The 144,179-nt window shown below is 40.7% G+C and overlaps 7 protein-coding genes across 11 annotated transcripts; 4 read left to right on the forward strand and 3 right to left on the reverse strand.

Annotated features, from left to right (window-relative positions):
• The first annotated feature begins 7,511 nt into the window (after positions 1 to 7,511).
• On the forward strand, positions 7,512 to 9,549 carry gas1b (growth arrest-specific 1b). The gene has a single exon (XM_034122645.1). The coding sequence runs from the start codon at positions 7,905 to 7,907 to the stop codon at positions 8,679 to 8,681; it is 777 nt and encodes a 258-aa protein (XP_033978536.1). The 5' UTR covers positions 7,512 to 7,904; the 3' UTR covers positions 8,682 to 9,549.
• A 5,940-nt stretch (positions 9,550 to 15,489) lies between these two features.
• c9 (complement component 9) lies at positions 15,490 to 20,692 on the reverse strand. Its single transcript, XM_034122646.1, is given in 12 exon segments — positions 15,490 to 15,747; positions 15,840 to 16,065; positions 16,697 to 16,872; positions 18,067 to 18,186; positions 18,275 to 18,515; positions 18,598 to 18,822; positions 18,935 to 19,073; positions 19,550 to 19,691; positions 19,771 to 19,816; positions 19,818 to 19,922; positions 20,391 to 20,481; positions 20,588 to 20,692. Coding segments are annotated over 12 exon segments (1,731 nt in total). The 5' UTR covers positions 20,656 to 20,692; the 3' UTR covers positions 15,490 to 15,595.
• A 6,302-nt stretch (positions 20,693 to 26,994) lies between these two features.
• dab2 (DAB adaptor protein 2) lies at positions 26,995 to 35,564 on the forward strand. Of its 5 annotated transcripts, none has more exons than XM_034122684.1 (15): positions 26,995 to 27,206; positions 29,841 to 30,103; positions 30,197 to 30,336; positions 30,512 to 30,610; positions 30,687 to 30,818; positions 30,937 to 31,020; positions 31,303 to 31,329; positions 31,413 to 31,463; positions 31,575 to 31,637; positions 32,538 to 33,155; positions 33,699 to 33,828; positions 33,940 to 34,578; positions 34,656 to 34,843; positions 35,063 to 35,148; positions 35,245 to 35,564. In XM_034122684.1, the coding sequence occupies exons 2-14, from the start codon at positions 29,971 to 29,973 to the stop codon at positions 35,129 to 35,131; spliced, it is 2,373 nt and encodes a 790-aa protein (XP_033978575.1). In that variant the 5' UTR covers positions 26,995 to 27,206; positions 29,841 to 29,970; the 3' UTR covers positions 35,132 to 35,148; positions 35,245 to 35,564. The 5 variants fall into 5 exon arrangements, with proteins under 5 accessions (XP_033978575.1, XP_033978577.1, XP_033978578.1 ...); XM_034122686.1 differs by having other exon boundaries at positions 35,066 to 35,148; XM_034122687.1 differs by having other exon boundaries at positions 34,683 to 34,843.
• A 1,983-nt stretch (positions 35,565 to 37,547) lies between these two features.
• zgc:162472 (uncharacterized protein LOC553495 homolog) lies at positions 37,548 to 50,725 on the forward strand. Its single transcript, XM_034122690.1, has 30 exons — positions 37,548 to 37,643; positions 38,636 to 38,838; positions 38,915 to 39,560; positions 39,671 to 39,774; positions 39,917 to 39,982; positions 40,367 to 40,558; positions 40,745 to 40,878; positions 40,987 to 41,081; positions 41,188 to 41,242; positions 41,339 to 41,473; positions 41,599 to 41,826; positions 41,946 to 42,009; positions 42,095 to 42,287; positions 42,378 to 42,487; positions 42,620 to 42,998; positions 43,154 to 43,288; positions 43,782 to 43,818; positions 43,923 to 44,036; positions 44,130 to 46,962; positions 47,092 to 47,240; positions 47,366 to 47,389; positions 47,501 to 47,625; positions 48,210 to 48,273; positions 48,359 to 48,512; positions 48,614 to 48,701; positions 48,790 to 48,823; positions 48,916 to 49,005; positions 49,092 to 49,371; positions 49,496 to 49,709; positions 49,790 to 50,725. The coding sequence occupies exons 2-30, from the start codon at positions 38,642 to 38,644 to the stop codon at positions 49,889 to 49,891; spliced, it is 7,041 nt and encodes a 2,346-aa protein (XP_033978581.1). The 5' UTR covers positions 37,548 to 37,643; positions 38,636 to 38,641; the 3' UTR covers positions 49,892 to 50,725.
• A 430-nt stretch (positions 50,726 to 51,155) lies between these two features.
• On the forward strand, positions 51,156 to 84,861 carry LOC117476541 (rhotekin-like). The gene is made up of 13 exons (XM_034123159.1): positions 51,156 to 51,173; positions 53,411 to 53,610; positions 54,725 to 54,771; positions 54,863 to 54,916; positions 57,885 to 58,002; positions 58,090 to 58,320; positions 58,395 to 58,489; positions 58,580 to 58,686; positions 58,770 to 58,898; positions 60,196 to 60,358; positions 65,322 to 65,420; positions 66,796 to 66,883; positions 84,779 to 84,861. The coding sequence occupies exons 1-13, from the start codon at positions 51,156 to 51,158 to the stop codon at positions 84,825 to 84,827; spliced, it is 1,398 nt and encodes a 465-aa protein (XP_033979050.1). The 3' UTR covers positions 84,828 to 84,861.
• arid6 (AT-rich interaction domain 6) lies at positions 70,003 to 74,513 on the reverse strand. Its single transcript, XM_034123158.1, has 6 exons — positions 74,368 to 74,513; positions 73,470 to 73,626; positions 72,921 to 72,973; positions 72,459 to 72,556; positions 72,223 to 72,373; positions 70,003 to 71,570 (listed from the first exon to the last, which is right to left on the reverse strand). The coding sequence occupies exons 1-6, from the start codon at positions 74,377 to 74,379 to the stop codon at positions 70,275 to 70,277; spliced, it is 1,767 nt and encodes a 588-aa protein (XP_033979049.1). The 5' UTR covers positions 74,380 to 74,513; the 3' UTR covers positions 70,003 to 70,274.
• On the reverse strand, positions 83,668 to 95,170 carry LOC117476542 (aquaporin-3-like). The gene is made up of 6 exons (XM_034123161.1): positions 95,063 to 95,170; positions 92,634 to 92,760; positions 88,494 to 88,631; positions 87,010 to 87,128; positions 84,750 to 84,967; positions 83,668 to 83,839 (listed from the first exon to the last, which is right to left on the reverse strand). Exons 1-6 carry the CDS (start codon positions 95,168 to 95,170, stop codon positions 83,668 to 83,670), a joined length of 882 nt encoding a protein of 293 aa, XP_033979052.1.
• Between the last annotated feature and the right edge of the window lie 49,009 nt (positions 95,171 to 144,179).

The following is a 144,179-nucleotide window of genomic DNA, read 5'->3' on the forward strand; positions in this document are numbered from 1 at the left end:
GTCACTGAAGACAGCCTCATCTGCACTCTGACCACCAGACTCTTCATAAACCAGAGTTTTCCGCTTGTAGGATGTGTGTTACATTTTAGGAAAAATAACTGTTGTGTAAATGGAGGACATCTTACCACCAAACTATAGGCCTTTCAATCTACATGAACAAAACACAATATATACCAAAGGATGCTCTTGAATATGTTTGCATGTGTATGGATAACATGAGAGATGTAGAACTCCTCCTATGTAATACACTTCTTTAGGTATTACAGATCTTTTACTGCCTTTACACTGAGGCGGAATGATATACACTTTTTCCATCTGCAATTGTTCATCAGAAAATCAGCCCACATGTCTGGTCTGAAGTCCTAAGAATACTCATGAGGTAGGCAGGAAGATGATCTAGTACCAGTGGCACATTCTTTTCAGCAAGCTTCTTACATTTTGCTTAAACATTGTGATTAGTCAAATGTCAGTGAAGCCTCAAGTTACATCTCGTTTTTGTCCTCCTAAAACAGTAGCTACGCCTTACAGATTGAGCACAAATGTGCCCAACATTGGCAGGATGCCAGAGGGACTGTTACAGAATGTTCCACGAAAATGAAAGACTGACAATATGTATACTCAGAGTAGTAATCCCACAATGATCCCTTCTCGCTGTGACTAAAGTATCTCATATCTTTTAGGAAAACATGACCTTTTTGTTTGTTGTCTTACTTGAGGGTGAGAGTTGAGTGGCAGCAGCCACATGTAGCAAAAAGACAGGAAACAGAGGAACACAGCTAGCTTTAGCTTTTGCCTAATATGAATCGATGAGTGGAATCGATCTTTACATCAATCCTCAACATTGTCTATTTTTAATGTCCTCCTTCATAGATATTATTTTGGCCACAGCAAAGACTGTGGTGCCTGATGAACCTGTCTGTTTCTGAACATAACATAGCACTGATATCGCTTAGTCAATTAAACAAGCCTCCTGACTTTAGACACAGTATTTGAGTTTAAAGAGGAGAGGTCATGTTTCAAACAAACTAGTCTCTTTTCCATTCGTAAAAGCTACCCCACTGATGTTTTACCCACATATCCTCTCATTACCTGTGATGAAGTTTGTATGGGTTTATTATCTTCCCCTCTTTGAAGAGAAATGGCTCTGTTATCTTATCATTGCCTGACCACTGTGTGGTCTATAGTGTCTCTATACTGCAGGCCTAAGAGTCCCTGGAGAGTTTCCATTGTGCCTTATAACACACATTTTACTACATCTACAGCACCCACTATCAATTACCAGCCTTTGTGATAACAAAACCAGTGTCTTCCTCTCTATCTCTATCTGAAGTTTTACTATCTATTCTACAGTCCCCTCTGCTTTTCTGCAGAACCCTAAAGTGAAACAGCCAGAACATTCATCTTTTTGTAACATTATCCAGCTTTACTCCCTGTCTTGATGCTATTCTTTTCTGTGATACAAGCCAGAGGAATCTGAAATCCTTGCTGATTGGAAACCAATACAACAAAACAAAAAACTTTCGGAGTACTCTTGCCTTCTTTACAGCCACAATGACCGATGTTTGAGCTTGTGGCTCTGTTCTCTTCTGTGAGTTCAAAGTCAAAGAAAAATTCTTGCTATGGTGTGTGGCTTCCCCCAGAGAGATGCTCTCTCAGATGTGGTACCATCCTGAAAGATCCTGGCTGAGATAACAGTATGGGTTGTCTTATGCCCCTTTCACACCGGCGCTTTTCCAGCTCCTGCTCGGAGCTGGAAAAGCGCCGGTTTTTCCTGTTCACACCGCAGCGGCGCAGCGTCATAGCTCCGGAATGCGGTTCACTTCCAGCTCCAAAAAATTGTCGGTCCAGAGGCAAGAGCTTCGGAGCTATGACGCGGCGTCGCTTACGTCTCTCTTACGTCGAGGCATGCAGGAAACCAAACCCACCTCCCCTGAACATGGGTTGACTGAAGAGTCTCGTCATGCCTGCCTACAAGCAGTAGCGCTGAGCAAAGTGACTAGAAGGCAACCACACACTTATAAAAAAAAAACACACTTTATAAAGTCAGGCAACACTAACCAGGCTTCGTGTGATTCTGTTTATTTGTACCTTACTTTGACCATCCGTTCGCTGTTATTGATCATTGTGGAGAGCAGGCAGACGTTTTGTTTGTTATTATAGCAGCTATCGGATGGAATCAATACATGGGCTGCACAGGTTGTCATGTCCGACTATCGCAAGTAGAATCATAATGAAAAATACGCCGGTAAAATGTGCCTATAGAAAACGGCTTAGCAAGTAGTCAGTTTAGCTTCGGTTGCTATGCTAACATCACCCATTTTATACCAGAGAAACTTTCATAACAGCGTTGTGATGCCAAACAGCGTCAATTCAGACTGACACACAAAGCGCTGGTGTGAAAGCCGCATTAGAGTCTGGAAAGACAACATACGGACCACACATGCGGCTTTCACACCAGCGCTTTTCCCTTTCTAGCTCCTAGCTAGAGCTTTTCTGGTTCAGCTCCGGTTTCCCTTTTCAACTCCCGCTCTGTTCACACTGCCCAGCTGCCGCTGCTGCGTCATGACATCACCGTTTACATCGCTGATTTTCTCCCCAACGGAGCTCACAACAACAACAACGGGGGGGGGGGACTGTGTCGGGTCGATGATCGTGTTGCTTTTAATCATACGAAGCCAGATTAAATTAAATAACGACTTCTCCAACCAAATACTTTTCTCCAGAGTGCCGTGGTTCATTGTTTATTAATGTGTTTCAGCGGCATTTACCGACCGCTGCAGTGCTGGCTGCACTTCCACGGGAGTTTATTCTCCCGTTAGCTCCGGGTTAGCTCACACGGCTCTAAAGTATTCACTGTCTGACTGTCACACAAGCAGCTGATACATATTCCCAGTTCCCCTTAAGTGAATGTGTGTCAGTCTGAATTGACGCTGTTTGGCATCACAACGCTGTTATGAAAGTTTCTCTGGTATAACATGGGTGATGTTAGCATAGCAACCGAAGCTAAACTGACGACTTGCTAAGCCGTTTTCTACAGGCACTTTTTACCGGTGTATTTTTCATTATAATTCTACTTGTGATAGTCGGACATGACAACCTGTGCAACCCATGTATTGATTCCATCCGATAGCTGCTATAATAACAAACAAAACGTCTGCCTGCTCTCCACAATGATCAATAACAGCGAACGGATGGTCAAAGTAAGGTACAAATAAACAGAATCACACGAAGCCTGGTTAGTGTTGCCTGACTTTATAAAGTGTGTTTTTTTTTATAAGTGTGTGGTTGCCTTCTAGTCACTTTGCTCAGCGCTACTGCTTGTAGGCAGGCATGACGAGACTCTTCAGTCGACCCATGTTCAGGGGAGGTGGGTTTAGTTTCCTGCACGCCTCGACGTAAGAGAGACGTAAGCGACGCCGCGTCATAGCTCCGAAGCTCTTGCCTCTAGACCGACAATTTTTTGGAGCTGGAAGTGAACCGCATTCCGGAGCTATGACGCGGCGCCGCTGCGGTGTGAACAGGAAAAAACGGCGCTTTTCCAGCTCCAGCTCCGAGCCGGAGCTGGAGCTGGAAAAGCGCCGGTGTGAAAGGGGCAATCGAGAGGATGTTATGTTGGCCTGCCAAGAGTATAGAATTGATAGCAGAAAGACAATGACCAAAGTCATTTGGATGTATCTTCTGGGAACAAAGAATGTCTGTATGCCATTTAAAATAATTAATGTTGTAGATATTATGCTATTTGGTGGTACTAGATGAAAAGTTGGGGATTTCTAAAGTCATCTTCATCCTACCATCTATACCAAATGTCATGATGATTCATTTAATAGTAGTTGACACATTTCCCACGAAAAAAAAATGAATGTGAATATCAATGTGGCACTACAGCAAACTTCAAAGCATCACTGTAGTCATTAGGATCCATCCTCAGGAGATTATGAATTTCTGTACACAATGTTGCAATCAATCCACTTGTAGTTTGATTGATAGGCTGACATAATGATGCTATGTGGCTAAATTATCTTTGATCCATGTGATCCAATCCCTCTCGTCTGATCTTTAAGGAGAAAACCAAACTACTGCATTGTCTTGTTTTTGACTTGATTCAAGATGACACTTAGGCGTAGGCTCCACGAGGACGAAATCCGCATATTTCTCATGCGTATAGCCCTTTAAGCTCGACGACGCCGTAACAGAAACGTAGAAACAGACCCCGCAAACGACAACGGGTCCAAAGGTGGATAGATCTGGGAACGGAGCGCTCTGGGGGGTCCAACGGGGCCGTGGGGTCGCCTATACGGTCATGCGTTTCATAGCCCCGCCTCTCCCCGCCTCTCCCCACCTCTGCTGCTCACCCCCGCAAAAGTACACTGCACACTGAATTCAGATTATTTATCTTTATCTCGATATGAACATAAATGCGAGTGAAGTCTAATCTGACAGGACGGAGACACGCAGCTCCTCCGGCTGTGAAGCATCGGGAGCAAAACACACACTTCAAGTCAGATCACCACCCTTAGCTATTTTAATGACCTCTCAAACTACCTAAACTAGTTATAAATATGTTTAATTTTACTGTCGGGTTTACTTACTGGATCAGCTGCTGCATGAGGAAGCATGAAGATTTAAACTTTAACACACATTGACCGGCGAAAAACTCTGCACGGTTCCCTCCGCCCCCACCGCGGAGAATAAACAGAAGTGCAGCCATGACAACCATTCTTCTTCGCCGCTTTTGTGGAGGAAGTTGCTGCTTTTGTGGAGGAAGTTACAGCGCCACGTACAGGTTCGGCATATGTACTGCAGCTTTTCCAGCGGTTGGATGTAAACGGAGCCGTCTCGTGGAGCTTGACACAATCCGGTGTATATTGCGTGTGGTCGGAAGGTTTTTTGCGGTTGCGTTTGCGTTACTCCGATGCGTTTTGCCGTATGTGTTCTCGTGGAGCCGGGGCCTTATACTGCTCTTCATGACTATGCATGCAAGTTATGTTCTTGTTTTCACCAAAAGCATATGAAATGTTCCCTTTCATGTGAAAAGAATGGAGACAAAATATGAGTATGTCTAAGGCAGACATCTGAGCAGTTTTCAAGAACCACAGAAAAATGAATAAATGCAGGCAGAAAAACAGTCAGCAGGTTCTTAGTATCAATTCCTTTTCCTCCCTCCCCTCTCTCTGCCTCTCTCTGAGCTTGGAAGCACTTGAATACAAAGTTCAGTGAATTGTTCTGGCATAGCAGCTTGTGTGTAATGACTTCTGACAGCAGTGGAGACAAACTGAAGAGCATGTCTGTCTCTGCATGAGTATTTACAAATCCACTCTCGGGAACCGCATTCCAATTCTGGAAACACTATTATATGCAAGTCGCCATGAACAACCGCATGTACAGGATGCATATCCGGAGGTACTCGTTTGAAATAAATAGAGGACAAGACTGCAAAGGACACTGGCCTCATATTTCCCTGAGAACAATCTTTGGTGTACAAGTACAGAATTTAAGTGATGTATTAAAGTAATTTAAGAGGTACAGACTGGGAGAGAGCAGCTGCCTCCTCCATCATACAGAGCCACTGGCTCCACTGAATCTGGCCGTTGTTCTCGTCTGAATGCCCTCCAACACTGATGGGATTTTGGTCCTGCTATGCATTATGAGCTCCTTCTTGAAAGTATAATGTGATTGAGGCAAGGGTGTGTTCTTTGGTTTGTTGTTGAAAGAAAGCTTTGTACAAGTGTGTGGCTCAACAGAGGGCAAAGTTAGAGATACCAAAATGTAAGTTTCCCCTTTGTGGGAGGAATAAAGTAATTCTGATTCTGATTCTAAACGTTGCACAAAAGTGGAAAACATGTTTAATCGTCACGTCTACGGCAGTGACAGAGCAGCCATATCTGTCTGTTAGGATCCAGTTTTGGCCTTCACAGTCTGTTCGGATGACAGGCTCTTTGTAGTTAATGCAGACCCTTGAGCAGTTCACCATTTGGGCATTCTCCAACCTCCACTTTGATGTTGCCGTAAATTGAGTCTGCAGTCATCCTGTTGCTGTGGTATGCCAGCTGGAGGAGGTGGAGGGGGGTGTTCTGGGTTGTTTGGTTAAGAAACTCTTCTGCACTTGTCTTGACTCTTCTCTAATCTCTCTAATTGGAATCGGGGGGTCTGAGGGTCCCCTGAGAGCTGCCAGATCTCTGTGGTCATAGTGCGGTGATGTGACGGGGTCAGAAGAACAGTTATCCCAACGACTGAGGGCTTTTCTTTTCTACTCTTTGTTCTGCTGGCCTCAAGGCCGCAGATCCATTCTGTTTTCACTCCCTGTGGCTTCATGTTTGTTTACAGTGTGTGGTTGTAGTTGTTATTCCTCTTCACACCCTTAAGTGTTATTGCTAGGAAATAGGAAATACCCTTTAGCAAAAGGTAAAGTACTAGGTCATTAGGATTTCACACCGCTGCTTGCATTTGCACTGAGGAGCAGTAAAAAACGGCCAAATGTGTGTTTATTCTTTTTACATAGCTCATGTGAAGGCTTCTGGTACTTTCCCAGCTCCATATCAGGAAACCATTGGTCTTAAAACTCCAAGCTGTCACGTCTTTATTGGTGTATGCAAATGTATATGTGCAGTGCTGTATAATAGCTACACAATAAGGGCTTGCTATGTTCCATGGTGGAAAGAGTAAGACAGGAGCGCTGCATGTGTTATAACAGCTGTCGTCTCTCCCTGCGGGGAGGCAACACCATGCTAGTGTTTTCCAGAGAATCTGTGCTTTATTATATACGGCTCTCAGTGCAGGATGAGCAATTATTCAAGAATGAGACTACAGCAGTCGAACTATGTATAATGAGAATTAGAAACTTTGTAGAAGCATCATTAAAAAGCAAGAGATTAATGGATCATCTATCTACTTTTAACCCAGTACATTTAGCGGTTTTTGTGGACTTTATACTTCTATAGTTACCCTTTGCTTTGAATAATAATATTAACATTACAGATTATAGATTAAGATAATATGTAATACTTTATTAACCCAAGATGCAACATTGACAGGCTACCAAGTTGTATATAAAGTAGTTAAAGTTAGCTCCACCTTTACCAGCTGCAACATTTAAATGATGCACACATTGCAGCAATTATTATAATTCAATACAGACTAAATCCATTTTGCATAATAAGTACTTTTGCTTTTTCTTCATTGAAAGCATGACTTTTACTTGGGAAGCATTTCTTCACTTTGGTATTTCAACTTTTACTTAAATCAAAAATCTGAGTAGACTTCCTCCTCTATCACTGTGAAAAATAGCTATAACCCTATAAATATATATTAATCATTTAAATTGTGGGCCTTCAAAAAGTCATTTTCTATGATGATGAGATGATACAAACTAATGTTGCTGAAAGTTTCCTTTTACTCCAGTTTAGCTTCTGCACCGCCCGTGTGACGACAGAATCACAACAGTAGTTTGGACCAATCAGAGGCGAGGGTTGCAGTACCCTTATCAGCCCATCAGCACAGCCTCATCACAAAGATCTGCTGCTCAGAGGCTGGATGCGGGTTGGAAAAGAAAGCGGTGACTTTGGGATAAATTGCGGTACTTTGGAGGAGTTTGGGAAAAAGGTCTGAAAGTGAATCCTAACTTTTCCTCGTCTTTCTCGGTCCTGAACGACATAGTTGTTCCTATGAGTGTGAAGCCTACGGGACTGGCGAGCACCGGAAACCTTTTCTGAACTGTGAAACTTTTCGATCTTATCATGTTGTGGCCGTCCTTGTTGTTGCTGACTTTGTGGCGTCTCGCTGACTTCAAGTCCCCAACTGTGACATGATATGAAACCATCTGGGAGTATCCTTGTTTTGACGCAGCGTGATGGAACTACAGAAGCCCACATGAAGTCTAACCTTTTTAAGAATCAATCTTCCTGGAAATGGCAAGTCGTGCCATATTGATGGAGCGGACAGCAGTGTTGATATGCAGCGTATTATTCCTAATAATCGGCCTCTGTGTAGGATCTCCTAACCACAGTCGTCGGCTGATTTGCTGGAAAGCCATCCTGAAGTGCCACGGAGAGACGGAGTGCCATTACGCTTACGACCAGTACCTTTATGCTTGTTCCTCTGTCCTCAGTGGGGACCGCAAGAAGTGTCCAAGCCACTGCATATCCTCTCTGATCCAGCTCAATATGACTCAAGGTGGCCCGGCTCTGGAGGACTGCGACTGCGCCACGGACCCGGTGTGCAGGAGCACCAAACAGGCCATCGAGCCGTGCCTGCCGCGGACCAGCACCGTGGGCTGCACTGAGGCCCGGCGGCAGTGCGAGGGGGACCACTACTGTAGCTCCGCCATGAGGGACTATTTATTCCACTGCAGGAAACTTTTCGGAGGGGAAAGGTGCTCGGAAGACTGCCGCAGAGTGATCTCCAACATGCGCACAATGCCGAAGGCGCAGCAGCTCGACACTTGTGTGTGTGATGGCACGGACAGGAACATTTGCGAGTACATAAAAGTCAGCATGAAAACGTTCTGCTCCGATTCCAATGATAGGTTCGCGGGAAGCGGATTTTCAGACACTGAGGAAGACTCTGAGGACGATTATATCGACCAGGAGGAATATCAATATGAGGAAAACTCCAGTGCCTCCCCACCTTGTCGGACTGTTCTAAATATCCTGACCACCATTTTGGTTTTGACCAAATTTATCTGAAAACCAGAAAGTCAGTGGTCTTGCTCAAAATCAGCTCCCTAGAAACTGTCTTTCTCCCCTAAACTAACATTTGGGTCTTTTACATTCAACGGTTGAATGCAGATTAGCATACGTTTATAAAATCCAGGACAGTGTTTATCACTTAGTAGCATTTGGTATGTTTAAGTGACGAAAATGACCATGCTGAAGGAGCCTATTCTGTGTTTATCAGCTATGTAAAGATAAATTGTACAGTATATTGTATAAAACATATTTTTGTCAAGATATTTCTATATGAGTGACAAGAGATTTGCACTGTATGAATAAGTGAGTCCCACTCTTTAACTGCATTATGACCACAGAGGAAGGAAAATAACTTAAGTGCCTGAAAGTTTTACTACTGGGTTTATTCATCCTGACCAATTCAGAGGTGTGCTGGGAAAGCAGAGCAATTTTCTTTTACCCGCCTTACAGAGACTTTCTCCACAACCCCTTCATTCAAACCCAAAGTTTCTGTAAGCCCCTGCTATGTGTTTAAATCCCAGGAAGGATAATGCTGAAACAAGAAGCTTTTGAGAGTGATACACTTGACCTTGTAAACATGGATGTTTGCTTAAGGTATCAAGTGTTAATTCTTAAAAACTGTTCAAACAGACGAGAGAAAAGGTAGACCCCTCCTCCTGGGGATTGCAGCCCAAATGGAGCCAAGAAGCTGTTGGCTCAGTTTGTTTATCCTCACCCCGTGTGTTTGTTTGAAGTCTTCACAAAGACACACTGAGGGAAATAAAATGTCTGTGTTTGGGTGAGTGGAGATGTTAAGTGCCCATTATGAACACACTCCGCTGAATGTACATGCACATTAAATAAAAGAGAGTTTTTAAAAAAATAATTAATTTGGATTCTTTGTGGCTCTGTATTTAACTTTTAATCGTAAGTTTATTTCTCAGTTCATTTGAAAGTGTCAGGTTTAACACATTGATTTTAGGACTGTAAAGGGTTATTTACAAAGTTAAGTAACTAAGGTGTATTTAAAGATCACAGTAATAGTTTTACAAAGTTAAAATCAGATTTGTTTTACTTTTATTTTCATTTGACAATTTGTTAGGGTTGGAAAATATAACTGGGACCAGCCTTTAACACATTTATTCACCAGGTCAGAAACTTGACTTGCTTTTAGCGGCCTTAGCCAAAAACATTCCTCACAAGTCAAAGTCCTTTAGATGTTCTTGATATTTACCCAAGCTTTACTGTCATGCACTATTTAGGTATCAAGTGTTTACCTGCTTTAAAATCTTAAAAATAACCCTAAAGTAGCATGATAAATCAACAACAGTTCCAAAGCTAACCATGATCATTTAAAAAAACATTTCTAGACGGTGGTTCCAAAGAAAGATTACTTTTACAAAACAGTGCTTACAGTATAATGGATATTTTTTAAATGATTTCAAGCTACATAGTTTGATGTTCTTTTAAATAAGTGATAGCAGTGATGGCGTATCCGTCTGTTTACATGCTTGTGTCTCCTGTTATGAGTCTATCAGCTCTCTATACTCACAGAAAAGCCAGCGTCCCCTCCTTCACTTGTGATAATGGGTCTTGAAACTATTGATGGCAGCCATGTTGCTTTTCAAGGAAAAGAGATGGGCCCTCCAGCCCATTTATTGGAAGAGAAGTCGAGTGGCACCTCTATTATGGAGATGGAAAATACACAATGGTGCAGCAGCACAATGCTGGGGCACTTCATTCACTCTATCCCTCTGTCACCCTTTTCAGGGAGTGGGGGAGCACGGGGAGACAGCTATCCCAGAGGAGTTATGTGAGAAAGTTCAGCTTTATTGCTCAGTCTAACTCCTGCTGATACATTTGTTTACCAGTTAGTTATCTTACAATTAGATGAAGTCTTCTCCCACTTCTAACATATTCTGTACTCTTTGTTATACTATATGACTCAACTGAAAAACACAAGCTATCATCAGGCTTTAAACAGTCTTCATAAAAAACAGACCCAAATGATAAATCATAATATGGCAGCAATTGTAAGAAAAATACCAACAAAGTGAAGTAGTGCAGGCATTTCGGGGGCCTTTTGTTATGAGAAGCAAAAGCTTGACACTGTCACTTTAAGAGAGAAGGCCTCTGCTCCAACCATTAATAATTGTAATGCCTTTTTATCATTGTTGAGGATAATGAACGGATGAGAATCATATGGGGGCCCCAGACCATACTTTGCCCTGAAATGTTTTCAATTAACTTTTGGCACCAAAGGAAATAGGAATGTTTTTTTTTTTTCCAATAGCGAAACAGAAAAGAGTCAACTGGGGCCTTTGGTGCAGGGACCAGAACATCATTAAAATTGCCTCATCATAACTCACAGTGGTGCTTGGCCCACCTCCCCTCTACCCCGCCCCAAACCGTCCTCCTCTAGGTTACACCAAGGAAAAACAGGCAGCCCTACTTTGGATAGTTTTTGCAGACAATATATTCTCTCTGTTGGCCACTGGTGCAATGGGAGTGTTACTCACTATTTCCCCCTACTACGTCATTTTATTATCACAGTGAATGTACATTAAAATGACTACAAAAGCTTTTGGGAAGAGAAATTATTTGGGACTACTTGCAAAACAGTTTGATGCCAGATAATTGCTTGAGTTAGGTTAATACAATGGCAATGCAATAACTCCCTCTTTCTTAGTCCCTGCGGAACTTTATACAACTTTTTAAAAACTACTCTGCCGCCAGACTGACTTTTTCCTGTTGAGCCTCTTTGGAAACTGCCTTTCATGGAATCAAGAGAACTGGCTCTAATTTCTACTTTTAACCCATCCTAGTACCAGGAGCAGTGGGCAGCTATTGCACAACCTTCTGTATGAGGTTTAAAGTTTATTCATGACCTTGGAAACTTATGCTGGAACTTTTTGGGACTTCGTTTTGTCATTTTCTCTCAACTTGTTATATCACAGACCTTCGTGCAAATAGTGGAGTAGTACTGTCATGACCATTGCAGTTGTGATCTATGATGTTAGTGTTGGATTTCTTCATTGTTAGATTTTACTATCATTTTTTGGAAAGGAAAATAATTTAAAACATGTTTGCTTATCCCAGCAAATCAAATGTTTAAATCTTTCTGTTTGTATCTTTTTCAAATCATCATAGAAGTAATATTTAGTTTTCTGTTGGTCGGACAAAACAAAAAATCGTCTCCTTAGTCTTATCAAACTTGTATAAAGCATTTGTTTTCTATGTTCTTATATAATAAATAATAAATTCAATTTATTTAGCGCTTCTCATCTGCCAAGACAAATCCCGAAGCGCGTATTATTATTCTATATCTTATAGAATAAATGATAAGTCTATTAAAAAAAAACTAACCATTTATTGAAGCTCTATAAGATCTTAGCTTAGAAGAAAATACACCCATTTGGCAACTGTCATTCCCTTAAAAAATAACTGTCTTGAAACAAGACTAAATTACTTTTGCTGAACAGTGACTACTTTCCCCAAAAGATACTGATAGATAAATATCCTGTGGTTTTCTAAATGAACCATTGAAATGTCTATGTGTAAGATGTGATAAACATAGTGTATCAGTATAGAGGGTTGAGGGAACTGTTATTTAGTGACTCATCAGTATCTAAAGTTAGCTCTAAATTAGCCACCATTAGGTCATACTCATACCGTACAAAATCAGACTGTAGAAGTCAAAACTTCTGAGTATATTGGATTTAGCACTTTTAAACATGGTGTCATAGGCTACTTGGAGTTCTGTATTGACCGAAAATAAACAAACTTAGCCAAAGTGAAGTGAAAAACCCCAGTGACCCACAATAATTGAAGTCTGGGGGGTGGACTTGAGGCAGGCCGTACCCTGAGCTTTTTGAGAGGTGGGAAAGGTGGAGGAGGGGTTGATTTATGATTGAGGTTTAATGGGGGAAGGGAATGGTATGGGAGAGGGGCTGCGCTGGGTTGAATGTCAGGGATTTCGAGCCTCTGAATAATGATGCAAAGAGGGAATATTTAATCAGCCAATCAGATTCTCTATCTGCCATGGCTGCATAGGAGTTGTCCGTTATTTTCCTCCCCTGATTCCCTCCTGCATCCAAAGGTGGCCTCCTGGTGTAAGGTTTTAGGGAGTGAGCGAAGAAGAGGAGGAGGGGGAACACAAAACATAGCTGACAAGGGGGCATAACTTCATTTCCACGGTGCTGGGGCAGCTGTGTGGAGTAATCTGCCGTAGCAACCCTCTAAAACTTCAATGCCTTTAGTGACCCAGGGAAGTGGGGAGGGGGCACCTCCAACTGTGTCCAGGCGTTTAGGAGTGCGAAGGGGCTCCTTTCACACCCTTCTAAGGGCTTTTGTTGAAAAAATATCCCTTACCACTTCTTCATAGAAAGCAGGGACTATATGTTTATGAGATGAGACAACAATGGTTCTCCTTTTGAGAGCTAACCGTGAATTCATTTTCTGACCAGTTGCAAAGCAAGGAATTTTAGGATTTCTAAAGTTTTTAAAGTTAAAACAACTTCATGTTTTCTGTTTGCCTACATATGTTACCCATTTTAAGATGTTTATATTTTTCGGGACATTATTTAGAAAATAAGTTGTTCAGATGTTCAAATTCAGATGCGTTTCACCCACTTAATAGAGCAGGTCTATATTTGAACAATAAACTCATGTATCACAAGTTTCTGACTTTTGAGATCATGTTATCTTTACATTTTCACTTGTTACTCAGTTTCTAGTATGAGGTAATATTAGTAAAAAGAGAATTGGGCAGTCTATCGATGAAGAGGGGTTCATTATTTTGTGCTAACTGTTCTGTTGAAGGCTGAAGAAAGAACAAAACATTTTAGGCTAAGATAATGGCCCGAGGCTGAGGTGCTGTCCGGAGTGAATGGGGTCTCCCTGGAGCTCAATAAGGTCCCAAAGTTTTACTCCATTATGCTGACATCCTAAAGGCCAGGGGGTGCCACCCCCAATGGTTACCTCTCAAGTATGCATTCATCACCCCCCACCACACACACACACACACACACACACACACACACACACACACACACACACACACACACACACACACACACACACACACACACACACTCACACTCACACTCACACTCACACTCACACTCACACTCACACTCACACTCACACATACACATACACATACACATACACATCACAATTCAGATTTTGCGAGCATATTTCCCTTTTACAGGTCTGTGCACATTCCTATATTGTGTGAGACTGTCAGCAGTTTGCCTCAAAGCGTCCTCTGGCAGGAGGATCTCCAGCCATGCCTGCAGTGTTGGAGCTAAAGGACTAAATCCATGAGCAAACATGGATATCAAAGGCTGTTTAGCTAAGCAAATATGACATTCATCCTTTTTGTCCATTATGAGAGCAACTTTACAAGCATGAAAGCCATATCACAATGGTAATGATTTTAATAAACCCTTTTATCAATAGACACTTTATTATCTACACCTGTCTTTTTCTAATATTAAAGATATAGACTCTATCTCCCATTGCTCCCCGGGCGCTGTACAATAGCTGCTCACTGCTCCTGGTACTAGACTCCTGGTTCTAGACTCCTGGTTCTAGGGTGGGTTCAAAGTAGAGAACACATGTCACTGTGTGCTGTGTGCTCTGCATGTGTGATCATTAAAGAGGGTTTCATCCCTCCAATTCTTCTTCTTCTATCTTTATTTCAAGTTCTTGCTGTTTGTTTTAGACCTTTAACGATTTGTCCCAGCATAAGTTGACCATATAAATTCCGTTAATTCGAAGCAGATTCATAGGCATATGTGAAAGTGCTTTTAGGAACAGTAAATACATAAAAATGCACATGTTTTGTCATGTTTATGTCCAACACCTTAATCTCTCGTTGTCCTCTGTACGTTTTCTGTCCTCCCTGTTTCTACTCATCTGGTTCTCATTTGCAGAGCCTGGAATGTGTTCATGCTTTTAAAGATGAGTTATTAGCCTATTAGTATGTACCTCAGACAAAACTATTATAACTCAACTTATGTGGCGAGACACTCTGTTTGTAGTCAAATATCCACAACTTTGTTTGGATCTAAATGGACTATAAGACTGACTGATTAATGATTAAATAGGACATGCGTTTGTTGATATGTAGTGTTGGTGAAAATATGTTCCTGGGCCCACAACTTTGACCCAGTTCATCAGTTTGTCCTGCCCTCACTGAGCACAGGCTTGCAACCATCCGCTGCTGTGCTCTGTGTTCTGTCTCCCTGTTCCTGCCTGTTGGCGTCAGCTGATAGAGGTGTTATAGAGCTTCATCTTGTTATGCACAATGTTGATTATTCTCTCAGAACTAGCTAAATGCATGGGTCTAGGGTAAAGATCTTCAGAATTGGTTTGGCAACCGCTATGTCAACTCCACATGTCTTGTGAGTTCTCCGGCCGAACCTCCAAATAAACCATCAGTGTTTGCCATCAAAGTTCCTGCTCTCCCTGTGTCTCTCTGAGTTTCGTCTCCATTGCTTCAGAAGTTTCCATCACATGTAGCGCTGTAAAAGATCAGAGACTTTTGAATGAAATTATTTGGGGAAAGACTTTAAAATAGTTTACTGTTCGACAATAGAGCAGGTGTGATTCAAATGTACAGTATAGAGCAGAGGACTGTAGCAGCATCTTTAATACATTGTTACACTTGATATTTGTGTTGTAGCTGTTAACTTTCCTTAAAATTAGTAACAAAAAACATATAAATCCCAAAACTAAACAGAAAAATCTGTCCACATATAAAAAAACTCTGATTTTATGAACCATATTATCAATTACTACCGTCAAGATGGCTCTTATCTCCTAACTAAGCATGTTAAGACCAAAATGTTCCTTTGTTTTTATCTCTAAGACATAAAGGGTCTGTGTCAATGTGTGTGTCAGAGACATTGTTGACATGTATGTTCTCAGCAGTGTTCTTCACTCTTGATGTCTCCTCTGCACACGGCCACAGGAAGCCCGTCGGTGTTACAGCTGCGTGTCCTGGCCCGCTTCGCCCCGCTACAACTGGACCAGCCGGACCAGCAGGACCAGTTACCCTCCTGATTCACAGCAGGAGCTGCAAAACATTTCCCAAAGGTTTAATGTAATGACCTAAAGGGACATTAAGGCCTTGTTGGTAAGTGTGGTACTGGTTCTGTTTACCCTTACCTGGGGGTTTAGACTTGAAATTCTGGCAGGCCATGCCTTCAAACAGGGGGGGGCACAGACAGATACACTTCCCATCCAGCAGAGCAAGAGTGCCTCCGTTATGACAAGGCTTACACTTGCACACGTTGTACTCTGCCACGTATTCTGTGGTGGCCTGCTTCAGGTTGGATATCCTGGAGTTAGCATCTGGCATGTCCAATGGAACTAACATATAGATGTGTTCAGGCTGTCAGAAACAACACAAAATGAGCATCACTGAACTTGCCGTGATATACAGAACAGAACATTTTCAAAAGGCATGAAGTCAAGTCAGCGTTATTAAAAATTATCCTATGGGGGACACGGATGTCTGCACAGAAAATCCATCCAGTAGCTGTTGAGGATTTTTACTAAAAGCATCAGATGTTGGGCCAATTCATCGAGTAGATGTTGAGATATTTCATAGGTCATAGTGATACATTTGACGCCATGTTGGTGGTGCACGATTCAAATTCAGGGGAAAGCTAAACTCATCCTCTGGAAAACCAAGAAGTCTGTTAAATAGTCATCCAATAGCTGCAATAGTGTAGTCTGTATCAGAGTGATGGCCTTACCATCCCTACATTGTTATCATAGCATGACATCTTTAATGTTACTGTTACAGCTCCACTATGCCAATCAATCTTTCTTAGCGTTTTATGAAACATTCCATTATTTTAGCTGATGCTTTTCTCCCAAGCGTCTTATGATCACATTCAACCAGCGTTTTATGAAACATTCCATTATTTTAGCTGATGCTTTTCTCCCAAGCGTCTTAGGATCACATTCAACCATGTGCGTACTACCAGAAGAAGTGCAAGAAAGCACACCATGCTCACCTCACTGGTCAGCAGTGCAGGGGCCTCAGCGATGGTCCGGGCCCACTCCTGATACGTAGCGAGATCCATCACTCCCTCCTTATTCAATTTAGCCCTCATACTCACAGCACTTTGTAGAGTGCCACCTTTGACCGATGTCAGCACTTTGTCCACCACTGCTTTTCCGTGAGTTTCAACTGTGTGGCAACAGGGGAACACTTTTAGTGACTTTCACACTCATATATTACCATAAACCCTACTCATACACATCACAATGACTGTGCTCAGTCTACTCACAAGGCTTGGTTTTAGAGGTTAGGTTCAGGCCACGTTTACACAGAGACGAAAACGAACCTTAGTCGATATCCAAAAAGTATTCCGTCCACACGGAATCGGCTCAAGAAACGTGTCCGTCCACACGAGACTGCTCGCCCGGCTGGAGACACTGTAGTACATATGCCCGGCCTGTAGGTGGCGCTGTACTTCCACCACAAAATACACCAAAAGCAGCGAAGAAGACCCCCCGAGCATGGTTGCCATGGTTGCCTGGTTGCCCTTCTGTTTATTCTCCGCGGTGGATTTAGCAACATGTAGTTCATGTAGTTCTCCATGTCCACTTGTTGCTGATGGTTGTGGTAGAGGAGCTGTAGATTTTGCACTAACATCTGTAGCATGGTCAGTAGCGTCTGGAGCACGAAAGCAACCCTGTGATCCGGCATTGTTGTTGGCGAAACACATCAGCAATGACGCGGGTGATGCGGGGGTGAGCAGCAGAGGTGGGGAGAGGCGGGGCTATGGCGTCATCGTTATCAGAAAATGATCGTATAGGATGTACACACGGAGCCGTTTGGCCCCCCAGAGCGTTTCGTCCACAGATCTACCCACCTTGAGAGCCGTTATCGTTTGAGGGCTCCGTTTCCACAGTTCCGTTACGGCCTCGTGTGGATGAACCGTCCATACGATAGAGAACTGTAGCGGATACAACCCGTTTCGTCTCCGTGTAAACGTGGCCTCAGATTCTTGCAGGTGTGTTTAAATACAATTAAGTTATGGCCTTTTTTACACAAAATTCTCCCAGCTTTTCCTTGCTGAGATTTGTCAGAGGAACACTTCTCAAAGCAGCTAACAAAACAACTATACCCACTCAATTTGCCTAAGTTATACACTATTGAAGCTGCATTTAAGCATGGCTGTGTATTTTGTCCTCAGTGCAGTGTAGTCCCACTACCAAGGAATTATTTTATGGTCAGTATTGACAGGAGGAATGATTGAAGATACAAATCTCAACGTACATGGCATGTGAGTATCGTCTTGTATTAAGATATATTTCACAAATCCTTTAAATAATAGATTTCTTATCAGTATGATCAGGTAAAACGGGGAAAGCTGACCTTGGTCTTTGTTCGTTACGTCATCACACTCATTGCCTTTCACGTGTCCATCAACCTCTCCCCCAAAGTCTGCGGTGATGCCCAATTTGATGCATTCCTGAATCTTTCTCTCTGTCAGATCTGCAAGAATGATGAAGTATTTAGGATGAGTGCTTATTACTTTTTAACATTGTGCAAGAATACATTTGGTTTGAGTAGAGACACATACTTCTGGCCCGTATGGTGTCCTGGTTGAGAACATAGATCAACTCATATTCACCGCCTGTCTTCCCATTTTTGGTATAGTGAGTACCATAGTCCTCCAGGAAGGCAAAATAAATACCCTTCTCATACTGCAAAGGCAAATATTTGATATGCTCCAGGAATTCATTGGCCGTTTTCAGTTCACGGGAGCGCATCCTGTAGGTGCTCAGCTGCACCGTGCCCTTCACCCGCATGAAGCTCTGGTTCTGTGTGTGCAGGAGAAACGCATTAGGAAATACACATGGTATCTATTTGAGATGGGTTACACAATAGTGTCTTTTTTTTTACCTTGATGATGGAGATCTCTGAGACATCCTTTATCATTTTCTTCTTCTCATACTCAAACTCTAAACCCACTTTTGATGATGTGCTCTCTGACATGGAGGCCTCAGATGGGCTGAATTTGAAAGAAAGTCCGGCATCAACTTTAGAACTCATCTCTTTCAGCATTTCCTTCAGGAGGCTGTGTGTGTTTTCATAAATCTCTCTCGAAGATGTTTCTTCCACTAAAGTCTGGAAAACAGGGAGACAACATTTTATGAGTGCAGAATTATCAAATGGTCTCTGTCAGCACGTACATGTTGGACAAAATCAGGGTAAAGTATGTGAACCAGTTTGGGCTAACCTGATAGTTGAGCACACCGACATTCCAGGGAACTCTATCCTGCTTCCCAGAGCTGGGATTCCTCACTCGATCACACCTCCCGTTGAAGTAATCGTTGTTGAACGGGTTCATGCGAGGATCTGCACCCAGGATGTTGATTCTGGTGCATGGACACAGTTCATGCTTACAAAAGTTTGAGGTGTAGAGTTAAGTGTACTAGGACACATGATCTATTACTTGCATTCAACTGAATAGTTTTAAGTTTTGGGACATTTTTACACTTGGACAGATTGAGGCTTTCTCCTGCTTTCAATCTTTTTATGCCAAAATAATCTGATATTTATTCTTATCTAACTGCAAGAAAGTGACTACATATAGTTCCCAAAATGTCACACTATTGTTTTATCTATTATTTACTTGCAAAGCTCTTTTTTGTTGAAAACAACTAGAAAACATAAGAAAGCATCTCCACTGAATAATACTTTGATTAATAGGAGTCCCGTATTGTCACAATAAATGGGCCAATATAATGTAATATCAGTGTTCTTCCCTGCAGTAACAATGCCTTAATTTAACTTTCATATTACTGTAAATTCACTCTGATTGCAACTGAAATGTCTTTTTAATAACTCTTACCCATATCCTGCTGTCCTGCCTTGCTCATTACTTTCCAGGACGGATGATCCACACGGTCTGTGCACAGGATCACAGTCCTCATCTGATCCATCCTCACAGTCATAGTCCCCGTTGCACATTAATCTCTTCTTGATGCAAGTTCCTGTGTTGATAGGCATGTTATAGGCATTGAAAATAAATAGAGGTATTGTATAGAGGTGAGTAAAAAGCAGCTGCAGTACCTGACTCGCAGCGGAACTCAGAGTCGGAGCAGGTGGAGGGGGGGGGGCAGCTCACAGGCAGCGTCTGTTACACAGGCCTCTCTTTCCCCCAGGGACCCCTGGCAGGAATCTCCCCCAAACTGACCGAACACTTCCACACCTCGAGCCCGCCTCTGAGGGGCACACATGGTATTGCACTTTGTTAAGCATCTATGTTGTTTTGTGTATTTGTTACAAGGGTAAACAGTGGAGAAACAGTGAAGTTGTGAAAAACGTTTTAATTAATTTTTTCAGGCACTTTGCCAAAACAGGGCACAGAAAACACACACAATTCAGGATGTCTTACCAACGCAACTATTTAGTTATTAGGAAAAAGTCAGTAAATTATTTAATTCTGTTAGTTAAAGTTGTACATAGTACAGCCACTGCTTTTTATGAAATATGTTTTTTGGGTAAAACTGGTGTCAGGAAATTTCATTTCCTGACATTTCCTGAGTGATTTTAACTCAACTTTGACCATGTAGTTACTGGGATTTGGCTTTTATGCAATACAGGCACTCACATGCCAGCTAGAACAATATTGTCATTAGACTCAGTTGAATGTGGAGTTTTGTAGTCTCTGACACTTTTAACAGACTCACTCTGGTTTTCATGCAGGTATCACAAGGACTCCACTCTGACCAGCGGCTCCAAACACAATTCACTGCTGGTGGATCAGGAAGATCCGCTCCCCTGAAATACACATATTCAGTGGTGCAACATTTAGGCTTGTACCCAATCTTCAGGTGATAAAAATGAAATCCTTCAAATGAAAATCATGAAATAAGAATATACATACATTCCTTCTCCCAGAAGTGTTAGAGTCAGACAGAGGCTACAGAAGCCCAGCTGCAGAGCAGTCCTCATGATGAACCTTTGAGACAAATGGTGTCGTGAGTCTGTCCCTGATGAGTCTATAAAGCTACCTCTCTGTCAATGATTATTCAACTGCAAAAGGACCAAGTTCAAGTCAATAGTTTGGATTTCATGTTGACTCATTGCTCGGAAACTCCAAAAAGCAGAGTTTAAATGTTTGTTTTAGTTGAATCATCATCCAGTCTTTATGTTTTGTTCTTCACACTGTATGCAAAGCCCCAAAAAACATGATAATCAGAAAAAACTGATTCATTTCTTCTCATCATTTCTGCAAAACTGTTATTTAACTGTTGACTGTTCCTTTAGTTATGTGCTGATCAATTAAACCATGCCATCATTCACCAACAAAACGTCAGAATACACACTACAAAACTGACTATAACTCATAAGTATTGCGAAATTATATGTTGAAGTTTATGTTTCTTGTTTACTGTGATTTCAAAATACCATTCCCCTATTACCAGGAGTAACTGCGAAACAATATGAGTGAAAATCTTAAGGTTTCTCATAGCATTACATATTTCTTGAGATAATTATTGAAACATTCACAAGGTATAAATGAAAAAAAAAAATTCTCAAATGCTTTTACTATTTCAATGAGTGATTCGGCGGCAAATAACTATGCTTCATATTCCTTTCTTAGTCTTAAATGTGCACTGCAAATAGTGAAGCATAGTCATTGCAATACATGGCAGTACACATTTTTGTAAAGATGTGTTTATAGAATGTATATAAATATAATGATGTCCCTTTTCGTGCAGGCACACGGTTTATACAAAAGGCCAAAGGTCATTTCATTTTAAGAATGCTTGCAGTCATTGGAGACAATCTGTTATTTTCTGTGTTTTCAGGATTATGCAATCATTCGGGCAGATTCAAAGCAGAGCAAATATTTGAAGGAGCCGTTTTGACTGAACTTTCAGTGCACATATAGGTCAACATGTGAAATTGGGAAACTATCAAAAACAACCGCGTACACACTCCCTGTAACTGCACTGATCCAAGTTGTTATGAAAACTGGCACAGATTCTGAAGTGCAGCCCTTTGTCCACAAGGTGGCAACATCGAACAGAGAACAGCAGTTTGTAGTACTGTGTGTTCATGACAAGTGACAACCACACACTGTTTGTGTACAGGGCTATGGAACACACTAATATAAGGACTTTAAGAATTTACATAAATAAATAGTCGCGCTGATATCTTTCTCTGGCAAGTCAACACTGTTTTCTTAAATAAATATAAGACCGAACCTTGCACAATGCACAGGAAGTTTTAAACTGTTGCACATAATGATCTGTCATGTGATCTGCTGGCTTCTGCTGAGTCTGCAGTACTTTGTTCTTCAAAAGGAGGGAGTGCAGTGTGTTTAAATTACAAAAAAGGGAAAACCAAACACTTCTCAGTGTACACAAATGAAAACAATAGTGAATATAAAGATTGACTCATTAGGAATAGGATCAAATTAGCTAATGTATCATAATCATGTGAATCATTACTCATGAACACAGAAGAACAGTGAAAAATCCTTCGTTTTTATCCATTTGAGAGAATAAAACAGATTTTTAAGTCCTTAGTATTCAGCATGGTGATTTTGTATTTTCTGCTGACTTAAATAAACACTGGGACTCTTCCCTGATCTCTCCAAAGTCAACCTGGGGGCTGCCCTGTGCCGGTTCTTTCCGTGTATCTGCAGGCAGAGCTGGGGTAGTCGAGGGGCTATGTGGTCACGGCCCGCTGGAGAGGCACAAATATGTGCTGAGGTCACCACTTTTACGATGTTCGGCAGTTTCCTCCCAGCTCTCTCAGGAAACCAGAGGGTAGGTAAGGTGCTTGGCCAATATTTCTCCTGACTAGAAAGACTTCCTGTTATTTAGGGGGGAGGAAGGTTGGAACTGTGTGGATTGGAAACACTGTGGAACAGCCTCGCTTTACTGTAATTCACACATTTTGTTGACTTTGTCATCTTGTGAGACAGAATATGATGACGCATTGCCACTTGTCCTACTGCTTTATGTTGTTATTTTTAGACTGAAATGGTCAAGAGTAGTGAAGGCAGTTGGGAGTTCAAAGAACAGAGTTGGACAGAGAGGATACAATCTAAGACTACCTCAATTATGGACTGGAGATAAGTGGCTATCTTAGGTTCTGGTTGTGGTGGCAGCCAGTTCCAGCATTCACGCCCTAAATGCTGGATGTTTGGATTGTGGCCTTCCTGTAATAAACTGAGGAAAAGGACACTTCCCATTTGATAGTCTCTGTCAGCATTCTATCATAAAAATAAATGTGCATGTGCTGACTTGTGCCATCCGTAGTATGTTTATAGAAAAAGGGTCTCATTCGGTTTCCTTACCTATCAAGTTTTACATCCAACATGTCGTCCTGTATGCAGATGTGTGGCTGCGTTGGGCGTGCCACTGATCAACAGACATGAATCATTTTCAGCAGAACAAGGAATTCATCATTTTGAACCCAACGTCATCAGACAGTGATGCTGGATCAAAGAGGCACGTCATTGATGAGAAAAAGGATGACCACCTCATAATCTTGAGAAGTCACGTGAATATGAAGCTTTCCCTGGTTTATTATGTTTTATTATAAATATAGTTGCATGGACACAATATATATATATATATATATATATATATATATATATATATATATATATATATATATATAATTATTTATTTATTTATTTAAAGGCATAAAGCACAATATAACATTTTAAATGTCAGCTATTATGTCTGGGGTTCGGCAATTCTAAACAAAACTCAGATGATATTAAATGTTTAATAAGAGGTTATGAAAAAAGATCATTCCAGTGGTCTGACTGAGGGGAAAACAGACTCAGCTGCTCAGCTATCTGCCTTCTGAGGAGCTCATCTCCTGAAAACCGCCTGTCAGCAGAACACAGGATACAAAGGCAGGAAGGACGTCCTTCCTCTGTCCCTTTCTCTGTCATTTCTCAGCATGCATCGTACAACATACATTTTACTGTAAATATTTTTAACATAAGACAATATAATTTGAATTTTTTGCTTAATAAATTGCATTTTCTGCAGTTTTTGTGGTGCCAGAACTTCATATAAAACCTACTTTAGTGTGATAGATTTAAGTACATTCAGATTTAATGAATACATCTGTCTGTTCTCATGTTGTGACTGATATCATGTTTCAGTCTTTAACGCATAATCAAGTTTATAAAAAAATTGCTAATCTGGGATTGAATATGTGAGTTATTTATTTGCTTTCCTTGAAAAATGAAATCTCCAATAGTGAGCCCCCTAACACCCAGAAGGGGATGCAGTGAAGTCAGGTTGGTCATATTAAATTGAAGACGTTAAACAGTAAGCAGCAAGATAACTTCCAGATGTTTCTACCACTTTCACTAATCAGACTAATTAGGACACTTTTTATTTGGTTCCTCAAACACTCACCTTGGGAAATTACGGGAAAAATACCAAACCAACCAAATCTTTGTATTATAAAGGATTCTGCTGCTATTTATGATTTATATTATAAATGTAACACTATAAAAGGTCAATTTTATTTTATTTTGTATTAAATGTACTCATCCTTTTAGTGTCTGACCCTCCTGCTGATGTGTTATAGTGTGTGAAGAAATGTCTTAAATAATGTAAGAATTAATACTGGTTCTCTGACGCTGCTCCAATGGATTAGAATAGGAAAAAGTTTTTAATCAATATTCTCCAGCATGCTGCCAACAATAACATTATCACAAACCAATAATGCCGATAGCTCAGCTTTTATTGAGCTGCAGTGAAACCGCCACCAGCTGTGGGATGTTTCAATTACCATAAGTCATGTTAAAGTTGCCTGATAATTGAATTATAAGTTATTGTTAGGTGACGGTTCACCATAAACATGTATTTACAGAAGTGAAACCTACTACCAGTACACAGGAAAAAGCCACATTGACATCACTCCACATATTAATGCTGATTGCAGTGCTTATATATGTTGGTGAATCCTTTTCCAATAATTTGTTTCCATCTTTTAGGATTTTCTTTTGAAGAAGCGAGAGCGCTTTGTCTTTTTAATTGAGGCTATCCCTGTTTATACTAACAACCCAGTACTTCTCTTAATTATGCCAAACAAACACATATTAATGCCTCTGCAAACAGTGAACAAAGCACTTCCTGTGTGACTTTCCTGGGAATGTCATAACTGGCACTCAGTGCTTAGAACAGCAAACATACAAACTGTCATTACACAGCCTAATCACTGCATGGTATCGAAAAGCAAAATAGGCATTTATATTGAGGAAGTTGATGACCCATTTTCAGCCATATAACTACATAACACTGCATGGCAGAGGAAATATAGTGCCTGCTCGTTTAGAAAATGTGCTGTGTTAGCAAAAGAAGAGTATCCCCTCTGGTTTGTACTTCCCCTCACTCCTTAAACGTTTAATGATATGATGTTTAGTGCACAAATGGCTTAAAATATATTAGTGAGAATTTTAAATTTGAAACTCATACAATGCTTAAGTCAACTTCCAAAACAAATGTTGGGTATCAAGAACACCATTAGCATAAATATGGATTAATGTTTCTCACCAATTTAAATGTTCAAAGTTAAAAGTGTTGTATGTCCTCCTTTAACGTTACACTCATGTAGCTGTTTTTGGTCTCCACCAGCTCCTCAGGAGAATATCTGGCTTTTTAGCGTCTGAATGCTCCACTATGTTCACCAGCAGGTCATTAAATCTGTTCTGACTGATGTTTGGTGCCAAGCATGATACCATACAGAGTGTTTTTAGGGCTTACTGCTTAAATGAGAACAGTGACTGTGGACCAAAACAGGAACATTAGAGTCGCAGGCCCTAAAACCAAAACAATAAGCTAAAGGAAGCTTACAGCTAATGTTCTGTATCAAGCAATTCCTTTAACATTACACAAGTTCACAATGATCAAAAAATGTCATGGGCTCAGTATTGTCATACAAATGTGTTTCAAAATGTCCACCAGTATTGCAGTGCCCAAAAAAAACAGACAAGCCTGCCTGTTCCCTCCCACCATCACTCACCTCTGATGTGTTGGAGTGAACAGCTCTAATTGTGCTTTGAACAGCTGGTCAACACTACATCTCTTCTTATAGCCAGCACACTGGACCCAATCCACAGAAGACACCACAGCACACCACCATGCTGTTTATTGACTACAGCAAGTTCAACACCAGATCTCCCAAAGCTTGACACAAATCTCAATGACAACTGTGCATCTGGGTCCTGACTTTCTGACAGGAACACTTTTGGAAGAAACAAAGGGGTTACATCCCCCTTAATGTCAATGTGTCCATGTAAAGCTTTGAGTACCTTGGTGTCACATCACAGAGAGACATAATAAAATGTGTATCCCCTTAAATAATAAGGAATTTCTACTATTGCAGGGAGCATCAGCAGGGGCGCAGCCAGGGATTTTGGGCCCCATGAAAAAATATCACAATTGGTTACTTACATTTTTTTTTCTTAATGTTCTAAAATTGTTTGGGCCCCTGTCAGTCACGGGCCCTTAGAATCGTCCTAACTTTTCACCCCCTTACGGCGCCCCTGAGCATCAGTAAAGACATTCACAAATGATTGTCGGGTTCCACCTACTTATCATGGTGCTTTGAGTTCTTTTAACTAAACATACATTGTAAATTAAAAAAATGTAATTTAAGAACCTACTGTCTGTAAATGTTATAATGCACGTAGGGTTCGGGCTGGGCTTGGTTATACTCTCTCTGACTTGGGTCAGGTTTGGACAGAAATGTGCAGCCCACTAATTTACACCAGGCTCTGCAAGAAAAAGGCCAGAATAATCATAAAGGACTCCAGGATAATGTTGGAAAGAAGGTTCCTGACCAGCAGAGGCTCAGGAAGAACCAGGCCATTAGGCACGTTCACACCAAGTACTTTTCCCACAGTAGTTCATGAGAACTTTAGTCATCTGCCCCTCCCCCCTGAGGAATTACACTTTACTCGAATTATAAAATAAAATTTGACAAAAAAGTATGATTGATGTATCTGTAATAATTGTTGTTGCTTCAACATTGTCAAATATTTTCAACATATTTATATTTTTCTAAGAAGGAACCTAATGTGTTTAAAGCTGCAGGCACTAGACTTTTAAATAAGCGATGCAAGCACGACAGCATTGTTTAAAAGTGTGTTTTACAAAAAAAGCAAAGGAAATCAGATCTATTTTCTTATGACATAACATCTTTCACGACCCGCTCGCTGTGAGGCCATATGACCGGTGGAGAAATCCTCCTCCACGTGAAGAGCCCGCCCCCCCCTCCGCCAGTTGAAATGTGCAGAGAGTTAGGTCTGTCAGTCAGTGAAGGGTTAAACTGGGAGTTTGCAGCAGTCTCTCCTTTCTGTCCACGGCATTTAGCGGAAAACATCTGACTCTTTTCCGAAAGCTGTGTTTGGCTTTTACTCATTTTGGAGCCGGAGCCGGAGCCGCGGAGGCATTACGGGACAAAAGTCAGTGTTTCGACAGCAGGATTGTAACATCTCACTGCCCGCTTTCAAACAGGTAGGTCTCTGTGCTGGTAACATTTTCCATCCATGCATTAATTAAGGAATCCAGCAAAGAACTAAAGGTAGTCATTTTGAAGTAGCTACATAAATGTTTCCATTTGATTTCGCCTTTAAAAGCCACACGTATAACGGGTTGCAGCTTTGTGCGGATTGCTCTGTCTCAAACAGACATTACATCAATTATGCATTAACTGTACTTTCCTACACATCTCTGCGGGAGGTACAACTTAATTCCATGTTTTCATTTGGACTCGTTTCATTTCCTGTCGCAACTGCTGGGATAACAAACCATTTCAAACCTCTTTTCTGCAAGTTTTCTTTCCAGGAGAATCTTGTAGCAGCATCCTGTTAACAAACATTTCCTTTTTTAAACTTGAGCCATTAGGAAACCATGATGTTCAAAACCTTTTTAATTGCATCTCTTGTCCACATACATATAGGCCAAGCTATATCGTAGTTTAAGTGCAAAACAACTTTAATTTAGTATGAAAGTGTTTGCATGGCCTTTGTGTCCACAGTGGGCCTGTGGTATTTCACCATCTCATTGACTTGCAGACTGAGTCATTCCCTGATTTCCTCCAGATGTGCAGTAGTTTACGTTTCCTGACGGCCAAGGATTGTGACATGTCTGCCCTTACACTGCAGTTATTCTGCTGACAAATATGAATTTTCACTTGTGTACATGCTGTGGCTAAATGTTATTTGTTTCGGGACAGTGGTGGATTCTATAAAAAGCTTTTTTCTTCTTCCCCTTCATCTGGTAGTATACTGGCTACCTTTTTGAGTAAATTGTTAAAAGTAATCCTTTAACTTAAATCTGCAATGAATCGCTGACATTTTTACTAGCCTTTCCTCCAGGTAGTGGGACTCTGACACCACTAAAAGTGCAATCATGTGTCACACTTGTGTGTAAACTGAGCATCAACAAGTGTTTAGGCTTATGTCTTGTTTTAATACACTTACCCACATATCGGCAAGAATCTGTGCGGTTGCAGGAATGTCACCATGACAAACAAAACCGAAAAGGGCTTATTTACTTTGTCAGTCTCAAATTCAAATATGGTACTGGTGGAGGAAATTAATTGTATTGTTTTACAGCAGCACTGTACAGTAGCTCGTATGATTTAAAAACCCTCATTCGGACAGCAATCAAGATCATTCTTAAAATAATGCACTCAATTGGAAGCCTTTCTTCACGCACTGTATTTTAAATCCGATTTCCCTTACAGAATATCTGTATACTCTCAGACTCTGATATGGTCAGATGTGATTCATAGAGGCAACAGTTGGAACTTGATGACCTCAGCGATCCCATCAGTTATCCTATCCTTATGGCTCTCATTTCCTTTTTGAATCGAATACATTTACCGGCCTGATCGATTTCATCATGAACAGTACCTCTGGACTGGACTGTGGTTTTGAATATTCTCACAATATGAAAACTGATCCCACAGGTGCATTTTTGCTTGTTGTCATAAGGGACTAATTTCTCCCTGATTCCACATCATCTATAAGTGTAGGTTTTATAGATTACTTTGAAATGCTGTGGTTAAGTGATCATTCCAAAGGCTTTTGCAACTGCAATTTCTGTTTATAGTTGCTTAGCTGGGCATCACGAGATCTTTTGCTCAAGATTAACCACAGGTAATTGCTCAACCTTTGCCCACCATCAACCTTTGGCCCATCCTACAGTGCTCCCAGCCTCTTTACTCTCAGTGCAGGCAGTGGAGTGTCCGGTGCCGGTCCTAAGGGTACGTGTATATGTCCCTGCAGAGCCATGTTTGCCTTGCTTGTATTCTACTTGATGTGCCGAATGCATGTGAATGTTTGCACTCTGCTGGGCTTGTTTGATTTAACAGAATCCGTCCCACATAACATAGTTGAGGATATATAGGTGAATCTCAGCTGCTGTGGTGTCCGCTGCAGTCCTCTGTGATGTTGTTTTTGCCTCATGTGACATTGCCTTGTGTTTCCGGCACAGTGAGTGCCAAGGTATTCATGATTCTTCAGTGTGTTGGCAGATACATTAATGATGTTATTGTTGATTATCAGTACACATGAATACGACTAGCATATTGCTTCTTGTCATAGTTTCACATCATGCTTATTTGATGGCATTTGTATGGGTCTGACAACAACTCACATCATGTGACAGTATTACAAAATGCGTCTAAACCCCTAAACAAATGTACTGATGGATGGCAGGAGAACAATATTTGTAGAGAGGTGACTATTTGCTGGATCTTTTTTATCTTTAGGATAATACGCTCTTTTTACGGGGCTGAACAACTGACACAGCATGTGTAAAGCAGGGTTAAAGGGTGTTTTCTGTGATCTCGCCCTATGATGTTTTATAGGTCATGGGTCTGCTTTGCCTCTCTCCTTGAAGGGTGTCTCTGTGGTTGTAAATGTTTACTGTGGATTGTTAACATATTTGATTGTTTATGATGTGCCAAACATTTTTTCAGCAGCTACCTACAAACCTTTAGCAGTAACAAAGTATTTTCACTCATCCTTTTTATGCCTCCTCAACAGTATTTAGTTTGACCAGAATAAGTGCATACTGACCTTTATCTCCTTCTCCTTTTTTTTTTCTCTCCTCACATGCACTTCTCTTTTTCTCCTCCAGACAATTAACAAGAGAAGCATGTGTGGGTGCTAGGACTCTCTGTTTGGTTGACCTCGCTGCCCCTGAATCAGGTGCTGCTGCCTGCTTTACTCCCGACCTTCCTCTTGTCCAGTGAGGCTCTCTCCAAACCATGTCTGCTGAGGTGGAGACCGCGCCGGTTCCTGCCGATCCGAGCGTCGTCACCCCAACGACCCTCAACACTCCTCCCACCTCCCCATTAACAGCCACATCCAAAGTCCCATTCAAGAAAGAGAAGAAGAAAGGTGAGTGATTTAAAAACACAAGACATCCATTTGACTGTTCAATGTTTGAGGTCGTATGTTGTAGAAATCATCCTTTCTTGATGTTTTTCGCAGCCCCAGAAAAGACAGATGAATACCTGCTGGGCAGGTTTCAGGGGGATGGGGTGAGGTACAAGGCTAAGCTGATTGGAGTCGATGATGTTTCAGAAGCCCGAGGAGACAAGATGAGCCAGGACTCCATGATGAAACTTAAGGTACAAAAAGGACTGGGCCCTGCTATTTATAACATGAATGGAGTATTTAGTGGAAGGTGTTTTTAAAGCTGGTGATTTAAATGTTTTTAAATTTCATCTGCGGTTGGTATCATGAACCATGTTTATGACAAAAGATAGAAAATCTGAATAGTTTGTATTGTTTATTTGATACTAGGGTATGGCAGTAGCTGCTCGGTCCCAAGGCAAACACAAACAGAGGATCTGGATCAACATTTCCATGTCGGGCATCAAGATCATCGATGAGAAATCGGGAGTAAGTCTCCTTCCTTTACAATGACATCACATGGTTTATTAGATTGTGTTGCTAATAAAGCATTTGTCCTCATAAGGTGATTGAACATGAGCACCTGGTAAACAGGATCTCCTTCATCGCCAGAGATGTCACAGATAACAGGGCGTTTGGATATGTGTGTGGAGCAGAAGGGCAGCATCAGTTTTTTGCCATAAAGACTGCACAACAGGTAACATTTGCAAATAAACAGACACACAAACTCAAGCATTGACACTCGCTCTGTAAAGATAAAAAAAACTACCAAGACAGATGTGCAACAATGGCAATGTGTTTCTGTCCCCTTACAGGCAGAGCCCCTGGTCATTGACCTGAAAGATCTCTTCCAGGTCATCTTCAACCTGCGGAAGAAAGAGGCAGAGGCCTCACAGAAGGTAACAGAAGCAGTTGACTTTAAAACTGGAAAAATATATATGTTTTCTTTCAAAAGTTGGACTGTGAGACCTTGTTCTTTCTGAGAGAAAACCATTTTAATGTGGCCATCTGGGAAGGGTATACAGTACACTGTAAAACCTCCTGAATGTCAACACTGCCTCTCTGTGTTCTTTCAATGAATCACATCTTCAGACATTCCATTGAAATGATGTGAAATGACACGCGCCTCACTGAATTAAGAAAATAAGTATAATCATTAACAGTCTACCTCTTGTTTACAGGGGGAAAATGGCAGCGCTGTAGTTGAGGTAAGCACTTGGAGGCGCTTGTTTTCCCCAAATGATTTCTCTAACTCCTGCCTTAACCTTTTGCTTTTCTGTCCTTCTTTTAGAATGGAAGTGATGCCTTGCTAGGTGTAGATGGTGGAGTAAAAACTGCTCAAGTAAGTTTGTCCGCTCCTGTTTTTTGTTAAGTGCTTAACATTAAATAACATAGCTCTGATTTATAGTAGCTGGATAAATACTGTATGTTTCTGTTTCTTTTTTACATCCAGCCAGTGGAGCAGTTTGACCTTTTTGGAGACATGTCGACCCCTCCAGACATCCAGGCTCCAAATGTAAGTGTGGTGCCATAAAATGTTCCCTTTAGCTGGGCAACATAGTGGAATTATGCTTAGGAAATGAAGTGCAGCTGGGCATTTCCACTTTCAGTGTATACTTTTCAGGCACCTTAATGTTGACGGTAGGCCCTTGAAAACTTTTATTCAATTTTTTCTTTTCTATGGTAAGATTTGTTTTTGAACCAGGTACAGATGCATTCATAAAATAAAGTTTGCTACATGCTGCCTCATGTAGAAAATATGTTTCTAAAATCTGATTTAGGAAACAAAATATGGTTCCATTCAATTACCTCAGCACTATCCAGATCATTCCATGTGTGTAAACTCAATTCTAAAAAGGCCACACTTTTGTTTAATCATTAGTTGTATCAGATTTTAACAATTTAACAACAACAATTTAACAAATTGTACGGTGTCCTTGGGTGTCATGAAAGGCGCCTAAAAATAAAATGTATTATTATTATTAGATTTGACAGTTCATGATGATCTTTTAAGAATTGAGTTTAACTTCTTGTACCAATCTCATTGTTGTTCATCAAACCTCTAAAGCTGCTACAAGTAGAATCTATTTATAAGACATGTTTGTGTCACCTGGAGTCTTCTAAGGGTAATACCTCTGGGAAAATTCACAAGCCCAGTTTCAGGTCATGGAGTTAGTGCTGACTTCAACCTTGTTGATGATAAAGGCAAGTTAGCAATTAGTCAATTTTTCCAATTGGACTTTGCTTTACCGTGACATTTATTTAAATTTTGAGGTAAATATTCTACAGGTAGCAGCTTTAAATTGTCTTTTCCCACCATGTGATTCATTTTTCATTTTGTTAACACATGTGTTTTTCTCCTTCTGCAGAACTGATTCATAATTCTCTTTTTTTCTGCCCCTCTCATGTTAACCAGGAATCTAATGATATGCTCTTGCTGGACTTTTCTGCTGAAGTTGACAGCAATCAGAATTGCATAAAGGGACCCTCCTTTGTAACTTCCTGTGCCCCTGACCATAGGGCATCTCCCCAAACAGAGAATCCCTTTTCCTCAACATTTGGCTACTTTCCAACCCCAGACAGTGACCCTTTCAGAGATGACCCGCTTTCTAAATCACCCCCTTGGTCAGAACCCCATAACTCACAGATCTCTCCCCCCACCAGTAATCACCTAAACAGCACTGCTGGCAACACTTACACAACAATTATTAACAGTGGTTTGAATGGAGACCCCGAACACCTCAGTCAGCAGATAAATGGGTTATCCAGTAAAACCATGATCCTCGCTCTCAGTAACGGACAGTGGCCACTAGGGGGCAAAATAACTCAGAGCAACACAATCACCATGATGGACGAATCTGGAACAGTTCTCTCAACCAAAAACCCTTTTTTTGACTCATCATTAAACACTTCCCCTGTCTCTAATGACATAACTCCTCCCCCACAACCCCCATTGGCTCATAGCAAGGATTCAGTTGTCATAAGTCCGCCTCCGCAGAGCTCTAAGGCTGGACGAGGTCGAAGGAGTGCAAAGGTGAAATTCCATAGCTAGATGAATCATGCTAGATTTGCATGTGTGATGCCTTAAATGGGCTGAATGCACAGGTTGCTAACACATCCCTTTCTTGGGTTATGCACTGGTGTCTGACAGGATATGACAGGATGCTTTTGTTTGGATAAGGTTATGGGTTCCTGGTTAGATCCACTCTGTCTTCGTGCATGCACTGGTGGTCACATGCTTCTCTAACTGGCTTGCATAAATGACACTTTGACTGTGCTGCTGAACAATCCACTTTACCTTTTGTCATTTCTGCTCTAAATCTATTTTCTAACATTCATGCATCAGTGATAAACGCAGTGGTAAGTGGCAAAGCATGTGTCCTATCAATGTTCAGGTAATGTAGTACTTTCGACTACATAATTGCAGTAAACAATTGGTTACACTTTTGTTTAAACCTAATTTCTACTATACTGTTTATCTTATGAGTTATCATGTCTACAACTGTGTCAATGAGGTGAAATGAAACTTTTAAAATGTATAAAGTATATAATACTATTTTATAACTTTCTTGAATAGTCCACAGCAGAAGATCTGTTTGGAGCAGAGCTATTTGCTGCCCCTGCTCAATCTGAAGCACCCCCCGCCTCAGGGAACTATTTCAACAGCACGCCCGCCAACTCCTACCCCTCCTCCATGGCTGCTCTGGGTAATACACAAGAGGAAAACATTGTGTTTGATTCAGATATACGGTATTTTTTTTTTGGCTTTACACTCTCTTCCCTTTTAAACTTTGAAATCCCTTTTTCTTTATATTCAGGGAATCTTCAGTTAGGTCCTCCAGCTACCACAAGCATCCCTGCTGCAGGCATGTGGGGGGCCCCCGCCGCTGCACCGTCCATGTTCCCCATGCCAGGAGCTCCAGGGCAGAGGCCCAACTATCCACAGCCCTCTGCCTTCGGTGGCCTACCCATTCCCCCCACAGCCTGGAGCCAGCAGATGCCCCCTCAGTTCAGTGCTGCACCCTTATCCCCGCCTCACCTCAGCTGGGGCCAGCCTCCACCAGGTGCTCCAGGTTGGGGTCAGCCCGCCATGACCAATCCTTTCCAGCCTGGCCAGTTCCCCGGAATGGGTGACCAGCAGGGTCCGGCACGCCCCCCTCCTAGGCCACCTGTTAAGGAAGCCCCTCCAAAGGTAGAGAACAGTGCCTTCACATCTCTGGACCCCCTTGGAGATAGAGAGAAGAAGAGTGGAAAGGACATGTTCAAGAACTTCCAGCTCGCCAAGCCCCCTGCCATCCCAGCAAGGAAAGGAGACCTAGTGTCAAACGCTGCTCCCCCCCCAGGCAGCAACGAAGCCGGGGCATTCGATCAGTACTTTAACAATAAAGTGGGCCTGCCGCAGGATAATGCTGATCATGATGACTTTGATATCAATCAAATGTCAGCCATTGTAAATGGTAAATCACCTAACATTTTGGAGGTTGACTATGTGTGAGATTTGTCACTAATAGTAGCCTTGTAATGTGTCTGTTAGATGTTTCTAAACCAGCTCCTGTGCCAGCTGCAGCTCCAAGCTTTAACCCCGGCCTGCTGGATGCCGCCTTCTCTTCTGCTCCCATTGCAAATAATTCAGCCCCAGCCCAGGGACCCAAACATGACATGTTTGATCAAGCATTTGGGGCCCCCGATTCGAGTCTGTTTGGAGGGCCGCCTGTAGCCATGGTACAGAGATTTACACAGATGCACACATATATATATATATATATATATATATATATATATATATATATATATATATATATATATATATATATATATATATATATATATATATATATATATATATATATATATATATATATATATATACATACATACACACACTTTTTCAGATTCTCAGTAATGAATTTTAATTTGTGGTCTTTCTTCTCTATTTGACAGCAGCCTGCTGTGCTGAACTCTGGATCAACAGCAGATTTTGGGGATCCTTTTGGAAATCCCTTTGCTTGACCATAACTTGTCTATGAGTAAGTTTGCATTTATGTTTGATTATTACTAAATGTATTTAATCTAAAGGGGATAAATATTGTCTTCACAGTTTTCTCTTCTCTCTGCCCTTACAGTTAAAATGGAGCTAATGATCTTCACGTCAAATAAAATATTTGGGACAAGCTGCTACAACGTGCGCAAGACAATCCAAATGATGAGCGTTTCTAACTCTTGTCCCGAGCCCACCCTTCCTTTACACCTTGACCTCTGATGGTGTTGTTTTTACTATCCAATCAGTAGTTCCCCTTATTTGTAAAGACCACTGATTGAAAAATATAAATGTTGTGTCCTGATCTGCTGAAGATAGAAATGTATTGTATGAAAAAAAAGCACGTCCAAAGAGTTTCACTGCTGATGCTGTCTGTATTAAAGAAATAAAATAATTCAATAATTAGTTGTTCATTGACTTTTTCAGACTGAGTTAGTGAAGTAATGTTGGAAACCACTTAAGGTTCAACAGACACAAAGACATGATACTTATTTTCTATAGGCTTTGTCTATGATCACTGAAGTTCCATATTATTAAACAAAATAAATATGGATATATATACAAACAGATGTTAAATGGCCACCTTATGGGTTGTATAAATTGAAACAAGAAAAATTCCGATTGTAAAAAAAAAAAAAAACTCATTTGGAAATGCTCTTTATTAAAGCAATGCAGTCTAAATTGTGCTAAAGTTAAAGGACTACAAAAGAGGGAATGTATTTATTTTTTTAAGAACACATTTTATCTAGAAAGTATCTTTCTGACATTTTAACAAAATATAAATTAAAGTGGACCTATCATGCTATATTATAATAATATAGTGTAGGACCATACCTATATAAGGCATATTTATACTTTTTTTTTTCAAAATACCAAACGGATCATGCATTTTAGCCATGCCTCATTTTGCTCAATTTGCACTATTTTACCCCTGTTTTTGCAAGGGCTGATTCTGTGAGAACGGCACCACCTACAGGCCTGGCATATGTACTACAGCGTCTCCAGCGCTTTCGAACGGCAATGGCCGTGGCTGTCTCCTCCTGATTGGTGGAGTTGGCCCAATAGCTGTAGCGCCACCGTCCTGACGTCAGGACAGTGTTCAAATCTGGATCAGTTTTGATCAGATCCGTTGCAGCCCCTTTTTTAGAGATTTGGGTATGGAGGAAAATAGAGAGGGTTGTGTTTTCTGACACTTGGTGAGTTCCCTGGAACACCGGGGACACATATTCATGTATAAAAGACGTACAAAAGTGCATTTTGCATGATAGGTCCCCATCATGTTCGAAAGCGCTGGAGACGCTGTAGTACATATGCCAGGCCTGTAGGTGGTGCTGTTCTCACAGAATCAGTGAAGAAGACTTGGTTACCATGGTTATCCCTTCTGTTTATTCTCCGCTGTGGCTTTCTTTCTCCCTCCCCGAGGCAAGCGTTTGCTCCCGCTGCAATGCAATCCCTTCCCGTCGAGGCAAGCACTGTAATTCTCTCCGGTTAGTCCACCAGCAGATGACAAACACCCACCTCTCCGCCTCTTCCAAGGAACGAGGGGACCGTGCGGCAGAGTTTCAGTTTCAGTTCGTTTCGCCGGTCAAGATGTCCGTTAAAGTTTAAATCTTCCGGACAAAATTAGAAAAGTGCCGGTCAAAGGTGGTCTTTGTTATTTATTGAGCTTTAAAACAAATGAATAACGACTCTAAAACACGAGGACGGAGATCTCTTTTTCTCCCCCTCTTCTGACAGCCCAGCAGCTGATCAGAGCACGTCTCCCCTCTCCTGCAGGGGGGCGTGGTCAGCAGAATCAGACCCGTAGACAGCAAACAGCACATAGAGTGAAATGAGGCATGGCTAAAATGCATGATCTGTTTGGTATTTTGAAAACAGAAATGTATAAATATACCTTATATAGGTATGGCCCTACAATATATCATTTAAATATAGCATGATAGGTTTCCTTTAAGTTAGAATAAAATGGAAAACTATAAGAAAACACAATCAATGATCTCTCCAGTGGTAGCCTCAAATATGAAATATAAGTTTTGTGTAAAATAACCAACACCAAAAGCTGCTTACATATATATTTATCAGAATTAGCAACCTCCTAATTTGAAATGTAGTTACATTTGATTGTTAATTCTTCTGCACTTTTCAAGCAAAAAACACGTGATTTGATAGGGTTAGGGTTATTTTTGGATTGGTACATTGTTGCTTTTGCTTAAAAAATATTGTAATTACTTATAATATACTGAGAATGATATTACAGATAATGTTTTCAAAGCCTTCAAAGAGTTGCAAAAAAACCTCACTCTCTTGCCTCAGCCAGTCGTTTTGCAGCGAGCTGACTACATTTCCCACAACCCCCTTCCCTCACGAAAATAACGCGTCATGAAAAACATGGCGGATTAGTTTGTGCATGGGGTCCGCTACCAGCTAGCTATCTTCGATAAATGTAAGCCTATTTCTCCCAGCAAATGAGATATTTTTGAACGGGTAAGTTATTTCAAGGTCATTTAATTATGTTGACGTAATTATATTACGTCAACAACGTATTATAAATGTAACTGCCTCAGCTTTAAAATATGAAGAATACGACGGTCCAAGTGAGGAGGACCCGCTTACTAAAAGTGTTGTCAAGCGAGTTTTAGTCCAGCTTTGTGTACCTTTTCGCATTGTCTTCGCATTATTATCTCGTTTTAATACTTCTTGACTGAGTTTAGGTTGTGTTAACGTATTAAAACTGCTGGGGCGTATTTCCTTGTGATTATCTTTACAAACTGTCAACGTCACTAGTCCTGTCCGCTGATAGAATAGCTGAGGCTTGCAGAAAGCTGCATGTATTCTCGCTATTGCTCCTGCATTAAGTTCTAACGTAAGGTAACAGTACTTTGTCGCACTATGTAGTCATGCTTACATAAATGCAAGCTAATCCTCATCAAAACAATAGTCTGTAGTCATAATTTCTTAAAATAATACAAATGGCCCCTCGGAAAGAAAGTGTATATTGTATGCATAAGTCAGTATTTCAATTGTATATCTAGATGATGTAGTGTCTATTAGACACGTCTATACAACAGTACATCTTATACAAGGCAAAATGATAATTGTGAAAGTAATTCTGTATTACCACGAAGTGTGTTTTATTCTGTAGTGTAAATCCCTTGAAAGTTAAATGTAATCTTTCAGAAAAGTTGTTATTAAAACAAACTACTATTACTTCTTACATGCGTTTGAAAAATATGGCAGCAGTGGTGAAGTGAATAGGTTAAAACATGGAGAAATATTTGCAAACGTTATTGGTATTGATTTAGTGATCTGAATGTGGTGAAATTAGCAGTTATACTTGTGCTGATAAGATATTAGGGGACGTGTCTTATAAGGACTGAGCACATGATAAGGCTAAATGTTTTCCACTCCTTATTTGCACTTTTAAGGGTTTTGTTGCCGGAATACCAATGCAGCTTTGACTTCCTGTGTGTTTTCAGGTCAAAATGTTCCGTCGGTCAAGATTTAGTATCCGGCCCAATGTTGGTGCTACAGGAAAAACAGCATCAACACCTCAGGAATCCCCTTCAGCAAGTCAGGAGACCAGTGAGACCCCTAAGGACGTTGGTGAGAGCTCCACTGCTACTGCTGTTACAGATAACCAGCCTGCTGTGACCCCATCAGAAACACCTACAGTCCCAGGGTGAGTGATAAGAATGGCATTGCTCGCCTAATATTTATGTCATCTACAAATAATAACTATTGTTGTTTCTTTATAGGGATGGTATTGACCAACATGTGGAAGGTACCAGCTCCTCAGCAGCCCTCCAGAGAAGGAAGCGGTTTTCCATCAAGCCTAAAGTGGCCCCAGGCCGCCCCTCCATTGCTGCTCGGAAAACAAGAACCCCTGTCAAGGCAGCCTCTGAAACCCCTGTTTCAGACCATGACAAGCCAAATACGTCCAGCCAAACTGGGACTGCATCAGCCCCTCAGAGACTGCAGTCCCCAAGGCGACGGAGACCTTCAGAAGAGAGCAAGCAGCAAATAATTCAACCCAAACCAACCACCATCCTTTCAGAGCCTTCAGTTGTACCTACAGCTGAGGACTCTACAGAAAATAAATCGTTGCTGGCAAACACTGGCAAAGAATTTGAAAAGATTTCAGCCAGTCAAGGAAATGAAGCTTCTTTCAGTCTCCCGGATAAAGTGCCCCTCTCTCTACCAGACAAAGAAGCTATTGCAATATCAGAGAAAGCCAGGACTCTAATGTCATCTAAGTGTAGGCTGTCACTGTCAACACCAGCGTTCTCCCTGAGTCGCCTCCTCAATGACCCTTCAGACTTACAGAGGCTTGCAAAGGCCCAAAAACTCAGAGACCTGCTCAGAGAGGAGATGCACAAAGAAAAGGTAAACTCAGATTATTCAGTAAGTATCGTTCTCCTCATTTTCTTCACTTTCTTAGTTTTAGTTACATACTTATTACTATTGTACAGTTCGACATGTATGTTGATTTGGTTTATTATCTAATGTTGCAGAAAACCAAGAGATTTAAGAAAAGGGAAAAGGAATTTGATTTAGATCCTGCCAAAATGACCATGAGGGACCTTATCCGTTATCTACCACAGTCCAACCCCATGACGTAAGTGTCTTCTCTGCTTTACTCAACGTTGTGTAACATGTATTCCATGCATCCTCTCTATTGATTATCCTTTATCTTTCTTCACATGAAGGCTTTTTTCTGGTTCCTTGTCCTGTGTGACCATCATTTGCAATTTTTCCAGATCTAGTTTGGAAGAGTCAGTTGTAGAGAATGAGACTGTGGTCCCACCTTCTCCAGGAGGAGAAAAGTAAGTTAAACCCATCATCTTTATCAAATGTATTTCCTTTTTTTTCTAATGATGTTGGACATGTGATCATAACGTCCTTATTTTTATCAGCACAATTACAAAAACATATGCTTCTTCTGTCCTGTTTTCTTGAAAATCATTTAAATACATCATGGTCTTTACAAAAGTGGAAATTGAGAATATATTTTAAACTCAAATGAGTGTAAGAGCCATTAAATGCGAAAGTGTGTTTTGTTTTATTAGAAACCCAATGATACATGCAAATTGTATAATTCTGATATGTTTTATATCAAACTAAAACGCTTGATGTGTGGACATTTTTTGACAGTAGTTTGCATTCCATACATTTTCCCTGTGTCTGATGTTTGCGATGTATCCCTGCAGTGTCCCAGAGAAAGTGCAGGAACCCGAGTTCGTCCCAAAAATGCCAAGCCAGAGTGAGGAGGAAGCAGAGGCAGAGGCAGAGGCAGCGGCGGATGAGGAGGAGGAGGAAAAGGAGGAGGAGGATGATGATGCTGTGATGGTTCCTCAGGTCAAAGTTGCAGAGGACGGCACACTGATCATTGATGAAGAGAGGTTGGTAGACTTCTACAGGACATATCATTATCTATCTACTGCATTCTTTCAGTTATTGTAGACTCAACAGTTTCATGACTTTGATAGGAACTGTCCAACATTGTCAACAAATGCATCCATATAGAGATAATGCAGATGCAGGAATCTATTGTGGTCTTAATCATAACCTCTCAACTTGTGTCTCAGCTTGACCGTGGAAGTCCAGCGAGCCAAAGGGCCAAATCCAGCAAATGATCGAGACCCCATCTTTGAGCGTGGCTCCACTACAACTTACTCAAGCTTCAGGAAAGGGACCTACTGCAAACCCTGGTCCAGCGAAGGTAGGAAGATATGGATAATAGAAAAAGAAACAAGAATGGTAATTCTTTTTTTACAGCATACATTTATTCAATGCCTTAATGTCATGATTGTTTGCTGTTTTTCAACAGAGACAGACATGTTCTTCCTGGCAATTAGTATGGTGGGAACAGACTTTTCCATGATTTGCCAACTGTTTCCTCTGAGAGCTCGATCAGAGATAAAGGTTAGTGATAATAACAGCTATGCATATGTTTATAAAACACAATGTATACTCATTACTCTTTTATAAAATGTTGTTTGTGGTAATTGCATTGATTTTAAACTTTCAGAACAAATTTAAAAAAGAAGAGCGAGAGAATTCCTGGAGGATTGACAAAGCTTTCAGTAAGACAATACTAATATAATATTTAATTACTATTGTTCTCAATGTGCAATACCTGAATTTATTTCAATGTAATATTTACTGCCACACTTTTGCAGGAGAAAGGCGCAAACTGGACATTGAGTATTTTTCTAAACTGTTAGAAAAGATACTGGAAGTTCAGAAAAACAGGAAGAAACTGAAGGCAATGGCTGAGAAGAAACCTCCAAAGGAGCGCAAGAAAAGAGAAAAGGGTAATTATACTTGTTTTCTTTTTTCAATAGGGAGTTTATATCCTCATAAGACATCATCTGGGCTTCATTTTTCACTTTTGGTCCTTTGTTTGTCTCAATTTAACAATCATCGGTTTCCTCTACAGGCCGAAAAAAAGCTGGGAAGAAGCTGAGTGTTGTGGAGGAGGAAGATGAGGAAGAGCAGAAGGAGAATCCTGATTTGGAGAAAGAGGGAGAGAAGGAGAATGAGGACCTCTGTAATGAGGCGGGAACCACTGCTGTTAAGGCTAAGAAAAAACGCAAAATAAAGAATACCTCGACTGAGGAACCAAAGGACAAGAAAAACAAAACGGATCAAAAGAGCAATGAACAAGGTACATATAATTATTTTATAAAAATGGTATTGATGAAACTTGTGGATATATATATTGTTGTATCGGCACAGAAATTGAAATGTTTCTTCGGATTTCTTCTTTTTCTTTCATATGCTCAGATGAGGCCTTTATACCTGGAGACAAAGAGGCAGCACTTCCTGAGGACTGTCAACAATCAGACATGTAATACAACTTAAAATATTGTTTCAAATAGAGTATTTTGCATCTTCAGTTGGCATTAAAATCCATGTTTTGCCCTAATATTCAGGTCTGAAAAGACTGAGGGAGCCAAGGATGGCACGATCAAGCCAGCCAAACTTTCACGAGGCAGAGCACCAAAACCACTGCTGCCGTTGGGCCGGAAGAGGGGTAAAAAGCCCCCACCTCCCTCCACCAAGACCAACGATGATGCATCAGTTAAAGGAGAGGAGAGTGTGATTGATGGAGCATCCACAGAGCAGGTTGTTATATTTTCCTTTTCATCTGAGAGTCATCAGATATTTCTTCATACTGTGACTTTGGCTCACTGAAAGTTATGCTAACCTTTTTAGGTAAAAAAAGATGCATCACCTTCAAGGCAAGACCAAAATAGTAAGTCAGCCAATAATGGTCATTCCTCTGAAGAGGAGGAAGCAACCGTTCAACCTCCAAAACCTACCAGGTACAATATTTCTGCTGTATTTTCATGACTCAGATTTCTTACATTGTATGCAGAAACAACACTATTTCCAAAGAAAAGACTAGGATATAATAAAACATAAGCAGCTCATCAGTGTGTAATTGCATTTTATAGGTATGGAAGAGTGCCTAAACCCACCAAGCCCTTGAATTACTCTGCCAAAGAGGCTGCATCCGAAACCAGTCCTGCCTCACCAGATGCGTCCACTGCTTCTGCTGCCAGGCCTAAACCCAAATCCACAGCCAAGAGGGGAAGATCATCAAAGCAGCAATCATCCCAAGAGTCCAAAAAGCCTAAATTAGTCACCCTCAGGGCTTCTCAGTCAGAATACAGTGATGAGGAGGATGAAAAGCAGCGAGAGGAAGAAGAGTTGGAGGAGGAGCAGCACACTGCATGCAGTCCAAGTAGGGACAGCTCTGCCCCCGTATTTGTGCCTGCCATTCTGCGCTCCCCACATCCTGTCATCTCAGAAGTGGAAGAGACAATGGAGGAGGTATGAAAAACTGTTTACTATCATGTCTTGCACAGATGCACACCCTCCATTCATTTTGTTTCATACATGACTAGCATCTTTGTTTTTTGCTTTGTGCATGGTTTTTCATTCCATAATTCAAACCCTCCAATCTGACTCCCCCATCCCACATATAGCTTGATATCTTGGCCTCTATGCCTGATGTGTTGGGCATCTCCCAAAATGCACTCTGCCCTGATGACTCTTGCGAGTGGGCACAAAAAGAAACGGGCACAGCTGAACCCTGCGAACATCAGCTGGACCTGCTCGTTGTAAGTGTCTTATAACTAAAATGTAATACCAGTGAAATTAAATCATTATCCTGAGATGCACTTATAATTCTAACATCTAATCTTAAAACACGTCATTTGAATCGATCCACATAATTTGATTAATTATTAAGGGTCAACATTGATTAAATGCAACCTCATTATATTTGAAAATCTCCTTTTTTTTTGTTTTATTGTATTTATGTTGCATACATACAATACAACTTGGATGCCTGGATCACTTATGTTGGCATCAAAGTTAGTTTTGGTACATTTTTCAATGAAAAAGCAAGACATTCAAGTTTCAACTATGTTGCATGAAGTCTATGTTGCAAAAGCTGGATCCCCTCAACGAAATATGTTGGTGTCCAGATGTAATCAATTGACTGGGGCTACTATAATACATGTTTTCATATACATCACATCCTTTCACAACTAGTCTGGCTTATTTGGAAAGCTTTTGATGTGACTGACAACTCCTTTGTCTCCCTTGCAGGATGTTATTGACTTCCTTTCTATAGACCATGCAGAAGGTAGGTTGAAGAGGTATTCTGAGTAGTTCCCAGTGGCAAACATTAATATTTTATATTAAGAAGTCAAAGTCTCATACATGTGTTGGTGCTCTTTTTTGTTTAAGTATCTGAGGACGAGAGCTACAATGAGGCTGCTCAAACCCTGTTGACCATTGGGAACCTGGCTCACCTCTCACAGTCAGCACAGAATCAAATAGCCATAGAAGATCAATTAACAGGTAAGAGACAAAGCAGACATGAGGTTCTTTATATTGCATTCCATTAAGATTAAATCACAATCATTTAAAATGTGCCACAATTTTTAATTACAGGGACAACATCAGACAGTGTGAATGAAACCAGCGAACAGCTAGAAGAAGAGGTTGCAACAAAGATTGATGCAGAAAAGGAAAACCGTGCCACTGCTGTTATGTCTGCAACTTCTGTTAATGAAGTCACAGAAATGTCCGAAACTGTTACCACAGTGGAGCTACAAAACATTATTGACAATAATGACATCCCCATTCTTGAATCCAGTGATCAGAGGACAGGTTCTGATATGGATCCTACCTCTCAATTGACCTCAAAGACAGATTCTCCACCGACCAGGAGAGCAAGATTATCCAAGGTGAAACCAAAACCTAACCTAGGCCAAGCTTCAAGGACTGCTCAGTCAAAATCACAACCGGCGACATCAACAGTAAGGGCAGCTGAAGAAAGCCCATCGGATGCTCCTGACCTTTCTCAAGCCCCTTGTCCTAGTCCTGCTTTGGATATGAAACCGTCAGTAGATTTAGCCTCTACTCCTACTCTCACAGAAGAACTCTCAGGTGTATCAGGTGCAACAACATCACAGCGGCGTGCCTCAGAAAACAAGGACATCTCTGAAGCCCAGTTTGAAATCAGAAGGGAACCAGACACGAGAGACACAAGGCCAACATATGGGTCAACAGATGAAGATATGATGTCTCATGTTGGGACATCTGAGATGAGTTGTAATAATCCACTGACATCTGACACAGTTGTCGCTGAAATGCAGATTGGACAAGGATCAAACAACGACTATCCTGCTTCATGTGTTAAACCTTTAGAAGAGTTACCTGTCAGTGAGAAGGAAAAAAGTGAAGTCAAATCTACAAGTCAAACAAGGAAAAGTCGATTCCAGAAAGTCAAACCCAATCCCAATCTAACACAGACATCAAGGTCCATACATTCTAAAGCTCAAACCTCAAAAGACACCATAGAGAAAGACTCAGACTCAACTCCAGTTACCAAATTCCATGAAAAAACAATAGCAGAGGTTGAAGCGGAGCCAACTTTCACCACCTCAACTGAAAAACAAAGTCAAACTGATGTTCCAGAGTTGACAGATGAAGTTCTGATGTCTCATGTGAAATCTGAGAGTAGATGTAATAATCCACTGGAATCTAACACAGCAGCCACATACTTGCAGCTTGGACAAGGGTCCATCAAAGGCTCTGTCCAAGAGAGCAAAGACCATCCTGCTACATGTGTGACACCTGTTGAAAAGTTACCTGTCGGTGAGAAAGAAGGGAGTGAAGTCAAATCTACAAGTCAGGCAAGGAAAAGTCGATTCCAGAAAATCAAACCCAATCTCAACCTAGCACAGACATCAAGGACTGTACGTTCTAAAGCCCAAACTTCAAAAGACAACGTAGAGAAAGACTCTGACTTGACTCCAACTACCAGATTCCATGAAAAAACAATAGCAGTGGTTGAAGCGGAGCCAACTTTCACCACCTCAACTGAAAAACCAAGTCAAAGTCACGGTCCTTCTTCAGATTGTATACCTTCATTGGATTTCGGGATAACTCTTAAACCTACAGAGGAACTGTCTACAACTGAGGAGAAAGAGACAGACCTTGAAGTTGTATCAGGCTCAACAACAACACAACAGAGTGCCTCAGAAACCCAGAACCTCTCTGAGGCCCAGTTTGAACCTAGTAGGGGACAGGAAACCAGAGACACAAAGCCAGCATCTGAGTCAACTGGAGAATCTGCTTCATCTGTTACACCAGTAATAGAGTTACCTGTCAGTCAGAAAGAAGCGAGTGAAGTCAAATCTTCTTGTAAGACTATTAGAATACGTTTACATCAAGTCAAACCCAAATCCAACTTATCACAGATGTCGAGAACTGCGCAGTCAAAGCCTCAAGTCACTAAAGACCCATTCCTACCCATGCCTCAGGCAGAGACATGCTCCAGCCCAACTTCAAGACTTAATTTACCTGACAAGACAACAGCAGAGGTAGAGGCACAGCCATCTTGCAGTACCATCCCTTCTGAACAACCTAGCCATAGCACTGCGTCAGTATCTGTACAATCATTGGAATTAGACTCCACTCCTAAAACCATAGAACAAAACAAAAATGTTGCATGTGAGCTAGAGTCAAGCTCAGAGGGCTCTGAACAAAGTGTTTCACAAAGAAGGCAACGCTTTCCAAAGGTCAAACCCAAACCCAATTTAGGATCATCTCTTAGAACTACACGCTCAAAACTGCAGTCAAATGATATCTGTAAACCAGCAGAGCAGTGTCATATGGAAACCTCTTTAACCACAGAACAACAGCCTTCTGATAATAATGACCCACAATCAGAACCCAAACTCCCAGAGACAGACAGCAAGCACTTAATGTCAACACAATGTTCATTAAATACAGATCTTAGCTGGACAATTTTGGATAAGTCATTAGAAAGCACAAATGATAAGAGTACATCCTCTGATGGCTTTGTCATACCAACTTTGTTGGTTGCAGAAAATCAGTCTGCGTCCACACACTCAGTTTTTGAAAATAAGAGTAGTGAAAAACTCACAGTAGAAGCAGAATCCACAGGGGACAAAATGTCAAATGATAAGGTAGAGGCAGGACCTGGTTCGCAAAGTGAGTGCAAACAGGACATGTTCTTTAAAGCTACAAAGACAATTACACAACCAACAGATGGCCCAGCAACAGTTTCCGATGTCCAGTCTTCAGGAGATGGTTCAACAGAGCCCCAAATTGACTCCATGCAATCTACTAATACACACTCCACACCAGATCCAAAAGAAAGCACTCAGGAGCCACCTCCAGAAAATGACCCCGAGGCACCAAGTCAAGATGCAGTTCAACAATCTTCTGAAACCAATGAAACAAGTGTCAAAAGGTAAGAAATGAATCATATCCCGGAATATTCAACTACTGTTGTCATGTTGCATTTACACGCTTTTGTTTTCCATTAACTATTAAGGAATGATTTGTTTTTCTCGTAATAAAAGTTGTTTTCCAATTACAGCCCTGATGATAAACAGCCAGAGCCAACAGACTCTCCCTCTGGAAAAGCTCCCCCGGCTCGTAGAGGCCGACTTATTAAACCCAAACCCACCCTGGGACGCAGCAGACGACCTCCACAACACGTCCAGAATACACCACAAGCAGAAGCAGGTTTGACCTCATTAAAAAAAAAAAGAAAAAGTTCTTACCTAAAAGAATGCTGAGCAGCTTTTCAAACTACTGCAATCTATTACCCTACAGTTTCTTTGTTTAACACCTATGGTGGTTCTTTTCAGCAGATGTTGGTATTCTCTCAGAAGGTGGGGATGATTCAGTTTGCCCCAAACTTGTGGCTGAACTCCTACCTGACATCCAGAAACCAGTAGAGGGCACAATTGATCAAAGTAGTAACACAATTCCCTCTCCAAAAGATGCTGATACTTCACTGGGAAGCTCAACAGAAGTAATTGAACAACTGAGTCAACATGAACCCCTTGTAGAGGTTTCTGGATTGTCTACTGGTTGCACGACACAAGTACCTGACTCAGGTACTCAGGTGAGATAATGATATGCATGAAAAGTTGTATCTTGAGCACTATGATTGCAGTATATTTTTGCGTTGAAATTCCTTATTGATAGTTGACCGTGCTTATGACATGGAGCAATATATTTTTTTTTACAATGTGTCTCTGAACCCAGTTTATATTTGATGGCAGTGATTCCCAATAATAGTCGCTTGTACCTCAGGTGGTACTTCTGCATTTGGTAAATTATGTATAAAAAGATTGTAGAATAGATCAAATTATTTGAAAAAACTAAATTGTTTATTGTACTAAAAAAATATTCTGTATTTTTTTTTTTTTTTTTTAAAGAACCAAAAGGAAATTATTTTATCAGCTGTAACAACTGATCACTAGATGTTGCATTTGAGAATGCAATACAAATAGTAGCTATAAATCAGTTACCTAAATGTTCATGGTTAAATAGTCCAGCCACTCAATCGCTGTACAACAACAATACAACTTTTACACAAAATCATATCGCATATACCTTTGAATGAGGTTGGAATATCATCCTGGTCAAGTACCTCTGATTAAAAGATGAATCCTTGATTGGTTCTCTCTGCTTTCACATTTCCAGGATGCATCAACATCAAGTGCAGGAGGGACCCAAGGTCATCCCAGCTTCACAATATTTCCAGACAGTACGTTGGTTGATATTGTAATGTTTATTAATTACAGTACATGCATCATGGTGGTGGCTAACACTTCTCTCACTCCCCCTCTCAGTGATGTTGCCTCAGGATCCTTCTGATCCAGATGAACCGTTCTTCATCCTCTCTCTGACCGAGATCCCAGTCAGCTCATCTGGGGAGGGGGTGGACAGTGTGCCTGAGCCCCTCCCTTCTCTTCCTGTAACAGATGCTCCAATAGAGCAACAGAGGTTAGTGCCTGCTGTTTTATCAGATGGTCATTTCTCTCATGCAGGCGTAGATGTGACTCTGTTTGATGTGTGATTCTACAACTGTCCTCCCTCCTCATCAGTGTTCCTGGAGAGAGTTTGGCAACAGTGCCTGTGCCCATGGAGGACAGTAATGAGACAGGCGTCATACATGTGAAAGACCCAGATGATGTAAGTGAAGTTACAAGGAACCACTTGTAGCCAAAATGTGATGAAATGTCTGTATGTGTCACACTTTTTATTTTCTCACACACACCAGGGTTCAACTGAGGGGAATCAAGTGGACCCACATGGTAGGGTGATTGCCTTATTCCGTTATTTATTTAAACTAATGACAAATGTATTTCTGATAGTAAATGTGGATTATTTGTGTTTATGGGAACAGAGAGAACTACAGTACAAGAGACTGGACAGAATAAAGATGAGACTGAAATTCCTCAGACAAAGGAAAGACAAACAGGCACTAGAAGAAGAGGTATGTGTTACTTTAATACTTACTTATAACATGCACTATCCTCATATTGGACACATCTTATTTCATCGTGTACCCCATTCTCTTAGAAGCGGCCAAACCGCAGGTGAAGCCCAAAACTACAAAGAGGAAACAAACCAGCAAGACTGCCACTGCTAAGAAAGCTGAGTCCCTCCCCATCCAAACAGACACCATGGTGCAGTTAGAGCTTCCTGGGCCTTCTGTGCAGCCAGAGGCTTCTGATGATACTGAGCCACAGAGAGGAAGGGCTGATCATGTAGAAGTGGAAAAGGAGACTCTGACAGATGTTGTGGACCCTGAGGGCACCAGCTCAGGAGCAAAAACTACACAGACTAGTAGTCGGAAAAGGTGAGGAAAAACAGTTTTAAGAAAAATCCTTTGTTGAGATCTGGATAAATCCTCCAGTTTTCATGTTGGTATATATCAATTGTACTTGAATGAGACTTCATTTCTCTTCCCCATTAACTTACAGAAAAGCAAAGGAATCTGACCCTGGCAAAGCAGCTTCTAAGAGCCCTAAGGTGAAAACTCCTCGTGCAAAAGGTAAAAAATCGACCCCGGCAGCTGTAGCCTCAACACCATGTGAAGTCACCCCAAAACCCGGTCCGAACACGGGGCAACATGCTTCAGAGCACAGCCGACCACGCTCAGAGCAAAGTCCTAGCACTTCCCTTTGTCCAGCTGAGGTAAGGATGACGGAGGTGGATAGGGAGCCATCTTGATTCAGTTCATTTTTTAACTCACCGATTTATCGTTTTTCTTTCAGGGTTATACTGAATATATGGAGAGCAGCTCTCTAGAGGAGGAGCCCACCAATGTGTCGCAGTACTTCCTAAGTGACATTTTTACAGATGTTGAAGAGGGGTGAAAGCTGTGAAGAGTCTGGGAAAGAGGAGGAACCCACGGGTGGTTTGCTCTTTTTACATTTCTGTTGTGTTAAGTTATGTCTGTAAAGATTAATGTATAACTAAGTTGCTTTTGCTGTCAGTTGTAATTAAATTAAGATATATTTGCTATACTTACACAAGCACTTTGAATATGTACAGTTGTTTCAATTGACTGAAAGTTATTTTTAAAAAGCCAGTGTCAAATAATTAATATTAAATTGTACAAATGAATAACTCAAAAACTGGTAAATCACTTGTTTCATTTAATGAGGATTTTTACAATAATCCATTATGTTTCACGCCTCAGATACCTTTTTTTAGTTACCTGGGAAAATGTAAATATTGTACACTGGCTTTTTTGATTGTTCTTTTTCATATCTGTTCCATGAAAAAACCCGGATTACTTGACATCATATACAGTTATATGTTTAAAAAGTATTACCTTTTTATAATGCCTCATCTGTGTATTCAGTTTTGTGCAAATGTTAATTCATCTTTTTGTATTTGACAAAAAACAATGTCTTAAAATGTGCTTTTCATTTCGAAAACTGAATTTTATCCTGCAAACACACCCCATGTAAAGTTAAGGTAGTCAACTTTTATTTAAAATAAGCTCTCATTGAGACATTTTGTTGTACTGTACATAATGTTGTTCAGTTCAATGTTAAAGAGGTCCTTGTACAGATTCAAAGCATTCTTTTTATTATGTTTGATACTTGAAACAAAGGCACATCATGTGTTATTGTTATGTTTTATAAGTTCATTAAAATAACACATGGAATTCTGTAAGGTCTGAATAAAATGTATTCTTCCAACACCGCTTCATTTAGTCTTTTATCTAAGATGCTGGTTTGCTAAAAAAATGTAATGTTGATGGAACTCATTTTAGATTTTCTTACAGATTCATACAAGCTCTAGAAACTAAAAGTACTGTTTGTTTGTGTAAATAGCACATTGGTAAGATACTGTTAATAGTGGGTATAGTATACTATTATGATTGTAAATGAAGCTAGTCATTGTTGCATGTGATACAGCTGACTTAAAAAAAAAAAGAAACCTAGGATTGATACTAATCCCTCATGCTGCAACCTCTTGCAGTGGCTTAAGACTGTGTTGATCTCCCTGTTGAGTAACTGCTCTGTCCACAGGTCCACTGTGGGACTCAGTCAGCTGTGAGATTAGTCCCCCACTCACTGTACTGCCTGCTGACCGGAGCGCACCTCTGAGGCTCTGCACAGAGGGAACATGAGCGATAACATCCAGGTTAGTCGGGAAAATGATTTATTTTGTATTTTTTGCATTGATAATTCATACATTTCAGTGTTTGTATGATTGTTTCTTTATTATTCAAGATATATATCATTTGATTTTACATGTTAATATCTTGAAATCAACTATTTGTTTATGATTTTTACTTTAAAATGTTTCATTAATCATTGCCAGTTTAATACATTATAGCCTATTGTTATATTGTTGATCACAATGAATCCTGTCATCATTGGGCTCCAGTGTGCCCTTTCTATTATTCGATGGTATTTAAATATGGTACAAACAAACCTTGTAATGTTATTCAGAGTCAGTTGAGTGAACAACAGGTTATGTAACCATTCAGGACCACAAGCAAATCACTACTCATGCACATGGCTTAGCCTCAGAAAACATGCCTGAAGTATGCAGCAGCCTTCTGATCCCTCAAGCTGTACCTCACCCCCCACACAGCTTGGTAATGCACAGTAAACCTCAAAAGAATGTGCCCAGTTAACCAATGGGTTACAGTAATGATGTCTATTGTGAAACTAAAATCCCTGCTGAGGCTGTTTATTATACCAATAATGGCAAAATGTGTATGAAGTAACTGATTTGTTATTCCAGAAGTTGGGGGTCCAGTGACCCCTTTCTCATTACTTCACCCCTGGTAACGGCACCCTTGCTCGGACGACAATCTTTGAACTCTGCTTTAACTTTGATTTGTGTACACACCTGGGAAGTTTCCTGTCTGCATCTGGAACAGTTGTAACTGTATCAGGGTGAGGAAATATGTCTATAGACAGACAGACAGACAGATATACGATCACCTGGCAACAGACTCAAAACCGCCTTGGTGGTATTTCCTGCTACAGTATGTCTGGCTTGCATTTTGCCATGATCACACACAGACTCATACATATACTCACAAACAATACCAGCCACACGCTGTGTGTCGCGGCTGGTGATAAATCTATCAAAATCACACATAGGTGCAACATAATATACAACTTGTATTGTTCACAACTTGTAAATATGTTTGTGTCATCTTGCCAACATTGCTGTGTGTGCCTCTCTCACTTTATGTTGTCATAAAACAAAGTGACAGGTGTGTTGTTGACATCAGAATTAAAGGTGACTTCAGACATGGGTGTGGTCCAAACCAAGGGCAACAGAACTTGGGGGTTTGAAAGAGGGGAAGTTGTTTTCAAGGACTACTGACGTTTTTAACAGTTTTCTTATATTGTAAATACAATGAAAAATCCTTCATTATCACAACACATTATTATGTCAACAACGTAAAACAACCAGCATTCTCAACAAGAAACTTCTCGTAAAAGATATTCTTTGAAAATGTGATATTGTGGATTATCAATACAGTATTTCGTCAAGGAATTCCATCGTTCTGTACACTATTGCTTGTTTTACCTATCAAAGAAAATATGTCATCTGGTGTGACAGACAAACACAAAGGTAACATTGTTCCAACAACAGACACCTTGTCATATCTTACCTTAATAGAGTTTAGCCCTGAAGGGTTCCAGCTGGACTTCATCCAGAGATTATGTGATGCACTCCCTGTCGCCCCATAGGGTCTGGAGTCTTATAAAAACCTTTTACCAGAAAGATCAGAAGGTTGTTTGTAAGTGACAAGGACAATAACAAAAAATGACTAAGCCTTTATATAATGGTTCGGTGGTCATTTTTAGAATTCTATATTACCAACAGTGAAATTCAAAATTATTACTCACAGTGTCTCACATAGCGATACATCAAATAACAAGATAAGCCAGGGGGCCCGATATGAATGTGTACCAAAATCATGTAAAATCTGCCAAAAAGCTGTCATTTTATTTAAAACAACATGATGCATTAGAGGAAAAAAGGGTTCAACCATTACGATACATTGCTTGGAAATCACACAAAAAAATCCCCAAACGATCTGTTAGCTGTTGAGCTAATGAAGTGGATGAAAAACCTGCTTGATGAAAAATCAGAGGTAGTAATCAGGCTCTATTCTCTGTGGACTATGACGTACAAAGTGTTGTGGCTTTCCTTCCACTTCAGATTCAGGTCTAAACCTAGCATGGCTAATAATTCAATGACATGATCTTTGGAATGATTGATCCTTTTAATCATGGATCATTCCTAGTACCAAGCACTTTTAGCTGTATGTCTTTCTTTCCAGTCAAAGGAATTTGAATATTCATCAACATGATTCAAAGAATATTCTGTTTCCCACTCATCTTGAACAGGAAGGAGAGGTGCTGAGGCAGATTGAGAGGGAGGTGCGGATGCGGGAGGGGGCCAGTAAGCTGCTGGCAGCGTGTTCCAGGAGAGAGCAGGCCCTGGAGGCCTCCAAGAGCCTGCTGACCTGCAGCGCCCGCATCCTGGCCTTGCTCAGCCAGCTGCAGAGGATGAGGAAGGCTCAGATCCTGCAGAGAGTGGGACACAGGTCAGATGTGTTGAATGCATGGGTAAAAAGAAAGATCATAGAGCTGTTATCAATTGGAGAGGGACCAAAGAATGTTGCAGTTTAGAGTGGAGGCAAGGCAATGTTGTGGACTAACAATCCTCCTACCAGCCACTAGAGGTCAGGCAAGGCAAGTTTATTTATATAGCACCTTTCAATACAAGGCAATTCAAAAGGCTTTACAAAAACAAAACAAAATTAAGAGCATAAAGAAATAGTGCACCGGAAACACGTTATGAAATGGCCATTTGAAACCGTCATTAAAAAGAGAAAAGAATAAAGTAAACATAGAACAAGCTCAAATTAAATAACACGGGTATAACATAGATTTAAAAAAGTTACAGTGCAGTGTGAGATATGAATAGTTCAATTAAAATCAGCGGCAAAAAGAAAGTCTTCAGCCTGGATTTAAAAGTAGTAAGAGTTGCAGCGGACCTGCAGGTTTCTGGGAGTTTGTTCCAGATATTTGGAGCATAATAACTGAACGCTGCTTCTCCATGTTCAGTTCTGACTCTGGGGACAGAAAGGTCACTTTTAAACACCCCTTAAGGTCGTTTTTTTGTAGGGCTCATCTGGAATGACCTTGGACATGTTGCTAAAATAAATGCTAAAATACTTATTCATACAATAAAAAAAAAGGTGAGTAACAATTGAATGTGATATAATCAAATAAATGATGATATTCAGTGATCTCTTTAAAGGACTCAAGCCTATTTCAGCACTTCATGTATAGGGTTGGTTTCTTTGAGAATACATTTGAACTTGGCTCTAAAAACACATGGTTACTATTGGGTTTTTGTCCCCATCTCTCAACAAGCCTTTGTTCAGATGTGTGGGTTTACTTGGTGTGTTGTGTTGATAGTGCATTTGTGCATGTCACATGTACTATATGTAATGAGGGACAAACGAGAATTTGAAACATGTAATTTCACATTAATTACACTGCGTTGCAGACATGTGGATTCAACTCAATGATATTTTTCTTAAGGCTGTCATTGGTGCTGTTGTTTATTGGAATCCTTAAGTGTCCCAGTACAGACTGTACTTATACGTCAGGGTTTATGTATGTGTTGATGATTTGCTTGTTTTACTGCAGGCCCTCTGAAGAGGCTGTGCCAAGTTTGGGAAAAGTATCCCTTTCAGGTGAGGGTTCACAAAATACATAGACCCAAATTCATAAAGATACCTGAACCTAGCTTTTATATTTTACTTTAAAAAAATCTGCCCCCTGTAGACCTGCGTGTCCCGCTGATGTGGAAAGACTCAGAGTACTTCAAGAACAAAGGAGGTGAGAAAGGATGTTGTGAACTGACTGCACTTATGTGAATGAATAACGTTTGATTGCATGCATAAAGTTCCATGGTTCACTTGCCAGATATAATTTTGTTAAAAGTTGATATAACTGCAAGTGAAAGACTGAAATGATTGCCCAACCTTTCTGGTATCTACGCAGCCCCTAAAGTCCTGAAAGGGAATATTTTTTAAACTTGTCTAATTTACAATCTTGATATGTATCAGAAACATTACCTTACAGGACATTAGTGGTTCCTGGTGTTTCTTTAATCTTGTGCAAACAATGTATTATAAAAAGATACAAAATATCACCTTACAGCAGGGGTGTCCAAACTACGGCATCAGGGCCAAATGCGGCCCGTGGGCCATTTTGAATCGGCCCTCAGCAAATTAAAAAAGTATAATGAAATATGGCCCACAAATGAAACTTGTGCTTTTCTTATATTGTACTTCTTAAATATATATGTACAAATATATTACACAGTAGTATTCACTTGTTAATAAGCCCACTTTTTAAATAAATTCAGTCAATTCACGGAAAACATTTTCTAACAAATCTTAGTTGATAAAAAAAGCCCAATGATTTATTTAAATAACAAGCTTGAAATAGACCCTTCATATTTCCCCTTATTATAATCACTCTGAGGCTTCTGTTTTAAGGGATGAGTTGCCAACAAGATAAATGAAACCATATAGAGAGCTGAGATGTAGGCTGTTTTTCTTAAAGGTCCCATGTCATGGCCATTTCTACTGTTCATAATTCCATTGTTGAGGTCTACTAGAATAGATTTACATTGTTCAATGTTCCAAAATCACATCGGTTTTCTCATACAGCATCTCTGTATAGTATGTGTATTCACTCTCTGTCCTAAACGGCTTGTTGGAGCTCCTGCCCCCCCCCTCCCTATGAGCCCACTGTGCTCTGATTGGTCAGCTCGCCCACTCTGTTCTGATTAGTCCACCACCGTTACAGCTGGACATCAGTGATTATGTGTTACAATGGCGTTTGTTAGCAACCAGAAAATGACACCAGTAATGACAAACAGATGAGAATGCTGCGTGGGGTCTGGGTGCCGTGTTGGCGGGACGTTGCGGGGCTCGCTGCTCCGCCCTTTGAGGCTCGAGGAGCAGACAGTGTGAGCTGGATTACTGGTGTCGTTTCCTGGTTGCTGCGTGGGGTCTGCGAGACAGCGAGACACCGCGGAGCTCAGCCTGAGCACACACACACACTCACTGCCTGAGCTCCGAGTGTGTGTGTGTACGGAGCTCCGCAGCGTTACGTCACTATGACCAGGAAGAAAAAAATGGAAAAAGAAAAATCTCCAACGAGGCGTTCTGGGGCAGCATAGACAGGTCTTTTCTGTGTTAGAGTTTTACTCGCTACAGGGTGTACTTTGAGGGTTTGTGACTTTGCAGACCGTTTTACATGCATAAAAAGCTACATAACACACAAGGTCAATATCACTATAAAGTAACTTTGGTGTCCCCATCAGAATCACTCAGTTATCATGAAAATGTAGCAGAATAATGAAACTCTGAGGTCTTATTATAAAAGGCCAAACATTAACACACATATCAGTACAATGATAAGTTTCTTGAAATGGGTTTCCTTCATTTTATACCTTATTTTTGCATTGGATGTACGTGATTTTGGCATGTCCCACACACTACTCTGCTAACTACAGTGTGTGTATTAAGTGGTTAAATGATACTACATTAAAAAAAAAATTGTATGGTTTTATTGTCCACAACGAGTTATTTGATAAAACGAGTCATTTTGATCATGTATATTCTATTTTCATAATAATATTGAACATTTTGCATGTGTCCCTGACATTGCTGTCCACCCTGTCATTAAGGGGTAACTGCCCCTATAAAAAACCCTCTGATGTTTTCAGTGACATTACTACCACCATTTTGTCTTTCCTCAATGGAGGCTGAGACTTTGGCTAGTTGCAAAGTAAGTTTTTAAACTTATATTTCGTAATTGTAATCATATTATGTGTGTAGTTGGATGTTGTCCACTCTGTCATAGTGAAATGTCAATTAATATAAAAACCTTTCAGAAATTCGAAATATATTTGTTAAACAGTACACAGTCACCTTGCTAACTGAATCATGTTGCTAGCTGAAGGTCCACCATGTGCTCATTAAATGCTAATATTAGCCAAACAATGTCCACCCTGTCAATGTCCACCCTGTCAGCAAGCCTTCCATACATAATATAACATGTACATTTTCAGAAATCTATAGTCCCTTTCTCAACAATATATTTCAGTTAATGGAAAAAGTATTTGGATAATAATGAAATGATGGCAAACTATTTGTACCATTGTCCACCCTGTCAGCAAGCCTTCCCATGACAGGGTGGACATTATTTTTGCCATAATTTCATTATTATCCAAATACTTTTTCAATTAACTGAAATATATTGTTGAAAAAGGGACTATAGCTTTCTGAAAATGTACATTTTATAATCACTATGCAATTACAATGTATTTATTCTTTGAATTTTGTCCATGACAGGGTGGATACATTTTGCTGTTTGCATGTACTTGCAGTTAATTTATAAAAAGTGTGGGAGCTTGACCAACATCCATTTCTAACAGCATAACATACTTAATACAATTAATATGAAGTTTAATGGAACATCTCAGATTTTTTTTTTGGAAATGGGGAACTCTCAAATGCACCGTATGGTGATATTGACCTAAAGCATGTCATGGGACCTTTAAAGCATATTCATGTATCAAGCCTAAGTTACCTACATTTTGCTTACTTATAACTTAACTTACGAGGCAATACACCTCACCTCTATAAGTGGCCCAGCACTTCGTATCTTTTTCTGTATGTGGCCCTCGGTGAAAAAGTGTTGACACCCCTGCCTTACAGGATTTTAGGGGCTAATAAATATGTATTAAAACCTTAATAATAATTAGCTGTTTTTATACTCTTACTTGCAGAGCTCCAGCGCTGTGCTGTTTTCTGTCTGCTGCAGTGTGGCACAGAGATTCATGACACAGATGTGGTGATGGTTGATAGGACTTTGACTGACATCTGTTTTGAAGACACTATCATATTGTAAGTGTTGTTTCTTAGAGGTTCAGTTTTATTCAAATCCAGCTTAAAATACATTTCATTTGTCCCTATATAAATGTGTGTGAGCAGCCACGAAGCAGGTCCCGGGTTCCAGCTCCGTGTTGAGCTGTACAGCAGTTCTGCTGTGGAGGACTTCTCCCCCGGGGCTCTAGGACCCAGGAGATCGAGCCGCCTGGGGGGGTCCGTGGGACGCTCCTCTGGGAAAAAGATCCGTGCTGCGTTTGAGTCTGCAGCTGTTTGTGGAGGAAATGTAGGAGCTGGAAGTGTGTCACCGCCTTTATCCCCTGACCTTTCCACACTGTGAGGATGACAATTCTCCCTAAACACACATTCAAAGTGTCAATTTGAGTTTGCTCATTGCGTTCTGTCCTAAGGGGGCCTAAGTTTAACCTGCTGGCTCACGCAACACTGACTCTTGAACATGTCCAGGAAGGTTTCAAGACCCATGATTTGTCACTAGCAGCAACAGGTGAGAAGTCGTCCCCATCTTCTTCTTGTTTTCTCTTATTGTTTCCTCTCCTGTCCCCCTTACTCCTTAAATTAATCTCTGTTTTCCCAGAGGATGATCCATTCTGGTTGCCTCTGTACGGCAGTATGTGTTGCCGCCTGGTTGCTCAGCCTCTGTGCATGATTCAGCCAATCATAAGTGGCCAACTCAAGGTTAAGGTGATTTAATTTTCATAGTGTCATTCTTTTAATATGATATCACTTTAATATTCACTGTATAAAATCACTTTCTGATCTTTCAGCTTGGAGAAGACCTTAATTGCTGGGAAAATGGCGTTAGCGTCCTCAGGGGGCAAAGTCTTCTCTGCTATCAGAGTCAAGAAGACATGGAGTCTGAGGACAAGCCATTACTTGAAATCCCCATCACTCAGGTTGGTTCTTAATGAAAAATTCGAATGAACATATAGATGGATTTATTTATCGTTTTATCCATATTAATTACCATAAAATGCAATGAGTGCCCTGGTGAATAAATGAAAAACATCCTAGAAGAGAAAACCAGCTGGTGAGACTTCAGAAATGTAAATATGTTGTCAAATGGTTTATATCTAGTCACACATTCTAAGACAAATTATATTGTTTATGACAAAAATGTCAGTTAATCCCAAAATAAATAATACCCCAATACCAAAATCATAATTCAAATATCGAGACAGTTTGTCACTTTTTTCCGATGTACACCTTATTACACACAACAACAATAATGATGTACTTCTACTCTATTCTAATACATGTATTTGACAGCTGCAGTCAGCAGTTACATTTCAGATTAAGATGAACATAAACTACAACACAGGCCAAAAAAACGTCTACTTGTTGACATGTTTTAGATGTTTATCAGTTGAGAGAAAACAAACAAATGCTGAGGAAACTGCATATAAAAGATTCCATCTACACGAACAAATTCCAAACTTCACTGCATCACAATAAAAGGTGTTCATCTGTGGAGTAACTGTAATGATGAGCTGAAATACTGTGCTACTTTATCTAAACTAAAAAGACTATTCAGACACAAAATCCCGAATGGTTCTGAGCAGGACCGGTGATTTCCTGCTTGCTATTTCTTGTCGTTGATGGTTTTGGTTAACCTTTAAAGATTGTTTTGTTTTGTACAAAGGGATGATTTGTTTGAAACAACAAATCAAATATCACGGATGCTGATGACGATGAACTGGATTTTTTATTTTCATGAACAATGTATGCTAGAAGGGAGTAGGACCAGAAAAAATTCTTATTACCCCTTTTGAACATGAAGGAAACTATTCAAGAATTAGTTTTGACACCTTGTAAAGTCTTGTGTTTTGCTTCTCTTTATTATTATTTTTTAATTTAGTTTGTTTGGTTTTGTTTTTAAAATGTTAATTTCCAATTGCTAAGGGGGCAAATAGGTACAATTATCTAATATTTCAATATTTTCACGGTTTTGAGTAAATGCCAGAATGACAACTAAGGGTTGTGACCTTTCGGGTGAGGGCCTGTGCCCTTAGGTTGATAAACAATGGATTAGAAAATGGTATATAAAAACAAAATAAAATAGTCCATATCATAGGGTCATATCATCTGAAAAACACCTTTTAGTTCTTAACCATCTACTTTCAATCAAAATTCAAATGAGTATCCAAACAGTTTATTTGAAAATGATTGAGAGTGTTTGTGTTTTTCTGTCAGGATACTGTCGTCTGTGTGTCAGAGAGAGATCCGGACCTTTGCCAGACTGTAAACATCATCACATGGCATCAAGGAGAAGAAGTAACCTTCAGGCTGACCCCTCTCTCTCCTGAAGACACGCAGCGCTGGACCGAGGCCATCTGGCAGCACATCTACAACCTGAGTGAGGATGAACAAAGCACAACATGTAGCCCTGCCTCCAACACTTAGAGCTTGGTCACACTCTGAGTTGGATTTATAATAATAATACATTTTATTTGTATTGCACACTTTGAAAACAAAGTCATCTAAAGGTGCTTCCCAATTCAATGAGTTAAAAATGACCTAAGAAACATATTTTAATTAAGCAGGACATACAAAACTATGGAGCTTAGTTTAAAAACAGAGCACACAAGGTATTAAAAAGGTGATCCGGTGGATTACAGGGAGCCAGTGGACTGAGAGATTTGCATCAGATTAAGGTATAATGAGTTTGTTTATATCCAACTTCATCTCAACCTGAGATGTTGCTTTCACATGTTGTCCTGTGCTTGGTTTATGGACTTTTTTTCTGCAACAATTTGCTGAAATATTATAAAGATAAAATTAGAGGTCAAAATATGATGAGAATACATTTGTTGCAAATGTTGTGTGTCCTTTACACCAAGCCAGACTAGGAGTTTTTAGGCATTCAGATATGAGTTTGGTATCTACAGTATCTTCTCTTATGATATTAGGCAAGCAACTGAATCTGCAATTTCCGTCAGACTATGGATTTCAGATGTGCGGACTCATTTAATATACTCTATATATATTCTTTTAAATAAGTAACCTTAAATGGATCTTGATTACAAATAAGATACAAACACATATCTTTTACATGTCACAGTTATTTTAACTCTTTAAAAGGTACCATTTACACATCCTAAAACACTATCTTTAACATTGTACTGGGGATGTAGTGCCTTCAGCGTTCCCTATTCTGATTTCTGAATATTTACAATAACAATCTTGTTACCATTCAACACATATTCTTTGATCCACTGTGATCTGCGGGCACCCGGCAGAACAGGGTCTGGTTTCTAAAGTTATCAAAAGTGCGCCAGACAACAGTTCAGACCTTCTCTCTGAGTTTTTACATGAGGCTTTAACAGGAAATCCTTTAGTAAGACCCCACTGCTACTTAATGTGATACTGTACATACAAGTCACAACATGCACCATCTTACATTTTCTCAACTGCTTTTTCAACTTCCAACAAACCAAGCCGTTTTTTTAAGAGCTGAGAAACGAACTGCATTGTCAACAGCCTTGACTCAAACTCAGCCAAGTCTGTTCCTGTAAATGGTTGGTTGGTTGGTTGGTTTGGGGGGGGGGGGGGGAGAAACACCTGCGATACCTGCGATACCTGCAAGACGGGATTCTTTAATGACATTTTCCTGGCTTCCTTAAATCGTTTCATCTATCCTCGAAGGCACATCTGAATCTACGTAGGTCTAGAACACATTAGCCTCCACATGACATACTTGTGGTAATACCGTAATAATAATAGTCTGTTGGTCTGCATCCTGTTGGAGGGTGAATATAGCATTAACTTGGCGCCAGGTTAAAGCTAGCTAACATGCAATATATGACTTGCAATGAGATGCAATGTAAAAGCGCTTGTCCATTTTTATAGTGAAGTAAAAAGGAGGGGGTGGTGTTTCTAACTTTTATTAAGCTGAAGCATGATCATGATGTTCTAGCCAACTCCCATTGGTCAACCTTTTGTTACAACAACATTATTAATTGTATGTATTTGTGTATTATTATTATTGTTATATATTTTATTTTATTTACTATTATTATTATTATTATTATTATTATTTGTAATTATTATTATTATGAAATGTCCAGACCAGTGAGATTGTGGAGGAATGTGTGGTGATGTTTAGAGTATTAAACAGGATCCTGGAGTTGTGTCTGTTCTTGGTGATGATATGAGGTATTTTACTTTTGCATCTTTAACAAATAACTGAAACTTGATTAGAAACTACCATACATATAATACTTATTCCCTACTTTACTTTCTAAAAGAGGATGTAAATTGGTTCCGCTATGGGTCTCAAATAGAGGGTCACTGGAGTCTAGGATAGATAGACTGGATTGTGGAAGAGCTTCTTCTTCAAATCATTTCAGCTGAATGCCTCACGTGAGTTGATCAGAGGGGATTCAGATCACCTGTTGCTCCAGGTTTAGGGACTGGCTCCTAATTAGTGATTGAAAACAGCTTGGTTCATCTCTGCTCTTGGCCAATCAGGGTGTTGCACATGTCTCTTTGAGGGCTTCAGAGAGGTAGAGAACTGCACACCGAGGGCACCCTGATGCTCACCAGGTGTTGTCAGCCAGAAACTCTGGTCTTCAGTCCCCTCTGAGACTCATGCTGTCTGATTGAAAATGATTTTGAATGTCATTTTGCATATTAATATGGAAAACCTTTCCACTAGTCTACTGCTTCAGGGCAGATTTAAGTACTGTTAGTGAAAGAGTTAATGCTCACTTAACGGCTGAAGTGTGTCCTTCAAACGTGTCTGTTAAGCCCCATTTCCCCCGTCTCAGGGCTTCTTAACATTTAATAAACTATGAATGTGTCATACTCACTTAACGGGAAGAAACTCAGCTAACTGACGATATGAACCATTTTTACCGAAACAAAACACAAGTCTCACAAGAAGCGTCTAAATGAGCCCTGAGCGGAAAAATGCTAACGAATTTAGCACAGAACTCACGGTATAAATACCTTTATTACTTATCGTAACTGCACATACAATATATCGATTAGCAAGCTGAGATTCCACAGATTCCAGAAATATCAGTATCATCACTGAACGATCAGAACTCGCGACAGGGGAGGCAAACACAGACATCACATGACGTAGCTTTAGGTAGCAAAAAACGGAGATATGCTCACCTTTTGCTGTTATTCTGATCAAAAATTGTGTTCAATGGCATTAAAACGATAAAAACGCGGCTGAAGGTTAATCCATAGGTTAATCCAATGTGTCTGTGTCACTTTGAAAACATTACTGATAATCCATAATTCAATTTTTATGTCAAAAACTGAGTTTTCATATTAGCTGCTAATGACAGCTTCCTGTTTTGGGTATTCTAGCTACGCGGCACTCTCACTCCTTATTTGGTAATATTTGTGTGTATGTTGAACTTCCCCTCGATTCTATTGGCTCTAATGGTTAAAAAGAGATGTCAATCATCAAAATCGACCAAGGGGGGCCAGAGATAGGTCAAATGACCCCAGAAGTGGGTTTTTTGGTGCTAAATTTCTCTATAAAGGTCACATTTCACTTGTTTTGCATCAATCTTGATACAGGGTACTTATTATATGTTATAGTTTGGATTCCTAAAGCTTTTAGTCTACTATCCCATCATTCCAGGGTGGTTTTCACTATAAGTAATGTTTTCTTTTTGGACGGACACAATCATTTACATTTTTTTACTATGTTCAATCTGAATTTACTTTAAAATAAAAAAAATCTATATTGATTCTGAATCTTCTACATCCAACTCACAGGTTTATCATTGCTTTGAGAGAAAAGATTATTAATTTACCCCTTTTAGAAGTGAAGTTATGGTAATTTGTTCTGGGAATGTCATTTTCGAGCCTGAGACCTGGAAAACAGGCTTGGGGCTTGACGGAGAGGCATTTTAAAGAGGCATTATAAAATAGAATTTTTAAGGTGGTATTTTGGCATTGCAAAGGCACTTTATTTTCATGTGGTTAGGAACTGGTTCTGTAGTTTCCTTCCGATCAGCTGAAACCTGGGAAACCTGTGACGCCCCAAGATATAATAACTCATCAGTGTTTTTAACAAGTAGAGGAGGATTGGAGGTGGAATCGGCACTAGAAACCAGGCTGGGTGTAGTAGTGTTGATTCAATGGGGAGAAGTTGGGGCAGACCGCTATGATATGGATACAGTAAGGTTCAGAATCAAGATGCTAGATTCTGTTCAACATTCAGAACACAGCACCAACCAACATTTGCTATTTGTTCCTGAGTCAGGGCTCTGCTCTGCATCTGATACTGCTCCGTCCAACGGTGACAATACAGCATCACCATTTATAACATTTTAAACATAACGATTACGTATTTCAGGCATATCAGGTGCACAAAGCATGCATTACAATAAATAAGAGCATCAGAACATTTATTTTTAAGAAAAATACCATACATTTTATAATTAGACGCTATTTCATTGTATAATGTGCTGCAGATATCTTATCAGAGGTAAAAAATGATCTCCATTGGTTTAAAATGTTTAAGTGTTGAGAAACTAGCAAATGTGACTGAGAAGGCCGGCTGTGTACAGACATTTGAATGGTAGGTCATACATTTTCCTTGAACAAACAACTTGCAATAATAAATTATGGTTATGCAAATTCTAGAATCTCTTTGTCTCAGTTATGTTAGAGGAAGTAGGTCAAATATTGAATGTTTATTTTCATTTGCAGTTACCTTTTTGAAATACCTGAGGTATTGTTTTGAGCTTGGTCTGTTTTTCTTAAGGTGTGTCTTTACACCTATCATTTTACTTTAGAAATAAATGTCCTTCATTGTGCAATAACACCATGACGGATCACGCCCAGTTGTTAAATATTTGTACTTTTACTCATCAGTTTTTCTCATCCTGCAAATAGAGATCTCTGGTTGGTCATCTTTATTGACAATTCTTGGAGGATTCTTTTTAGATTTGTATATGTTTGCAGGGCTCATTCAGGCTCACAGTTGTTAATGTAGTCAATGAAAATGTACTTGAACAAAAGCACAGGACAAATACAAGTAATTGCTCTCAATTAGATCGACAGTATCTGTATTTGCAGACAGACACATGGATTGTCTAAAGCTGCCTGGTATGTGGTACAACAGGTGTACCATTGTCTCTCTATATGTTTGGTATAAACCTTTATATATACAGTCTATGGTATAAACAGTATGTCACAGAATCTCACGCTGATTTTGTAATCGAGAAAGTACATCGTTAATATGATTTGACAGCTTAATTACAGAGAGACAGAAATTGATAATCAAATAACTGGCAGAAGCTTTACCATTATCACTCTTTAAGATCACTGCTTCTGCTTTTTGTTGGCAGGCCAATGGAAACAGTGTTGTCATCACCTCATGAAGATTGAAATGCAGAGCTCAAAGAAAGCCATTCCAGCGAGGCAGGGATCGCTATACCATGAAATAGGTAATGTAACACAATGCATCACATAGTCACATGACTACCTCTAATGATGTCAATCAACAGACGCCTGCTCTCTGGCTTACCTTCAGTATCCAAGGCAGCTTATCATTTGGTTAAAAAAAGGTTTTACGTTTCAGTTCAATCTATTGAAGCAATTCGTTTTCATTTCTTTCTCCACAAAATTATATTTGCAGCGTCTTGAATTTAACCAGAGTTGTATAATAAAAAAAGGTCTAATTTTACCTGTGTTGAAGTTACATAAAAAATTGCAGGGAAACCTCTAAATAAATGTTCATATAAAGGATTTGATTAAAGAGTGATATCCTCATTCAACAGAATTCCCCTGAATCATGAGTGAAAGGAGTTTACTTGGACCAGATGGAAACCCCCCTCATTGAGAAGGGGTGGAGAGGCCAATTTAGAATGTTGTTACCAAATAATCCTACTTATTGTCCCTTTTTAAAATACAATACTGAATCAAATTAAAGCAGCAGCTACTGATTTCTTTGATGCCACTTGGGAGAATCTCAGAACACTTTTTTTTACATCCAGCAGGCAATAAACAACATTTACATTAATTTAGAGTGGTGATCGTGTCTAAAGCGAGAGTGATCAGAGACGGTAAAGTACAATAATGTGAATGACGTTAGCTCCTCAGATCTGGGAGGAAATGCAGAATTGACTGACCGCAATTTGTTATTTTATCATACTGAGCTACCACATGCACATACTAGTAGCGACATGATCCATTGTCCATTCAAAATGGATGGCAATAGCAACAACTTATACAAGAGTCTGCTAATTGGTATATGGAATAGCAAAAGAATGCAATAATGTATTTGTATCAAAGGAGCTACAACATACAACACATGAGTTGAGCAGATTGGCATGACCCACTCCTGTCGTTGGCATTCTGACAGTATAATGAGACATGTAATCCCTCATTTGTACTGTTGTGTCTTCATCTGCAAACAGCCCTGTAGACAAACAGCCCTGAGCAAATGGCATCATGTAAAAGAGATAAATAATACAGCCCATGAACTCAGACAACGAGCCAGACACTGTCAACGTGAATATCTGCTGACAAAAACATCTGTCACCACAGAATAAACCATCTTTAAGAGCAACCAAGTGGAACATGTGTCAGCACCTGTGTGTGTGTTGTTTGAACAACGATATGTTTAAAAGTATTCCAACTATTGACGTACTGCGAGAAAAAAAACTAACAAGGAAGGAAAGACAATATATCGCAGTAAAGGAAAGAAGGTGCCTCTAAATTCCCCCTTCAACATGTTTCTATTCTCAAAGGGAAATGTTTAAAGAGTTTGATATATTTAGAGCAGAACAATAATAATGACTCCTTCCTCTTCCTTTTCAGTGACGCCCTCGGCTCCTGGAGAGGGTCATGTGATCCCGGATTTATCTGTTGAGATCCGCGCTTTGCTCTCTTCCTACTACAAGGAGAGGTAGGCCTTTATGGCACAGACACTCTCATTCTCCCTTTAAGCCTGGGACAAATGTGCCAATATGATTTACTTTCTCCTCTATGCAAAAAAATGATCACCATGACTCGCTATATCACTTGTTTGTTTTGATAGTCCAACATGGCTTGCATCGTAAGGCGGAGCCACACAATATGCTACTGACTCTAAGGAATGAAAATAATCTCTGCCGTGACAACAGACAATGGAATTTGTGCTTTAACCATGTTCATCTTTCAATGCGTATTTTTCCGTGGCTGAGATATCAACTTATCGGTATCATCAATGATGATAGATAAATGAGAGACATGTTGTACCTGACAGTTCTTTTAGATCAGGGGTGTCCAAACTACGGCCCGAGGGCCAAATGAGGCCCGCGGACCATTTTGAATTGGCCCTCAGCTAATTCAGAAAGTATAATAAACTTCTTGTCTTATATTGTACTTCTTAAATATATATGTTCACATATATTACACAGTATTCATGTGTTAATAAGCCCAATATATTCAGTCAATTAAAGTTGAAATCATGTTCATCAACTCAATAACAAATGTACATAACAACCTGCAAATATACCTTTCGTATTTCCTTTTATTAAAAGAAATCTGAGGCTTCTGTTTTAAGGAATGAGCTGCTAACAAAATAAATGAAACCCTCTGGAGAGCTGTGATGTAGGCAGTTTTTTCTAACAGAATTTTCAAGTATCAAGAATAATTTACCTACATTGGATTGATTTTTCCAACTTATAACTGAACTTATAAGGCAATATACCTCAACTTGAGGGAGTGGCACAGCTCTTCATATATATTTCTGCATGTGGCCCTCGGTGAAAAAAGTTTGGACACCCCTGCTTTAGATTGACAGACCATGTAAGTCTTTAATTGTTGAAAATGTACTACTATTTCCGTTTGTTTAATACTATAAAATGAAATGAAAGAAGTCACATCAATTGCTTTGGGAGGTTTATTTGTTCATTACAGCTTTATAAATTGTAATCTCAAATTATTATTTCTAGTTTGGTCAGTTCAATCATGGATAAAAACAAGAACAATCGTCATGTGTGGTTCACCGTTGTTTGTTTACCTAATGGATCAGCAGTGACGTGATTTAACACGGGACATCATAGCTAAGCAAGATAAATACATTTCAAACACACACTACTCCTCATGAACAATGTGGGTTTTGTTGTCCCACACCAAAAAAAACAGACAATTTAACTTCTTAGATTAGCAAACATTCAAAATTACAAGTTTAAGTCTGCACATAATGCACCTGAGTGTCAAATGCCACAGATATTGTTCAGGAGGATGGTTTGTGTACCTAGAAAGGCCAGAGATTGGTCAAAAGACGTCAGGGAGAACAGGCTGTACCTTGGTAGTTATATGTGAATGATATATATGTGAAGTAGCAAGCTAAGAAGATGACAAATATTTTACAATGTGGGCTTTGTGTAGCTTTGAATGCCTCAAGTGTGTTTGTCCATCAGTCTAAAGTGTTACTCTAGTTCTGAGTCAGTCTCTGTTGAACGCACCACAACCATATCAATGCAGCAGTAGCTTACACAATTTCCCAGACTTGCATTAAGAGTTGGAGATAATCTGAGATGCTATTTAAAATGCTTTGCAAAGTAGGTAATTTATTGTTGTAAACAAGTTGGTTTAGTTTGCAAAAGCTCTAGAAAAATGTGAATTATACTTCCTTCTGCCTGGAAGGGATTGCACCCTTTCATAAAGCCTATTAAATAGGTCAGACCAAATATGTTTTTGTACAGGTTCCGGTACATTAAATAAGATCTCATCCTCATACCAACCATATCAAAATGAGAAATTTGCAACCTCACACTTCGAACGGACCTGAAGAGTTCCTGAATGGTCTCAACTGTCAGGAAAGATATGTTGTGGTTTTATCAACAGTAATTATAACTGGGGTGTGTGTTCACTCACTGGAAAAACAATTCCTGACATACCTGCCCTGCAGTAAATCTTTACAGACACTTTAATAAGACCGATAAAAGATTAGAACTGATAAACATGGCAGATGTAATGCTATTTAAGAACACTGGCATCTTGTATTCATCATGATACTAGAGTTGTCTTAGTCTCTTTCACAGTTATTGATGACCCTGCCACAGTCACAATGGAGGAGTGAGAAACTTTTCTTATTTTATTCATTTATTGCTTTCAATCCTGGTCACGAAAATGTACATTGTACTGTAAATGGTGCTATTTCAAAAATATGCCGAGGAAAAACGTATTATTAATATCATCTTTTTTCAATTTTCCTATCAACTCTCTGAATCTGAACTGTTTAACCAACCAGAAATATTATTAAAAATGAAAAGCAGACATAAAACCTTGAGTTTAATCATTGCTTCTCATTGATCTCTTTATTATTTCACCTGAATATAACATTGATTATTCCGCTCTTTGCAACATGCAAGCTCCATATTGTCATAAGGGCTTCATAGTTCTAAATAAAGGTCTGATGCTTGTTCTGCGCCTAGTTAATCTGTGTGACTTCTGTAACTAAAATACTTTTGGCAAAACAAACTGAAAACACAGGAGTTTCTGGTTTTTGATAACCTACAGTATAAGGAGACATTTAAAATCCACACAAAGAGGCTTCTGAGTGAAGCAATAAAAACACACCTGCCTTAACATGTTCCAGCTGGATTTCTTATCAACAATATCTTTGAATCATGAAACAACTGCTTCGCATATAAAGTCTTTAAAACAGTTAGGGAAACAAACCCTGTAAAGAATGTGAAAAATGTTTATAGAACAATGAACAAGCAATAATAGTAATTACAGAGTTGTTGTTTTAGTCACAATGATTGGAGTGTCCGTTTTATTTTTACACCTGAAGATTCCCAACACTACGTATTCGAGAGATTAACAATAAAGACGATAATAGACAGGGCAATAACATAATAGTAAGCGCCACATAAAATATATGTTGGTATGACAAACAAATAAAAACAAAGCTTAGACAATTAAAGCCCAATTGAGTCTGATCTTTAGTTTTGTGTTGAGTCATACTGCATGTATGTATTCCTTTGGAAATCTCAAAATAAAAGAATTAGTGCAGAATCAGCCAATCAACAATTGAGACATCAGACATTCATTTATTTATTAAAATGTTAGATTTACAATACAATGACAGTATATATTCATAGACATTTTTTTCAAGAGTGGGCATTTTTCTTCAAATCTATCTCTGCTTATGAATGAATTATTACACATCAGATGATTGTTAGTTTTTTTTAAACTTCCATAGTATTGAGTAAAAACGTATGTTATTATATACAAATCATATACAGTGTGAGAAATAACAATATGTGAGCTTTAAAGTGGTGTTGGAGCATCTGGACTGATGTTCACAATGGCCTTGAGATGATTTTCCTCAGCTTCATCACTTCTTCAGTGGTGAACTGCAGCAGAGGATTAGAGGGTGAATTCAACATGAGCATAGCTGCTAACCCCGTGTCTGACTTCTCCCCCCCCCCCTGCACTGTGTCTTCATTACAGGATATGGAGGTGGCATAGTCTCGCTGCACTGTGCGGGGACTAGAGTCAATATTCACTGGGAGGGTGGCAGCCTGGGTCTCTTTGTCAAAGGCATCCCAGCAATGTGTGGGTCTGGAGCTGGATGACTTGTTAATTTCCCACTGACCAAACACATCCTGGCTGGCTGCTCTTTTCAGGATATCTGAATGCTGAGGATTGTAGTTGGTAAAATGATCTTGTCTTGTTTTGTGGTGATTTCCGGTACTCTGGTTGGGGCTCGGGAAATTCCTTCGCGTCAGCGTCAGATCCTCAGCTTCACCTGAGGAGTTGCTGTGTTCGTGATTCATGTTTGATGCCATATTAGTAGGGACTCCCTCTGTGTCGGGACATTTCCTTTGCTCCTCCTGCGGGGGTCCATGCATCCTGACTGAGGACCCACACAGCTTGAGCCAGTTATGAAACACAGACAGTGGTACCACAATTTCCATTTTTCCTCCTTTCTCTCGAGGGAGACCAGGAGGTAAATCAGTGAATTCTGGACTCCCTTCTCTCTCTTCTTTCGGACGGATCGTTACTTCTGTTTTTGGAGAGCTGGATCTTTGTGCCATAGTTGAGACGCCTTCATCTGTCCTCAGTGTTGGGGCAGTGGGGCTGCCTGAGGCGGTTAGAGCTTTTTGATTGACATATGCCTCTCTAGCTTTCTCTGGAATTGATGTATCTCCCAAACTTGCCTCGCCATCTTGTGTCTCAGATCCATCATTTATCATCACCTGCAGGCTACGAGGATTGTACAGAGGGGAGGGCTTGTTCAGAAACTTTGGGGTTTTAGTGGATGAAGGTGGGCTGAACGATGATTTGGGGGTCCTGTAGGTTTCCCGCCTCTGTGCTTTATCCAAAGGTCCCAAAGGACTGAGGTCCCAAGGCTCAGGCAGGCAACATGTGGTCTTGTACTGATCTGCCAGGAAGCGCAGCTGCTCCAGCGGCTCCTTTTCTCTTTCTGTCGGGTTCAGGTGAGTAGGGAAAGGGAACCAGGGCTTGGGGGGTGGGGAGCTGTGTAGTGTCAACACCGGGGAAGAGATGGGGACGTAGGGGGGGAGGACAGCTGCCTGATAGTAGGGAGGGTAGCGGGGCGACAGAGGGAAGACACTCTCACGAGGGTGTGGGTTCTGTTGGAAAGATAGGGTGTGTTAGAGGTTGAAGGAACATTTTAGGGAATAATCTTATTCAATTTATTTGCCAAGAGGTATACAAATATCGGAAAACATCTAGAGCTGGTTCATCCAAACCAAACCAAATCTGCCTACAAATATTGGGTTTAAGTGAGTATATATGTGCTGGACTTGTTCTCCACTGGTTGCTATATTATTACAACTGTACTGATTAAAAAAAATAAAGTGTTTGCTAGTGAACTTATAAAAGCTGTTAGTTGTTAGTAGTTGCTAGCTATTTCACTCCATTTCCATTTGTATGCTAAGCTAGGCTAATCGGGAGCTGGTTTAAGCTACATACTTAGCAAATAAGCATATTTTACAGCATTACAATTACACATTTGCTTTAATGTATTGTTCTATTTTTTATAAAAGAGAAAAGGTTTAACCAATAGGAATATGTGAATCTTAAATACATGTTGTCAGAACCACATTATTTAGAAGAATTCACAAAATATACCATTTAACATGCATTCAGGACACAAGCAGTAACTTCAGGATATAACTATGCATTTACTTCGTTTACATATTGCTAACTTATATTTATTGAATTCATATTTTCTGAGAAACTATGTCTCTTGTATCTTTTTGGAGTGTGAACACCACCCACCTGGGGCAGAGGTACGGATGTCAGTTTGCGTTTGGCCGACCTCGGGCTGTCCTCTCTGCTGAAGCTGGTGAAGTGGAAGTGCTTCGGCTGGTTACGGGGCACCACGTTCACCAAGATGCCTGTCAGGTGGCACTCGTACGGCAGAAGCAGCCTGCACAAACAACACATTGATCAGATAAAACCTTTTTCTAAGCCTCTCAGCACACTCACTAACACACTCCCGTTGTCAGACTTACTTCTCGTAGTGTCTGCGGGTGCACGTGGCTGCGCTCGTGCTCCGGGGGTTTCCTTCCAGAGAGTTATACACCTGTTTCCACAGCTGCTGGGCCATCACCTGGCAGAGGGCACGGTGGTCAGTAGCTGATACTTTTGTGACTTCATACTAGTGTGACTGTTATATTTCAATATATCCCAATGACTAAATAAATTCCTAGTTATTTTGTTACCAAAACCAAGCAATACTAACATTTGGCCTAGCAACTGCTAAGCAACCCCAATACTGTATCAACAACGGGTACTTGTGGGTTAGCCTATCTGTCGCGACATTTTTTGTTTTTTTCAAAATCTTTACTATCTAACCCTAACATTTTGAGAAATGAAAAAGTTCACGTGGCGACAGATAGGCCTAACCCACAAATACCCAACAGTGCTCCTATCACTAATAGAAATACATAGATATATTGTTTATATGTAATTACCTGGTGGTAGCCACCCATCGCTCTGACAACCTTGAACATCAGAAATAGATCAACTGGAAAAAAGAGACAAAAGATACTAGTCAACACACTTTATTATTTATGTAGCGATTTCAGAACTCTATTGATCAAATAATTGATTATTATTCTATGAAATCTGAAAAAAGCGGTTCCGTTCAAGGTTAAGTGTTTAAACGGTTTGTTTTCTCTGAACAAAGTCTGTACAACTACAATTATAACATTTACAATGGCATACATTTTTCAGATTTCAGAAGATTGAGGAATGTGCTTCAAGAAATGTAATCTTAGTTATATAAAACAAGTGAAAATGATTTGACGTCAATTAACTATTCAGTTATTTGACTAATGGTTATAAATCTGAATTTCTATTCTCAAAAAAGGAATTATTAGTTTATTAAGTAGGCAGGTAAATAACTATATTCATAATACCATGTCAATTATTAAATAACAGGACATTTTTGGCACTAAAAACAAGTAAAATGCATTAATCAGCTTGGGTCCCAAAATGTGATAAAGGTTGATAATACATACTTTGTTTGAAGCCTAGGTTGGGGACCCTCTCTATGGGAGTATCTCTCTTCTTCATGAACAGGTAGAGATCTTTAAGGAATTTCTCCTCTGTGATCTCCTCCGCTGGATCTTTAGTCCGCTGCTCCAGGATCTCTCTTTGTGCCATTTCCATGTGTGCCTGAGGACAAACAGAGCACAAACTATGATTTAACTGAAACTAAGGAATACTTAATAGTTTGTATTTAACAATCCTATTACTGTTCTGTCCTTTTAAAATGTGATTTAAACATACTGGACCAAACACACCTCCGATACCTGAGATTCTCTGGGGACAATGCCTGACTGTTTGGAGGTCCCATCATCTTGACGGATGATACTCAAACACATCCATGTTTTTGACCATTTATCAACGTTTTATCCCATGTTTGTATTAGCTTCAGTTGAGTCAGCCCTGTCTCTTGAGACAACATACCATTGATATGACACAAAATGGCCTCAATGCCTTCATTCATCCCTTAGCTTCCATTGTTTGGTATTATATATAAGTCATTATAGGTATTGTGACACTAGTTTAGAGTTTTTGTTATCTTATACTTCATCATTCAATATTGTAGTTGACTACAATCATGTTACTAACGACCAATAGATATAAAGAGGTGCATATGATCATTATTTTCCTAATAAAGCAGTAATGTTGATTGTATTTTACATTTTACACAGTGATATTTAGAAGAGAGCTTCTGCAGGTCGAATGCATGTTAACCAATATAACAACAGCTTATTGTATAACAACAACAGTACCCAGAGTTGGATGGAAAAGGCAGGATAGCAAATGTGAGCACCATATTTTTAAATCTAGAACACGAATAGTATAAATTCAATAAAATCACAGTCAATTCTTTTTTGAAATGTTCCTTACCGGTGTTTCCATTGGGAGAATAAGCTTGGGTTATATTATCTCATGGCCTTGAGGAGTGTACAGGTTGCTGTTCGCTCCAGTGTTGTAAAAGGAACTACAAATCACTGCAGGCCCTTTTGAATGTCGCGTCAGTCACCTGTCCCTTGTTTCTGCGTGACAACGTGGGTAACTGACAGAGGGGGTGTTTCTCCAACGTCTTCCTGCTGAGAATTGCTATCGTCAGACCAGTTGAACCTGTTGTACCTGTTGTTAAGCAAATAATCAAAAAATGTTTCCTGGAATATTCCATGCAAATGTTTATTATGGTGAGAAAACCAGTGGAAATCTGATCATATTGAAATAACAGGGGGTATTGTTCAAATAAGTCAGCTTTGATATTTTGCGATTTAGGATCCCTAGAGCATATTTCAAAGCAAAGATTAATCTGTTGCTATCAGTTGATCAGTAGATGTGCGTGGATAGCAGAATTGTATACCAGAACAATGCAGCAGTGTTAATGGGAGGGTTGAATTTAGCGTAGTATTATTGCAATATTATCTTCACATATACAATTGTGGCAAGTATGGTAACACTGGCAACATATTGAGACTGGTAATTATCAATGTTGACACAGGAAATATGAGATTTTGATGGCTGACAAATAATACTCAGTGGCTGGGACACATTGCATGCAGGTGACTGGTTGAGCATGCAGTTTTTCAGCTTTCATAATTATTTAATTGTCCTAATTATTCAATTGTAATAATCATCCCCAATTTAATTTTTTTTATAATTGTCTTAACCTTAAGTCTCCTGTTTCTATAACTATAATCAAGCAAACTCAAAATATGCATGACCGTCAAGTCTTTTATCTAACCTTAACGAGGTTATGAGCCATCATTCCATTTGGAGGAATAATTGTTTCCATTGCTCTATCAGAGCTCAGTGACCTTTTAATGTCAATTATATTAATCAGACAAGAAAGGGGCCGATTAACATGTCGTCAGGGTAACCGCCCAAATGGTACAAAACGCTGACGTTATCAAATTCTTTCTTAACCAGTTTATTAGAATAAATCAACTGGGTGGTGAAGTGCCATCTGTCAACATTCGGTTTAAGATTAAAATTAAATAAGGGGGTGAATTCAGATTATAAATGAATAAGACTGCTACTGTATTCTATAATTATCATTAGGAGATGACGGTGTACACTCCTTATATATCTTGGATACAGTAGGGTGTTTTAATTGGACCAAAACATTGGTCAACAATCTATTTCAGGTCCAGGATGATCTCTGGGTGTGCCACTGACATTAGAAAACCCATAACTAACATCCATATTGGATGAAAGGCGAATGAGTCAAAGTTTTGTTGATCCTCCTCAGTTTTGGTTGACTGCAATTCCATGTCAGGAGTCATCCTGTGGTGTTCACGTGTCATATCAGTTCAGTCATCGGATTTAAACTACTTTGTTATTTTGTAAACAATACTTAAAGGTTGGACTGAAAGCTGATGCATGTGCCTCAAATGCAAGTGGCTTTGTTTTCTACTTGGGAGAAACAGTTCCCTGTGCTACGTTTGATCAAATAAAGAGGTCAGTCAGCTACAAAGAGAGAAGCTATTATACATTATTTTTCTTTTCAATAACTGCCATAACATCTTCTATTAGGTCAGGTAAAAAATATTTAGCTGCAGTAATAAAGCTTTTATTCAGTTTGTTTTTGTATGCTAATTAAGCTGAGTCATTTCAAAGAGAAGATATCCTGTCACCGTGAAATGTAGAAATGAGGATGAAGATGAGATGAGAGATGAAGACCACCTGTGGGCAGTAGCCCCTGAAAAATAAACTCCTGGCAGAGCTGTAATGCTCTAACATGGTCCATACTTATAATGCATAAAGTGTAACAGTTCAACATTAACACACTTAATCTGTTCCTTTATAACCCACATGATCCTGAGCCGGGACAGGTCCAAAGGTACATGGTGACGAGCTGCTCTTCATATCCAGTGTGAAATCACAAGTCAAAATGACTTGATTGTGACAATAATTATGTACTTTAACAGAAACTGTTTCGTAGTTGTTTTAACCCGAACCACAATGCTTTTTTAAAACCTAACCAAGTTGTTTTGATGTCTAAACAGGTTCCACAGTTATTGTTCGTGTTGCTTAACACCAAATAACTTATACAATATACCAACCTTTGTAAAAGGATTTGTTGCAATGTTAGTCAGAAAAGGGTAATGGACGTAACTCTAGCCAACATTAACCAAACAGCTAAGGAATTGCTTCAAAGCCGATATTAGCTGACCAAAATGTTCTGCCCCTAAAGAAGAAACCTTTTAATTAACATTTGTGTATAGTGTGTTGGTTTGATAGTGATCTGTGCATGTCTCTGTTATTCTATTTTTTACGGTTCTGAGTTTTCCAAGTTGCTGATGGTTTCTTCTGGATTCTGATTTAAGTTATTCAAAACACCTTCAAATTTGAACAACTTTGATTTAATCTCCAGCAGGAGCTAGTCCGTAGCGTGCCTGCAGCGTTTGACCATTCTGGCTCAGGGTTTGGTTTAAAGGACAGACAATGGTAGCTTGTATAAAACCACACCCAGAAAACAACGTCAATCATTAAATGACAGCCAGCCCAATGCTTTACTGGCAAAGAACAATGAGTATTTCGCATTTGATTTGAGAGTCTGATAGTCAGATAACTTTCTCAGATGATCCACCCAGGTTTAATGCAGCTTTAAAATGAATGAACTAACAACTGTAAGTAAAAGGCTTCACTTTCTGTGCTGATAAAGGAATGGAAGAAGATTGTAATGATGTCATATTTCAGGATCGCAGCACACAGCTGTACGAGCACAAAGCACAAAGAAACACTTGTTGACATTTCCTGAATAACGTAGTATTTTATGACATAATCTCCCTGACAGGTTTAAGCAAGTATTTCCTGCAATTTGATTCTTTAATTCAAGACAGGGAAGTCTGCTGAGTAAAAACAGACCTTTAGCAGAATGTGATTCCTGACCTGACTTTTACCCCATGGTGCTAATGCCACGTTGCTACATGCCAGCAACTATGATACACACGAACAACACTGTTACAATATAAGACACCTAAATCCTTTGAGAGCTTAAAGTTGTGTCTGCAAATACCTCTGCATTGTGTCACTAATCCCACTACATTACTCCGGAGAGACAACGCGTATTGGTATCCACATTACATGAATGCCCTCAGGTTTACTTCCTTTGTTCTGTTCAAAAACAACAAAGTAACATTTCAACACCTTACTCTTTACATTCTGAATAAGGTAATCTTATTGTAATTGATTCATTACGGCACATTAATAATAGTACAGAGACATTTATTCACGGTTACATATGCTGCATGTTTTCTTAAGCAATTCCCAACTGGCGTCTGCATTAATCTCGTGATTTATTAATTTCACTGGCGCAAAATTGATTTGTGTACTGCAACTGCGTCCCTCTCAAGCAGTTATAACTTTAATGGATGCAGGGTCGCTGCAGGTGTGAATAATTACATGACTAATGGACTCTGTGGATCCAGCACATCAATGTTAACTCACTGCACCTGTGCTGCTCCTGCTATCACATGTTAAAGGTCTGCACTGAAAATAGGCCAGTTGCCGTTTTAAAGGCAAAATTAGAAGTATTTCATCACTAATTCCTCCAAATTTAAATGTGGAGCTTGATAGAACATGTGTATGGTGAACACACACCTGTACAATCATCATTAACGTTTGAAAAATGTGTTTGGCATTAACTCAAATTGATGGATTACATGGGGAGTTTTAGTCTGTGACCTGACCATGGATTTGTTAAAACAATAGTTGCCATTGTTTTCAAATATCCATGCAGGAAAATAAATGTTGGCATAAAGAGCCTGAAGAAAAACAAACAGCTGTTTAACCCTCAATAAGAGAACAAATCTGATGGATTACATTTGGAGATCTGTTTATTTAATTGTGAATGAATCGCAAAATAAATATTTCAGAGGTAGATAAAAGTTTTACTAAATTTAAGCTTCTCTGATGCCCACTGTGGTATTTTCCATTGATACGTTTTTAACTTAAATTTGTCGTAATTTGCACATTTTTATATTGCAAAACCACAATGGTTGAATTGGATGAATAGACATATAATCATAAAACAGCTGAATTAATCAAGCCACAAACTAGTTGGTGTGTCTCATGTGGCTTTTTACACGTAGACCATTTGCATTGCACCTGAGTGTATTGTGATTATCCCAGCAGTACCTGACACACAGCTAGGATGTTTTTAAAGGAGTTAACACCGGCAGTAATAAGCAGGTTGGTGATTGGTGAGACCTTGAATCCCGCATCGTCTGCACTTAAAGTCACTGCTGAATGGTTGTTGCATGCACACATTGATTCATAACAGCCCAATTGTCATTTCCTCTGACAGTGTTGTGGTATTTAACCCAAGGGCTACAAATATAGCCTGTCACAAAACAATGTTTCCTCTAATAAAACACCATTTTTATGACCAACCAACAAGAAGATGTCACTGTAAATTATTGTTTTTGCCATATCATGTATCATTATATATTTAGCAGTAAAACATTAAATGGACTTTGTATATAATCTCTGGGAGCCAATTAAACCTGGAGTTCCTGTAGTTAATAGCAGTAAACATAAATGTAACTGCACACAGACATCTTGGACCTTCAGTCAGTGGACAGGTTACAATAACAGTAGCCATGGAAACAATGAAACAGGTATTGCTTGCTGTATTTAATCATTTTGTAACTACTGCTGGCCTTTATCTGTGAATGCTGAATAGAGAAATACAATGTAACATATCGGAACACAAAAGATGTCTGTATTGCTTTTTTGTCTTTCAAATATTATCCTCAATTTCCCTACATGTATTTCTGTATTTCTTAATATTCCTGGTCTTTCATATTCATAGGGATTCAAGTAATGCAACTGGGGGGTCCCTCCTGTTTGTTATTCACAGAGCTATTAACTGACTCCGATGTTAACCTACCCACGTCATTAATACTTGCTCACAGCAGGAACTGATGTAGTATTAAGTGTGATCATTTTGTGCTTGCCTAACCCTAACCGTAACCCTAACCCCTGAGGAACAAAAAGTTGAGATACTTTATAATGATAACATCACATCCTTAGCTTAACAAACATACTTTTTTCAACCACAATCAGGATCTATTTTCTAACTAGTTTTACTGCCTAAACCTAACTATCAAGTTGAGTTGACCAAACCAAACCTGCAATCGTTTTACAACATTAACTATGTGATCGTTTCCCTCTAATCCTCGAATTTTTCACATGAAGATAAACTAGATACATTTGCATCTTAACAGCTTATTATTTGTCTTAAAATCTTAAAAGTGCAAGGAAGCCAAACTGTCGGATTATCTTCCTCAGACATAGCTGTCATGGGCGTGGAGTGTCTTCTGTTGAGTCATGCTAATCAGTTTTTCATTGTGTACTGTATTTTTTGCTTTGTAATGACGGGATCTGTCACCACGCATAGCTGCGATTTAGAAATTCAGGCATGCAAAAGTGGGTTGGGTACAGAAAAGGCCAAGAAGCAAAGTCACACTCATAAATATTGAACTTTTTTGAAGAATATGAATATGTCAAAGATTTACGGGAATAGCACAATAGTGATTGATGTTATGTCGAAATTGGCATTCATCAGAAGGATTTACAGATTTGGATGTGTGTAAACAGTGGCTGTGTGCAGCAGTGCTCTGCAGAATGACAACCTGTATCAAACCAGAGAATGCATTGCTGTGACAGGGTTTATAAAGAGAAAGTAGACTTATTGATTTTTGATCATGATCCTAAAATAAAAAGAACATTTTAAATCATTTTACAAATATATTCCACACTACAAGTTTATTTATCTAAGATTTTATTTTGAAAAACGTCCTAATTATAATTGTTTTATTTTTTAAATAATAAAAAAATGGATTTACTGTACAGAATACTGACCCCTATTGGTGTAGGTTGGGTTGTTTTTATTTCTTCAAATTAATACTTTTGTTGTCGTCCCAAACATTTTGTCAATTGCGTTTTTATTTGTGTATTTGATCGATTCTGGCTTTGGACAAGTATTTGTATTGATTAGTATTGAGATTCACTTTGCCATATATTTATTTTTGAGATGAACATAGTTTGTGATCAAAGTTAAAGGTGCTCTGTGGACTTTTCTTACAAAGATGTCTTTGAAGTCTTTGTTTAAAGTCAGTGTTACTGCATTGCCTCCATTGATGTTGACTTGTTAGCAGTCTTATTGTTCTCCTGCCTCTGTTGTTTGGGCAGTGTTTTTCTTGGCACATTGGAATCACCTTTAGATCAGTGGAGTAGTGTGAAACCATAGCAGGAATGCTTATTGCATAGATTGCTTGCACATGCATGTGTGTCGACCACTCTCGAACAAAATGAATTAGCATCCTCACATACAGTGTGGTCAAAAACCCCATAGGGGGCCTTTGACAATTTATGTACAGATGTATTAACCATTATCAAAGTCTTGGACATGTCTTGTGACAACCGTAGTTGAATCAACCCAAAAATGTACTTCTGTAGTCCATTAATGTGTCTGGCTGGGGGTTAAGGTGCTATTCAGACATTTCTAGAACCTAGTGTGACTAAGACTTACATAACAACTTCAACTCATCTGGATCACGAGTGACACACAAAGATAATATCTGCAGCAGGTCACGTGAAAGGTAATTACCTAAGTCATCACAACACATGTTTTCCTGCTGAGTGTAATGTGTTTACCGTGGCAGTATTCCATTACAGGACATTGTTACAGAATGAACGTATGTATTTCGCCACGCTTTGTGTAAAATGATATTCCTGTTGTACTGCGAAGCAATGGAAGGGAGTTAGTGAGTGCATCGTGGAAGGGAAATTCTCATGAATGAGGATACAAGGACAATATGTCTTTCTTTATATTTATTTATAAAACAGTCTGTGTCTGCATCCACCAGTTCAGACATGTGCCGCAATAATCAGTTTGAAAGGACAGACACGTTTTAGTCCAAAGTAAATAGTAATGAAAAGAGGTTTGTTTGGATAATGATTTATTAGAATGTTATCTGGCATGAATATAAATCAAACTTTTAGGTTTTTGGAAATTGGCCAACACAGAATATCAGTTTAGTTTTACATTTGCAGCAAATTCAACACAAGTACTTTAATGTTTTGCGCTTTATGGTACTTCATCCCTACCTGAGGTGTTAGTGTGCCTTCCTCACAATACTGCTCAGTGGTCAAAGAGCTGCAGATTCCTCACTTGGCCACACAGTGGCGCTGTGGTTCAAGCTTGTATTTGGCTTTGCTTGTTCTGAAATGTCTCTGGGACATGACATAGAGATTAGGTTGAATACGGCATTTATTATTCTGCAGGTTTATTTTAAATGAAAATCTGCGACCCATGTGTATGATTTTTTATATTTTGTTGCAGTGTAATCGAGGTAGGCCAACAAACAAATGTGTCGAGCACGAAGATGGTTGTTATTACTCTTGCGGTTCATGTTGCTGATTTTATTTTCTGGTCATAGATAACATTTTTCATTTCTGCCATACTTCTGCTCCAGCATGCATAGAAGACTGAGTCCAATGCATAGGAAATGAAGAGTGCATTTTTGAATTTACTCTTACGCTTTTCAAATAAACAGACCTTGCATATTTATAATGGAACATTTGTTTGAACCTCACTTTTGTTATACGACGACATGTTGTAAAATACAAAAGCTAAAGCGTCTGTTCTGCGAGGCAGCAGGAAGATGAATTATCATTTCAGAGGCAAATGGTTAGATTGACAATGGATATGTTTGGTGAACTGCTCAAAGGGCAAGCCAGAGAGGGACTCCAAATGTCAAACATCCGTCTCTGAAGTTTAAGCCTTTGTAAGATCTGACTTATTGATATTCTTTTCCACACACCAAAAATGTCATTACTGATATTTTGATGCAGAATATGCGTTTGCTTCTCTGATAATGGTAATTGAGCATTGATGGACGTCTGCTGAAGATATACACTTCGTGTGTGTGTGTGTGTGTGTGTGTGTGTGTGTGTGTGTGTGTGTGTGTGTGTGTGTGTGTGTGTGTGTGTGTGTGTGTGTGTGTGTGTGTGTGTGTGTGTGTGTGTGTGTGTGTGTGTGTGTGTGTGTGTGTGTGTTTTGCTTTGCTGTCTTATGGTTGTTGAGTGTTATTTTGAGTAAATACCCCTGACCTTTTTTGTCCTTAGTGCCCTTTCAAGCTGAGATCGAATTTCTAACAGATAACCACCTGAGGCACTATAAACCCAGAGGGGCTTTTTAACCGTTCAGAGGGCATTTATAATGCAGCAAATGTCACTATTTGCATGCCTGTGAGTCTCTGAGGTAAACTTCTGCTCATAAACCAACCCTTTTATTTTTCACTTGAAAACACAGCGAACCGTTTCCATTTTTGGGAAATATTCCCTCTAGGGGCTTCTCTAATTTGGTTAATATAAAAGCCATCCATACGAAACAAATGACATATCACAGAGAGGTGTTTACCATCTCATGTTTCTTACTATAAACCATCTGTTATTTTCTGAGCCAGGTAGATTCTACACAGAGCAGGTCAACTAAAAGTAGCTTACTTGTTCATTTATAAAGAAAAGCGAATATACTTAAAAAGGTCATCACAAGTCACACAGAATCAATCACTTGATGGTTTTTACTTAGTTTGGAAACATTTTTTATTCAGACAAATATATAAAAAACAAATGTTTGGGGGGTGGGAACTTGAAGACAAGTTTTACCCGTTTCAAAATCTGACACAAAATATGTAAAGATGTGTCTTACTTAGGTGTGTATACGAAGAAAATGTAACTATTCAAACAACAACAAAAGAATAGTACAAGAAGTGTGAATGTAACTTTGATTTGATGGTGATTTGGAGGCTTCTTCCACCTCAGTTAGAAAAAAACAGGACACCATTCAAATACCTCTTCAACTCTTTTATTTAGCGTTCTTCTGTGATCTGATACATTTGTTTTGTCAGACACGCAGCATGGATTGCTTAAAGCGGAAATGAAAGAGCTCACTGGAGTTAAGTGAAATTGAATTCAGAAAGAATCATTTCCTGAGAAACTGTTCTGCCTATGATAAGATATCATTAGATGTCTTCATGAGTATTGATTGATGGTGCATGCTTTCCAAAGGCTAATGTTAGTTTTAGAGTTTGGTGAACAGAGAAGTTTTCCTTAACAGCAAATACATAATTATTAGTCAAGGATGTCACCTGCTGCCATTAAATTGTAAAAAGCTTATGCTTCTTCGTTGGTTGTCATATTGGATCGTTTGGACCTTTCCTCCTCCTGCTTTTTTTGCACTTCTCCTTCTAAATGGTATCCGATCAGGAGCTGGTAGATCAGAACCCCCACGGCTGCCCCCAGGAAGGGGGCAAAGAGGGGCACAAAGAACCAGTAGGTGTTTGCCCTGCAAGAGAATGGGAGAAATCTGTTATACATGTTGTCCTTATCATTCTTTTATTCTGTTTACCTTCCGTACCACAGCCGGCCTGAATAAAATATGAATGCACAGCTGATGTTAGAGAGATGCAGCGTTACGGGTCAGAGAGCATGTGAGCCATGCCCATATTGAATCATTCAAAATGTAATGAAGGGGCACGCTATTAAACACATGTCAGTTTACTTGGCAGGGAACGACAGTAGTGTTCATCACATTAGTGTTGCAGCTGGTGAAGGAGGGGCCTATTTCGTTTTTACTTATACTGCAGGGTAGCATTGTGAAACTTAGCAATGGAATAACGTTCATCCTAATCCAATATTTTGTAATATTAATCTGATTTCAAATGACATTTTCTTTTAATGGCAATTGAAAATCTTAATTACATTTCTGGATCCACTTATAGGTGGTGTCCATATCTCAACCTGTCATGATTTCAGCTTTGTGTGTATAGTTTCCAGTTTTGTTTTGAAATTCCGTTCTCCCTGTGTCTTTTCTTCCTTCCTGTGTTTTCCCTCCTGTTCGATTGTCTGATTGTGTTTCACCTCCCCTCTCCAGCTGTGTCTTGTGATTACCCCTGTGTATTTAGTCTTGCGTTCCTTGTCGGTTCCTCGTTTCGTGAGGTTTTGGTCTGACGTCCTGCTGGATTTCCCTGGTCTGCCCTCCTGTGTGTTCCCGGTTTGTTTGGTACTTTCCTTTTGTTCCTCCTCGCCTGCTCCTGACGTTTTTGTCGTGAAACCAGCTTTTAATTTGATAAAAGCTCTCCTTTTCTTTTGCTTCCCTACACCTGCCTCCCTGTTTGTACTGCTTTTGGGTCCACACCTCCAACACCCTGACAACCTAATTATTGTAAAGCATTCCAAAGTAGTTCTCTACTCACGTGAAAACCTCTCTTCCCCACCCTGCCAGAGCGGTGAAGATGCGTGGCCCCAGGTCCCGGGCTGGGTTCACAGCATAGCCAGAGTTGAAGCCCATCGACAGGCCGATGACCAGCACCACGAGGCCCACCGTGAGGGGCTCCAGACCCCGAGGGACGGGGTTGTTTCGAGGGTCCACTATGGCCAGGATACACACGATCAATGCAGCTGTTCCAATAATCTAAGACATCATGCAGGGAGAAGGATCTATTAATGCTTTTTATTAAAGTTAATTTGATCCTTATTCATTTGTATTACTGAGAACAAGTAGTCCTGCTGATGATGATGCACCTTTATTTTAACTATGACAATTGACGAGCTGTCAAAATGAAAACTTATTTTGTGAACTCTGTGAACCTTTACATCAGAAAACAGCACATCATAGATATTGCACTGTCCACTGATCTGACATCAAGCCCCCCAAGAGAGGTGAACGTATGGGCTGTCTTTCAATTGGCATGGTTGAATCACTTCATGCCTGAACAGTACAGTTTTACAGTATATGCACACAGTGGATATGGTATTGATTCCTCTACGTGCTGTGATGAGTCAGGGTCTATATGAGGGCTGCAGCTGTGGCTCGTGCCCACCCTGGACAGCAGGTACCCTATACAGCTTTTGTGAGGTTGTTTTGCTGGCGCCAGCTCAGAGGAAGTGTTTTTTAAGTGTCAATAAGGGTCTTGAAAAGGTTAAAGGTAGGGTAGGTAAGTTTGAGAAACCGGCTCGAGATACACTTTTTGTTATATTCCATGGAATGCTCTTAACATCCCGATAGCAATGAATATCTTAAGTGCTTTGACAAAAAATCCATAAAGAAATATCATCTGTGGAAGCCGTAGTACTGTAAAAAGCACGACCAATCATTTTAGCCGGCCCGGCTAAAATAACTGGATGGCCTACCTGCCTGTCAGCCTTCCATCTGTGCTCAAACTTATCTCGTGCCCTCATTGGTCATGTGCGCGTTCGTGTGTGTTGGAGGAGGGGCTCTGTAAGGAAGTGGCAGATTTTCTCCGGTTGTGTATTTTCAAATTCTAGCGCACTCGAGCCGGTTTCTCAAACTTACCTACCCTACCTTTAACTTAAGAATAACAAGCTGTTTCCTAGGCTGGTGTTTATATAAGAGATAGTTTGCTGATAATTGTAAGGCATTCCTAGTATACAGCTGTTATTGGTCTTTTTAACCATTTAATAGAATATGCATACTACCTGCAATTGTTCAGGAAAAACGGTCGATGTCTGTTGTCAATATACACCTTTACTTGCTCAGAAAATGTAGTGAACAACAAACACTGCATCAAGTATTGGAATGTAAGCTCTTTTTGATCATACAGAACACACACTGTGCACAAAGCTATCCTCCATTATTTGAATCTTCTGGCAGAGCGGGATCTAATTGACCTTGCTTTTCCTCTCACACTTACAAGCTGTTCTACACAGATTCCAAGTTAAGACAATCAGATCAAATGAATAGTGACACTGTCCTGCTCAATACACCGCTCGCTTCTTCTGAAAGGTTAAAGAGTGTGAAAGGAGCCCAGGTGATGTGATTGGTGATCAGGCTGTTACAGGAGTGCCAGATTTCCATGTAATACTTCTGAGGAATATACATTTTGGGCTCCAGCAGTGGAGCCATGCAATTATTTTGCCTTCATACAGTACAGTATGTCTGTAGTGCAATATCTACAATGGATGTGACTCATATTTTTCAATCTTTTCTTGAAGACAAACTTTGATTTGAGTCAATGCCGCTGTCTATTCAGCTCCAGCAGACATGCGTCAAGGTCTGTGATTGTGTTCTTTTTCAATCAAACTTTCAAATTACGCGAATGGAGTCTATTGCCGAATACCAGAAACAATAGACATTGATGCAACATTATATTGTTTTACAGTACTTGTGCAGTACTCAAGCAGGAGTGTTTGGCCTGTGGGACAGAGCATGCTGATTTATATGGATCAGCTGTTGTTCTGAGTAGGGGTGATACATTTGAGAAATATGGGCTCAGGGAGGCTGTGGCTCAGTGGATAGTGTGATGGACTTCGAATCAGGGGGTAGAGAGTTCGAGTCCCACTGCAGTCAGCATGTTGTTGTGTCCCTGGGCAAGACACTTCACCCCAAGTTGCTCCTGTGGGGATTGTCCACAGTACTCAATGTATGTTAGTCGCTTTGGATAAAAGCGTCTAACAAATGACATGTAATGTAATGTAATGTAAATAAACTGTTACCTGATCAAAGAATCCATTTACCAAGGAGAGATGTTTGGATGGATATGTGGCAAAAATCCCAGCTGTGGCATTATTCCCCACTACGATCAGCTCTCCCTGGCTAATGTCCCATAATGCATCTGGTGGAAGAACGTACACATCGTTACATTTGTTTTTATTAATACAATTTAACTTTGCCAATGTTTTGACTTTCTTTCATAGTAGACATTTATAGTTTCCAGACACTGTATCAATTACATTGTCTCTAGCGGCATCATAAGGGTTGACATTTATGGTTTATTAATTATAACTTTATGCCCCTATTAGATGGTACAAGAACAAAGATGACAGGATTAGTGGAGAGAGATCCAACAAAGGTCAGACTAGAAATTGTGCACCACTTCCTGTTGTAAGCATCTCAAGCCTCTGCTTTCACAGTTTTTTTACCTTCAAAAAGGTTTTGTTGGTAGGGTCATGTTGGGGTCGGGGTTTGAGGTTTCTGGGTCAGGATTAGATTGCACTGGCCTTCCAATCTGTGGGTGGGTGGGTGTGTAATTATTTGTGGTATTGGTAGAGTTGGAGTTGATTGCACCAGTTCCTGAATGTGTTGGGCTGTAGCTCTGGTCCAAGTCAGGTAATTGTCCTCGGTCTGGAATTTGTTTTGTGGGAGCCCTGTGAGTGTCGGAAAGTGTTTGACTATGGTAGTGTTGATTATTGGGAGGTTATTGTGCTGTGCTGAGGTGAGATTTGAGGATAAGTTCAGGGGGGATGTATACGTTTGTGTTTGGAAAGGCGGTGCGTGAAGAGTGTTGCAAGTTCTTGGAGGTTATGTTTGGGGTTTCTATTGAGGCCAATGGAAAAAATGACAAAATTGGCTGAGTGGTAGGGTCCTGGCAGACTTTGACTTTGATTGATTCAACTCTGGCTCATGTCTAGCTGAAGGAAGGGAATATTGTTGCCTTGGTTGGGGTTGATGTTGTTGTCGCTGATTACTAGGAAGGTCTAGTTTCCTGTGAATCGCCATGTCGTTGGATAAATTGTGTGTTCTAGGCATCTCAAGCCTCTGCTTTCACAGTTTTTACCTTAAAAAGGGATTTATGAAGGGTTAGGGTTATATAAAGTGTAAGTGTGGTGATTGATCCCTTGTGTAGGGTATTTAGTAGAAGTAAGCCACAAAATAGGTTACATTTTGTCAAGAGAAGGTCTGGATGTTCATTTGTTCTTGTTCCCTCAGAGCAAACAACCATTTGGCTTTGTTCAAACTGTCAGGCACAAAGCTATAACAGGTTGTACATTTTTAATTGTCTCCACCAAGCTGCCATTTACTCAAGGAAATCGAAGTTTCAAAATAGTTTTAGTCCTCGGGGTGCATCCATCTTGTGTCCCCTGCTACGACCTGTAAATCTACCACTGAGTAAACAACAATCATGATTTGTCTAAGGATTATAGGTGTGTGGCAGTTCAACTTTAACATTTTTAGATTAATCATCTTTAGTGTCACGTACCAAAATACATGCCAAATACAACTGCTGCCCCCAGAAAGGCACCGAGAGTCTGAAAGAAAAAGAACAGCGGGAACTTCCTCCAGGGCTCTCTCCCAAGTAAACACAGTGAGAAGGTCACAGCTGGGTTCAGATGACCACCTACAGATGAGAAAAATATGGAGAATTGAATGAATTTTATAAACACATACATATTCTATCTGATTCCTGGCAGGAACACATCATATTGCTATTGCTACTGCATACAGTGCAGCCCCCCACCCTTTTCCTAGAAGAGTGTTGTTAGCCTATATATTTAGTAAGTATGTTTTCAGTAAAGTCCTGTTGGGATGGAACAAATTAAATTGGAGGGATGAAAAGATTCAGAAGTATTCCTTTTTCTAACCTTGAAGGTGAAAATAAGTTCTCTGATGGCACACTCGTGGGTGCCTCGCTTCTTTTCACACCTTAATCATGTCATGGTAGGAGCTATCTAATTATAAGAGCTTATTTTCCCAGCTGCAATGTGTGTTAAAGGCGAGCAGCCTCATTATAAAAGCATTGAAGAATTGAGCATGAATGAACTGCGCAGCCCTTTTTAGTGTTGCTGCTTTTGACAGAGGATACTAGGATTGAGGATTGACTCTCACTTTCCTTTCAATTACAGACCACGTAGTGTTCAAGTTCAGGGGGAAGTGCCCCAGCCTTCTGTGTGTATCTCTTTTGCATTCCTCTGCCCACTGCTTCCTGTTCTGCCCCCCCTGCCTGTAGCTGTCATCATGTCAGGCACACACATCACTGTGGTAAATACAGCACTTCAGATAACCAGTTTACCCTTTTGTTGATATTTAGTGTCTGTCAAGCCATCAATAATAATCACTCCTTATTATGCTTATAAGCTGGAGACAAAAAGCTGAGTCAACTCTCTGAATGACAGCTGCTTCATGACAGGGATGCAAATGACTGTGGCTTAACTAAGTAACATTTTCTTTATCTTAATAAGGTATACCCGGCCCGGAGGAAGCCCAGGGTCCCCTTCTGGGGCCAGGCCCAGAAGGAGGACTCGTCGGCGAGCGTCTGGTGGCCGGGCTTGCCACGGAGCCCGGCCGGGCACAGCCCGAAAAGGCAACGTGGGCAACACCTCCGCTTCTCCGTCCCGCGGGCCCACCACCTACGGGAAACAGCGATGGGGTCGGGTGCGCTGCCAGAAGGGTGGCAGTGAAAGCAGAGGGTCTCGACGGACCAGACCCGGGCGACAGAAGCTGGCTTTGGGGACGTGGAACGTCACCTATCTGGGGGGGAAGGAGCCGGAGCTTGTGCGGGAGGTGGAGCGTTACCAGTTGGATCTGGTTGGGCTCACCTCTATGCACAGCGTCGGCTCTGGAACCTTACTTCTGGATAGGGGTTGGACTCTATTCTTCTCCGGAGTTGCCCAAGGTGTGAGGCGCCGGGCGGGTGTGGGGATACTCACAAGCCCCCGGTTGGGTGCTTCTTTGTTGGAGTTTACCCCAGTGGACGAGGGGGTCGCCTCCCTACGCCTGCGGGTTATGGGGGGGGAGACTCTGACTGTTGTGTGTGCTTATGCACCAAACAGCAGTTCAGAGTATACAGCCTTCTTGGAGACCCTGGAAAGAGTCCTGTATGGGGCTCCTGAAGGGGACTCTTTCATCTTGCTGGGAGACTTCAACGCACATGTGGGCAATGATGGAGACACTTGGAGGGGCGTGATTGAGAGGAACGGCCCCCCTGATCTGAACCGGAGTGGTGGTTTGTTACTGGACTTCTGTGCTAGTCATGGATTGGCCATAACAAACACCATGTTCGAACATAAGGATGCTCATAAGTGTACGTGGTACCAGAGCACCCTAGGCAGAAGGTCCATGATCGATTTCGTTATCGTATCATCGGACCTGAGGCCGTATGTTTTGGACACTCGGGTAAAGAGAGGGGCGGAGTTGTCAACTGATCACCATCTGGTGGTGAGTTGGGTCGAGTGGCGGGGGAAGCCTCTGGACAGACCTGGTAAGCCCAAACGTGTAGTTCGGGTGAACTGGGAACATCTGGAGGGGGCCCAAGTTCAGGAGGCCTTCAACTCACACCTCCGGCGGAGCTTTTCGGGCATTCCTGTGGAGGCTGGGGACATTGAACCAGAGTGGGCGGTGTTCAAAGCCTCTATTGCCGAAGCCGCGGCGGGGAGCTGTGGTCTCAAGGTCTTAGGTGCCTCAAGGGGCGGTAACCCTCGAACCTCCTGGTGGACACCGGTGGTCAGGGAAGCCGTCCGACTGAAGAAGGAGGCCTTCAGGGATTTGTTATCCCGGGGGACTCCCGAGGCAGTTGCAAGGTACCGACAGGCCCGAAGGGCAGCAGCCTCAGCCGTGGTCGAGGCAAAGCAGCGGGTGTGGGAGAAGTTCAGAGAAGACATGGAAAAGGACTTTCGGGCGGCACCAAAGTTGTTCTGGAAAACTGTCCGACACCTCAGGAGGGGGAAGCAGGGAACCATCCAAGCTGTGGACAGTAAGGATGGGACGTTGTTGACCTCAACTGATGGAGTGTTAGGGCGTTGGAAGGAACACTTGAAGGAACTCCTGAACCCGACAACTCCACCCTCTATGGTAGAGGCAGAGCTGGAGTATGACGGGGGATCAACACCAATCTCCCGGGGGGAGGTCACTGAGGTTGTCCAACTCCACAGTGGCAAAGCCCCGGGGGTGGATGAGATCCGCCCAGAAATGCTGAAGGCTCTGGGTGTTGAGGGACTGTCATTTTCATTCCTACCCTCACCTATGGTCATGAAGGATGGGTCATGACCGAAAGAACGAGATTGCGGATACAAGCAGCCGAGATGGGTTTTCTCCGCAGGGTGGCTGGCCTCTCCCTTAGGGATAAGGTGAGAAGTTCAGTCATCCGGGAGGGACTCGGAGTTGAACCGCTCCTCCTTCGCGTCGAAAGGAGCCAGTTGAGGTGGTTCGGGCACCTAGTAAGGATGCCACCTGGGCGCCTCCCTAGGGAGGTGTTCCAGGCACGTCCAGCTGGGAAGAGACCGAGGGGTAGACCTAGGACCAGGTGGAGGGATTATATCTCTTCGCTGGCCTGGGAGCGCCTTGGGGTCCCCCAGTCAGAGCTGGTTGATGTGGCCAGGGAAAGGAACGTTTGGGGCTCTCTGCTGGAACTGCTACCTCCGCGACCCGACCACGGATAAGCGGGAGAAGATGGATGGATGGATGGATGGATTTGTAAACACAGGCTTTTGCTGCTGCGTGTATGAATACATAATAATCATAGTATTAACAATATTACAGAATCAGCCCTTTTTTTCCTTTCAACAATGTTTTTCCAACCTCATTAAAATGTATAGAAAGGCATCGAAAAGGCAGTTCCGGGCTATAAACCTTTATATCTAATGATGGTGACAAAAACACAGAATAGACCACAAGGCACTGTTAATACACCAAATAAGGACATATTATATACGTTATTATGGGCTATGTTAAAATAAATATATATTTATTTCCTGTAATTAAGAGACAAAGACAGAAAGAAAAAACTGTATTAAGACTTATCTGGGATTTCGAACAAATAATGATGTGTAAGAAATACATTAAAATGAAAAACGAAAAGATATGGAAATATTGTACTAAGATAAGATAAGATAAGATAAGCTAGGACTTTATTTATCCCGAAGGAAATTGTTGTGCCAGAGTTACAAAGATGCAATAAACACAGCAGCATAATAATAAAAGTAACAAATGAGCAAATCAGATAACTTCAAGAAACATAGCAGTCACATAATGCATGTAAAATACATTTACAGTGACGAGCAGTATTGAATAGTGCAAAGAACGCAGTGGCAGTTACGTCATTTACAAGTTAATATTGCACATGTTATAAGCAGAAAGTAGGAAGTGTCTGTAATGATGAAAATGCTATTTAAATTGAACATAGTGGTGGTGTGGAAGTTCTCCGTTCTCTTTACTGAAGGGTGAGGAGGTATAGAGTGTGATGGCCGCTCTGTGGTGGTCTTACTAAATGCTTTATACTGCTTCAAACAGAAGTAATGTTTCTTTTTCTGAAAGAAGAGGGGGTTGGGGTCACTGGGTCACCAAACAGAACATTAGGTTAAAGGAAACAGTGAAACCTTGACCCCTTAAAATACAGTTTCCTCACCTGAGATCTGTCCACTCACTAGGATGCCCAAAGTCGCAGCAAAACCAAAAGCAATGTTGACCGTGAGGAAGGAGCCGTGGGAGCCTCCGCTCAGCACCACCTGGGCTACTGACCCACACCCAAACATCTGGAGAGAGGACAGGGTCAGAATCACAATCAGAGTATCAGTCCCACAGCGGGGACATTTACAGTGTTACAGAGTGTCATAGCAGGTAAAGAAGGCATGCAATCAATTAAAGGAGAAGCACACATTAGTTATCAAATTTAAATAAAGACAACCATGGCTAAAAAATTAGTAGCAGCAATTTAAGTAAAACTGAGTGACATAAATAGCATATTAAACTATAGTAACCTTAAATATAGTTTCGGGACATACATCAAAGATGTATTTTTTTTTACATAAAAATGACGTACTGTATGTACTGTACACGTTAGACAAATAATCCCTAGAATGATCTACTAAAGAAACGCTTTCGCAACATTTCCTTAAGCACACACTTTTTTTGGAGATCCAATCCATAAGCAGTAAAGTTGAAAACTCCAACCCTGTCATGAAGTTATATGTGAAGACAGACAATAGTAGAAAAACTTGAGAGAGAATAATAGAGCTCCACAGCTGCCTGACCTCCAGTCAGATCTCTAGCTGAGACCTGCTCTCCGTCAGATCCAGGGTGTGTCTCTCTGACCTCGGAGGTCATGTGTGTGTTATGGCCGGGCTCTGAGTAGAACTATTGATGCAGACAACAATCTGACCCCCCCCCGCAGAGCCGTCTCCTCGGAGGTCCCGCTCTGACCACCGAGGGACCGGACCCCCAGTGGACTGAAGACTCCTGGAATTAACAGACCAGTCCCAGCTGGGGGGCAGCATAACAAATGTCCCGGTGTTCACCATCGGTGTGCTCAGCTGATATTTGTGTTTTCTGCGGGTTACCACGAGGAACAGATGGATTCCAGGTTGTTTTGCACAGGCAGAAAAACCTTTTAACTTAATTTTAAGGAATCTTACAGATGTTTGGATGTCATTAGCAGAAACTATGGATATAACACAGTATGGTTTTGTGTGAATTAAAGTACAAAGAAAGAAAAAAGAGGCAATAATGAATGCAGTCTGAGATGCTAAGTTATTATGAGTAGTCTAAATTATTCAGTGTTTCTTTGCCTCCTAGAAATATAAGAAAGCAGCAATTTAATGAGGAGAGAGCAGCAGTTAAACTTTCTTTACAATTTTTTAAAGGCTGCTGTAAAAGTTGCCTTTGAACATCAAATCAGTCTTACAGAAGAGCACTGGAGGATAAAAGAAGTATTAACTATGTTTCTCATGAAACAACTAAACAGACTCGATAGCACCCTCACCTTTTCTCTGCACAAACATGTTGGACGAGGAGGAGACAGAATCCCTTGGGGTATTTTCAAAAGACCTTTTGTTTTTTCTCACATTGAACAGAAAGGCTGGTGGAAGGCTTCAGAATGTTTTTAGTGAGAACATTTATTTAAACCATTTATGTTGATGTGTCTCATCTTGCATCTTTAATTGTTGGTTTGATTCATTGATTGCTTGGATAACACAAATGGCTTGTTAGTTGTCACTCACTTCACAATGTTCATATGTTCAGATACGATCATAACTTTCATCTCATATGTTAAACAAATGGGGCGAAGCCTGCGAGCTAGTTCAGGCAGTCAACTCGAGCACTTATGCTGCATTCATACATAACGCCCCTTGCCACTCTACAACCAACCAAACAGAGTCTCCTTAATATGCCGCTCAATTTAACCTGCCAGATCTCTCTCTATGCTTTGCTTGCTGCTGCTGCTGCTGCAGCTACTTCCACGTCGCTGCTGCTTGCCTGCCCCACCACCACCCCAGCTTCCACCCCAGCTTCCACCTGTATGCTCGGGGGATAGTTATTTAATCATCACTCATCGTGCTATGTATATCTGTGGAGTGATGAGGCCCGAGCCTAGATGCCAAACTCAACTATATGCTGCTTCTAATAAACATGTTAAAGAAACACGTGAGTTGTCTGACTGAACTCCTTTTATCGAAGACTATCGAAACTACCTCACAATAATTACATTTCTAAGTGAAAAATAGCCAATAGAAACAGCTGCTAAAGGAACAATTTATGAGGCTTGCAAACTGTCATGGTAACCATGCAGATATTCTAGACTCTTATTTAAGTGCTACCAACTGTACATTTCATTCCCCTGGTTTAATAAATATTATGATTGGACAGTTTACATCCCAATTCAATTCAATTAAATGGCATCAGAGAATAATAGGAAAAACATTAATTACATTTCGAATTGAGTTAGAAACAACTCTATACTGAGTACATGTCTAGCAATGTAGTCTACAGTCCTTGTTTTCCTTGAACAGAATCATACCCTCAGCGCCCTGCAGTAGAATCAGAACACTCTCTACTCACCACCAGAATGAAGGTTCCCAGGCACTCTGCCATGGCCTGGCGGAGGAGCACATGTCGGATCTGAAAGGTCCCTGCCAGTTTCTTCAAAATGTCTCTTTGTTTTCCCATGATGCACTTATTATAAGCTTATCTTTAGGTAGGCTCTGTAGTCTAACAACTGAATGTGAGTCAGTGGCCGTGCATCAGCTTTTAGGGGTCTCCTAGGGTCCCTCCCTTTGGACTGCCTGCCACTCCTTAACACTTTTCCACCCATCCCTCCACACAGTTTTGCAGCCACTGAACTCCTGCTATGACTGACATTTCTCTCTTTGCAACACAGCTACACGTCACATACATCTATTGGATTTTATTTACATTGACGAATATCATAAATTACAAATATTTCTCAGGGGGCTTTATATCTGGGATAAGACACCCTCTGACTCTAGATTTTTTTTCTTCTGGAGACTCTAGTAATCACAAGGGAACACAAATTAGAAAACAAATCTATACATTTGCACATTCACTCTAAAAGCTAACGGGTGTTTGTTTTTCAAGGTTTCTTGCCCTACTTTAAAATCATTCCCAATTAAAATATAAGTATTTTTGTGCATAATTGTGTACATTCATCAAGCAAAGGACATCTTCACTCTCCCAAACGGATCCCTCTTCACTAGCCCTCACATGTCACGATCACAGCTGTGGAATAAACTCCACATTACAGAGGAATGTATAAGCAAACAGGTAAACCGGGATACACAAGACTCTCCACCATGAGGAGGAAACATCCATCACCATGGATACCGTTTAGATGCCGTGCTCAAGCAGCTTTTAGAGCAATAGTGTGTTGTGTCTCGCTGTAAACGAACTAATCCCTCTCTTCCTAACAACATTTACAGCTATATTGGCTCTAAACTGAAGGATAGAGAGTAAATAGAGGCTTGAAACATTGTACTCTTCCAAATGAGATTTATTATTTTAAGAAGTTAGAATAAAGGAGAGACTTTCACAGTTTAGTGTGAGCTTGGAAGGCATCTTTTTTTAGACTAAAAAAGAAAGGTGTGCGTGTGTTTGCAAACTCACTGTTTCTCTGTAGAGGCAAAACAATAACAATGTAATGTGGAGCCAGCAGTCTAAGCCATGCTTTTCTATTTACCTTCCCAAGACGAATCACAGTTTTCATCTTTATATCATTCTTTTATTACTTGTACCATATGCAAACCCTACTTGGCATGATCCTTTACCTTACTAAAGTCAGCATAGTTTGACACGTTTTATAAAAATCCTCAAAATCTCAGTATATTGAGTTTGAGGCTATAGCAGCTGGAGGCTACATTAGCTGCTGCGAGCAAAACACATTTCTCTGATCAAACTGTTGTTGTCTGAGCAACCGTGTCTGTATTGTAGGTGGCAGGAAGAAGAATGAACGAAAAAATCAATGATGAAATATAAAACATTTCTGATTCTGCTACATTGATTTTAAAACTGTCCTTCGTGAGCCTGACAATGTTATAAAAGTGTGTCCATTGTGCATCATAGTTATCTGTGGAGGAAATCAGGGCCGGTCGTGATGAAGGTTGCCCATGTAATAATTTGTCTTCATTAAACACAATCACAGTGTTGATCCTTCAGTTGTCAAATTACCTTGTCCGTGTTAATTTTAGAAGAATCAGGAATAAAGCACACAGAGGTGTTTACTCAAAAATGTTTTCACCTTGATATAACATTCAACCGTTCAGCTGTGTGTGTGTGTGTGTGTGTGTGTGTGTGTGTGTGTGTGTGTGTGTGTGTTTGCTTGCTTGCCTGCATCTTTTTTCAAGATTGTGTTATCATTATCTCCGAGCGCTCTGTAATTAAGACGTGCACATCTCGTGCTTTGTTCAGCTTATTAGGGCGGGGGGGTTGGCCAGAGGAGGGAACTTTGATGCTTTATCTCAGAGGTTACTTAAATCAGGCTGACTTGCTGTTTTGGCAAAATGCATAAAACAACCTTGATGATAACCCCAATTAACATATTTATTTAAATACTGATTTATTTACAGATCAAGGTATTTATCTTTCATTTTCCTTAACCACAGTTTTCATAATATGTTCTCTCATGAGGCTTCAACATATTGTTTTACCTTGTTGTGTTTGGAATGTTCTAGACTCAACCTGCTGAAGAAGGGAGTCATAGGGGCACATGAATATATTCCTGAAATTAATATTTTAGATTTTTAGCAGCAAGAGCATAATGATATTCCCCTGGTCAAATGTGAGTGTAGTAATACTCTAAATACCCGCAGTAGGAAGGATTCATTATCATGTCATGGAAGAACCCAAAGGTGGATTTAAGTTCTATTCTATATGCTAGTTATTTTCATGGGAAAGCATGATTTATTTTTGAGCGGACAAGAAAAAGGCACATAGACGCAAAACGCACCATCAGGACGTCAGAAAGCATTTTTCCCAGCTTCAGGCTGCCACTTCCACTAGAATGCTGGGTTTGATAAGGTGGAGCCTCATGCCTGCAGGATAGATTGATTTCAAAAATAAAAATCACATCGAGGCTCACTATTGTTACCCCAGGGAGGATTCTGTTACACTGATTACAATTTCATTACTTGTCCTTGCACTTAAAAAGATAAACACACAAACTGATTTATATTTAATATCCCTGAGGAGCATTCAGAATTCAGTATATTGCACAAAATCAAAGATCATATTGTAAAACAAAAGTGTGATTTCAGTGTTTCAGTGATACAAAAAACTGAAAGAGACAAATGATAACAGACAGAGATGAATAAGTATAAGCTTATTTATACATTGACATGATTATGCAAGGCGTCCCCCAACTCTCCCTCTGAATAAAAATAGTTTCCATTATGGGTGGATTGTATGAAAATTCACAGCTAATGCTAGAAGGTGCTCAGTGTGTGGACACAGTTAGGAGAGTGGCACTGCATTAGCATAACATCAATGTCAAGCTAACATCCGTGAATTGAGCTGATCAGCCGTGGATATATGTGCTGCAGGCACGCTGTAATGGGGTTTTAGGGAAACATAGGAATGCCGCTCTGCTGCCACAAGGGCAAATTATATATGAGTAAAGGCTGGAGAAGGTGGTGTAATGCAATGAGAGTGCACATAATCTCTGCTGTGGTGAGTAGGACAGTGGTTATGTATTGTGTAGTATATCAAGTAAGAGCTCCAGCAATATATTCAGTATGCAGGTATGAATGTAGGTACAGTACAGGTACGGTTGTTTGCAAGTAGTTGCTTTCACATTGCTTTTTTTGTACTTTTAGTCATATAAATTGGTTTTATTTTGCCTAATAAATCTGGATATTAAATAGAATCAAAATCCTGAATGCAGCCATTTACAAGTAACGGCCCCTACACACGGCGGCGTGCGTTGAAGCTTCACTTTGAATAGGGTGACGTCACGCTTCGCCGAACTGCATTGTGGGAGCAAAGCGTAGCTCGCTTCAAAAGTAGAGCAATGTTCTACTTTTGAAGCTTCAACGGAAGCGCCAGCCAATCAAATCATATGCCAGTACTAGCTCTAGCCAATCAAACCGCTGCTTGTGTGTCCGGGGCGGGAGATTCAGGTGATTGGTTGTTGGTCTAGCTTCAGACATGCCCGCCGGCAAGGTTCAACGCACGCCGCCGTGTGTAAGCTCCGTAAGAATCAAGTTTCTGTAGATTTGGAGTTTAAACATTTTTCAGATAAGAAGAAGAGTTCCCTTAGCTGGAATAGAGCTGTTTTCCTCAGCTCTTAAAAACGTAACATTTTTCACAAGAAAGTGATGAAAGACAGTGAAGCAAAAAAAGCAACTGGAAATTACATTAAAAGTTAAAAAGAAAGAAAAATACCAAAGCATAACTCCTACAGCTAATTCTGTATGCAGAAAAATGCATGCTGAGATCCATCCCATACATATACATAACAGTAATGTATCTTTGAGATTTCAGCATGGACTAATAAAAACAGAAGAGCGCTGCTAGGCTCTCTGTGGAGGAACAGTATATTTCACACAGCAGTGCTTCAATGCCGGTTGTGATGAACACTTTCTCGCCTCTCCCGACTCTTCATTATAAAGCTCTAAACGGACCACCAGTAATATCTTCATTGTAATGTTTTATGCAAAGATACAATAAGTAAGAAGCACATTCACATCATCATTGCTGCTTATCAGATATAATGAATTTGCATTAGTTTATCTAACTAGTAGGAGCCACGGCAGAGAGAAAATAATAATTTCATAATAATAATAATAATAATAATTCATTTATTTTATATAGGCGCCTTTCAAGGCTCTCAAGGTCGCCGTACAAATACATAAAAAACAAGATACACAATAGATAACACCAGCATAAGAAACATAAACAAGACAATGCAGTATATAAATCAATCAATCAAATAACCAAATAAATAAAAACAGAGGATGTGTGATGGATAATGATCAGGGTGGATATGCGAGTGTGAAGAGATATGTTTTGAGGCGTGATTTGAAAATGGGGAGAGAGTCAGTGTTGCGGATGTCAGGTGGGAGAGAGTTCCAGAGGCGGGGTGCAGAGCGGCTGAAGGCTCTGGACCCCATGGTGGTTAAACGGAAGGGGGGTGCAGTGAGGTTGAGGGAAGCAGAAGACCTGAGTGTGCGGATGGGTGTGTTGATGTGCAGGAGGTCGGAGCGGTACAGAGGAGTGAGGTTATGGATGGCCTTAAAGGCGAGGAGCAGAATCTTAAAGGTGATACAGGATTTGACGGGGAGCCAGTGAAGTTGCTGAAGAACAGGAGTGATGTGGTTAATGGAGGGGGTTCTGGTGATGATGCGGGCAGCAGAGTTCTGAACCAGTTGAAGTCTGTGGATGGATTTGAGAGGGAGACCAAAGAGAAGGGAGTTGCAGTAGTCGATGCGGGAAGTGACCAGGGTGTGAACAAGAATGGCGGTGGTCTTAGGGTTAAGGGACGGGCGGAGGCGGTTGATGTTGCGTAGATGGAAATAGGCAGACCGAGTGATATTACTGATGTGAGATTTGAATTAAAGTGTGCCGTCGAGGATGACACCCAGACTCTTAACCTGAGGGGAGGGGGAGACTGAAGAGTTGTCTATTGTAATTGAGAAACTGTTTGGTTAGGGTGGATTTTGTGCCAATGAGGAGAACCTCTGTTTTATTGTCGTTAAGTTTGAGAAAGTTAGAGGAAAACCAGGATTTGATGTCCTGTAAGCAGTCAGACAGGGAGGATGGAGGGAGGATGGTGGTTGGTTTGGAGGACAAGTAGAGCTGGGTGTCATCCGCGTAGCAATGAAAGTGGATGTTGTGTTTACGGAAGATATTGCCAAGAGGAAGTAAATAGATGATAAAAAGAAGAGGCCCCAGGACAGAGCCCTGGGGAACACCGGTCGTGACTGGAAGTGGCTGTGATTTGAAGGTTTTGAGTTGAACTGAGTGCGGCCAGAGAGATATGATTTAAACCAGAGGAGGGGTGTGTCAGTGATCCCGATGGAGGTCAGTCTGTCAATGAGGATGCTGTGGGAAATGGTGTCAAAAGCTGCACTAAGATCAAGGAGGATGAGGATAGTTAATAGTCCGGAGTCAGCTGCCATGAGGAGGTCGTTAGTGATTTTCACCAGTGCTGTTTCTGTGCTGTAATGGGGGCGGAAACCAGATTGAAATTGTTCGAACAGGTTATTGTCAGACAAGTGGGTATGGATCTGGGATGCAACAGTTTTTTCCAGGATTTTTGAGAGAAATGGTAGGTTAGATATGGGACGAAAGTTATTAAAGTTGTTGGGGTCTGCACCAGGTTTCTTCAGTATGGGCGTGATGGCGGCTGATTTGAAAAGTGAGGGAACAAGACCAGAGGTGAGGGAGGAGTGTATGATGACAGTTATAAGGGAGGACAATGAAGGTAGACAGGCTTTTACCAGGGGGGTAGGAAGAGGGTCTAACTGACAGGTAGATGGCTTGGATTTACTGATGAGGTCAGATATTACAACAGCAGAGGGAAGTGTGAAACTTGAAAGAGAATGAGAGAGAGGGTCGGTGAAAACAGGGAGAGATATACTGCAGGTGGTGTTAGGAGTTAGTTGCTGGTGAATGTTTTCTATTTTGTCATTCAAAAATGACATGAGGGAGTTACAGTAGGCAGTTGAATACTGATGAGGCGCAAGAGAGTCCGGTGGTCGTAGAATGTTCTTCACTGTAGAGAACAGGACCCTTGTGTTCCCTTCGCCAGAGCTGATGAGAACTGCGTAATATGATGATTTGGCTGTAGAGAGAGTGTCCTTGTAGTGGAGAATGTGGTTATTGTACATTTCTTTGTGAACGACAAGTCCAGTTTTTTTGCAGAGGCGTTCCAATCGACGGCCTTTTGTTTTGCGTTGGCCTAGTTCAGGTGTAAACCAAGGAGCAGAATGGGTGAAGGAAACAGACCAGGTTTTTAAAGGAGCCATGGTGAGCAGTTTATGAAGATTGTTATTGTAATGAGAAACCAGTTCAACAGGCGGGGATGAACAATTTATGCTGGGGAGGTTGTCAATGCCACCGGAGAGAGTGCGGAAGGAAATAACACGTGACAGATTTGGTTTGGACAGTGTTAAGGTGACAGTAAAGGATATTAATGAGTGATCAGAAATTGGAAGATCAGTTGCAGTAGATTTAAGAGGGATGACACCAGAACAGCAGATCAAGTCCAGAATATGTCCTTTGGAATGAGTCGGAAAATCGATATGTTGCTGTAATCCAAAACTGTCCAGGCAAGATGTGAAGTCCTTTGTGATAGCATTCTTGACAGTATCCATATGTATATTAAAATTTCCCAGCATTATTATGTTAGGTGAGAGTGAGCAGAGATGTGTGATGAAAGCAGCAAATTCGTTTATGAAATTATTATTAAGCTTAGGTGGACGGTAGACGCTTGCAACTATGGTAGGGATAGGCCCATTGAGTTGTAAGGCAATTGATTCAAATGAGCCGTGAATAGGCACAGATACAGACGAGACTTTCAAACTCTCGCGGTAAATCATCGCGAGACCTCCCCCTCTGCCGGTGGCACGGGGTTGACAGATGTAAACAAACCCAGGAGGAGTAGATTCATCCAGCTGTGAAAACTCATTAGGTTGTTGCCACGTTTATGTCAAACAGAGAAAATCAATCTTACGATCAGTCAGGAGATCTTGGAGAAGAGGACCCTTGGTCGTAAGAGAACGGATGTTAAATAGTCCAAAGTTGACATCAGTGTGGCCGTGTTTATGTTTAGCGCTAACGTTAGCCGACCTGGCTAAGCTGGCTAAGACAGTGTGGTCCACTTTCCGTGCGGAATTTCTTGGGTGTTGTCGAATTGAAGACCAGATGGATTGTATGGGTTTGGAGTCATCGATGGAGGAGGAGCTCAGCAGCTGTGTATTGGAGTGCCGCTGTCGCTAGGTTGAACGACAGGGCAGTCCAGAGGCCTGTACTACGAAGCCGGATTTTCGCTTAGCCGGCTAACTTCAGGGAAAACTCGGGCTTTCCGGTCCTACGACGCTGGTTCTCTTTTTATCAGAGCTCCGTGTGCGGAGTTTAAAGCGATCAAGTCATATTACAGGATAGAGGAAATACAGAAAAACTGCCGTTACAGGAAAGACGGCCGGCAAAAATCAACTGACTGTGTGAACGTGAAAATTAATAGAATATCCCCTCCCATCTTCAGAGCAATCTGACTATTATAACATTAGCGTTAAGAAAGCTTACTTAAATATCTGCCACAACATAAGTAACCGGATCAGAGTAACATTAAGTACAGTCCGCGGCACTGTGAGTGCAGACGTCGATGTGTCTCATTATCAGGGCTGGACTGGCCATCTGGCATACCTGGCATTTTCCCGGTGGGCCGACGTGCCTTTTGGGCCGACACGTCATTTTTTTTTTTTCTGAAGTCACCGCCCATAAAACGGGTAGATTGGCCCTCTGTTTAAATGTTTTTAGTAATTGACACTGGGCCGGCCCAATCAAATCTTTAATCACCTCCCCCTTTGGGCCGCTCGGTGTGCATCATTAATCACGCCCCCAGGAGGTAAGCCGGCCGTTGAAGCAAAACTGCCTTTTTTTTCGAGGCAAGAAAAAAGCAGGCCCTTCGTGCTGATGCTGCCGCTTGTGTCAAAATAAGCGACATGTTTAGTACAGGTGCAGGTCCATCTTCAGCACCCGTGGCCGATATTGGTGGTGAGGAAGATGATGAGAGGGAGAGAGTGCAGCGCGAGTGAGGAGAGGGAGGAGAACTCGCGGTAAGCAGAAGCTAAGAAAATTAGGAAAAGATTATTATTAAGGTTATGATACTCTGTAGTTCTGGAACCCATTAATATCCCCTTGATGAAGCACTAATAAGACAAATATTATAAGAGAAACATTCGTTAGCCTACAAGCTAGTAAGCTGGCTTTTTTAGGTTTTCCCTGGCAAGTTAAAATATAGCTTAATGGGACTCTGATACGTTGTCTCATTGAAAGAATGTCATTATTTTGTTAACCACCATTCATGAACAATTACTGTCAGATGGCAGCTTGTTTTGTTTAGTTTATTTACTTATGTGGTTATAAGGGCAACAGTGTCTTTTGGGACTTGAAAAACATGTTTATAGTCAGCTTTTTGTGGTAGTTTTGATTGACAATATATAGAATGAATAATATAGAAATAGATAAAAAAAATTGAGGCACACATGTAGCTTTGACCATTAACTGTGTGGTATTGTTATGTCAATGCCTATTTGTATGGACCTCTATCAGGGACCAAAGAGGTCACCTGCATCCTTTTTGACTCTCCCAAAGCCCCCCAACTACACTCACACATGCAAACACACACACACACACACACACACACACACACACACACACACACACACCGAGGAATGGACGCTGGACATAGTGCCCCTCTCCACAACAAGCATTCATTTGAGTTATTTCAGTCTAGTATATAAGTTACTTTGTGTGTACAGTATATATATACAGTATATATATCTTGCTAGTTGTGTACTTTTGTAATTTATGTGGGATTTCTGTCAAATGTTGCTTCAACTCTCTTTGTAAATTTAAATCTGTCTCTTTCAAACCTATTCTCAGGAAAAAAAATAAAGACAATGGATAGTATTTTTGGTTAAGCCTGTGTTCCTTCAGTTCTGTGTGCTCTGTGAGGTTCTGAGAAACCAGCCGCCTAAGACTTGCACTATAGCCCCTTGCGTGCGTCAATCAATCACATTTTATTTATATAGCCCAATATCACAAATTACAATTTGTCTCAGAGGGCTTCACAGTGTGTACAGGTACGACATCCTCTGTCCTTAGACCCTTGCAGCGCTCAAGGAAAAACTCCCCAAAACAGACCCCACAATTAACAGTGGAAAGTAGGAAGAAACCTCTGTGAGAGCAACAGAAAAGGGATCCCTCTCCCAGGACGGACAGACGTGCAATAGGTGTCGTGTGTACAGATGAAAAAGGCAATACAATTACAGCGATTAAAAAAAGGATGGAAAAATTAAATGAAAGCGTCAATGTATATAAAAAGATGCTGTCGACTCATCCTGTAGACTCATCTGGTCCTATCTCTATTGTGTTGTCATAGAAAGGGGAGGCAGGGCACTATAGGGTCCCCCCCCCCCTAAATTCACTAGAAGTCATCATTTAAGGGGTTATTTAAAAAAAAATTCTTCTGTGGGGGGCATACCCCACCAGACCTCCCTATTAGTGCTCGGTCACTGTTCGCTTTGTGAGAGGGTTTTAAGGTCTAATTTCTAATGATTGATAGTTCCCCATACGGTAACACTTTATTTTGATAGTCCATAGTTAACACTCTATAAGTCATCAGTTGACATTTAGTAGCATGTCAACAGTGCATCAGTTGACATGTATCAGTTGACATTCAACAGCACCGTTCAAACCGACAAGTAACTAAACATTAGTTGACGATCAACAAATAAGCAACTAAAGTTTAGTTGACTATTACATTAAGCATTAGTTGATGATCAACAGATAAGCAACTTTAGAGTTTAGTTGACTATCTGTTGATCGTCAACTAATCTAGAGTTGACTATCAGTATACTTTTAGTAGGCATTCTCCACTAAGCGTTTGTAGGCATGTGTTAGGACTATCCAATTAAAGTGAAAAACAGTTGAGAACAGTAGAAAGTCTATAACCTATCAACAGAACACATACATTCATCCACTAATTCCAAGGGTCCTCCCCCTGGTTCACGGACGACCTCCGCCGCATGAAAACCTGCGGTCGACAGCTGGAGAGACTATGGAGGAAGCAGGCTCTCGTCGTCCACCTATGGCTTTCAGAGAACACCAAAGTGCCTATGCTACTGCTCTAAAAAACGCCCGCTCTTCATACTACTCGTCAATAATAGACAACAGCAAAAGCAATCCTAGAACCTTATTCTCCACTATCAACCGCCTTCTCAACTCCTCCAACACAGGCCCCCCAGCTGCCTCTCCAGAACTCTGTAATAACTTCTCTGCTTTCTTTAAGACCAAGATCGCAGATATCAGAGCAACCATTACAGCCTCAACAGTAGCTCGGACCCCACCCACCTGCTCTCCCTTCATCAACGGCATCACCCTCTGCAGCTTCAACGAGGTGACGTCATCTGCACTGCTAGCCATCATAGGCAAATCGAAGCCTACCAGCTGCTCCCTCGACCCCATACCCACCCCGCTGCTAAAAACCTGTTCGCCAACCTTGGTTAATTTCCTGACAACACTCATCAACAAGTCACTACAGACTGTGAGGTGCCTGTCCATTTCAAAACAGCAGTTGTCACCCCACTTTTGAAAAAAACAAATATCGACCGAGAACTCCTCTCCAACTACAGACCTATCTCCAACCTCCCGTTCCTTGCCAAAGTACTTGAGAAGGTCGTGGCCGCACAGCTCCAGTCTCATCTGTCTGACAATAAAATGTATGAGACCTTCCAATCAGGTTTCCACCCTGCACACAGCACAGAAACAGCCCTAATAAAAGTAGCCAATGACCTGCTGATGGCAGCCGACTCTGGGTCACCCAGCATCCTGGTCCTACTTGACCTGAGTGCAGCTTTCGACACAGTGGACCATACCATCCTCCTCCACCGCCTCGAGACCTACACCAGGGTGACGGACATGGCTCTGAAGTGGTTCTCCTGCTACCTCACCAACCGGAAGTACCACGTGGCTCTGGGGGGTTCCAGGTCTGATGACACCGCAGTGACATGCGGGGTCCCACAGGGCTCAGTGCTGGGGCCGATCCTGTTTTTAATCTATCTATTACCTCTGGGTCATATCATCAGACAACATAACATCAACTTCCACTGCTATGCTGACGACACCCAGGTCTATATCAAAACACAACCCAATACCACCAATACTATCAAAACACTAAACACCTGCCTGGAAGACATCCGCTCCTGGATGACCACCAACTACCTCCAGCTCAACAGCAGTAAGACTGAGGCAATCCTGATAGGCACCACCGACCAGCTTGCCAAGGCCGCCAACATCAGCCCCTCCCTTGATGGTCAGCTCATTTCTCTCTCCTCCGTTGTCACCAACCTCGGTCTAAGGTTTGACCCCACTCTGTCTTTCCAAGCCCACATCAAACATATCACCAAGACCTCCTTCTTTCACCTGAAAAACATTTCCTGACTGAAGCCCTCACTCTCAACTGATGACACCAAAAAACTGGTTCATGCACTCGTCTTCTCAAGACTAGATTATTGCAATGCACTCCTCTCCGGTCTCCCAGCCAAATCCATCAACCGCCTGCAACTTGTCCAGAACAGTACAGCCAGAGTTCTCACCGGTACAAAAAGGTCCGCACACATAACCCCCATACTTGCACAACTACACTGGCTCCCAGTCCACTACAGGATCCAGTTTAAGGCTCTGCTCCTCACTTACAAAGCCCTGAATGGACAAAGCCCAAAATATCTCTGTGACCTCATCCGTACCCAGACATCTACCTGCTCTCTACGCTCCAGCCACGCTCCTCTTCTTTACATCCCCCGCACACGTCTCCGAACAATGGGAGACCGAGCCTTCTGCTCATTGGCCCCGCGCCTCTGGAACTCCCTCCCAGATCAGCTGAGATCTGCCCCTTCCACCGAGGTCTTAAAAACCGGCCTTAAGACCCTCTTCTTTCGGCAGGCCTTCCAATAAACTTTGAGCATGGTACACCTGGAGTATTGCCATTTTTATCGCTATCTCCGACTTTTATTTTATTTATTTATTTTAATTTAATTTTATATTTAATTTTTAATTTTTATTTAATTTTGTTTTAATAATTTGTATTATTATTATTTGTTTAATCTCTCAAATTGTATCAGTGTCCTTTGCTGTGAAGCGCTTCAAGATTTGTCTTGGCAGATGAGAAGCGCTATATAAATTCAATTTATTAGTATTATTATTATTAATTATATGCAACAAACATGGGAATAAAGCGAAATGTTTTGCACAACTGATCACGAACACTGGATAACTGAAGTCAATACCAGGCTATAAAGCACAGTAGAACAAACACTATATGCAGCATATCAGAGAAAGAAAGCTTTTTTATTTTAAGAATATACTACAAATATAGTAAAAACACTGAACAGTTGTGAAATGGTCAAAAATAAAGTTTGAAACACATTATCTACCAGCTGGTAGTCAATACCAGGCAAACGGAAATAAATCACTGCACTGCAGATTTGAACAGTTTAATAACTATAAATAAAATAAACAATGACACCTGACCAACAGAAGAACATTAAATTATTGATCTACCCTGAGGCCAAGGTCAACCGTTAAAGGTATAATATGTAGGAATTTCCTAAAAAACAATGTATAGATAGAAGTGTGTGATGGTGTCTGTATCTACAGAGACCCTGCCCTCTGCCTGTATTTTCTCTTCTCCTTTTATTTTGCTGTGTTCAGGACGTTTATGGGCGTCAGCAAAGAGCCTTTGGCTCCAATGTGTGTGTCTAACCCCCAGCCATTTACCAGGGTGTGCAGCTCCATCAGTAAACAACAGCAATTAGGCTACAGAAAGGTCCTAAACTGATCTGTGGTTACCATCCCGTATGTCCTTGATAAGTCTTACAAGTACACCATGTGTATATGTTCTTGCTAACCAGTAGGTCCACTCATAAGGAGAGCTGTTTTTTTAAGGTTTTCTCAGAACGATTCCCCCGCATACGCCAAACTTCCCTCTTGTATGTCTGCCATGCTCTTTCAATATTTTGAGTATGTAGTCCTGTTTGTGGATCAACATAATTCTGGCTGTGGTTGACCCTGACATGCCTGTAGCCCTCCTGGGAAAGACTGGCATATGCTCTCCACTCATCACTCACAACAAGACTTTGAGGCTTGATATGCTTCTTGATGATGGGAACAAGGGTCTCCTTGTTTCTTCTCTTTACTAGGCGAAGAATGGGACGTCTGCTTGCAGCTTTGATCTCGAGTATACCAAACACCCAAGATCTCTTTCTTTTCCAGGTGTTACCAAAGTGTCCTCTTCCATACTACCAAAAAACAGTGTGAACATTATTACAAAATAATCTCTTGACTTTATGTTTAATCAATCTATTATTAGTCAGGTGTAATTACCTTTTCATTGAAATCTGTTTTAAATTCCTTTTAACACAGTAAACATGCTTACAAAATGATTTGCTGGAAATGGATAATCTTCTCAAGGTCTAACCCGAAGGTTATCTTTTTTCTCCTCGACAGTTCATGAATTTGTGCTTTTATTTTTGTCACTATGACCACATTAGGAACCACAAAATCTTGACTGAAATTGATTGAAAACAAATCTTGTGACACTGCAATGCAATTCAATGTAGTCTTGACTCTGGCTTTGTGTGAATATTTAGTTATTTATTCATAATGTATGTAATTTTTGAGTTAGGAACACCTGTTCCTGTTTTATTTGACTAATATGTAAGATAAATACAGAAGCCTAATGCATTCACTTGAGGAAAAAAGGTTTTTCACAAGAACTTTTCCTGGAATTCTGAGATAATAATCTTGTTAATTAAGAAAAACATTATTTATGTAATTGACTTGCCCTAAATTACTTTTTTTTCAATATGCGTTTAAATAAGTAACACTTAAGCAACAATGAGAACATATTTTAAGAACTCATTAATTTGTAAATTAATATCACATTTTCCTGAACTTTCTTATAAATACGTTTTGGAAAACTTCATGAAAATGCTTTTGTCAACGCCACGGTCATGCCACGCCCTCAAACGAGAATACCGCGGTGTGAGACTTCCTGTTCTAGTGATGGGAATTATGGCTCTTTGAAGGGAGTCGGATCTTATGGCTCCGTTCCTTTCAAAGAGCCGTTCAAAAGAGCCGTTCAAAAGAGCCGTTTTTTTAAAAAGGGGGCGGGGTTACTAGGTTTATCTGCGAAATAATCACCAGGATAATGATTGACTGCATTGCCAGACCTAATGTCAATAATCTGCATTGTAAACATGACACAAGGTGGCGCCATATCCATGTCAGTGAATGTACTTTGAATTTACCCTCTGCATGTGTTAAGTAAATAAAGTTGCCTTGCCTTGAATGAAATTCACGCAACTCTTAATATTAGTAGTGTGTTTTTAAGTGGCGATGGAGATTATTTGTTGACCCTGCTTTAAAGGATATTTTGCCTTTACAAATGGTGCGCTTTATCACTGCCTGGGTTTTGGTTGAAGTGCATCCAAATGCTGCTGCGTTTTCGCGTTTGGCTCATTTTACATCCGAAAAACACGTCGTCTATCTGTCCAGTACCACTTGTTATGACTTCTCTCTCTCGCGTATTCCGTTAAGACCCACCCCACCTAACTCCTCGTGCTGAAACCTACAAATCAGAGTAGGGGCGGGTCTTCACAGAATACGTTTGGGGAACAAAATCAAGCTTTTTAAAAGGCGAGTGAATTTTGGCAGGCAGTGAGTGCGGACCAACTTTGATTGAACGATAAGAAGAACGGCTCTCACCAAGTACGACTCGGTTCCCCTCGTTCGTACCAAAGAGCCGTTCAAAAGAATCGGCTCGTTCGCGACCGACACATCACTATCCTGTTCCTCTTTCCAGCGATTCTTCGGCAGTTGGACACGTGTTTGCGTTGGATTCTCTTCAAATCATCTAAAACAAGTAAGCATGCCACCTGAGTTATTAATTACTGCTTTTTAACTAGCAAGTGTTATTTACTTTTCTTGTATTCACTGTTTTGAACAGAACATCGACATGCCAGCGCAATTACTGCTGTTAAAGTTAGACTCAGCCCTGTTGTGCTCATGTAGTCTATTTTTTCGCGCAAATGGTGTTGGGCAAAGTTTGCATCAAGTGCCTACCGACACAATTATGTGGTTAAGTTAAGAGCACGTATTAAGAATCAACTCCGCAAACTGTTCCCCTGTGCCGCTCTAAGCGTTTGCCGGGCACCGTGATACAGCCGCGGGGCTCAGAGGCTCTGCTGCATGTTGTGCGGTAAAATACCTCCGCTAAAGCTATTCCCTACTACTTTATAACCCAGCGGTTATGTAAGAGTAAGTTACTAATGCGCCGATTTGATATTTATTCCTTTGTATGTATTTCACCGTTTGTTTTACTGTGAGCAATTAATTATCTTTCTACAATCTTAGATGTGTACCCAATTTAAACTGCAGTTACAGCATCGAGTTGTTATTATACAATATGAAGTGCAAACTATATTTTTCATGCTTATGCAACGCTATAGATTAGTGATGTGTCGGTCGCGAACGAGCCGATTCTTTTGAACGGCTCTTTGGTACGAACGAGGGGAACCGAGTCGTACTTGGTGAGAGCCGTTCTTCTTATCGTTCAATCAAAGTTGGTCCGCACTCACTGCCTGCCAAAATTCACTCGCCTTTTAAAAAGCTTGATTTTGTTCCCCAAACGTATTCTGTGAAGACCCGCCCCTACTCTGATTTGTAGGTTTCAGCACGAGGAGTTAGGTGGGGTGGGTCTTAACGGAATACGCGAGAGAGAGAAGTCATAACAAGTGGTACTGGACAGATAGACGACGTGTTTTTCGGATGTAAAATGAGCCAAACGCGAAAACGCAGCAGCATTTGGATGCACTTCAACCAAAACCCAGGCAGTGATAAAGCGCACCATTTGTAAAGGCAAAATATCCTTTAAAGCAGGGTCAACAAATAATCTCCATCGCCACTTAAAAACACACTACTAATATTAAGAGTTGCGTGAATTTCATTCAAGGCAAGGCAACTTTATTTACTTAACACATGCAGAGGGTAAATTCAAAGTACATTCACTGACATGGATATGGCGCCACCTTGTGTCATGTTTACAATGCAGATTATTGACATTAGGTCTGGCAATGCAGTCAATCATTATCCTGGTGATTATTTCGCAGATAAACCTAGTAACCCCGCCCCCTTTTTAAAAAAACGGCTCTTTTGAACGGCTCTTTTGAACGGCTCTTTGAAAGGAACGGAGCCATAAGATCCGACTCCCTTCAAAGAGCCATAATTCCCATCACTACTATAGATGCAAATCCATGTTTGAATCTGCAGGAGAGTTAACGTTAGCTCTCTTCAGTTAAGGTGCATTCAGGCGCAATTCAGTACAATTGTGAATTGGGCGAAGATGGATTTATAACGTCAGCAAGATGTGTTCAATGTAGTCCAGTAAAATGCAGTCTTTAGCGAGAAATATCAATAAATAGTTTTATTAAGGAGATGTTTTACTACAACATAAAATAGATATTAGACAGTATGCAAACGAGATAAAGGAGTGTATATTGAAGTAATTAGGATCCGCTATATAGAGAATCATCGAATTGTACTGGTATCTACCAATACTATCCTTAATAAATGCCATCCTTATAAATGTATATAAATACAATACCGTTTTAAATGATACTTATATTTTAATTATGTTTGATTCAATTAATTGAATTAAATATGTTTTAATGAATTCTACTGAAATTATTGTTACATTTTCATCATGTAACTATTTTTGTTCTTTTATTTGCCTCCCCAGAAAACAGTCACACCTCCTCTTGAAGACATTTTGCCTCCTGCTATCGACTTCAGGTTCACATTAGGTAAGCCCTTGAGTGTGTCAGACTAAAGTTGTTGTTTCAGAGGTTAATTCAAGACGTGTTATGTTTACATACTAATATAATGAGCCTCAGGTAAACGTACCCATTTCTATTTTTTGAATCACAGATGGGATGGAGATGTAAACTATGCAGCACTAGTGTCACCACTCAAAGTGATATTTTAAAACATTATCGACTCCATCATGGAACCTTTGGACAGAAACGTGCCTTGCCCTGCATTCATGTAGACTGGCCTGCGCTCTCACTTATCAAGATAAAAGTTGAAATAATCATCTGTTCTTTTTATTCTAGGACCCATGTGCCACTTTATATAAATCTCTGAGCATGAGGTGGGGTTAAACATATGTAGTTGGACATTTTATGAACTATATCAATATCATGACTATGTGGTTCATTTTCTTGCAAACCAGCCTTTTTTTTGATCGCTTAAACCCCTTGTAATGCATGTGAATAGCACCTCTGTTACCGTCTGTTAACAGCTAATGTAAACTGTCTCGTTATGATTTCAAGACGGATGTGATTTTTGATGTTGAGGAAAACACATGGTGTGTCCTGATTTGTACTCAATTTAGTGTTTTGTTTGTATATACAGGGAACAGCAGAGGTCTAAGTGCAACAGGCTCGTGATGCACAGCATGAAGTTATACGTTGCCCACGAGCCAGATGCAGTTGGAATAACCATCAAGTAATAACCATGTGTCTCCATGTATGTTAATGTGTTGTGCTTTTAAACAAACTTGAAATAATCCAATTTTAATAAAAATGTATTAACATATTCTTAAAATAAAAAAAGCTTTCTTTCTCTGATATCCTGCCTATAGTGTTTGTTTTACTGTGCTTTATAGCCTGGTATTGACTTCAGTTATCCAGTGTTTCTGATCAGTTGTGCATTCAATTAGTGGATGAATGTATGTGTTCTGTTGATAGGTTATAGACTTTCTACTGTTCTCAACTGTTTTTCACTTTAATTGGATAGTCCTAACACAAGCCTACAAACGCTCAGTGGAGAACCTACTAAAAGTATACTGATAGTCAACTCTAGATTAGTTGACGATCAACAGATAGTCAACTAAACTCTAAAGTTGCTTATCTGTTGATCATCAACTAATGGTTAATGTAATAGTCAACTAAACTCTAAAGTTGCTTATCTGTTGATCATCAACTAATGCTTAATGTAATAGTCAACTAAACTTTAGTTGCTTATCTGTTGATCATCAACTAATCATCAACCCCTACCTCACCGACCTGATCCACCACTACACCCCTTCCCGCAGCCTTCGTTCATCAGAAGCGAACCTCCTCTATCCCCACACGAACCAAGCTCCGAACCTGGGGGGACAGAGCCTTCTTCATCGCTGCCCCCACCCTCTGGAACTCCCTTCCACAACACATCAGAGACTGCACCGACCCCCCCCCCCCCCCCCCCCCACTTTTAAAACACTGACCAAAACACACCTCTTCAGATTGGCTTTTAATTAGTGAATTATGTTGTGTTGCTGTTTTAATATGTTTTATTCTATTTTATCTTGTTTTATCACCACTGTAAAGCGTCTTTGAGCACCTGAAAAAGCGCTTTGAAATGAAATGTATTACTATTATTAATGCTTAATGTAATAGTCAACTAAACTCTAAAGTTGCTTATCTGTTGATCATCAACTAATGGTTAATGTCATCTTTAGTTGACATCTTGACTCTCAACAGATAGTCGACATGACCCTGTTGACTTTCAACTGACAGATTGATTTTGAGTAGTTGATTGTCAATTTTGAAGATGTTGACACAATCTACAGATAGTAAGGTTGAATATCGGTTAAAAACCTGTTGCAAAAAACATGTTGACAGTCAACAGAGACTTTTTGTCAAATCTATAGATCAACACTTGAGATGTACCTTATATTCTACTGGCAGTTAGTTGAATGCATGTTACTTGTCTGTTGAAACAGTGTTGTTGAATGTCAACTGATGACTTATAGAGTGTTAACTATGGACTATCAAAATAAAGTGTTACCACACATACTTGTGGTATGTATTAGTTTTGTTTGCCCCTGGTACGTAAAAAGGATAATAATAGCGTTTTTTTTAATTACACTGAGTTATTCTTCTTGTCAGGAACCGCTACTATTCGTTTGTTTTATGGATTTGGGCCGGTCTGGGTCTAAATGCCAGGGCCGATTTGCTGTCCCAGTCCAGCCCTGCTCATTATCATTCATATCATATCACATCATAATGTATCATTTCCTTATTTGAGTCAGCTTCTTGAGCCGTATCTGGCCGTGCAACACTCACAGTGTCACATACTGTATGCAGAAGTATTATTTTAAGCAACACATTAAGTTGACGAAACACTTCCACTCCTGTCTTAGACGGGGCAGTAATATCATAAACCTGTTAATGAACGCATTCAAACACTTTTTCTTTTACCAGCTGTATTCACCTTGCAGGTGCAGCTATGTGGCTTTTATCCTGGATAAAGTGTTTAAGTCATGGATGTTTAAAGTTTAACTTCTTCATATTTGACTAATATTAAAGTTCACTTTTCATTCAGGAAGTATGACGCTGCGCTGTCAGTACGCTTGTCCATGTTTGAGATTGGTCGAATGCTCCAAATACCACCCCTTTCATGTGAACGCGCACCTAACTAGATAGGACACGGCTGGCTTGAGCGATCCACTTGATAACCAGCGTCGTAGTACAGCTTAGCCAGAGCGCGTATGTTTTGGATTGGGCCAACCGGCGAACTCAAACATATCCAGGTTAGGTTGAACCAGCTTCGTAGTACAGGCCTCTGATGAGCACAGACCACACAAACAGCTCGTTGATCCACATAGTTGTCGGTGATGTTTGGCTAGAGGATGGGCCTCACGCCGCGGAAGCAGCCAGGTGAGGGGTGGTGGCCCCGACACACAGGTAGGGTAGATGTTAGTCCAAAATACACACACACTGCATATACGTACACCGGTTAATTCGATCGTTGGGCAGATACATCCAGATCATATTTTAATGGCCAAAGTCATCAAAGTGAGCGATAACAGTTGCATTACATACAACTAAAACTAAAAATAGCTGGACAGCAGCGGCAGCTAAGTGCGCCAGCGTTCGCTCTGTCCGCCAGTTCAGAGGTAAATGTGATCTGTTTGGTGTTTGGAGATTCATGTGTAGAATGTGAGGATGTTGATGCTGAATCATGGTCAATTTATTACAATACTCCCCAGAAGCCCTTTACTATATGTAGTGAAGTAAGTGGGCAACTATTTCCTATATTCTGCGTATTACAGTGTTCATGTATAATGCAGACACTGATTTGCAGTTTATGCAGAATGCAACGCAATCAGAGAATAGCCTTAGACATTTATATTCTGTACCCATATAAATCATCTTCAGCCAGTTCATCTGGGAGGTTTTTCATTATAGTCAGTGCGTTAAACAACATTCATATAGCATTTCAAACATGCAGAATTGCAAAGCAGCATAAACTCAGGAGATGCTCCTGAATCATTAAAAAATGAAATCTTTCAGATTTTCTTTTTTGATATGGTATGCTGATGTCAGCCAATCACCATTCTTAAAAAAGAAACATCCAGAATGGATTAGTTTTCAGCATTTTAAGGATTTGTGGAGTGAATAGGAAGGAAGCATATAATGCATATAATTGACTACTTGTTGACGATTTTTAAATAACACAAGCAATCTACAGTATCAAATGACAATGTAAAATGATTTATTTGTAATAGAGTGGTGCAGTGACGAGTCCTAAAACCCGGAAGTGAGTTAGCATTTTACCACTACCGGTTCCCTCGTCTCAGAGCCAATGGGATTTCTCCATAGGATTTTGGAAAATAGCTGGAAATAAGGTCTGTGGTTGACACAAATTTAAGAGACGGATCACGTTTTGTTCTACGACATTAAATACATCAGCAGTGACCCCACTGGTGATTTTTGAAGAGTTTACGTGTTTGAAAAACGATGGTTGTTAACAAGTGGCTGAATCAACAAGTCCTCCAACTCATACGACCAAATAGGTTGATTCTTCAAGCCCTTATTACGACCAAATAGGTCGTTTGTTCAAGCGCTTAAAACAACCTATAATCACGTTTTAAAGTTTTCGCCCTCTAGTGCTCCCGTTGATTGCAAACGTTACAGAGGGTCGTTTATTCACAAATAACCCTCTCTGTAAAATCCTAAATTGTAGGATAGTTTGGCCATTAAAATGCTTTTTGATTAGATTTCTAGCGAGAAGTGTATATTATACTTTTAGAATCCACGTCCAGTCGATATGTAGGATCTATAGTTTGATAGATATTACGAAGATGATTTGAGGTTTCGCCAGGAGAACGTGTATATGCGGCAGCTTCCATGTAAAGTTAGCGTCAACCCTCACGGGGTGAAAACAGTATTTCCGGTCTCGAAGTTTTCATAATAAAACCAATGATCAAATGATTTAACAGTGATATCTGCAGTACTCATCCACTAAAAAACATCAGTTTATCCTTCTGAAACTAGCTCGAAGCATTGAAGCAGGGGGAAGCAGGCTAAAGGTGGTTCTTTTTCCATCCTAGGATAGAAAAGGTCCACCCATGCACGGAAAATTAAAGGCAGTTATATTTTGCATCATGCATGATTTATTATGCTATTATCTAATTTGATTTAATGTTTTATTAAATGTTTTCATGCATGTTTGCTTGCCAAATCATTAACTTAGATATTGCAAAAGCTGTAATAGCACAACTAGTATTAATGAGCTCATTAATATATCTACAGTATATGTATTTTTAAATGATAAAAAACTAATTAATTTGCAATGAAAGGCCAATACCAATCTAAATGTTTTATCAAATGCTAATTAAAATATGCTCATGTCGACTGAATACACTTTTCTTATAATCTCAGTGAGGAGGAACAACAGGCTAATGGTATCTGAGGTATCTGAGTAGACACTTTTTTAAACAAGTTTAGATAAATAATTACTTAAATTAATGTCGGACATGCCGCCTTAATAGGGATGTGCATCTCCATCACTGAGGCCGATACGATGCGCATCTCGATACGCTACCAACGATACGATACATTAACGATACCTTTGAAACACCAGGCGATGCGATACGATACGATTCACCCCTGTTGCGATACAGTTCGATACGATTTGATTCAACATTATGCGATACGGGACGATACGATGTGATTCAACACGATGCAAAATAATGATACAATTCATTATGTTACGACAGAGGATTTTGTTTTATTCCTTATATCCAGCAAATCATACATTAACAAAAAAGTGCTTCACATATTTGCTTCTCTCTACTAGTACTGCACATCCCATCATGCTGTTTCTTTTTTACCTTAAAAAAACAAAACACTTGGACCTTTCACAAACTGGCCTTTTCACAAGTGTAGTAGTGTTCTCTGTCTCCAGAGTACAGTTACATTTTATAACACCTCACAGTTAAACAATTTAAGGATGCCCAGGATTAACAATGTGCAAATAACAACTACCATAGTGCAATGCACATACAACTGCCAGCCTGATGTGCTTAACACTCATTCATAGGCTAACTCACCAGTGAGCAGAAAGCAGTGGTTTCTATAGGAACAATAAAGAAAATAACCTTTCACAAACAGATATTTCATAACTGCTTACAATTGTAAGGAAGACATTTAAACTATTATTGGCAGTCACAGGCTGCTGTAAACTAAACACCACTCTCACTGACAGAACACCTCACTGAGTGATTGAACTCATATGTCTAACTTTCAGGTTTCTCTTTTCAGCCGCAGACCCCATGTTGCCTCTATGTGCGTCGCTAAGTTTCTCGTACTACTTGTGTACTTTAAAGCGGCACGGCATCGTTTACAATTTGCGAGCGATTTTTGAAGTTGTCCGTCTTTCTTGAAAAATTCGAAGTGTTGCCAAACGTTTGATTTGTAGGTATTTTTCGGTGCGCTGTGTTTCTCTTTCTCCTCGACTTCCATGTGTGTTGATTAGAGATGGGCGAGTCCTGATTCATCCGGATCATTAACCCGGATCCTAGAAATGAGCTGGTCGTGACGAGTCTCCCCTCTCCATTAACCCGAGTCCTTTGAGTCCCACACTTGGTGTGACGTACAAATTAAAACTATAAATTGCGTCACTCGCTACTCTCTTTATAACATGTAAAATCACATTACAACGTACCCCAGTCCATCTGCCTACCCTTTAGCAAGTAGGATAGCTGCCAGAAGTGATCGTTTGGCTCAGGGGAGGGGACGCGGATCAGTGAAACTTCCTGCAGACTCGTGGGGACTCAGAGGAGCCGACGGCTCCTAACCGTAATATCATAGCAGATCCAGAGATCCATACTCGTCATGTGCACGAGCATAGCCCCTCCTCCAGCACCCGGCTCCCGCGGCTATATTATGCACGAGTCAACAGCAGACTCGCAGATTCGCAAATCCTGACTCGCTGTGCAAAACATAGCAGACTCGTGCGGACTCAGAGCCGTATAGCAGCAGATCCAGAGATCCAGCAGACTCGTCATCATGCACGATTCAACAGCAGACTCAGATTCGCTAAATCGCAAAATGACCTTTTTTTTGTGATCAATATGTTTTATTAAAGCAAAAGACACCACTTTACACACATTTAACACATACAAACTCCAGTATTGCAATGATTACGCAGTCCATGAGAAAATATGGGGGGCATATGATTAGATATAATTATATGTTTAATAATAATAATTGTATAATTAAGACATTTTATATATTCTAACTGTTTTGCAATCATTTGTCATTGTTTGTTTCTTTTTGTGTGCAATGTTCAAAATAAACGTTTTGCCAAGTAAGATCCTTATTGGAAATGCAGCTATTACACGTAGGAGACTGTTGCACAACATGACAATTTTGTTAGAAGTCTACACTGAAACTTCATTTAGAGCCGGAAACATAATGGACTTAATCAAAATCGCGGGATCCGTGAATCCAGGTCAATGATCGAGAGACCAGTAGCCTACGAGTTAGTCAGCGGAACTTCACAGACTCAGATTCGCAAATCCTTACTCACTGTGCAAAACACAGCAGACTCGTGCGGACTCAGAGCCGTAACCATATAGCAGCAGATCCAGAGATCCAGCAGACTCGTCGTCATGCACGAGTCCACAGCAGACTCAGATTCGCAAATCCTGACTCGCTGTGCAAAACACAGCAGACTCGTGCGGACTCAGAGCCGTAACCATATAGCAGCAGATCCAGAGATCCAGCAGACTCATCCTCATGCACGAGTCAACAGCAGACTCAGATTTGCCAAATCGCAAAATAACCCTTTTTTTTGTGATCAACATTTTTTATTAAAGCAAAATACACTGTGTAGCTGAGGTTAATATAACGTCAGTTTAATATGCTCGTGAAATGCAACAACTTTTCGGTTTCACCGATAGGATTTCTACGGTCTTGGTGATGCTGACTCATATGACTCAAATGACTCGTATGATCCGGATCTCTTTAATGACTGACTCAGAAGACCCTGAGTCCGTAAAAGGATCCGGATTTGCCATCTCTAGTGTTGATAACTGAGACTCTCGGCCTCCGTAGTGGCGAAGCAAAGATCAAAGATCGTCTCTGCTGAGTGCTGACAAGATGAGGGGATATTATATGAATGAATCGTTTTTTTACCGATGCAAAGACGCTACAATCGATGCATCACGAGTTCAACCCAAACTGTAGCCGATGTGCACTCTTTCAACCGGTGCACTCGCATCTTAAACGTTTATGCCGGTGCACCGATGCGAATCGGTGAATCTTAACATCCCTACGCCTTAAAGATGTCTTGATTTGCTAAATAAAAACTACAAGTTAAAGTCATGTTGCCACAGTCTCTCTTGCAGTCATACAGAAACCTACTGTATGAGACAGCTTCAGCACAGCTTAAAGAAAACCACATAATGGTCACGACATTTCCAGGCTGCAAAGCATGCTGGGGCAGTGAACTGGGCAGCAAATGTCAAGCCCCTTTGCTGCCTAATAGCATCAACAGTCAGCTTCTTGTCTGTCTGACACTCGGGGAGCCTCTTTGCCTCCTGGCAGACGATGCTTATTGCTAAGCATTCTTTAAGCTGTCTAGAAACGACAGTATATAGAAATGTTTGGCTGTTTACGGAGCTCAGTGTCATTTGGGTGCTTAGCCGGGTGTCTTGCCATATTGTTTTGCAGCTTGGCAGGCATCTCAAATATCTACAGAAGCCTTGAAGCTATGTATTATTGTTTCCTCTGTGGAGATTGTGGTTTTGTTGTCTCGCATGTCTGCCATGTGATTCGTCACTGCGGACATTGTAGTCTTTTGGTGGACTGGAAAATGCCTCGAAAGCTTATATAATAGTATTCATAAAACTCAAATCCTACCTTGAGAGAAACATACATATTGTAAATATATCAAAAATATACAAAGCATAACAATTGGAAGTGAAGGAAAAATATAGCCAGACTCTTTCCAAAGGTTTGAAAATCTGCTTCACCTGATGGTAGTCTGTTACCTTTGGGTGACAGTAGTCGTGTATGCCTTCTCAACTCTTAATCATCCTCTCTGCTTGAAAATTGTTGGAGTATTCCTCACAACATGATAACAGTGCGTTTTAATGCATTTATAGCAAATCACAGTGACATCTTTTGATATTGAGAGAGCTTTTATTATGTGAATCAAATTTCTAACATGTGGCCATATTGAGAATTATGTGTAACTTTCTTGTTTGTTTTTTTTGCTCTTTGTCCAAAACATTTTTTTTAAATGTCAAAGCAAATATTTCACAAAACTGGTTCCCCATTGAGCATAGTTTCCCAAACTATTTCCTTATTAAAGGGCCCATGTCATGGCCATTTCCACTGATCATAATTACATTGTTGAGGTATACTAAAATAGATTTATACTGTGCAATTTTCCAAACTCACATTGGTTTCGCATACAGCATCTCTGTAAAGTATGTGTATTCAGCAGTATTCACTCTCTCCACTAAACGACTCGTTGGAGCTCTTGCCCCCCCCCCCTCCCTGTGAGCCTAGTGTGCTCCGATTGGTCAGCTTGGCCACTCTGTTCTGATTAGTCAACCACCAGAGAGGCTCCGCCCATGTCTAACAGTGCTTTTTTCGGCTCGCTCTCAGAACATCAGTCTTATAATGGCGTCGGTACAGCCGTAGATTTTATACGCTAACTAACCGAACTGTACCTACAACTGTTGTTATAGAAGAGTAAGTTATTTTTACCTGTAATAAACTACTACTGTTTGATGAGAAATCAAATCATGGTTTGCTATATATGAATGATATGTTATAGGAGCAAATAATTCAGGGAAGAAAGGATAGGCCTACTAAGTATTTCCATCAAACTTTATTTTTAGAAATGTACAAAATGAACATAAATATACATATATACACGGTATATCATCCATTCCTCCCCGTTGTCGGCATCTTGCCTGGGCTTTTTAGGACGAGGCCTCAGTGTGGTAGTCCCGTCCCCGTGATGTATTTTCCGCCAGGATCTGGCTGGACGAAATCAAATGCAAATCACAAAATATTAGAGAAACTTAGTTGTTTTAGATTCGTTAGTAGTAGTTGTGGTAGGAGTGTGGATCTATCTAATCCATCTATATAATCAACACAGTAAGCTTGCCAGCTAATATGCTAACCTAGCTTTCTTGTTTACCTTAGCAAACACGATATGAACGTTAGCTCGGAGGAACGGCAACTATAATGGAGTGTAATAAAACTACTATGAACAAAAGCTAGTGGTTCATATTAGGCTAGCAATAACGTGTTTATAATTGCAATCTTATACGGGTAGTCTGCTACGTTCGGTCATACAATGTTTCCCGCTAGCATGTATAGTGTTGGAGCAGAACACTTATTGTGGTGGCTGATAGCCACCCCCTCTGCTACGCGCCGTTCGTTGGATGAGGCTGAAATCTCTATTAAATAAGAAAGGAATTGAAAACACCGGAATCAAAAGTTATAACAATTATCTGAGTTTACTGGTAGGAAACCAAACACATATACAAGTTATACAGAGTACTCCGGGCTTCAGGCTTGTGATGCGGTTTTACAGGTAGACAGACCAGCTTTCAGAAAAGAGAAGTATGGACTCCAGGTTTGTGATGCGGTTTACCGTCTTCTAGCACCAGCTTTCAACAAACCAGAAGCATTTTACACTCAAAATGGTGTTAGGACTCTTTCCCTTCCCCTTTTACTCCAAAGCGAATTAGAGAGTCCGTGAGGAGGAGCTGTCTAAGCTGCCCACCTCCCCCAAGTGTTTTTACTGGTTGGATTCACTCCTGGTCGGGTTCAATACAGCGAATCAGAGTTCCGACCAGAACGTCAAATTCCTAAGTTTCACAAGGTCAAAAGTCACTCTTATCTCGGCCCCCGATCTTAACTCCATTCCTTTCCCATGAGAGTTTTTCACATAAACCATTCCCTCTCCGACATCCAAACCCCTCTGCATACATTTAATGAGGTCTTTAACGACTTTAAAACCAACATCTGTTTTTAGGGGTGAAAAGGCCAATGTGTGTGTGTGAAGCAGAATCTCTGGGTCAGTGAGTTGTAAGAGAGAATATTATTTCTATATATGTGATCACCCAAAACCATTGTGATTACCTAAAACAGTTCAAACAATACATGTTCACTAAAATACAATTCAAAATAATACATGTTTACTTCAATACAGTGTAGAATCATATCTTTTTACTTCAATAGCTAGCCTCGTTAGCTATACATGCTATCAGCGTTGGAGGAAAGCTAACTGTAATGTACCGTCCTTTGGGGGTCTGTGAGCGGGCAAAGAGAGGGCATTTCCCCGTTGTCTCTGCTGGAAGTGTGAAATAAACTTAGTTGTTTGATGTTCGTCAGCTTGCCAGCTGGATTACAATGCTAATCTACGTTTGCTAGTTGTTCAGTTGTTCAATATGCTATACTATACTATGAACAACAGATAGTGGTTCATATTAGGCTATCAAGCACATGTTTACAATTGCAATCTTATATGGGTAGTCTGCTACATTCATTGTAGCTGGCATAAAAAAAATGTTTTTCCGAGCAAACTCATGTCTAGCTCTTAGTAGCCTTGTTGTTTAGCTCGGTAGCATACACGCTTGGAACGCCAGCTATAATGTAATTACGTTTCGCGACTGACCGTACGGTAAATCACCTGGAGTATACTGTCTATGAGTATTTCGTGTGTGAATGCAGACATTCTCCTGCTATGAGATACATGTATGTAAGGCCATCTGCTGATATTAGAGTTGATATGGAAACGCTAGCAACTTAGTTAGCACAGTTAGCACTGGCTTAGCAGTCCGAAACATGTTTACACATTTAAACAGTCGTGGTAGATACCTTGTTTGATAAATACACAAATAACAATGCAAACTTACAGGTTGTGTACCCGAATCTTCCCCTGCTCCAAACGGTCCAAACAAACTAGGAATAGCATCGTCCTTCAGTTTCAAATGCTGTGCATATCCGGCCTCAAACTGGGCAATGTTTTGGAAGCTTTCGTCTGTGAAATGCCGGTTCTTCGAACCTCTGAAGGAACAGTGTTAAAAAGAAATTTCTTCCGTCGGTAGGACAAACAGCTCAGATTTCTCCTCACATTTCAGGAAACAGGTCCTTGGCATTGGCATGACTGGATCGATTGTGAACTGAACCAGAGCTTCCAACAGTAAATGTTAGGCTGGCAGAGGGTGCGGCCAGCGCCGCTGGCAGTGGCGGCCGGCCCATAGGGGCGCTAGGGGCGCTGCCCCCCCTCTTCCCACATTAAAAAATAAATAAATAAAAAAATATATATTTAAAAAATATATTTTTTATTTTTATTTTTATTTTTAATAAACAAGGTAAATATTATATAATTGGTATCAGTAAAATGTATAATCTACAATAAAATCTCGTTTAAAATTGTGTTACGATGTCTAAAGTTACTGATAAGTCACATGTTTCCTGCCTGGCCTTGCCCGTGTATCATTACTCCCTCTCGTCTGGGCGCTATGCACAGCGCCCAGACGAGAGTGCAGTAAGTGCAGCAGAAGCCAACTGTTGCTATCTTTAAACTATGCCGCCGAAACATAATTTCAGCCAATCAGCGTCGTCAAATCTGATGGTCACAGGGCTCCTACGTGAGTGCCCGGTGCAGTCTGTGAGTTGTTTGGACTCGTATCCAAGGAGACAAAACAGGAAGCTGTCATACACTATGGAAGCTACCATTAGCAGCTAATGAAAACTCAGTTTTTGACATAAAAATGGAATTATGGATCATCAATCATTTTTCAAAGTGACAGACACATTGGATTAACCTATGGATTAACCTTCAGCTGCGTTTTTCTCGTTTTTGATCAGAATTGTTATTCTGCAAAAGGTGAGCATATCTCCGTGTTTTGCTACCTAAAGCTGCGTCGTGTGATGTCTGTATTTGCTTCCCCTGTAGCGAGTTCTGATCGCTCAGTGATGATACTTATATTTCTAGAATATGTGGAATCTCAGCTTGTTAGCACAGTTTATGCTGTAGAAACTATGTCCAGGACAAGGTGTTTGGAAGTTTTGGAAGATTCATAGCTAACCACACTGAAGTTATGGAGGTATTGATCAGTCTTCTCATATTTTTAAGCCTCAAATTGTCCTTCCCCCCCCCCCTCTAACATCACCAGAAGTCATAATTTAGGGGGTCTTTTCTCCAAAAAATGCCCCCTAGTATTGTTTGATCACCATTTCCACAGCCCCACCTAAAATATTTTCCACCAGCCACCACTGGCCGCTGGGTGTGGCCATAGCTCTTCGGGATTGGTCCATTTCGTTCCGGGTACCACATGACATCATGCCGTACCCGGAACTAAATGGAAGACTCAAATGGGCAGTGACGTATCTCCAACGAGGCGTTTTGGGGAGGTATTTTCTGTGTTAGAGTTTTACTCGCGACAGGGTGTACTTTGAGGGTTTTGACTCTGCACACCGTTTACATGCATAAAAACCTTCATAACACACAAGGGGACGGGTAATAACCGGAAAAGCATGACATGGGAGCTTTAACATTTCTAAATGATGCTTTTTACATTCAAATTGATAAAGAGAGGCATAGTGCATTATTTTTGACACACTAGTCCAGTCAGTGATTCTACCAGAATGTTCTTCCATTATTTTGGCATTCATAACTTTCAGATGTAAAGTGAGTGCAGGATTCTCTTTGAACAGCCGTCACAGCTGTCCAGCTGTTAGCCACCAACACAGGGGTCGAGAATTACCTTATTCTGAACCCCGTCCAAATGATTTGCCTGCGCTGTAGGACTCTGTGTGGCAGACCTTACTCGCCTTCTGATGATCAAACGCAGTCTGAACATGTCTCTGCACTAACTGAAGTCAATTAGAGGTGTGATTCTTGCTAACCTGGAATCAGCTGAGGCAGAGAGGCAGAACAGTGCAGATGCTCCTCTGCAGAGGACAGAGGCTGACAGCCAGGGTTTAATCTGTCCCTGTCAATCACTGTCAGCACTCACTGTCACGGATAGACCCGGGCGGATGAGAGGAAACAACAGCAGGGAGACACAAATATGCTGGGAGCAACACAATGCAAATTTAGCTCAGGGCAGAATTACAGTAAGGTTTAATGGCATTTGTTCTAAAATAGCAGTTTTAAAAAAAACGTTTTATTTATCTACTTGTTTGTCAAAACTCCTTCCTAAATTCTATAAATGCAATTGAGGAAGACCTCACATTATAAAATGATAATCTCGTCCAGTCATTTGCGTTCTGCTTTACTCCATTCTCTTCAACGTGTATCTATGGTTTCAAGTCTAACTTAATTTAGTAAATTATTATGATATTATATATTGATTATTATTCTTTTTTAAGATCTAGGAGGAAAAAACCTTACAAAAATAGACTTACTCAAAACAAAAAAATGAAGCCAAAAAAATCTAAACCGTCAAATGTCCAGTGCAGCATATTTGTGTCAAAATATTTAAAAATCATCATGTTATTAAACTTGTGACAGGCAGGATAACAGTATATAAAACACAATAACAAACCGATAACAATAATCCCAGTGACTTGATCATCCCACTAGATGGTCTTTATATCTCAATATATTTTAAATACCCTTTTCTAACACTGGGTCAGAGCGATCCAAAGTCAATGCCTGTGCTTTAAAAGCTATTCAGTGGGGCTCCATAATGCAATATCAGATGCTATTACTGAGACCAAACTGAGAGGGTTGCAAATGAAAAACCCTTCAGTGTTAAACTGACCTCAGCGACTATGAGGAAACATTATAAGCTTCTACCTTGTGAGAAATCACATTATAGGACCCATCAGAAATTGATAGAGCTTTCAGCTGTGAGTCTCTGAAGGGAGGCTGTAGGTGAAGCATCTTTAAATAAGGCGAGGCAGTAATGTCTTCAATGGTGGTTTCAGCTCCGTGAGATTTTAAGGGATCTGTCATAGCAAACTGTGTGTATAAAAGCCTAGACTTACAGAAAATAACAAATCATCCAGCAAATAGAGTAATACTAAAATACGTTTTTAACTTGTAAGATACAAGAGATACGACTTCCACATTAAACCTTTAATTTCAAAAGCAATATACATTTAATCATCAATGAACCTATTTGAGCATCTTTGAAGAGGCTTTAATCAAAGAGCTGACTGAATAATATTTTTAAAATAAAAATATAAAAATGTTTCAATACAAATGTGGTCATATGTATGTTGTTTCTCAGTGTCCTGTCAATCTCATAATCGTAATAGCAGGGGCTGATTCGTGCAACAATGGCCGACACAATGTGTGCCTTAGTTGTGTTTATTATGTTTGCATTGTTGTGCCTCTCTGTCCCTTTTGTAGCCATGTCTCCCCCCCCCCCCCCCCCAGGGTCACTCTCCACCGGTCCACCAGATGCTCTCAGACTTTTCCAAATATGTCACCAGACTCACTTTCAGCCACTCCCTGCTGTCCTGTAGAAACCCTCTCCCCGCCCACCTGTCACCTGTTCCTTATTTCCCTCAGTCTTTTAGCTCATTTCTACACACAGTAAGCTTGATTGTCCAGTTTGAATCTACCCTTGCTTTAGGGCCCGTCCACACGGAGACCAAAACGAACCGAGGTCGATATCAAAAAAGTCTTCCGTCCACACGGAATCGGCCAAGAAACATGTCCGTCCACACGAGACCGATCGACCCGCTGGAGACACTGTAGTACAGGGGTGCCCACACGTTTTCAGCTTGGGAGCTACTTTTAAAATGACAAAGCCTGTACCTGTACGTCAATCAAGTGGCAAATGCCATAGTAAGGATGGATGATAGGCTAACTATTTTCAAAAAATGTCTACATATAAAGACGGAAAAGTAAAGAATAAAGTCTATGTTTAAATGTTAGCACCCCCCGAAGAGGCACAAGCTCTTACGTTGAGTCTGGATACATTCTAAATCATCAGTAAAGTCTATGACCATATCTTCGTGTGTGGTTCGGCCCGTTCGGGTGCCATCGTGTGGCCTTCTGTAGGCATCGTAATTGCTTCGGCTGTTGCTTGGCTCACGAATGGCCCGATGTTTTTAGGATCAGAGCCGAATTTGAACATTTCCTTTATCATGTGTCCATCTGGTGTCAATTTCGGGACAGTGTGACAGGCGCTTTAATCGCTGCATAGCCAATTGATTTGGACTGGAATTATCCCAGAGAATCTAAACATTCTTTATAACACAGTTTTAGATTTGTGAAACCGTTAGTCTATTTGTGAAAATACAAAAAAGGGAGATTTCAGTGTTTTTTTCACATTTAGACCACATTAGACCAGGTCCCGAGGCCTGTACTACGAAGCCGGATTTTCCTAACCTGGATATGTTTGAGTTAGCCGGTTGGCCCAATCCAAAACATACGCGCTCTGGGTAAACTGTACTACGACGCTGGATATCAAGTGGATCGCTCAAGCCAGCCGTGTCCTATCTAGTTAGGTGCGCGTTCACATGAAAGGGGTGGTATTTGGAGCATTCGACCAATCTCAAACATGGACAAGTGTACTGACAGCGCAGCGTCATACTTCCTGAATGAAAAGTGAACTTTAATATTAGTCAAATATGAAGAAGTTAAACTTTAAACATCCATGACTTAAACACTTTATCCAGGATAAAAGCCACATAGCTGCACCTGCAAGGTGAATACAGCTGGTAAAAGAAAAAGCGTTTGAATGCGTACATTAACAGGTTTATGATATCACGAGTGGATCTGACTTTAATTACATTTGACTCGAGTGTTTCGTCAACTTAATGTGTTGCTTAAAATAATACTTCTGCATACAGTATGTGACACTGTGAGTGTTGCACGGCCAGATACGGCTCAAGAAGCTGACTCAAATAAGGAAATATATGATACATTATGATGTGATATGATATGAATGATAATGGGACACATCGACGTCTGCACTCACATCGACGTCTGCACTCACATCGACGTCTGCACTCACAGTGCCGCGGACTGTACTTAATCCTGTACTTAACTTTGATCCTGTTACTTATGTTGTGGCAGATATTTAAGTAAGCTTTCTTAACACTAATGTTATAATAGTCAGATTGCTCTGAAGATGGGAGGGGATATTCTATTAATTTTCACGTTCACACAGTCAGTTGATTTTTGCCGGCCGTCTTTCCTGCAACGGCAGTTTTTCTGTATTTCCTCTATCCTGTAATATGACTTGATAGCTTTAAACTCCGCACACGGAGCTCTGATTAGTCAGCAGGCGGTGCTTTCACTGAGTTGATCTCTTAGCCTGCAACCTAACCTCCTCCCGAGGAGGTTAGCCGCTCAGCATAAGTTACCATGGAGATCTAGCCCGCTAAAAAGAGAACCAGCGTCGTAGGACCGGAAAGCCCGAGTTTTCCCTGAAGTCAGCCGGCTAAGCGAAAATCCGGCTTCGTAGTACAGGCCTCCGATCTTAAACCACTAGACTCATCAAATCTGGACTGGATTATACGGTGGCCCTGAAGTGCAAGACACCACAGCATTTCACAAAACACAACAGCATTTCAGAAAACACAACAGCATTTCACAAAACACCACAGCATTTCAGAAAACACAACAGCATTTCAGAAAACACCACAGCATTTCAGAAAACACTACAGCATTTCAGAAAACACCACAGCATTTCAGAAAACACCACAGCATTTCAGAAAACACAACAGCATTTCACAAAACACCACAGCATTTCAGAAAACACCACAGCATTTCACAAAACACCACAGCATTTCAGAAAACACCACAGCATTTCAGAAAACACCACAGCATTTCACATTGGACGGAAAGGGTATCCGTTCAGAAACTGGACAAAAGTTAAACATATACAAAACACAGACTGTCTATGTCATGGCGAATACAGTCGCTGCTTTATTTATGTCTGTATGACGCTGTTGTGAGTGTGGACGGAGCAACTACAGGTTAGTTTAGCCTGATCGATCCGCCCCCTCTCCAGCACGTCTTGTTTGAATGACAGCAGTAAATACTGACAGCCGCGGTTAAACTCGAGCGATTAGAGCGAACACCATGAATTAATGCTTTATTAATTCATAGTTTTTAAGGGGCTTATCTCCATGTGAATACTATGGTAGACTACCCAATATTCGCATCGCTCTAATCGCTCGAGTTTCACCGCGGCTGTCAGCTGTGTTTGCTCCTATCATTCAAACAGGACGCGCTGGAGAGGGGGCGGGGCATATCTCCATGTAAATCCTATGGGAGATACCAACTACAACAAAATGAACATATTTGACCGTGATTTAATTGTAATACACGTTTCAAAGTGATGCCGAAGTAACTACATACTGATACCGGTTAGTAAAAACCATGAATTAATGCTTTGACAAGTCTGCAGACAGACGGCAGGCGAAAAGCTTTTAAAATGCGTCTTTTCTGAATGGAATCGGATCCATCAGGCTAAACTAACCTGTAGCTGCTCCGTCCACACTCACAACAACATGATACAGACATAAATAAAGCAGCGACTGTATTCGCCATGACATAGACAGTCTGTGGTTTGTACATGTTTAACTTTTGTCCAGTTTCTGAACAGATATGAGGAGCTGTGAGCTCTGAGTGCTAACAGCTAACGGTTGATGTGTTGGGACATGTTGCGCTGTCGGGTGCTGACCATTTACAAAGCGTTATTTCTTGACTGGCAGCAAAAACAACCAATCACAGCAGTGCTTCTCTGGCTGGCTCTGTCCAATCAAAAACAAGAAGTGTTCTCCCTAAAGGAATACCCTTTCCGTCCAATGTGAAATGCTGTGGTGTTTTCTGAAATGCTGTGGTGCTTTCTGAAATGCTGTTGTGTTTTGTGAAATGTTGCGGCGTTTTGTGAAATGCTGTCGTGTTTTCTGAAATGTTGCGGTGTTTTGTGAAATGCTGTTGTGTTTTCTGAAATGCTGTTGTGTTTTCTGAAATGCTGTGGTGTTTTCTGAAATGCTGTAGTGTTTTCTGAAATGCTGTAGTGTTTTCTGAAATGCTGTAGTGTTTTCTGAAATGCTGTGGTGTTTTCTGAAATGCTGTAGTGTTTTGTGAAATGCTGTAGTGTTTTCTGAAAGGCTGTTGTGTTTTCTGAAATGCTGTGGTGTTTTCTGAAATGCTGTAGTGTTTTCTGAAATGCTGTTGTGTTTTCTGAAATGCTGTAGTGTTTTCTGAAATGCTGTTGTGTTTTCTGAAATGCTGTAGTGTTTTCTGAAATGCTGTAGTGTTTTCTGAAATGCTGCGGTATTTTGTGAAATGCTATAGTGTTTTCTGAAATGCTGTAGTGTTTTCTGAAATGCTGTTTTCTGAAATGCTGTAGTGTTTTCTGAAATGCTGTAGTGTTTTCTGAAATGCTGTGGTGTTTTCTGAAATGCTGTAGTAAATGCTGTAGTATTTTGTGAAATGCTGTAGTGTTTTCTGAAATGCTGTAGTGTTTTCTGAAATGCTGTAGTGTTTTCTGAAATGCTGTAGTGTTTCTGAAATGCTGCGGTATTTTGTGAAATGCTGTAGTGTTTTCTGAAATGCTGTAGTGTTTTCTGAAATGCTGTTGTGTTTTCTGAAATGCTGTAGTGTTTTCTGAAATGCTGTAGTGTTTTCTGAAATGCTGTAGTGTTTTCTGAAATGCTGTAGTGTTTTCTGAAATGCTGTTGTGTTTTCTGAAATGCTGTAGTGTTTTCTGAAATGCTGTTATGTTTTCTGAAATGCTGTGGTGTTTTCTGAAATGCTGTGGTGTTTTCTGAAATGCTGTAGTGTTTTCTGAAATGCTGTAGTGTTTTCTGAAATGCTGTAGTGTTTTCTGAAATGCTGCGGCATTTTGTGAAATGCTGTTGTGTTTTCTGAAATGTTGCGGCGTTTTGTGAAATGCTGTTGTGTTTTCTGAAATGCTGTAGTGTTTTCTGAAATGCTGTAGTGTTTTCTGAAATGCTGTAGTGTTTTCTGAAATGCTGTAGTGTTTTCTGAAATGCTGTAGTGTTTTCTGAAATGCTGCGGCGTTTTCTGAAATGCTGTGGTGTTTTGCACTTCAGGGCCACCGTAGGATTATCCCAGAGAGGCTAAACATTCTTTATAACACAGTTTTAGATTTGTGAAACCTTAATTCTATTTGGGAAAATGCAACTGAGGGAAATTAGATTTTTCAACATTTGTATTGAGAAAGTCAGTGCAGAAGTCCATGTCTCTCCATTTAATTTCTCGTCTGCATGATCATGTCTTCTTTTTCACTTCAAAACAAAAGTAGAAAACAAAAATGGTTAACATGGTAATGCACTCTTGAAATTGTTGTTTCAAAAGAAAATGTTCTTTTACTTTTCGTCTAACTGGCCACACTCGATCTTCTCTAATGCTTCTGCCAGTTGCATACCTCCGACTTTATCCAGAGCTGTTATTGTGGCCTGTGTTAGAAGAACAATCATTCAGCCATTAGTGTGCTTGTTCTTCATTTGAGCTATATAGACATTTTCATAAAAAGCTTTCTGTCAATTCTTTGTCTCATTCATCAACATATAAATAATTTTCATTTATCTCCCACTAACACCTGCCATAATTTCAGACCCTGCTCTTATAAATAAATAAATAAATAGCTCTTTTTGTCATGTCACAGTACAGGTTCTATGTAACGAAATTGTTCCTCTGCATTTGACCCATCCAGTGTTAGGAGCAGTGTGCTGCGGTGTCCGGCGCCCGGGGAGAAGGGTACGGAATGGTGCCTTGTTCAGGGACACCTCGGTAGCACTTGGTCTTGCCGGGACTCGAACTGGTGACCTTCTAGTTGCCAAGCCAAGTCCCTATCGACTTCGCCACCAACGCCTCTTCCTCTCCTTCCCACCATTTACCCTCATCGTTTTCCTACCTTTGCATTCCCCTGACCTCCCAACTGCCTGCAGACATGATCCCCATTACCCCATTATCCATAGAGTTTATACTGTAGACCTGCACAGCAGCCCAGTCATTTGCCATACTGTGTATCATGTCTCCTGATTACAATTGTGATTTTAAACTATCCTATGTTTTTTAATCCTGCATGAACCACTTTCCTGTGCAACCTTTTATGTTGTGTTTGATGAGTGTAGGTATAGTGGTTTTAGATCAGGACCAGGTTTAATGTGGTTAGATGCGAAAAATGCAGCGAAATCTCCCTTTTTTGTATTTTCACAAATATAATAAAGGTTTCACAAATCTAAAACTGTGTTATAAAGAATGTTTAGACTCTCTGGGATCATCTAGTCCAGGGGTATTCAACTCAAATTCAACGAGGTCCAGTTAGAGAAAATGTCCCCATGCAAAGGTCCGGAACATCAAAATGTCTAAGTTGCTTTATGAATTAGTGTGATATATATTGAAGTAGCCTGTAGCTTTATCAACGTCTGCATGTAATCAACAACTGACTGCCAATCAAATAAAGAAAGTACAATTCATAAACAACAATATTTATTGTCAATTAACATTGAACTATACAGATATACAGTAAAATACTGTGGATATGTGTAATGTTCCTCTCCGGCTGCATTTAAAAATAAAATAGAGGAAATAAATAAAATAGCTTTTGAAAATGTGTGCATCTTAAAAGTGCTTAATTTTAGATAAATCAAATAAAGTGTATAGCAGCAGCTTGAGTTTCCCTTTTTCTTTGTTAACCGTTTCACATCATGACTTAACAGTTTCAGACGATTATAGAACAATATCAGTCTTTACACATCATAACAATTGAACAGTTTTAAAGTTTCTCTTTCTTTCCCTCTTATATTTCAGTCCCTCACTCACTTTTTTTTGTTCAGTGCGAGAATTGAGCTTGAGCTTGTCCTGCCAGGAGTTTAAATCTGGGCTGAAATGGTGTCAGGGCCATTCTCATACACACATGCAGGTGCTCATTGGTTAGCCTGGAACGATATTTAGTTTACATTTGATCCTGGTGGACTGATCATACTGGGCTCTGAGACTGCTTATTTGACCTCAGTTCTGACTTGAGTGGGAATGTTTGGTCAAACACGTGTTTTGTCTCATAGTGGGGTTTCACATTGGCACTTTTAATGAGCGCCACGGTCTTTGAACAAATGAGACACACTGGCTCTGTGCTCCCAGTGGGCAGGATGAACATGAATGAGTCCATCCACTCTGTTCTCACTGTCCACTTTCCTCTTCTTGGAGAGCGCCATGTGTAATTATTTGTCTCTCCCTGTCTGCCGCTAACACGCCTGTTCACTCTCCTCTCCGCTTCTCTCTGCCGCTCTCTCGTCTCTTCGCCTGTGTTTCTCTCCCTGTATCGCTCGCTCGTCTCTTTCGCCCCCTGTCGGCGGCGGTTCAAATAGAATCGCCCTGTCAAAATTTAAATCCCCTATTAATGTATTGATCGGTCGGCGTCTGGGTCCGGATCCGGACCGCGGTCCGCCTGTTACTGACCTATGATCTAGTCCAAATAAATCGGCTTTGCCTATGCAGCGATTTAAGAGGTACACACGCGGAGGATTGTTCGCTCAGCGCTGTAAACTAAATGTCCCTTAACTTTCCCCTTAACTGCCGAATCGGAAGCTCTGAATCGGAAGCCAACTTCAGCGTCGTCAGGAACGCTGAGATCCGAAGAGGGTTATTCCATCGTTCTATCCATCACTAATGTCACTCTGTTATCACAATGCTATGCTAATCCAAGCACCTTTCAAATTGTCGTATGATCATAATTACAAAAATTATATTTTTGTAAATATGGTCATATGACTGTATTTTAAAACACAGTGTATGTAAGCTCTAAAAGAAACTATTTGGGCTGGGTGGCGCTCTATAGCTTAGGGCCAATAGGAGACCTCGATGCATTCTTTCCCCTCCTCCTCATTAGCATTCTGTGCGACCAGTGTGACTAGTGCGTATTTGGGATCCACTAGTACTATGATACCTCATTCACACCAACGCAACTCCGGTTCAAGCTCCGTGCCAGAGCTTTTCAGGTTCAGAACCGGTTCTTCGGTTTAGCTCCGGCTCTTTTCACACCGCCCAGAGTCCGACTGGTGCTGCGTCATTGCGTCATCGTTTGCGTCATGACGTAACCGTTTGCGTGCCTGCTTCATAAAGCCAAACCGCGCGGAAACCCCTCACAGCTCACACCGACAACAACAACAATGGCCGATTGTGTTGAACCGCTACTCGTTTTGGTTTTCTGCAATTGTTGGAGAATTGCTTTGGACCGCGTGCTCCCCTCCAGCTTCCTCTGTACCTCTTCGGAAGACCAGATTCCCAGTAGGTAGCTGGTCTCTTCAGTGGACCACTGCTGCTTGTTAAGTTTCTCCATCGTTGTGTACAAACTGGATAAAACGCGGGCTTTTTGTTGTTGTTCAGGAGTTGATCCCGCCCCTGCCCCCGCCTCGACGCAAGCGTATGCAGTGCTTTTGCTCTAGCCGGACAATTTTTTGGTGCTCGAAACGAACCGGATTCCGGAGCTAAGAGGCTGCTCCGCTGCGGTGTGAACAGGAAAACCTGGTGCTTTTCAAGCTCCAGCTCCGAACCGGCCCTGAAACACCGTTGGTGTGAATGAGGTACTAGTGAACATTTTAAGCCTCACTAGTTCACTAGTGGAATTTAAATGTATCTCACTAGTTAACTAGTAAAGGGCAAAGGGTTCACTAGTTAACGTGTAGACATTTTGAGCCCCACTAGTTAACTAGTAAGGTCAAAAGAGGCGTCAACTAGTTAACTGAACCTCTTGCCTTTACTAGTTAAAGGGGACCTATCATGCAAAATGCACTTTTGTACGTCTTTTATACATGAATATGTGTCCCCGGTGTGTCAGGAAACTCACTAAGTGTCAGAAAACACAACCCTCTCTCTTTTCCTCCATACCCAAATCTCTAAAAACGGGGCTGCAACGGATCTGATACAGACTGATACAGATTTGAACATTTCCGCCTATATGGCCAACTCTCCACCAATCAGGGGAATGAGAGGTTGCCGTGGCATGGTAACAGCATGGTAACAGCATGGTAACATGACGCTCGTGCCTCGGGGGGCGTGGTCAGCTGCAGCTCATTTGCCACAGAATCAGCCCTTGCAAAAACAGGGCTGGAATACAGCAAATAGAGCAAAATGAGGCATGGCTAAAATGCATGATCTGTTTGGTATTTTGAATAAAAACTTCACAGACATGTTTTATATAGGTATGGCCCTACAATATATTATTCAAATATAGCATGATAGGTCCACTTTAACTAGTGAGTGACTCTGGGTGCTACTAGTTAACTAGTGCAGACAAATGTATGCCACTAGTTAACTAGTTCTGCTTCTTTTTTGTAACTAGTTAACATGTCAGAGCTTTTGCAGCGCACTAGTTAACTAGTAAGACTTTTAGCGTCACTAGTACGGTCAGAGGGTCACTAGTTCATCAAAAAGCTTACAAGTTGGGACTTTGGTGCAACAAGTGCTGCTCCTGGCGTCACTAGTAAGGCTTATGTGGTAACTAGTCGGACAAAAGTGCCACTAGTTGCTGAAAAAGAGTGACTAGTATAATGTTTTATTTAATTAGTAAAGCAGAGTGCCAAACTAGTTTGACCATATATCTAACAAGTGCAATCAAAGAGCCAACTAGTGTAGGCAGCTGCCGTCTGATATCAAGGATATGGAATACATACTCAAATGGCTTGCCATACATTTGTTGCTGATGGTTGTGGTAGAGGAGCTGTAGATTTTTGGCACTAACATCTGTAGCATGGTCAGTAGCGTCTGGAGCATGAACGCAACCCTGTGATCCGCCATTGTTGTTGTTGTTGGCGAAACGCATCAGCAATGACGGGGGTGACGCGGGGGTGAGCAGGAGAGGAGGGGAGAGGCGGGGCTATGATCGTTTAGGGCAGTGATCACCAACCTTTTTAAGCCCAAGATCCCCGACCTCGGCCGTGGTGAAAGGCGAGATCTACCTATTGCAGAATTGAGTGAAAAAGACAGCCCAGACTGTACTTCAAATTTGAGGCCTTTTATGTAGGCTAATTGCATCTGAATTACATCAAATCATTTGGTGCAACTTCCAATTTGATTAAACCAAGAACACAACATAACTAACATGTCAAAAAGGATACACATATATATATTTACATCATATCTATCATTTTAAGTTTAAAGGTGGGGTAGGTAATTTCGGAGAAACCAGCTCGAGTGCGCTGGAATTTGAAAATACACAGCCGGAAGAAATCTGCTACTTCCTTACAGAGCCCCTCCTCCAACACACACAAACGCGCACATGACCAATGAGGGCACGAGATAAGTTTGTGCACAGATGGAAGGCTGACAGGCAGGCAGTCCATGATTGGTCGTGCTTTTTACAGTATTACGGCTTCCACAGATGATATTTTTTAATGGATTTTTTGTCAAAGCACTTAAGATATTCATTGCTATCGGGATGTTAAGAGCATTCCATGGAATATAACAAAAAGTGTATCTCGAGCCGGTTTCTCAAACTTACCTACCACACCTTAAATTCATTCCTTCATTACAATCCTAAATGTAAATGTATGTAGCTTATTTTCCATTTGTTTGAGTGAATGAGTACATTATTTGGTTGACAGCAACAACAACAAAGAAAAAAATAACATCTTGCAGTGAGCAGATAACATAAAGTGCCATTTTAACTGTGAGGCTTATCCACTGAAGCTTCATGCAAGTGCAACATTTAACATTAACATTAAAACAATTAAAACAATTCTTACAAATTCAAAATTCTAACAACATTTAACTTTATCCGTGCATAGACCATTGGTGCATTCACACTGGACGCGATTACATGTAAAGTCATTGCAAAGACGAGGACAGACGCGGTTGATGCGAATGATGCGTTCGCGCGGTAGCCAATCAGCGGTGAGGATCTCAGCCTGCCGTCACTGAAGTTGAATCAGAAAACCAAAACAGCAGCCGTTAGCTGTTAGCACACAGAGCTCACAGCTCCTCATATCTGTTCAAAAACTGGACAAAGGTTAAACGTGAACAAACCACAGACTGTCTGTGTCATGGCGAATACAGTCGCTGTTGTATCTGTGTCTGTATCACGTTGTTGTGAGTTTGGACGGAGCAGCTACAACGTTAGTTTAGCCTGATCGAACCGATCTCCATTCAGAAAACACGCATTTTAAAAGGTTTTTCGCCTGCCGTCTTGTCTGCACACTTGTCAAAGCATTAATTCATGTTTTTTACTAACCGGTATGAGTAGCCTATGTAGTTATTCCGGCATCATTTTGAAACGTGTATTACAATTAAATCACGGTAAAATATGTTCATTTTGTTGTAGTTGGTATCTACCATAAGTGCAGTGAGTTCAAAAATATGCAGCATCACTTGAAGTCAGTCTATTATTTTCGGGAGCGATAAGGAATGTCTCAAAGATACCTCAATCAAGTGGCACCTGCTAACAGGGTGGTGGATTCTTTCTTTTGTTACTTTTTTTTTTTTAACGGTGTGCGATCTACCCGCACCACACCCGACTGGTTGGTGACCACTGGTTTAGGGCGGACACACGGTGCCGCAATCGTTACGTTACCAGACCTTCCCACTTTGGGATGCGTTATCATTTGAGGGCTCCGTTTCCGCGGTTCCGTTACGGCCTCGTGTGGACGAACTGTCCATACGATAAAGAACTATAGCGGATAACACCCGTTTCCTCTCCGTGTGGACGGGGCCTTTAAGTCTTTGTTCTGCTTGTCATTTTTCAACTTACACATTTATTCAAGCAAAGCACAACTACGACATCATTTTGATGATTTATTAATAACAAAGTTTTCATGCTTTACCAAATATTTTCCCCAAAAACTATTTAGACAAATGACTCGACCAAATGTTCAGAATTCTAACATTTTCCCACCTTTTCATGAATTTTGAACTTTAAAAAAGTCCAACTCTTTGAAACACTCAAATATTCAAGGTTCTTTAAAGCTTTGGTAAAAGGATTTCAGGTTTTGCTGTTGTGTGTGGGACTGAGTGTTCAGGGCCAGAGAGCGTTACATCACAGAGTTAAGATGACCTGTCAAATATTTCTTAAAGGTCCCATGTCATGCTTTTCCGGTTATTACCCGTCCCCTTGTGTGCTATGAAGGTTTTTATGTAAACGGTCTGCAAAGTCACAAACCCTCAAAGTACACCCTGTAGAGAGTAAAACTCTAACACAGAAAAGACCTGTTTATGCTGCCCCAGAACGCCTCGTTGGAGATTTCTCTTTTTCCATATTTTCTTCCTGGGTACAGTGACGTGCCCATACCCAAATGGACCCATTGGTCCAAATGGACCAATCCGTGGAGCCGTTACGTTACGTCCGCGGAGCCGTTACGTTAAGTCCGTGGATTGGTCCAAATGGACCAATCCGCGGACTTCCTCACACACACACACTCAATCTTTTCTCATCTGCAGCTCCGCCGATTTCTCCTCCCTGAGACGGCGGGTGTGTGTGTGTGCTCGGGCTGGTTTCGGGCTGGTTTCGGGCTTAGTTTCGCTGTGTCTCGCTGACGGCCACTCGGCTCACAGGGAGGGGGGTGCAGGACCTCCAACAAGCCGTTTAGGACAGAGAGTGAATACACATACTATACAGAGATGCTGTATGAGAAACCAATGTGAGTTTGGAAAATTGCACAATATACATCTATTTTAGTATACCTCAACAATGGAATTATGATCAGTAGAAATGGCCATGACATGGGACCTTTCAAAATACATCTTACACTTGTTCTCTGTGATGGCTTCACCTGCTGCCACACAGCTTATTTAGATGTTGGTAATCTTCCTCTACCCCCTTTTGTTATCATTCTAAATTATTCCTTTTCTTTTTTTGTTTACATTGACTTCCATGGAGACTGAGACCTGGAATTTCTAGAGGAAAGTAATCAGTGCCAGATTTCTATCCTGATTCAATTTTCACATGCTTTGACACAACACTCTTGATATTGGAGCGAGAAGAAGGGGAGGTTAATTTAGATTCAATGAATTGTCTAACCCAGGAGTCAGTCAGCTGTTACCATCGTGGCAACCTTAGATTGCAGACGGAGACACACAGCTGATTAAAATGAAGTAATTATTGACACACACACTCAGACAAATAATTCCAGTTTAAGGTCAAGTATTTTCTATTCCATTAAGACTTTTAGACATTACAGGCATAATTCCACTTTAAGGCAAGCCATACAGTCAGCCTTTGATCATTCAGAAATGATTACACTATAGGTCTTCTTTTTTCTACTTCTTGTATACACATTTTCAGATAATTTGCTTCAAACATGTCTGTTGGCCCCCTTTACAGTTATACACAAAATATCTTGCTGTGGGAGTGTAAGTACAGTAATACTGATAGCATTTGGAATGTCACAGTTTCATTTAAGTGTCCTAGTAAACCACGGCAGAGCGCAGCACAACCTAACACACACTTAAACGGACTCCTGAGTTTTCACACATTTCAAAGAGTTATCCTCAGGTCACATGGAATACACTGAAATAGGTTAGCCCAGGTCTCCTGTTACTAAACATCCCTGCTGTGAGCAAGACACTGATGCAAGTGAGAACCTCTTCAAAGAGCCCAGCCCTGCTGTGCTGGATCTAAGCTGTGTTCATTAAGAAAAGTCACACTCTTCTCAAAGAACTGACGAATTGTCAAAAGAAAAGTAACGTTGCCTCACGTCGCCTCACGTCGCCTCACGTCGCCTCACGTCGCCTCACGTCGCCTCACGTCTCCTGCATCTTGGCCATGTTTCGCACTGGAACACAACGCAAAGACTTCAGCCGACGGCCAAGTTGCACGTACAAACTGTGCATGCCTGAGTGGCAATAACTCTCCTTACCAGCAGGCGGCGGTAGTGTGTATTCGTCATTCAAAAGAGGCAACAACCGGAAGACAGACTGCGTGATACACCGAGAGAAGAAGAACAGACTGCGTGATATAAACAAACAACAAATAGCGTGTGCGTTCCATTTTCACTCTACAGCGAGAAGCTCATGGGGCTTTCCCGAACCTGTGTCGAGAGCTGGAGTTAAATGACATCTCAGATTTGCCTTCTTAATAGTTTGTTTGGGTCCCTCACTTCCGTTTCGCTTCTCATGCACTGATTCGCTAAACTGAACAGCCAATCAGAGTGATTTCTTTGGCCGACGGCCTTTAGCCGACAGCCTCCCGATTCAACATGTCGAATCGGCGGCAGAAGGTGTCGGCACGGCCGAAAAGACACGACGGTGCAGTACACACCAAGACACACCAATCTGGGTAGTGCGACACAACGCTCATCGACGGCCCGACATCTATCGACGCCGAAAATCGGCTTGGTGTGTAAGGACCTTTAGTATATACAAAGAGCATAGTAGGAGAAAATCACTTAAAAGAGGTTATTGTTAATATTTCTGTGTAATATGTTAGTGATGGTTTGACACATGTTGAACAGCAAAATAGCTTGTCTACAAATATACACAGCAGCTATAAAACACTTGGAAACTGTTTCAGTTTTGCAACATATCAGCGTCTGAAAACACTAGTGGCATCTGCTTGCTAACAATGAAATGAAAGTGGAACGCACAGCAGATGTTTTTTTTCCTGTTCCTTGAGTCACACAAAGTAATGATGTAATCGCAGGTCTGTCCTTCTTTGCATATGCCAGTTTTAGTTTACTGTTATGGAGCGCTCAGTCATTAAAGTCGGCTACAAATCATAGTACTGTTTACCATAAAGAAATGTCACAGGAAGCATTAAGGCGGTTTAAGCTGTGGATGCTTGCCAAATAGTTAACTTGATCAGTCTCCCGTATGCACTATATTACTGACATGTTTGGCATCACACTTGAAATATTGCACCAATAGACTGTGAGGAATGATAAAAGCATGATGATAGGGAAGAGGATTAGTGTGAAAAACGTTTGTACACAACGTCTTTGCGCGGATAATTGTCAGTTGAACAAAAGAACCAAACAGCAGATGTTTCATTCCTGAGATGGAAAGCCTCATGGCGATGATAATGAAGGTAAACCCAGGCAAATACCACACACGCACACGCACACGCACACACACGCACGCACACACACACGCGCACACACACACACACACACACACACACACACACACACACACACACACACACACACACACACACACACACACACATACGCATCTATTTTTAAGGCAGCTAGCTTCTTCCAGTGTGTAGATGACGGGTATTGCTTGCTAAATTACCATAACAACGAGCGAATGGTCCATCAGCAGACAGGTGTTTACAAACTGTCAGGAAGAAGGCATTCAGTCACTAAACAAGAGAGATAGTGTTTTGTGTTAAGTGCTATTCTTAGCTTTGTGACATGAACGTGTATTGCACTTCATTAGAGACCCACCTGGCAGAGAAAGGAAAAACTTTAGGCTTAGAGGAGTGTAAACTAAAACAATTTCAGTCTAGGAACGCTATATTTTGAACTTCTTGCACCATGTGAATTGTGACATGAATGCATTTTTTTATTTATATTTAGTGTTTTTATTTATTCCCATCCTTCGCTGCCTACCTACCTGCACACCCCAAAAAAGTATCTCCAGAGACTTTAAAAAAACTTTTACTGTGAATCCCTCTGGAGGGAACTTTTGTACCTTTGCATACCAACATGCAGAAAACAGATATAACACACTACAGGAAAGGGATACCCCAAAACATTTTTTCTTAATCAGGCTTTCTCATTCCTACCTAGTTTTTGTATTATCACTATTTAAAATGGTTTCCACCTCACACTGTAAGAAAGACAAACCTTGAGCACATCATCACTCCATGAAGGGTACACTGAGTTCTGCTGCAACATTTTGAATATGATTCACATATGTGAAGAAGCTGAAGTGAAATCAAAAGGGTAAGTGACAGTGATGAAAACACATTCAGACATTTGCTGAAAGACAAAAGCTTTAGTTGCCACTGGCAGAATAAAAGGATGCAATTCTCTCTATCCTTACGTAAGCACACGTGGAACAAAATGTTAGTCTTACCGTGGTCATATCCAATGGCTCAGTAAAAACACTATCTCTGCAATGTTTGATTAATGAGGGGAAACCAAGTTGATGAGCAGGAGCTGAAAATGGCATGGAGCGTAGAAAAGTGGCAAGAGTGAAAGAACAGAATGTGTGAAATGAACAGTAATTAATGTTGAATAAGGAAGGCTAGAAGAAAAGACCAGCACATTCTTCTCTCAACCAGCCTGACACTAATGGGAATATGATTGCATTCTGTCTTTTTTTCTCCTCATGAGGGTTCTTTGTCTAATTCAATCAATACTTCAGGGCATTCAATGCACTCTGAGTGGAGGCTCTGAATGAGATGAATCAAAGCAAAGCGATTCAGACAGCAAATGCAACCAGTTTGACCTGTGGTCTAATTTAGTGAAAAGCCTGAAAATGGTGGAATGTTTTATGCTCAGAAAGCACAACGATCTTCTGAAAAACTAAAAAGTTGTACAAAATGTGTTGCCAGAAAAATCTGAAAAACTGCAATCCCCTGCTAAGCACAGTAAAGCGTTTGAGATTCAGAACCGGATTCTGCATTATATTAAGCTGTGATAGACGTTGACATTTTCTGTGTGTGATGGAAGAGAATTTTATGTATCCTTCCCGAGAAGGGAGAGGAACAGAGTCCGCCGAGGGCAGCCATGTCAGCAGATACTGTGTTTCTCAGCAACCTTTCACACCTCGCCTGACTCCAATTAACTTGCCAAGCCATGTAACACAAAATGTTGACAGGGATGAATGACAACTGACCAAAGGTCCAACCAAGACAATCTAAGAGATTACATCTTTAATATATTTTTAAATGGTGTTGGTTTGCAGGAAATTGAAATTATTATGCATACAATATATGCATTGCATGAGGGATTACATATTCATAACCAAGCCTTTCAACACCTTAAACTGAACATTTACAAGTGTATCTAATGACAGAAATCCATCAAATGAATTTACAATGACATTTTATTGCAGATATATTAACCTTTTGCGGATTTCATTAACTTTCTCCCTATGTCTCTGTCTCCTTTGTTGTTTATACTACTTCTGATTAAATGTACCGAACCTTCACACACAAGCTGTATACAACTATGTCTGTTTTAATTTCTGTGGATTTGAGGCTCTTTGATCACTCTCTTACTGCTCTCCCTGTAACACATGTCTGCAGACATACCTTTAATAGCACACTTTTACTGCTATATTCGCTGTATCTCTGTAGGCTATGTGCTGCAGCACTTGTGTATTCTCACAATTTGAGCAAGTATTCAAACCACTTCAAAAGACGTCACCAATGCTGCAAATAGTGACATGTGACATAAGAAACACTTTCATGTTACAAGTGTGACACACAATGAATCAAATTGCATAATGGCTCAAGGACCATTTGGCATGATGTTGCTTCTGAAGTGGAATTGACAATTACAATGTATATGTAAAATGTAAGCGACTCACAGTCATTGCTATAAGCGGGCCGCTGAATATATTTCCACTTCCTGTAATCAGTCCTCTGTGGTTCAACCTCAACCTCCATGCAGCCAAACATTCTCACTCATGCACATCGCTCAGCTGTTCCCCAGACCTCCTCCCCCAGTAATTGTGTTTTTTTTTT

Source organism: Trematomus bernacchii, unplaced genomic scaffold (assembly GCF_902827165.1).
Source record: "Trematomus bernacchii unplaced genomic scaffold, fTreBer1.1, whole genome shotgun sequence".
NCBI classification, from domain to species: Eukaryota; Metazoa; Chordata; class Actinopteri; order Perciformes; family Nototheniidae; genus Trematomus; species Trematomus bernacchii.

Excerpts from the sequence above, each read along its gene's own strand:
- gas1b (XM_034122645.1), top strand. The coding sequence starts at position 7,905 with ATGGCAAGTCGTGCCATATTGATGGAGCGGACAGCAGTGTTGATATGC.
- dab2 (XM_034122684.1), top strand. The coding sequence starts at position 29,971 with ATGTCTGCTGAGGTGGAGACCGCGCCGGTTCCTGCCGATCCGAGCGTC. Across the intron at positions 30,337-30,511 it reads ACTCCATGATGAAACTTAAG|GGTATGGCAGTAGCTGCTCG; the intron begins GTACAAAAAGGA and ends ATTTGATACTAG. Across the intron at positions 30,611-30,686 it reads TCATCGATGAGAAATCGGGA|GTGATTGAACATGAGCACCT; the intron begins GTAAGTCTCCTT and ends TGTCCTCATAAG.
- zgc:162472 (XM_034122690.1), top strand. The coding sequence starts at position 38,642 with ATGTTCCGTCGGTCAAGATTTAGTATCCGGCCCAATGTTGGTGCTACA. Across the intron at positions 47,626-48,209 it reads TACCTGACTCAGGTACTCAG|GATGCATCAACATCAAGTGC; the intron begins GTGAGATAATGA and ends TCACATTTCCAG. Across the intron at positions 49,006-49,091 it reads AACAGGCACTAGAAGAAGAG|AAGCGGCCAAACCGCAGGTG; the intron begins GTATGTGTTACT and ends CCATTCTCTTAG.
- LOC117476541 (XM_034123159.1), top strand. Across the intron at positions 58,687-58,769 it reads GTGGCCAACTCAAGGTTAAG|CTTGGAGAAGACCTTAATTG; the intron begins GTGATTTAATTT and ends CTGATCTTTCAG. Across the intron at positions 58,899-60,195 it reads TTGAAATCCCCATCACTCAG|GATACTGTCGTCTGTGTGTC; the intron begins GTTGGTTCTTAA and ends TTTTTCTGTCAG.
- arid6 (XM_034123158.1), bottom strand. Across the intron at positions 72,557-72,920 it reads CGATGGGTGGCTACCACCAG|GTGATGGCCCAGCAGCTGTG; the intron begins GTAATTACATAT and ends GCCCTCTGCCAG. Across the intron at positions 71,571-72,222 it reads CATCCGTACCTCTGCCCCAG|AACCCACACCCTCGTGAGAG; the intron begins GTGGGTGGTGTT and ends TCTTTCCAACAG.
- LOC117476542 (XM_034123161.1), bottom strand. The coding sequence starts at position 95,170 with ATGGGAAAACAAAGAGACATTTTGAAGAAACTGGCAGGGACCTTTCAG. Across the intron at positions 84,968-87,009 it reads TAAATGGATTCTTTGATCAG|ATTATTGGAACAGCTGCATT; the intron begins GTAACAGTTTAT and ends ATGATGTCTTAG. Across the intron at positions 83,840-84,749 it reads TGGGGAAGAGAGGTTTTCAC|GGCAAACACCTACTGGTTCT; the intron begins GTGAGTAGAGAA and ends ATTCTCTTGCAG.